The sequence below is a fragment of the Oncorhynchus clarkii genome, chromosome 3 (genome assembly GCF_045791955.1).
Source record: "Oncorhynchus clarkii lewisi isolate Uvic-CL-2024 chromosome 3, UVic_Ocla_1.0, whole genome shotgun sequence".
NCBI classification, from domain to species: domain Eukaryota; kingdom Metazoa; phylum Chordata; class Actinopteri; order Salmoniformes; family Salmonidae; genus Oncorhynchus; species Oncorhynchus clarkii.
Window position 1 is genome coordinate 56,974,915 of NC_092149.1, and position 144,179 is coordinate 57,119,093.

A 144,179-nucleotide genomic window follows, 5' to 3' on the forward strand; every position below is an offset into this window, starting at 1 on the left:
CCCCCCAGATTGTAAATATTTCTTCAGAAATTCTAATTTTCCTGCTGCAGGAAAGATGTTAATTTAATATAATATTACACTATGTGTACTACTGTACTTTAGTAAAAATGTAGTTACTTTTTCTGTCCAAACATTTGGTATTTTTTTTAAATCCAGCTCATTAACTGATGTCAAACTCAACCTTAATGTGATTCGAGTACAGATCCAGACAAACCCCATTTTAACCTTTTTCAAAATATCAATTGCTTTCTCTCAGAACAGAGGTTGGCCAAACCTCATATTGACAGCGGTACAAATCAAAAGAGCAAAGCAATCACATCATAACTAATTTTTATTATAGTAATTTTGTTGGTGTCAAGTATGTCCATGATGAGCTTACAAGCAACAATCCAGAGTGAACTAAAAAAGGTAAAGAATGGTCTGAACAATGCTGATGGTAGCAACCCTCATGTGGCTCTGATGTTGGGGCTGGTGAAAGAGCTGCTGCTTCCCTCCTTCCTCTTCGTGTGCCTGCGCAGGTAGACAAGTATGGCTCCCAATGACCCTGCCGTCTTCACAATTAAACTTAGCAAATGTGCATTATGGATGTTTCGTAATGCTCCACGGATGGGAGTGCACATGTTCATATCTCTACTGAGAGTGTCATTGTCACCAGAGCACTAATGGTTGAAATGAACCTCAGTCACAGGGTGTCTGGATGTCGCTATCATGTAAGTATCAAACGCAAAACAAAGATCCAATCGGCTGTGAAGGCACAGTAGATAACAACGTTGGTGTTCCTTCTCAACCAGATGAAGAGCGGTCTCTTGTTTGGGACAATCTTGGTGTAGTAGAACACGCCGAGCCATAAACATGAAGACATGCTCAACAATGTTGGGTACATTAAAGTGCAAGTGAGAGCATTATTGATTGTTGTGTTTGGTGGCAAAAAGCTGAAGCCTGAAGAACACACTTGATGCAGAAATGTTAATAATGTCAATAAATTACTGGTAGCTCAAATCAAATCAAATCTTATTTGTCACATACACATGGTTAGCAGATGTTAATGCGAGTGTAGCGAAATGCTTGTGCTTCTAGTTCCGACAATGCAGTAATAACCAACGAGTAATCTAACCTATCAATTTCACAATCACTACCTTATACACACAAGTGTAAAGGAATTAAGAATATGTACATATTGATGCAGTAGATGGTATAGAGTACAGTATATACATATGAGATGAGTAATGTAGGTTATGTAAACATTATATGAAGTGGCATTGTTTAAAGTGGTTAGTGATTTTTCCATATATTTTTCCATTGTTAAAGTGTCTGGAGTTGCGTCAGTATGTTGGCAGCAGCCAACATACCAGAACATGTCAAAAAATATACCAACAAATGAAACCAACCCCATTATTATTGTATGTACTATACTCATCGCAGATCTCTCTTGAAAGGTTCTGAAGTTGAGTAGAGAATATTTCCACTCATTTCTCCCCTGTTGCAGTTTCAATATAGTTGGCCCATGAAGCTTGTTTTTTTATGCTAATGATGCTAACAGGCTATAGGGATGGAAGACTCAACAACATGAAGACCAAAATAAACAGTGACCTATAGGGATATTTAGTTCCTGGATTCAAGCAAACCGCAAAGCACCGACAGGGTACCGGCACAGAGTCAATGTGCGGGTCACCGGTTAGTGGAGGTAATTGAGATAATATGTACATGTAGGTAGAGTTATTAAAGTGACTATACATAGATAATAACAGAGAGTAGCAGCAGAGTAAAAGAGGGGGTGGGGGTCAGTGCAAATAGTCTGGGTAGCCATTTGGTTAGATGTTCAGGAGTCTTGTGGCTTGGGGGTAGAAGCTGTTTAGAAGCATCTTGGACCTATACTTGGTGCTCCAATACCGCTTGCCGTGCAGTAGCAGAGAGATCATTTTATGACAAGGGTGGCTGGAGTCTTTGACAATGTCTTTAATGGGCAAAAGACCTGCCCATGTGTGAAGGTTAGTGTCTTTTCTGTAGGGGAGCTAATGATCCACCATGTATGACATTCCTGGGAGTGAGTAAACTTACATTATTTGTTACCATAGCATTTTTTTATGTTCTCTATAGTTTATGTACTTGAAAATGTATAAATTGACCAATTCGGCACATTTGGGCTAACTCCTAGCAAACTTGAAACCAAATGTTGTGTAGTGTTGTAATTCGTCACTGGATCAGTCTGAAACGTTGCACCAGTACCGCTTGCACACACACTGCAGTAATTTTGTGGAAATTACACCTAAAATCCTATCAGAATGTATCGCCTTTCTCTTGCATTTCAAAGTTGATCGAACAAAAAACTATAGAAATTGCATGTTTTTTGGTTTGTATTATCTTTTACCAGATCTAATATGTTATATTCTCCTACATTAATTTCACATTTCCCCAAACTTCAACGTATTTCCTTTCAAATCGTATCAAGCAATATGCATATCCTTGCTTCAGGTCCCGAGCGACAGGCAGTTAGTTAGATTTGGGTATGTCATTTTAGGCAAAATTTTTTAAAAGGGTCTGATCCTTACTTCACTTAAAAAATGTAACATTGACCTAATAAAAACAGTTCTGTAGGAATAAGGTTTTGCCGTAAGCCTAATACATTATCACAGCATATTGGTTATATGCCTGCCAATATTGCTCTTCTCAGACCATATCATATTTCAAAACTCAAGCTTTGATAACAAAATAGATCAGTTGGTGTAGTACTTGCAAGGCACAGCTGAGCATAAATTGAAATAATTTGCTTTTTTTTATCTTACTGAATGATGGTACCTGCATCTGATGATCATGGTGGTTTCAGGACAATTGTGAACTCAGAAAAAAAACAAGTTAATCATGACGTCAGTGATCTTCAGGTCGAAAAGTTGGAACTCATAAAACATACCCGAGTTTCCGACTTTGAATTCCGAGATGGGTGACCGTTCAAAACAGTCGGATCTAATTTTTTTCAGTTCCCATTTGACTTGAACGCGCTGAAGACAGAAGTCTGAGATTTCCAAGTTTCCAGTTGTTTTGAACACGACATTACTCTCAGCGGAGGGAGGGAGAGAGCAGCATATCATCTGCCTCTCACAGTCCCTGCTCATAAAAACAGCAGCTCTTTGCTGTATTCTTTGACAGTCACTCTGGTTTTATAAAAGTCATGAAATCTTATGTAGGCTAGTTTCAAACTTTGCTGTGGCCAGGGTCGTGGAAGCTATAGGCAAGGTGATTGGAAGTGTTTTGGGTCATTGTCCTGTTGAAAAACAAATGATAGTCCCACTAAGCGCAAACCAGATTGCATGGCGCATAACTACAGAATGTTGTGGTAGCCATGCTGGTTGAGGGTGCCTTGAATTCTAAATAAAACACTGACAGTGTCAGCAGCAAAGCACCCCCACACCATCAAACCTCCTCCTTCAGGCTTCATGGTGGGAACCACACATGGGGAGATCATCCGTTCACTTACTCTGCGTCTCATAAAGACATGGCAGTTGGAACAAAAAATCTCAAATTTGGACTCATCAGACCAAAGGACAGATGTCCACCGGTCTAATGTCCATTGCTCGTGTTTCTTGACCCAAGCAAGTCTCTTCTTCTTATCGGTGTCCTTTAGTAGTGGTTTCTTTGCAGCAATTTGACAATGAAGGCCTGATTCATGCAATCTCCTCTGACCAGTTGACGTTGAGATGTTTCTGTTACTTGAACTCTGTGAAGCATTTATTTGGGCTGCAATCTGATGTGCAGTTAACTCTAATGAACTTATCCTCTGCAGCAGAGGTAGGTCTGGGTCTTCATTTCCCGTGGTCGTCCTCATGAGATCCAGTTTCATCATAGCGCCAGAAGGTTATTGTGACTACACTTGAAGAAATGTTCAAAGTTCTGGAAATTTTCACAACACCACTGATTGGCTCAAATGCATTAAGAAGGAAATAAATTCCACAAATTAACTTTTAACAAGGCACACCTGTTAATTGAAATGCATTCCATGAAGCTGGTTGAGAGAATGTCAAGAGTGTGCAAAGCTGTCATCAAGGCAAAGGGTGGCTACTCTGAAGAATCTCAAATATGAAATCTATTTTGATTTGTTTAACACTTTTTTTGGTTACTACATGATTCCACATGTGTTATTTCATAGTATTGATGTCTTTATTCTACAATATAGAAAATAGTACAAAAAAACCCTTGTGTGTCCAAACTTTTGACTGGTACTGTAGCTTTCATTAAATATGGAATTAATCACAAAAACAGAGCTGTATTAGGACAGTTTCCCTTTAACATTAGAAAAGCCGGGCCTCGATATCCCCCTAGGCTACCTAAGCCAATGACAAATCTTCTTGACGTTAACATTCTAACAGTCTAATAATTAATGTATTAATATAGGCCTATGCCTTTCGCAAAAATAATAATTTGGTTGTGTTGATGAAGATCTTAGGAGAAGAAAATGTATTTAGTTTTGACGTCTTCACTATTATTCTACAATGTAGAAAATAGTAAAATAAAGAAAAACCCTTGAATGAGTAGGTGTGTCCAAACTTTTGACTAGTACTGTATATATATTTATAGTTTTGTTTTTTGTTGTTGTTGCCTGTTTTGCATGTGGTGGTGAGGCAGACAGCAGAAAATACAGAGCGTAGGGATTGGTAATGTTCTCTAGTAGCACTGTGATTGGCTCAGTGTTCTGTCACTCATGGGGACACCACGTCACTGCAAGAATTACAGGGAGAGCTTGAAAATTCAAACCCCTTGGGTGCTGCCATTGATTTACATTAGAAGTGCCCATTCAGGAAGGCTCAAGGTCATAGGGCACAGATAAAATGACATAAAAGCTTTGATTGGAATGATCATGTCAACATTATACTTCCAAAATCTTAGCTAGTAAGCAGTCATCATGACGAGTGGTTTCGGCGCGCTGAGGAGATCTGGAACACTGGGTACACTCGAGGAACAGGCCACCGCCACGGCAGTGAGGCGCCTGTTTTCTCTCCGGGCGACCAGGTCTGGCTCTCCACCTGGAACATGCCCCTCCGCCTGCCCTGCTGGAAGCTGAGCTAGTGGTTTGTGGGGCCGTTTAAAGTCCTGAGAAGGGTTAATGAGGTAACGTACTGTTTGCAGCTCCCTGTTGATTACAACATTAACCCGACTTTTCATGAGTCTCTTCTCAGGCCAGAGGTGCCTGGGCCCCTCACTGAGGCTGGACCCAGTGATGCCCTCCGCCTCCTCTGGACATCGAGGGAGGTCCGTCCTCCTCGGTGCGTGAAGTCCTGGAGGCGTCGGACGTGGGTCTCCAGTGTTTGTTTTGGGCTTTGTCCCCGTTCATGACATACTCTTTTTTGGGTAGAGAAATAAACCCCTCTATTTCATATTCCTGTGCCTGTCTCCTATCATTATACAATGTGACAACTACAATGACTTGTGATAGCCAATGTCATTCCAAACTGGATTTTGCTAAGAGGGAAGGCCCATACCATACCCAGTGAGCATGGATCATACCCAGTGTGCATATATCATGCAAACCATAGAGTGAGTCAGCAGGAACTCTGCACAATAGAAAACAATAACATTGTTCCAATGCTGCGAAGATTTAGTTGTAGAAAATGTAGACATTGTACATATTTACCATTTCAATGACAGTACAAATTATATTTTGTTCACAATAATGTCATTGTATTTGCAATCAGATTTGTCTATGGGGACTTATGTCAAAAGTAAGTGATTTGCAAAAAAATATATACAATAAACATTCATAAAAGTACAGTCTCAGCGCTTCAAAATGGTATATCATACTGTAGTTTGAGGAAACATGCGGCTTTGAACGTTGATAAACTTGTTATCCCAATATGAGACAACTAGAAGAAAATGGTCTTTGTAAGATTGTTATGAGATTTTCACACGTGCTAGTGAGCTCTTCTTTGTTTAACCAGGTATGCCAGTTGAAAACAAGTTCTCATTTACAACTGCGACCTGACCAAGATAAAGCAAAGCAGTGTGACACAAACAACAACATAGAGTTACACGTGGAATAAACAAACGTACAGTCAATAACACATGGCTTGCCAGGAAGGATCCTGTCTTTCTACAGTGCCGAGCAAATGTCTCCACACCCCTTTTCTTATTTTGCTGCCTTAAAATTAAATCGAAAAAGGGATAAAATTGGATTTGTTTCTTACTTATATCCACTACTTGCTCCTACTTATATCCACTACTTGCTCCACATTTTCAAAGTGAAAGAAACATGTGAAAGAAAAAACTAAGATGTCTTGATTATGTAAGTCTTCACACCCCAGAAGTAATACTTGGTGGAAAGAATTTTGGCAGCAATTACAGCTGTGAATAATTTTGAATAGGATTCTACCAACTCTGTACAACTCTTAAGGCAACATATATGGACGGTTCCACCAATTCGGTGCCTTTTGAGATGTGTCAATTGGTGGAAAAAAACAGTTGGCAGTCATAAAAAAAATGTTTTATTTTATTTAACTAGGCAAGTTATGAGTCAGTCAATGACGGCCTAGGAACAGTGGGTTAACTGCCTGTTCAGGGGCAGAATGGCAGATTTGTACCTTGTCAGCTCAGGGATTTGAACTTGCAACATTTTGGGTATTAGTCCAACACTCTAACCACTAGGCTTTCCTGCCGCCCTGGAAGGGGCGAAAGACCTAGTCATTTGTTTGATTAGTTTGATATTTACAGACGTGACCCAGTTGTTCGCCCTTAATGTTATTGCTTTGCATCTGTTTAAGCTTTTTGTCCCGCTTATACAACAGTTGCAAAAGAAAACAATACTAAGCACACATTTACCAGTAGAAATAAAATAAAAATCTTGATATTTTCATTCATTTGAGCAAATACATACTAGCTCATCTTTGGTTGATAGAGATGCAACCCAGTCATTCGTTCAATTAGTTTGAAATCTATGGACTAGACCCAGTCGTTCATTTTTTATGTTCTGTTGCCATGCTCACTGGCAATGTTCTTATCCCTTGCTAGCTACAGTAGCTACAGCTAACACAGTCACGACATAACACAGTCACAAAGTATCTGTTTTCTATTGACATTATTTTGGATAAATCCATAACAATGAGCTGATAATGCCCAATTTTGTCTGGCATAGCTAGAAATGTTTGCCTTCTCATCAGGACACTCGTCAACACTGTTGCTAGCAAACCTAGCTCCCCAAAAATATGTCTCTGCAAAAACAAATCAATGCTACCTAGCAAGCTAAGTATCCAATTTCAGTTTGTGTAGTTGTTGGTTTAGCTTTCTGTAACTTTGTAGCAAGTACGGTCTGCATGTGTAGGCGCATATTGCGTCATGATTGCAAGGTGTCCTGATATCTTTTCCAACTGTCCCATTATCTGGTTTTAATGTTCATTCTAGAATGCCCTTCTAGCCAATCAGAAATGAGAATTTGACAAAGCTGTGGTATAAGGCTGATTTAAAATTAAATCGTCAACCTTGTTATGGTCAACCTTGTTACTTTATTTGGCACTTAATAGGCACATACTATAGTTATTTTAGTATTTAACCTCTTCAAATAGGAAAGTGTTTTTTATTAAGTTGAACATGTGCTCTTCGGACTGGGGACCCTAGCAACGGGTCCCGAATGGACGGGAGATTTCGGCAGCACCGGACAGGCGGGAGACTCGGCAGCTCCGGAGAGGACGGGCGATTCCTGCACTCTGGCAACTCAGGACAGACGGGCAACTCTGGCAGCTCAGGACAGACGGGCGACTCTGGCAGCTCAGGACAGACGGGCGACTCTGGCAGCTCAGGACAGACGGGCGACTCTGGCAGACTCAGGACAGACGGACGACTCTGGCAGCTCAGGACAGACGGGCGACTCTTGCAGCTCAGGACAGACGAGAGACTCTGGCAGCTCAGGACAGACGGGAGACTCTGGCAGCTCAGGACAGACGGGAGACTCTGGCAGCTCAGGACAGACGGGAGACTCTGGCAGCTCAGGACAGACGGGAGACTCTGGCAGCTCAGGACAGGCGGGAGCACCTGCAGGAAGGAGACGGAGGGACAGCCTGGTGCGGGGGCTGCCACCGGAGGCCTGGTGCGTGGACGAGGCACCGGATAGACCGGACCGTGGAGGCGCACTGGAGGTCTCGAGCACTGAGCCTGCACAACCCTACCAGCTGGATACTCCCCGTAGCCAGGCCAGTGCGGCGAGGTGGAATAGACTTCACTGGGCTGTGCTGCCGAACGGGGGACACCATGCGTAGGGCTGGTGCCATGTACCCCGGCCCGAGGAGACGCACTGGAGACCAGCGCACCGGGGACACCGTGCGCCTCACGGCATAACACGGTGCCTGCCCGGTCCACCTCTCTCCATGGTAAGCACGGGGAGTTGGCTCAGGTCTCCTACCTGACATAGCCACACTCCCCGTGTGCCCCCCCCAATACATTTTTGGGGCTGCCTCCTCATACCACCGCCGCTCAGCTTTCGATATTCCCCAGCCTGTGTCCAGGGTCCCTCTCCGTTCAAAATATCCTCCCATGTCCAGGAGTCTTGAGATTTCTGCCGCTGCCCGTTATCACCCTGCTTGGTCCTTGGTTGGTGGGTGATTCTGTAACGTTCGTTGTAGGTGGAAGAAGAGGAGGACCAATGCGCAGCGTGGTAAGTGTCCATATTCTTTAATCAAGTAATTGAACACTGAAACAAAACAATAAAACGACAAACGAACAGTCCTGAATGGTGCTGAAAAAACACTGAACAGAAAATAATCACCCACACCACACAGGTGGGAAAAGGCTACCTAAGTATGATTCTCAATCAGAGACAACTAACGACACCTGCCTCTGATTGAGAACCATACCAGGCCAAACACAAAAATACCACATAGAAAAAGGAACATAGACTACCCACCCAACTCACGCCCTGACCATACTAAAACAAAGACATAACAAAAGATCTAAGGTCAAAACGTGGCAAATGTCAATACCATTGTAAAGCACAATTTCTCCCCTTTCCAACAAAATCAATGACATGAGCTCCACTCTGCCCGTTTCTGCATAATTCAACAAGTCAATGAGCTCCGTGGGGTCTTTTTAAAAATGGCGGGTGGGGAAGCGAAACCAATGCGTGATAATAAGAAAGACAGATGTCGTGTGGGAAAACGTATTTTTTTCACTCGATCTGTCCAACTTATCACCTTATCGCCTCAAAAATGTAAATTAAACACTATAAAGAGTTTATGAAATGTGTCATTACAAACCTATTTGAAGGTTTGTGTCGAATTTGAATCGGGTTTTTAGGGCGGTGCTAAAGTGATCTTCAGAAGTAAACAGCGGCTTTGAGAGTGATAATCGCTTGCAGTGATGACGCAAAAAATTACTAGGTATCCCCCCCTTACCCCCGTCACTGTCCATTTCTGGTTTTTAAACGATGAGAGAAATGCTACACCTGGTGGAGAGAGATTGTAAGACAGAAATAGTTATGCGTGCTGTACGTTACAGCATGACACGTCACGATGTAACGGAGGGTCAGTTTTTCAACTTTTCTCCAATACTATAGAGCCATTACCATGTCGGTCAACGCTTGAATAGAAACGTAGTTCACACCCAAATTTTGAAGCCAACACTGTTGCTACAGTCCCATTAGTTTTCTTTGCAACCTCGTTTGAATGTCGCGATTGCGCACATTTGTACGGAATGGGGTGAGTTTACTTAAATGTGTGGTTTCACACTATGCTTTACACTATGATTTGACTAGTAGATGTTCAGTGTTTCTTTTGAAAAAAATATTTTGAAAGAAATACACTGAGCATACAAAACATTAAGAACACCTGCACTTTTTCTTTTTCTATATTCTGAGGGGGTAGATCAGCTTTAATACTGCAGATAGAGTTTAGCTTCCATCAATTGAATTGTCTGCATCATTTCCAATCCCCCGTATATTTTTTTGAAAAAATATATATACACTGTATATAGATATATTTTTAAATACATTTTCCTTTATTCTTTTCCCCTAACCCTACCACCCCTCCCCTAACTGGAGTAAACTAATGGATAACAACACTTGGGCTTCTAATTCCAGTTTATACATACTATATACATTTTACAGACACAATGTATTTTACAATAGTTATCTTTTGTTTGTTTTTAATCCCATCCTTCAGATCATTCAACCCCTCCCATTTATCCCTGAAGACCATCCAGTTTGATCTCTATTTTTCCACACATTTTTAACTGTGCTGTTTCACAACAGTTCTGAACCTAAATTCATTTTACAGTCACAGTATATTTTACATTAGTTATCTGTTGTTTTTAATCCCACCCTTTAGAGTCACTCAATTTAGTGTATGTCAACTTCTGACACACTGGAATTGTGATACAGTGAATTATAAATGAAATAATCTGCCTGTAAACAATGGTTGGAAAAATGACTTGTCATGCACAAGGTAGATGTCCTAACCGACTTGCCAAAACTGTAGTTGTTAACAAGAAATTTGTGGAGTGTTTGAAAACTGGTTTTCATGACTCCAACCTAAGTGTATGTAAACGTCCGACTTCAACTGTAGTTAAACTGGGTAAACATCTGCTTTTTCCATGGCATAGACTGACCTGGTGAATCCAGGTGAAAGCTATGATCCCTTATTGATGTCACTTAAATCCACTTCAATCAGTGTAGATTAAGGGGAGGAGACAGGTTAAATTGTATTTTTAAGCCTTGAGACAATTGAGACATGGATTGTGTATGAGTGCCATTCAGAGGGTGAATGGGCAATACAATATTTAAGTGCCTTTGAACAGGGTATGTAAGTAGGTGCCAGGCGCAAATGGTTTGTGTCAAGAACTGCAACACTGCTGGGTTTTTCAACAACTTGTGGAGTCCATGCTGAACGAATTGAGTCTGTTCTGAGGCCACCCTCTGAGGAAGATGTTCCTAATGTGTGGTATACTCTGTTCTGTTTCACCATATTAAAATAAGAGCTCAGTTCACAAAACATGGTTGACCTTTTAAACTTAAAATTAATCATTCAATAATTAATAATATTCAGAAATGACTTTGTCAAAACAGCTAAATACTGTAACTAGGGTTCTACGATGATGGTGAAAACTTGGAGACATGTTGGGGTTTAGTGGGTTAAAATATTCCTTGAAGTCACAAAGGGTGCACAGAGGGAAATGTCAAAATGCAGAATGTAGGCACTTTATCAAGTCTTTATTCATATACAAAATCATATTTATTGAATTATCCATGTGCTCTATATTAAAGGTCACTTCATTGAATATAACATGTTTTTAAAATTCAATATTGGTGCACAATGTCTAAATACCAATTCCTCATTTTGTGGCACTCCACATACTGCCACCACAATACAGTTTATTTTTCAAACGACCATACTGTGAATTAGGAACTAGCTTTAAACGGCCTCGATCCTGTAACCAGTCACATTTGTTTGCCTAACATTAAAGAGTGCTTTGTGTACACCAGTGGCGGTCAGTGCCGTTTAAGATGAGGGAGAACATTTGTTTTTCATGAGCATGGCCTTATTTCTATTACAGCATATTGGATGACTCATTCAAATTCCATTCGCCCAGTTCAATGTGACAGCAATAGGTTCAGGCTACTACATGATGCTCAAATTTGCCCTATACCCATCATGAGGCTGCTACAACCTAGCCTATGAATGAAAGTTTACAATGTAGGTGCACACAGGTTGAGAGACACATTTGAGGTGACAGACAGTGACACATAGACAGACAGTGGCATTCAACACCGCCTTGCACACTCTTGCCTGCATCTAGCTGATATAGGGTGTAATCATTAGTCCAACTGTCGCAAACTATAATTTCTATTGGACAAATTCTGGTTTGTTTATCCCCGTTTTGTTCCGTTTGCTTCTGTTTTAAGAAATGTTTTTCAACAAAATCGGTGGAATGAGTACACCCCTGATCATGCGTAATAACAGTTCACTTTCATAGGAGCCACGTTGTATTCCTTCTATGCACTCTCCTCTCACCTTGTCCCTTTGCTTGTGGCCTTCAATACAACACATCAGCTGCATGTGACCAGGTGAAAAAATCTTTCCAAGCCAAACCACTACACACAGCCTACATCATTGTCACCATATTAGCTAAAGTAAAGTCATAGTCAGCTTAACTAATAGAACTAATGCGTTAGTAAACCCGCTACAATCATGCAGTAATGTTAGTTTACAGTCCGTAAGCCGTTACACCGGGGACCCGGTGGCAATAAATTAATAATACCAAAAGCTTACCTTGACTTGGAAGAGTTCCAGTGTTGTGTTGGATAGTCAGAGCCAGCTAGCTAACTTAGCATCCCTCTGTTTGAGCAGGGTTTTTCAGTAGGCTAAACTAGCTAGCTGCATTTGCTAGCTAAGGAAGTAAAACCCGAAAGTGAAAAAAATATAAAATCTCTCTACATATTTCTCTCTTGCTTCTCCTTCATTTTGGAAAAAATAATTTGTTCAAAACTGTTCAACTATTGTCTTTCTCTCTCTTTGAGTCAACTACTCACCTCATTTTACGCACTGCAGTGATAGCTACTGTAGCTGGTGCTTATGCTTTCAGTACTAGATTAATTATCTTATCCTTTGATTGGGTGAACAACATGTAATTTCATGCTGCAAGAGCTCTGATAGATTGGAGGACGTCCTCCGGGGGTCAGAACCATGAGCTTCCTAGGTTTTGTATTGAAGTTAATATACCCAGAGGAGGATGGAAACTAGCTGTCCTCTGGCTACACCATGGTACTACCCTACAGAGTACTATTGAGGCTACTGTAGACCTTCTTTGCAAAATTGTTTGAAACAATTGTTTGGTGATGTGATTATATTCAGCATTGTTTTCTTAATCAATTGTTTGGTGACGTGATTATAGTCAGTATAGTTGTATCTAAAAAGGATAACTTTTAAAATGTTTTAGAATTTACATTTTTAGGAAATTCACTGAGGAGGATGGTTCTCCCCTTCCTCCTCTGAGGAGCCTCTACTGGTGTACACAGTATACTAATACAAAGTAGCTCCGTGCTGGCTGTAAACAGAATGAGAGAAGCTGAAGCACAGGGAGATACAGAGGGAGAACTGGTCCTGCATGGCTCAGTTGGTAGCGCATGGCACTTGTACCACCAGGGTTGGCGGGCCACCCATACTTAAAATGTATGCCCGCATAACTGTATTTCGGTTTGGATAAAAGTGTCTGCTGAATGGCATATATTATTATTAACTGATAAATCACTGTGTGTGTCCACAGGGATCCATGTCACCATATAAGTATTTTCTATAGATGCATATTACAGTGATCTACAGTGTCTGCATCATGTATGTCACAGTAACCCTCATCTGGCTCTACAGTGCTTGGGGCTGGGAGAAAGGCCTGCTGCGTTCTTCCATCTTCTTCATGTGCCTTCACAGGTACACAAAGGTCCTTCCCCAGGACAATATCATGATGTCGAAACCCAGGAATAGATATACCAAGTGAATTGGTGCTACAGTACACCGTGTTCTAGATATGAGGGTGAATCTCAAATAAACACAACAATTATGTTAAACACAGTGGTGGTAAAATAAATGTCTCCCCAAAGACCAGTAAACACAGCATTATCCATCTTTGAAAATACTCCCTTTCACTGGAGACATATTTTACAACCATACCTTGAGCAACCGTAATAGATCTGGAGCAATCCAGTTTGCATGCACGCAAAAGGGGTTTTCTTAGGTGGCTTTCCACTCATTTACGTTTTGAGAAGAAAACACACCTAGCAATATGCAAAGTATTTTAGCTGAAATGAAACTTCCTTGGCCTTGCCCATTGCCACACTACTAAAGCCACTCATGGAGACACCATGTTATCTTATGATTGACAGAACCATGGGTTAGACCAGGATATAATAGAAAAAGGGCAATATAAATGGGTACTCCACGGTAATACATTTATAATGCAATTAATTAAATAAAATAGCAGGAATTCATTTTTTTAATTGGACACTTAATTGGATGAATAAGAATATATCCCGGTGTTGTAATATTTGACTCGACTCGTCAGGATAAAATACTGAAGAAAGCACAATTAATTTAGAGACAACACAATTTCCCACCCATTAAAGTAATTAAATACTGTGGCTTTGTGATTGAATTAGGTCAGATTCCATTTTGCACATTTACCATAACAACATTTGTAGGAAGGAGGATGTAGTTTCACAGCACATAATGAATGTTTCTACTATATCAGGATACAAAGGACCACCTCTTGGCATTTACCATCCTTGGTCTATGTATGCTTCTACACGCATGTAAAAACAACACAATCACTCATATAAAGACAATAAGAAAGTTAAAGATTGAGATACAGGTGATGTAGCATAAAACTTCTCTGAAAGAGATCATTATTTTTCAAAAAGAATGTTTGGTTTTATTAAACATATATTCATAATATACCTGTACAATTATAGCCATACAAAATGGGCCCTCAAAATAACCACAATATCAACATGAGTACAAAAAGGATTTCAGAGTCTCAGAGGTTAACCATAACTTGCTGTCAAGGACACTTTAATATGAAAGAAAAAAATGTTTTCAGGCAATACTTCCGCCAATTTCATTATTTTGGTGATGGTGTGTTTATGAACTGTTGCTCATCAAAGATGTTTGCGTATACGATTTTCATTCTCATTCTCTGTTTTATTATTGATAAACTGTCAAACTGTGTTATTTTGCACTTAGTGCCGATTATCCTTTCCCACTTAATTTTCAGAGAAAAATTACACTAAACTAAGCATCAATATCCAGCATTAAATACCAGTATATACTAATCACTTTATACTGTAGATCTAACACAGGGATACTGTTGACGTCAAGCAGTAGCAATGAATTAAAAACTTTTAATAAAAAATACAATATAAAATGGTAGCAAATGCGTGAACAGATCAAACGCGTGACAGAACAAAATGTTTACTGAAGGAAACAAACAAAACAATAAAAATACCCAAAATAAATCTAAAAAGCTTGGGTGAACAACTTAAGCTTTGTATATGGCAGCTCTTTGAAGACTCCTCTAACCCTTGGCCCGGCAGCCACTTCTGTGGTATATGATGGTTAGGTTTTCTTGCTAGGGGACCGCTAGCCGATGTTCCAGTTAGCTGGGATATTTTTACATTCCCTTTCTTGCAGCAATACAATCCAGCCCAGCATGTGTATTAGAAACCTCAAGAACATTGTGGAGAAAGAAGAATTTTAAATCAAACTTTCAAATAATTATAATGTAGGAAACCGGTCCGGGGCACCTCATTTTTAAATGGCTTTATTTAAGGATATATTGAAATGGAGATTTAATTTTAATATCAGTTCTTTGTGGAATTAATTTAATCTTAATTAATCACTGCATTATCAAGATCAGTAAAACAATACTTATCTTACTCTGTGTTTTTCAATAGTATATTATCTAAGATGGCCTTTGCGTTTAGTCTTTTCAACCATTCCATTCTGTTAAACTTCTAACCATTTTCTTAGGAATTTGAAATAGATTCATTGCATGTGTGCGTAGATTCTCTGAGTCAGAACATGAGATTTCTTCCCCACATGACAGTGGGAGAGTTTAATCTTCGCAATCTACATACATTGAGCCACCAAAACAGTGCCACTGTCCATGTTTTCCTCTATGTGGCTTTATACCATAACATTGCCTACACTTCCTATAACATTGCCTGCCTATTCTAACCCTTCCAGGCTCTTTGTATTCCTATCATTGGATAAATCCGTTGCACCATACCCAAATGCTTCAATCTCTTATGGCACCATTTTCCTGTCCCATCACCAGCATTCGTAAGCCGACCGGTCAACATCTTTGCAGCTACAAGTCCTGTCCTACGAAATATCTAGACAGAAATGGGAAGACGTTCCCCACCAGGATATTCCCACAGTTCCCTAAAGGAGAATGAATTCTTCATTTCTACCGCAGAGGAGCGAGGAAAAAGTCTGGATGTCTCCTCCCGTGCAGACAGCTGGACAAAACAGAATAAAGGTAAGCAGCGATGGCTAAAAGGCTTGGCTGGATGCTGTGGTCAGATGTAGTACTCCCTGTTGTCCCTGAGGGTGGCGCTGTCGTGGAGGTGGAGCTCTGTCCGGTAGGCTGATTCGGCCCGGTAGACCGGTTCGGCCTGGTAGGCTGCTTCTCTCCGGTAGGCTGTTTCCAGGTTGTGTCGGTGCTCCTTCTCCTTGATGCTGGCATCTCTCTGGGCTTGCCGGTGTTGGTAAAGGAAACGGGTCATCACCACCACCACACACAGAGTGATGAAGACCACTGCTGTCACCACTCCTGTAGACGAGCATGGGTTAGTTATGACATCACAGGTTAGGTTATCAAGGAGACAACCACAAAAATGAGAAGAAAGAAAAGAAAGAGAGAAAGGAAGAAAGAAAAATAGGCTAATTTCATAGTAAGACAGGACCAATAAATTAAGACAAAATAGAGAAACAAACCTCCAATTACTGCTGAATCATGCCGGGTGTCATTGCCTTGCTGCTCCTTATCTTTGTTTGCTTTCGCAGCTTGATCTGGCAGAGAAGAAAAGAGAAGCCGGCTAATTAATTAACTTTCAGTAATGAGTGAATGAGCTGTGCAGCCAACGGATGTTCCTCAACAGGGTGTATGTGGCAGAAGATAACGTATTTTTGTAACTGTGTAAACAATGATAACAAAACTTCCATTAGGCTGTCAGGCATCAGCTCATTGTGGTGTCGATTCGTTCCTGATTTATCCCTAAAATGTAATAATGATGCTTTAAGCCAGAGACAAAACTGGACATCCACAGTTGATTCCACACACCTTCAAATGGTTTCCAGAATGAAAGCTGAACAGCTGTGGCATAGTAAACAAACAAATATATTTGTTCGACCTGAGTTTTATCCAGTTAGCTAAGTGGACACTGTGTTTTACAATAGCTTACCTGAGAGTGGGTGTGAAGTTGTTGAGTCAGCCAGCACCCCACAGTTAGACTCCACCAGGTGACCCCGTACGCTGACCAATGAGCTGCCACGGTTTAGTAGCGCTGCCTTCAGTGGAGCCACGTGATTGAACTGGACTGATGAGAGGCAGCCAATGAAGCCCTTAGATCCTGCCTGCATCACCTCCTCATCAAAATTTTCTCCTCCTGTAATTCAGGATTAACATTGAGCTGTTAAAGCAGTATAGTCTCTCACGGGAAAGAAAGTTATCCCACAAGAGAACAAGTTTCTTGTGAGCTAAAACAAATAAAACATATCAAATCAAATCAAATTTTTATTTGTCACATGCGCTGAAAACAACAGGTGTTGCTTACTTACAAGCCCTTAACCAACAATGCTTTAAGAAGTTTAAAAACGTGTTAAGTAAAAAATAGATAATAAAAAAATAACAAATAATAACATATAATTAAACAGCAGCAGTACAATAACAAGCGAGGCTATATACAGGGGGTACCGGTACAGAGTCAATGTGCGGGGGCACCGGTTAGTTGAGGTAATTGAGGTAATATGTAGGTAGAGTTAAAGTGATTGCATAGATTATAAACAGAGAGTAGGAGCAGCGTAAAAGAGGGGTCTGGGTAGCCCTTTGATTAGCTGTTCAGGAGTCTTATGGCTTGGGGGTAGAAGCTGTTAAGAAGCCTTTTGGAACTAGACTTGGCGCTCTGGTACCACTTGCCGTGCGGTAGCATAGAGAACAGTCTATGAATAGGGTGACTGGAGTCTTTGACAATTTTTAGGGACTTCCTCTGACACCGCCTGATATAGATGTCCTGGATGGCAGGAAGCTTATCCCCAGTGATGTACAGGGCCGGACGCACTATGCCCATAGTTCTTGCGGTCGAGGCCGAGCAGTTGCCATACCAGGCAGTGATGCAACCAGGTCTCTGACCTCCTCCCTATAGGCTGTCTCATCGTTGTTGGTGATCAGGCCTACCACTGTTGTGTCGTCGGCAAAACTTGATGATGGTGTTAGAGTCGTGCTATGTTATGCAGTCATGAGTGAACAGGGAGTACAGGAGGGGACTGAGCACGCACCCCTGAGGGGCCCCCGTGTTGAGGATCAGCGTGGGGGATGTGTTGTTCCCTACCCTTACCACCTGGGGACGGCCCGTCAGGAAGTCCAGGATCCAGTTGCAGAGGGAGATGTTTAGTCCCAGGGTCCTTAGCTTAGTGATGAGCTTTGAGGGCACTATGGTGTTGAACACTGAGCTATAGTCAATGGATAGCATTCTCACATAGTTGTTTCTTATGTCCAGGTGGGATCTGTTGGGGTGGTATGCAAATTGGAGTGGGTCTAGGGTTTCTGGGATAATGGTGTTGATGTGAGCCATGACTAGCCTTTCAATACTCTTCATGGCTACAGACGTGAGTGCTATGGGTCGGTAGTCATTTAGGCAGGTTACCTTAGTGTTGTTGGGCAAAGGGACTATGGTGGTCTGCTTGAAACATGTTGGTATTACAGACTCAGTCAAGGACCGGTTGAAAATGTCAGTGAAGACACTTGCCAGTTGGTCAGCACATGCTCGCAGTACACGTCCAGGAAATCCATCTGACCCTGCGGCCATGTGAATGTTGACCTGTTTAAAGGTCTTACTCACATCGGCTACGGAGATCGTGATCACACAGTCATCCGGAACAGCTGGTGCTCTCATGCATGTTTCAGTGTTACTTGCCTCGAAGCGAGCAAAGAAGTAATTTAGCTTGACTGGTAGGTTCGTGTCACTGGGCAGCTCGTGGCTGTGCTTCCCTTTGTAGTCTGTAATAGTTTGCAAGCCCTGGCACATCCAACGAGCGTCGGTGCCAGTGTAGTACGATTCAATCTTAGTCCTCTATTGACGCGTTGCCTGTTTGATGGTTCGTCGGAGGGCATAGCGAGATTTCTTATAGGCTTCTGGGTTAGAGTCCCACTCCTTGAAAGTCGCAGCTCAACCCTTTAGCTCAGTACAGATGTTGCCTGTAATCCATGGCTTCTGGTTGGGATATGTACGTACGGTCACTGTGGTGACGATGTCATCGATGCACTTATCACACCAGTATCACTACTTGCACATCATCATCTATCACTCCAGTGTTAATCTGCTCAATTGTAATTACTTCGCTACTATGACCTATTAATTGCCTTACCTCCTCACGCCATTTGCACACACTGTATATCGACTTTCTTTTATTTGTTTTTCTATTGTGTTATTGACTGTACGCTTGTTTATTCCATGTGTAACTGTGATGTTGTTTGTGTCGCACTGCTTTGCTTTATCTTGGCCAGGTCGCAGTTGTAAATGAGAACTTGTACTCAACTAGGTTACCTTGTTAAATAAAGGTGAATTTTTTGGTTTGTTGATGAAGCCAGTGACTGATGTGGTGTACTCCTCAATGCCATCAGAATAATCCCAGAACATATTCCAGTTTGTGCTAGCAATTTGTGCTTTTATGATGTACAAATTAGTCATTGTGGAAGATATGTATGTAGAGCATATTTAGTAGATCTTCATTTGTATGCTTTTGATTAGAGGAGTGAGTGAGTAGGATACAGAGAGAGAGCGAGAGAGAGAGAGAGAGAGAGAGAGAGAGAGAGAGTGAGTTGGCTTTCTGCTTAGGTTATTGTATTCAACTCTTATTTGCTCTCTGTCAGAACCCTTTTAGTCCCCATCAATGAATCTTTATTCAGCCTATATTAGATTTAGCCTCCCCATCAATTAATCTTTATACAGCCTTTATTAGATTCAGCCTCCTTTGCCTCCTGAATTGAAGATAAGGTTTCTATGGCAACCGCAGTGAGGGATAAACAAATAATTATGCTACAGCATTGATGGTAAAATCTTTACATCAGCATGTCCGGTTTTACAAAAGCTATTCTGAGAACGGGTTTGAAAATGTGGAGAAATAGGTGTGAACAGCATCACATAAAGTCATGAAACAACACACGTGTGCACGTGGTCCTCATTTCATTATTCAAAATAGCTCCATGCATGGCAGTATCATTTCATAGGCGGGCTTACCGATGACTTTGCCCAAAGTCAATGATCTGATTAATATCAACTCCGCATCAGATGACAGGGTGTACTTTCTGTGGATGTCCTGATCGATCTGGGGGAATGTGGAAAGCAATCAAGTAATAAAAACGAGGATTACAGGAAATACTGATTCATCTAAATGGCTGCAAATTGCTGTAGTCCAGCTAAATTGATTGGGAACTAAAGCACTTTCTTAACAGTATACAATACTGCCCAGATGCTGCGAAGGAATTACACTGCACAGTATCTACACCTCTTGTACATGTATCCATTGCTCACCTGTAGGTAGACATCTTTCCCCTGACGGTGGATTCTGATACGGTGGAGGCGTCCGTCTGCCAGGCTGCTGGGGCTGGGGCTGAACACATCTGGCTTCCTGTACACATGGAGACGATACCAGATCTGGAGACTCCCTGCAGAACACAGCACAAACTAGGTGAAAACCATGCATTGAAAGATCTAAAACTCACAGTGCCTTCGGAAAGTATTCAGACTACTTGACTTTTACACATTTTGTTCCGTTGCAGCCTTATTCTAAAATCGATTAAATTACATTTTAAAAAATCAGCAATCTACGCACAATATGCGTACATTTGCAAATGTTTTATTTACGAAAGTATTTAGACCCTTTGCTATGAGACTCAAAATTAAACTGAGGTGCATCCTGTTTCCGTTGATCATCCATGAGGTGTTTCTACAACTTGATTGGAGTCCACCTGTGGTAAATTTAGATGATTGGACATGATTTGGAAAGGCACACTGTCTATATAAGGTCCCACAGTTGACAGTGCATGTCAGAGCAAAAACCAAGCCATGAGGTCGAAGGAATTGTCCCTTTGAGTTTAAGTGTTAAGTGTTAAGCTTGTAGCATCATACCCAAGAAGACTCAATGCTGTAATCACCGCCAAAGGGTCTGAATACTTATGCAAATGTGATATTTCATCTTTTATATGTAATACATTCACAAACATTTATATAAACCTATTTTTGCTCTGTCATGGGGTATTGTGTGTAGATTGATGATAATTATTATTTTTGTTTTAATACATTTTAGAATTAGACTGTGATGTAACAAAATGTGGAAATTCAAGGGGTCTGAATACTTTCTGAAGGCACTGTACCTTGATGCGTGGGACTATTGGACTATTGGACGTAAAAGTCATGCATCAAAGTCAATGTGGGGACTATGCAAATATCTCTAATTTTCATTCGGGCTAAAGTATATACGAAAATGAAAACGGATTTTGAAATATCCATTAAATGCCCTTTTGGTGCTTTGGAAATGTTATTGCCTTTGTTTCTTTGAATTTGGCAATTTTCCATGAGCTGTGCCGATGAGATTGTCCCGAGAGTTGTTTATTCATTAAAACGCCAGAGGCTTGACAATAACCTTTAATTTAAATAGATAAACTTATCTCATGAGGATCACCTCATCTTAACCTATTCAATGCCCCACGCACATCTATCAATCTAAATTAGTTTGGAATGCCAAGAACCATATAAATGAAAATAGCATTCTGACTGAATGAAAGAGAGGAGACCGGTTAAAGAAGGATTTTAAGCCTTGAGACAATTGAGACCTGGATTGTGTATGTGTGCCATTCAGAGGGTGAATGGGTAAGACAAAATATTTAAGTGCCTTTGAACGGGGTATGGTAGTAGATGCCAGTCGCACCGCTTTGAGTGTGTCAAGAACTGCAACGCTGCTGGGATTTTCACGCTCAACAGTTTCCCGTGTGTATCTAGAATGGTCCACCACCCAAAGGACATCCAACCAACTTGACACAACTGTGGGAAGCATTGGAGTCAACTTGGGCCAGCATCCCTATGGAATACTTTCAAAACCTAATAGAGTCCATGCACTGACAAATTGAGGCTGTTCTGAGGGCAAAAGGGGATGAACTCAATATTAGGAAGGTGTTCCTAATGTTTTATACACTCCAGTGTGCTTCTCTATTGATGCCCCTCAACAAAAGAGTGATGAAATTAAGATCCTACATCTGTAGATGTATAAATAGTTATCCTCGAACAGCCTCGATGTTCCTCCCACACACACGACACTAGATCTGAGAGGCAGAGAGCTTTGCATTATCAAGTGAAGATGGGTCAATACTACAATTCCAGCTCAGTTCGGCGAATGGTTTTATGATATGTTATGAGAAACCCCTGACTGTGCCCGGGTGCCGGAGATTACCGTGGATGAAATGTCCTCCTGATCCTCCAATATTTACAAAGGCGTGACTCTTCCACATGCCCCGATGAACACAAACGAGCATAAAGGAGCGACGACTTAAAGAAAAACGGTGTAACTCAACACGATGCTGGTGGGCTTTCTGTTCTACTTGGAAGGATGTCAGATTAGAGGTCTAAGGTGCGTGATCTGGAGTGTTCATGGCGTCGTTATGGATGAGGCTGAATAGGCTGAGACGCATTGCTAAACCTGGATCTGTCAAGGTTCATTTTTTTTAATTTATTACTGTCCGTTATGTAATGGATGGAAATATTCTCAACATGACATATTACTTCTTCCATATTTGTGAAGGGACTATAATTCCATCATTCTATTAAAAAAAAAAACATATTGCATTTTTTGTGTTGAAAGTTGTGCAAGGCAACTTGGTTCTTTCAGCCTTTTGCTGTGAGGTACAATGGGAGAAAACACTCCATATAATGAGATTCAATTCTGAATTTAGAGTTGCACTCTGCTAGCTAATTGAGCCATTACAACCCCCTTTGCTAAAGCCTTGGTGGAGCGCCAACTTTTTCCAGAAATCTGGAAATATGTTCAAAGCATAGACAGGACACATTAGAAATGATTCAATTATTGTACGTACTACAGACCAGTGGAGGCTCCTGAGGGAAGGACGGCTTATAATAATGGCTGGACTGGAGTAAATGGAATGGTATCAAGCACGTGTTTGATACCATTCCCTTCACTCCATTCCAGCCATTATTATAAGCCATCATCCCCTCAGCAGCCTCCACTGTTACAAACAAATGAATGGTAGAGGTGTCCCTACCATTGAGTGCCAGGATGACTGCTATGTACTGCTGGCTGAAGGTGCTGACAGTGAGCAGCATGGCAGGGCTTTGTGTGGTCATGAAGCTGAAAGCCATGTTCTCTCTGGCCCTACTGCTCTCTCTGTAGACTCTGGACGCCTGGGAGCTTCTGTTCTGCATCACAGAGAAAGGCTCCTGGAAGGTGTAGGTCACCGACGACTCTCTGTCAAATGACACAGACACCTCTGCATGGACACAGAGAGAGAGGATGGATCATTAGGGGAGTCATGCTATTATACACTGAATTCATTACATCAATTGTTGATTACATTTTCTAAGTTGTAGCTGCACTTAGCTGAACCTAATCACCAGTCAGAATTTTAAAAATCACCAACACTCCTGACAAATACACGTTCTGTCAATGTCCTGGGACGAAATAGAACGACGTGTACCTCCTATAAGAAACAGAACACCCTTTGTTAAAGAAGTGTCTGCTCCATGATAATGGAGGCCTAGATTAGTGTGAATGTGAGAGCCAGATCCTCTCAGACAGACCAGAGAAAGCAGAGCAGCAAGGATCTGTCATCTCATCTTCTCCCTCTTTGATGTCTTTTTCAGATGGACTCCAATCTGCACTCTGAATGCCACTGATCTCAACACCTCCACTTTAAGAGCAAAGTGAACACCTCTCAAAACATTCCGTTCTTTTCTCTTCCCCCGTTCTCTTCAAAATTATTCATGGACAAAGGAAGATATTGCATAATTATAGCTTTGTCTAAGCACATTCTCAGCGAGTTTTATGTTTTCATAACTAAGTTTCATAACAAGTCATGACTTTGTGGAAAGAGAATGAAAAGCGCTCCACCCACACAAGAGCAGACAGTAGAAATAAAGAAGAATCTACAAAGACAGAACAGGGTTATGATAAGTCAATATTGCTTTCTTTCTGAAACATGATTGAAGGCAAAGATTGCTTAACTGAAAAGAGGCTCAGGAACAAGTATATCCAGTGCTTCAGAGAAAAACAAGCTATCTCAAAATATGCAAGAATCCCACACATGCGGCGGTCGCTACATCCTGCTTTTTGCTTAAAACTGCTCTTTCTAGCCTCGTTTATACCTGTGGCTAACATGTCTGTGTTTACACAGGCAGCTGGATTCAGGTCTTTTTTTTCACTCATTAGTATTTTGACCAATCACAGCAGATGTTTTCTCATAATTTTTCAGAGATGATCTGATTGCCAAAAGACCAATTAGTGAAAAAAAATGTCAGAATTGGGCTGCCTGTGTAAACGCATCCAATGTGTCCTTTGTCCTGATCTTATTTACTTTCTGATTGTGCCCACATTGTAACTGTTGCATCAACACACGGTAGCAAAATGGTAGTGGTAGTCTCTTATCCATCCACTGTCCCTGCATTGTGATCAGATATCCTGGTCCCTGCCTCTATGCTAATTACTTGACAGATATTCTTTCAAAATAATATTTATTTATTTTAAGACACATATTGATGCCATAAGTCAATGGCATCAATATGTGTCAATGATTTTATAGGGCGGGATGATGATTTAAATGGTTTCACTGTGGAGATCCGTCTACAATTGTAAGACAGACACAATGCATCTGACTACCTCGGTAGGTGTTGAGGAAGATCAGATCACAGTCAGATCTTTAATCATCTACACTTGTCAAAAAACATTGGGGATAATCAGGATGTGGAAAAGATCAGGACAAAGGATGCATGTTAGAACCAAGTATTAACAGGGCTTCTGTTGTAAAGTATGACTGTTCAAAACCTGGCAAGGTAAAAAAGAGTTTCCACAGGGGGGTGGAGAAGTGTACATATGAGTGTAATGGTTCACCAAACCCATGGTCCGGTACCTATTGTGGTTTTGGGGTTCAGTTTGGTACATCGGGAAAATGAAATGCCATTCACAATGTTCCTGTCTGTTGTGACAGGGTTGTTATGTTGGGCATCTCAAGTTGCCACTCTGATGCTACGTATGTAACCATGTGGCAGGTGGAGTGCCAGGTAGCCTAGTGGTTAGAGTGTTGGGCCAGTAACTGATAGATTGCTGGATCAATTCCCTGAGCTGACAAGGTAAAAAAAAATGATATATAATAATTATGCTGTTCTACCCCTGAACAAGGCTGATAACACACTGTTCCTAGGCAGTCATTGTAAATAAGAATTTCTTCATAACTAACTTGCCTAGTTAAGTAAATAAAAAAAAGGGTGGAAGTGTATCAGTTGTGAAGTTATAAATATCAGTTAGATGCGTTAATGTGATTTGTACTTTGAACTGCATAAAGTACAGCTATCATGCTTCCAAGTTAATAATAGATTGCATTTTTATAAATAATGTTTTGATGTTGCATTTAACTGCCGGAAATGCTGTTCTATAGTCTGTTTTCTTAGTAGGTGACGTCAGAGGTCACCATGTGGGAGAAGTGGGTGCTCAGGATGATAGATGAGTTTCCCACTAGTAATTACCATTTGGAGGGCCGTTCAAGTGGATTTTTCCCAGTCGTATGTGGTAAATTCCCACTTAGTTAGGAACGCACCATCATACTGACTCCTTGAGTGCCAGATGCGCAGTTGTGACTCTCATAAAGGGGGCATGTCTGTAGCACCGTACCTTTCCCACTCTGGGGTAATGTGATGGGCTGTCACTGTTAAGTAAGCGCAACACAGGGTGAATTGGCCAATTCATTGAAAACTTTGGCTTTGGCTTGTTTATATAGCTCGGTTAGCTGACAACGTCACTAACACAATGGGGCAGAAGTCCGTGAGTTGTTGTGACTTTGGGTGGCCAGATGGCGAGCAACAATGACAAGACTGCCATGTGGGGAATCGTGAGTGTCTAGTTTCAGCTAATTTAATTTGGTTCTTGATACCATGTCTTGTTTGAGGTGTTTTGACTGATTTCATGTCAATGCTAATATGGTTAGATGGCTAACCAACAAATGTAACAACAACAAGTGCTCATAGTGCACATTTATTTATATTTCAATAAACATTGAAGACTAAATATTGTTTACATGTTGTCAAGAATCTAAGTCAACCCCGTATGTTTTGCCCCATATTTGCGCATGTCTTGGTATTTGTTGCTAAACAACAAACTTGTCTATAGAGCGGGTATTAACTGTTTGCTGAAATGGGTGCTAGTGGGAAGGTTATAACGTGGCTCGAGCACTTTCACGAGGTGCTGAAACCCCCCATTCTCAACCACAATGAATGTCGCATATCCGTGTCTATAAACCAAAGACTACAAAATATAAACACAGCCTACCAATCGCTCTCTTTTTTTTTGGCCCGGTCAGAATCAGCTGGCAAGGAATGCTTGAATGCAGAGGGGAGAAGATGTTGTGTTGTTTTTTCTTTGCGTTTCCGTCTTGCTCCGGCTGCATAGGCTATTCTCATTGAGTGTGGCGACATACTGTTAACTTTTAATCCACAACTCTCTGTCCATCATCGTTGTAATCTACTGGGAAGCTAAAATGTTCCCAAATTGTAGATTTAAACGATGACGCAGGATCGGCCATCGAACCGTTCAGCATGAATATGTGTACTGTTCCACCCCTTGCTGTACAGTACCAGTTGCATATGGATGTCATCACTCTATTGTATAATACATGCAGTGTGATGAGGACCTGGAGAATGTTCCAAGTACCAACTGTATTAGATAAATTATTAATAATTTCAAAGTGTAAGCCTACTCTTATGTCTTAATCATTGTGTTTTAAGTGTTTTTCCATTTAATAATTCATCATAGACAATCTCATGAGTGATCCCATTTACATCTAGTTTTTTGGGGGCATGTCCTCACAGACCTTCCTTGCAGGAGGGTCCCCCGTAAGCAGACTGGGAGCAGTCACAGACATAGCCGCTGTTCTTCTCGATGCACCTCCCTCTGTTGTGGCAGAGACTGCTGGAGCCGCTGCAGTGGCCGGGGCAGCCTGCACTTACGCCCGGGGTCATCTTAGCCCGCTCCTCCAGGTTAAAGGTCATGCCGTTTATATTCAGAGTTCTGATGCAGCCCATGAAGCCCCTCTGCCTGGCCGCTGTTCCCCCTGGAGGAGGGACCACAGGTTATAATGACTTGATATGGCTTTTACAGTGTTATAACACATTTATAATTAGTATATCATGCATAATATTCCACAAAGTACTATCTGCTGTTCCTCCTAGAGGTGAGACTGCAGGATATAACTAGTTAATAATGCCTAATACAATGCTATAACAGATGTATAACTACTCTATATAATACAGTCCAGGAAACCCCTCTGCCTGGCTGCTGTTCTCCCTAGAGGAGGAGATGACATGTTATATACATTATAAAACATTTCTAACTAGTCTTTATACCTATGAAAGCACCCCACTGATTTACTGCAACCCTTGATTTAATCCCAGTAAGCATCTAAGACATCTCTGGAACTATTCATGTGTGAGAGGCCTCATTAAGACTAACTATATGCAAATATGGAAGAATATCTATAACGATGAAGTGTTGGGCTGACCTTTCAAGCCATTATGAGCAGAAGAAACAGTATAGCCCCCGAATGACAAATCAAGATTTATGACCAAATAAAGGTTTAATCTCAGGAAAAGCTCATTGGGAATTTCTTATAGGGAACCCATTCATGTGTGTAATGCCTTGGCATAACCAGAAAGTTACAGTGAAATAATGATAATGAATATGAAAAAGAATATCTAATAGCATTATAATTCATACCTTGACCTACTGTCAAATTTGAGGACACTGTAAATCCTGAGATAGAAACTGTACCGAGACAATACAGTATATCTCTGGTGGAACTTGAGGGGGAAAGGCTACAATTAAAGGCTGTCTAATGAAATAAAATATATTATAATTACTGAGGCCAAGGCCAGCCCTACCAACACACAACTGGTTGTTGAGACTGAGACTGAGAGCAGAACAGCCCCATCCACAAACAGCTGGCAGTTGAGATTGAGACTAAGGCTATGAGGACAAGCCAGTCCTACCCACAAACAGTTGGCTGTTGAGCCGGAGGCGGAGGTGTCCATCAGATGGAGCTTCCAGGAAGCGTAAGGGCAGCTGGTCCACCTGCAGAGAGGCCTCCTTCACATTGCGCTCTGCCCTCACATAGTGCCACTGCCTGTCATTCAGGGGCACATGGGACTTGACGGCAAGGACCACCCCCCCGTTTCCCACGTCAAAGGAGAACGTCACCACGGATGGAGCTGAGGGAGCAGAACAGGATGAGAATAGCTGACAGTCAGGTCACAGAGAACTCATCCTTCACATTTTGTACTTCCATTTTCCTGTCAACGGTTTCTCACATTTTCCCTTCAATAGAAGTACATCCGCACAATGAGTTCTGAGAATTTCCTTTCCCACCGCCTGCTACCCCTCCAACCCTCTTTTATGCTCTTTCTCTCTCCAAGCACATGGGTCATTTTCTGCATCTATTCAAAGCTAAGTTGACAGCTTGATGATAGCGCTGTAATTGTGCTTTATAATACATCTTATCATTTGGATTACACTATGAAGTTTATATCTGGATGGACAGCTTGGACAGCTTTTTGAAGCACATGTCATCCTATTTAACTACTGCTGTACACACCTTTTATACTAACATATTGTCCATAATGTCTATACACACCATTATATACGTAAAGTATATTTATATTACAGACTCAGACATTGCTCAACCAGATATTTCTTAATTTCTTTATTATTTTTGGGGGGATTTGTGTGTATTGTTTTGTATTCTTAGGTATTACTGCACTGTTGGAGCTAGAAACATAAGCATTTCGCTGCACCTGCGATAACATCTGCAAAATATGTGTACGCGACCAATAAAATTAGATTAGATTTGTGATTTTATGTCACATGTAGTGCTCTCATGAAATGAAGTGCAGATTATTTCTGCGCGTGTGTGTGTTTGTGCGTGCGTGTGTGGCCCACAAACTCACAGCTAAGCTCCACTCTGATGAAGTCCTTGAGGCCCAGGTCCTCCAGAAAGACTCCTGATGGGACGCTGGTCTTGAAGTAGAAGGAGATGTCAGCGCTGAGCTCTGCCTGGAGGGTTGGGAAGTGCAGGTAGGATGACTCCTGGTAGAAGGACGCCGCATTCCACACAGACACTAGAAAACAGGAAATACACATTTCTTCTTAGAGGAAAGTCCTGACTCACATAAGAAAGATACAGAGATGAGGATGAATATCTTGGGACTGAGTGGAGCGTTTGAACATACTCAATATTTCATCAGCATTTGCCGTGGAAAAACAAGGATGTTTAAAGGGACCATCTGTAAGATAAAAATGTAACAAAACAGAAGAGTTCACCTACTGTCACCATAACAACGCAGTGGGCCGATTCTGTAGAGTGCCTCAGAGCCTGTTCTGTTGGTGTCTCCAATCACGATCTCACTCACTGGTAAGTGCTCTTTGTAGGAGAGGACTCCTGTGTCATTAGCCCTACAATACAGAGAGGAGAGCATGGTCTCTGTGGAAGGAATCAAACAATGATGGAACCCTCGCCTACCCTGTCGTGACCCACTTAATCTCAATATTTGACAAAAGGGAATATACTGAATAGTGTACAAATGTGGAAATGTAAGATGAGACAAGAAATAGAAGATATGCACACAGATTCATAGCTAAATCATATTGATGGACAGGGCAGTAGATACACAGAGAGACATATTTGCATTGTTACCATGAGTCTGTATCGGCATCACAGTTGCAGAAGTAGTTCATGTCCATGCAGTTTTCCTCCAGGCTGCAGGAGCACTGCTGAACCCCCGGCAGGAAGCCTCCCCAGTAAGTCCGTCTCTCTCCACCCTGGTCCACCCACCAGGACAGGGGGCTGCCATCTGCACCAACCACAGTTATACAATTAGGTCCATATATAGAGTAGCATAATCTGTACAGCATCTGTTGGCATCCCATGGCATTGTGTCAATGAACCCTCAGTGATGCCAGTCAGACAGGCAGGGCTCATTTCCTGGAGCATCTGTAAGTGGCCCTGCTACAGCCATCCGTCAGACAATATGACTCTGAATTAGAGACACTCCAGGCCTGTAGGGAGCAGCCCCTTAGCTCTCCGACTCTACTCTTAAGACAGGAGAGTGGTGGGAGAGTGGGGACCGTATAATAGGAACATTACATTGAGAGTAATTTGATAAGTGTTGGCATGGGGGGGTTTGTAACAGCGGTACTGGTCAAGACACACTGACTGACATTGACAGTGTATGTTGTGGGATAACGGATTACAGTGTACCGAAGTATGTAATCCAATATTCTTCTGCCTTTGGTCATCATGTCAAATTGACATTGTTACTCAATTGAAACAAAGCAGAATAGACCGAATACAGAAATGGTTTAGGAATAACAAATTACATGGAAATAAGATGAGTATATACAGTTGAAGTCAGAAGTTTACATACACCTTAGCCAAATACATTTAAACTCAGTTTTTCACAATTCCTGACATTTAATCCTGGTAAAATTCCCTGTTTTAGGTCAGTTAGGATCACCAATTAATTTTAAGAATTTGAAATGTCAGAATAATAGTAGAGAGAATTATGTATTTCAGCTTTTATTTCTTTCATCACATTCCCAGTAGGTCAGAAGTTTACATACACTCAATTAGTATTTGCTAGCATTGCCTTTAAATTGTTTAACGTGGGTCAAACGTTTCGGGTAGCCTTCCACAAGCTTCCCACAATAAGTTGGGTGAATTTTGTCCCATTCCTCCTGACGTAACTGGTGTAACTGAGTCAGGTTTGTAGGCCTCCTTGCTCGCACACGCTTTTTCAGTTCTGCCCACAAATTTTCTATATGATTGAGGTCAGGGCTTTGTGATGGCCACTCCAATACCTTGACATTGTTGTCCTGAAGCCATTTTGCCACAACTTTGGAAATATGCTTGGGGTCATTGTCCATTTGGAAGACCCATTTGTGACCACGCTTTAACTTCCTGACTCATGTCTTGAGATGTTGTTTCAAAATATCCACATAATTTTCTTCCCTCATGATGCCATCTATTTTATGAAGTGCACCAGTCCCTCCTGCAGCAAAGCACCCCCACAACAGGATGCTGCCACCCCAGGGCTTCACAGTTGGCATGGTGTTCTTTGGCTTGCAAGCCTCCCCCTTTTTCCTCCAAACACAACAATGGTCATTATGGCCATATAGTTCTATATTTGTTTCATCAGACCAAAGGACATTTCTCCAAAAAGTATGATCTTTGTCCCCATGTGCAGTTGCTAACCATAGTCCGGCTTTTATGGTGGTTTTGGAGCAGTGGCTTCTTCCTTGCTGAGTGGCCTTTCAGGTTATGTCGATATAGGACTCATTTTACTGGGGATATAGATACTTTTGTACTTGTTTCCTCTAGCATCTTCACAAGGTCCTTTGCTGTTGTTCTGGGATTGATTTGTGCTTTTCGCACAAAAGTACGTTCATCTCTAGACAGAACGCTTCTCCTTCCTGAGTGGTATGACGGCTGCATGGTCCCATGGTGTTTATACTTGCGTACTACTGTTTGTACAGATGAATGTGGTACCTTCAGGCGTTTAGAAATTGTTCCCAAGGATGAACCAGATTTGTGGAGGTCTACAATTGTTTTTCTGTGGTCTTGGTTGATTTATTTTGATATTCCCATGATGTCAAGCAAAGAGGCATTGAGTTTGAAGGTAAAGCCATGAAATACATCCACACACCTCCAATTGACTCAAATGATATACATTTGCCTATTAGAAGCTTCTAAAGCCATGACATAATTTTCTGGAATTTTCCATGCTGTTTAAAAAGCACAGTCAACTTAGAGTATGTAAACTTCTGACCCACTGGAATTGTGATAAGTGAAATAATCTGTCTGTAAACAATTTTTGGAAAAATGACTTGTGTCATGCACAAAGTACATGTACTAACAAACTTGCCAAAACTATAGTTTGTTAACAAGACACTTATGGAGTGGTTGAAAAATGATTTTTAATGACTCCAACCTAAGTGTATGTAAACTTCCGACTTCAACTGTACTATAATTTATGAGTTTGGAGTGGTGGTAATTCTACACCATAGGATTTCCCCATATTCATGCATTGATGCTAAAATAAAGTTTGATATAGAAGGTAGCAGGTAGCCTATTGGTTAGAGGGTTGGGCCAGTAACCGGAAGGTTGCTGGATCGAATCCCTGAGCTAACAAGGTAAAAGTCTGTCGTTCTCACCCTGAACAAGGCAGTTAACCCACTGTTCCCTGGTAGGCTGTCATTGTAAATAAGAATTTGTTCCTAACTGCATTGCCTAGTAAAAGTTTGTTTAAAGTATATATAGCCTGATTTTAATATTTGCATCAAGATTCTTTCAAAAACGTTCAACCATCATGATGAATCGCAATAAATCAGTTGTTTGCTTTCCATTAGCGTCAGATATAGTTTGAGGATATAATGATGGTTTTGGGGAGTCTGGGATAAGAGCTAGGTTAATAATTCAACAATACACTTCCATAGATCAGCTTAACGGAAGTGGTGTCCGTGTATTGTTTTCCAGTTAAATCAAAGTAATCACGAGGAAATTGGTTTCCAAACGTGCTCAAACAAAGGGGAAGATCTGATTAAATCTATATTTCCATATAGGGATATGAGCTACCGTCTCAAGGAGTTAGGAATAACTTATTTATCAAGACTCTTCCAGAGAATAAATTACTTGGAATTTTCAAATGACAGGAGAGACAAGGTGATGCTTTCATCTAGATAAATGGTGAGAGTAAATGTTTCCTGTTACTCAAATATGATGTAATGTAAGATCTTCCTGTCATTATCGTGAAAAGGTGAGCAATATAAAGTTTCCCTTTTTCATGCAGATGAAACATGTACATATGAAGTAGAAGTTATCATGTTATGATAATCCGCTTTTTACAAATCCCTTCTTGTTTGCTTCAGTTCAACCTCTTTTAGTTTTGCACATTATGCAGCTTATATTTAGCATATGGATCTATTTCTGTCTCTGGCAAATGAAGTGTAGGCCTGGCCATAATGATAACCTTTCTGTAAAGCTTCTTATGATGTAGCATGAAAAAAAGCCATCTTTTATACAGCAGGATAGAAAGTGCATCATTAGCTAGGTTTCCATTCAATTGGCGACAGGTTTTCATGCAAATATTCAGGAATCTGCATAAACAAAATATGAACATTTCCCACCAGTGCTATGTTTCCACTAAACTGACTTTTTGAGGATAAAAACCAGTGTGTGACGACGTAGTCAAGACGAAATGTACATTTTCGCATAAGTGTTCATGTACTGAATAAAACCGAAAGTTCAATGCGTTTCCATTGCATTTTCAACTTTACCGACAGTTTGGTCACAAAAACTGATGTGTTAAATAGCAAATGTACTCTGGTCTTGGCACCTGCGCTCTAGCCAACAGCTCGCAGACACAGTGCGGGTAGGCTGTGAGGGTATGCTGGTCTATATGATGAGATTATTATGGATAATAGCGAGAATGTTTTTATTTGTCAAACGGTAGTCAAGCATCGATCATGATGTCACCAGAATAAGACCTGCAATATTGATCGGAAAGCAGCATCAAGCCCATCACCGTGCACTTTCACCACCCTGTGAAGTTTAATCACAACTTATTTTATCTGTAGCCTAATAAACTGAATGGTTTCCCGAGTCGTAGTGGGAGGACCACACACCATATCATCGCGTGACTCCTGATTTACTTCGATATGATGGTTATTATATCAATATTTGTGCATTAAAGGCGTTTCCACCACCATTTCCTGCTTATACATTTTACCGACACAAAAAGATCCCAACATGTTGAATGAACAAATGATCTGTCTGCATTTATAAAATTACACCGAATCTTCCTGTTTCCATTACAGCTGCCATTTAGTTTTTTGTACTATGATTTTACTTGCATAAAAAACTGGATGGAAACATGGTTACAGTGGTAATATAAGGAGCCTCTTTTGTTTGCAAGTCCAATTACAGTGAGCTGTGTTTTTAAATCTCTTCTTTTTTAGACAACAACGGTTTCCGAAGCATTCAAGTAAACAATGAAAGCAATTATGTTTTGTTTCATATCTACTGGGCCTGAAAATAAAAGTATTTTCTTCCTTTAATGATCTTGTTGTTTGGGCATAATAAAGTTGTTTATTGTCTGCGGTGACATTATATTCACCTCATAGAGATCTGACTACATACATTTTTCATAAATGATTAACCTATAGTTGGGTTCTCCCCAAGCGATGAGAAAACTGAGGGAATAAAGGGGTCTCACTGGCTAGATGAATTCTTCAACTCCCCATGCGACGGCACACAAACAATGTTCAATAGAATTTATACAGCTGGGAATAGACAAACTCAACAAGGACAAACAATGGCTATTAAATGGTTTGTGCTTCGATTGCCTGCTAAGTGAAATGTGAGAAATATCTGTAACTGAACTGTTTTGAGGAGATAAAGTTTTGGTCGTGTTGCAAGCCAATACGGGAAATGCTCACCCCAAGTGTTAAAGAGGCGGGACTTCCTGCAGCTGTATACTACTTCCTGTTGACACTGCTCTGACCCGGCCACGAGGGCCATCAGTTGTTCAGGTGAGGCGCTGTAGTTGAACTTCATAACGTAGGGCTTTTGGAGTGTAGAACCCTGGACCCTGACTGGATCTGTGCTGTTGTGGGTTACCACTGTCCACACCTTGTCCTCTACACACACAATATGGAGCAAATAAACAGGTTTTAGTTTAGTTTATTTTGACACTTTTAAAAACAGATGTAAAAAGGCACATGCATAAATAGAATAATTGAGGATGACAAGTCAGAAAGTCAGAGTCAGAATCTGAGAGCACAGTAGTGATTATACGTTAAGTTTCATTTCGAGGAGTGATTTGAATATGATGTATGATTATTCATGATCCTGTACCAAACTGGGAGGTATTTACATATCTGACAGTCCCCCTAATTACCAGTCAGTCTCTGTCATCCTCGCTAGAGTGCATTCTGATTTTACAGATATGAAACGGTCTAATGTGGCTGCTTCCCAAATAAAGGGATAAAGGGAAAATAAAAATGCATTTAATCCAGAATGTACCTATCTTAAATAAAGCCCATGAAGATCAATGAAATAGACTGAGATTGATCTGAATGATCATAATATTGTTGGATTATGATCAATGTCAATGCGATCTAAAGTATAATTCTGGCTGAAAATCTAGATTAGTCTGACAACAAGATCATAAAGGCCATCAGTCTAAATGTCTATGTGGGGTTGAGGGCCAGGATGGCAGCTCACCTGTCATGTTGCAAAAGACCTGTGTCGCCCCCAGAGGTCCACTGCCATCTGGATCAATGGAGAAGTAGCCTGAGGAGCTGCCAGTCAGCCTGTAGGCCTCACATGATGCCTCATAGATGGCTACAGAGGAATACACATGGGAGTAGAGAATGTAAATACAATTTGAGTAGGGTAAATGTAATAAAACATTGTCACAGGCTGTTACAAAAAGAAAAACACTTGCAAAAACAGTTGTATTATAGGGTTGTGTATATTTTGTATTTGTTTCCATTTAAAATGTGATGGTGACCTAACAATAACTATAGTGTCTCATATCTCATCAAACACCCTCGAAGTATGCAAAACAATCTATGGCTAAACCTTAAAACAACATATTAGATATGGAAATAGTGAGACTAGATTGTTTATTTACACAGTGAAACAGAATGGGAATAGTGGTCAACTGCATTGATTTTCAGCAACCTTAACATGTGTAAATATTTGTATGAACATAACAAGATTCAACAACTGAGACATAAACTGAACAAGTTCCACAGACATGTGACTAACATAAATGGAATAATGTGTCCCTGAAAAAGGGGGGTCAAAATCCAAAGTAACAGTCAGTATCTGGTGTGACCACCAGATGCATTAAGTACTGCAGTGCATCTCCTCCTCATGGACTGCACCAGATTTGCCAGTTCTTGCTGTGAGATGTTACCCCACTCTTCCACCAAGGCACCTGCAAGTTCCCGGACATTTCTGGGGGGAATGGCCCTAGTCCTCACCCTCCGATCCAACAGGTCCCAGACGTGCTCAATGAGATTGAGATCCGGGCTCTTCGCTGGCCATGGCGGAACACTGACATTCCTGTCTTGCAGGAAATCATGCACAGAACGAGCAGTATGGCTGGTGGCTGGTGGCATTGTCATGCTGGAGGGTCATGCCAGGATGAGCCTGCAGGAAGAGTACCACATGAGGGAGGAGGATGTCTTCCATGTAACGCACAGCCTTGAGATCACCTGCAATGACAACAAGCTCAGTCCGATGATGCTGTGACACACCGCCCCAGACCATGACGGACTCTCCACATCCAAATCGATCCCGCTCCAGAGTACAGGCCTCGGTGTAACGCTCATTCCTTCAACGATAAACGTGATTCCGACCATCACCCAAGGTGAGACAAAACCGCGACTCATCAGTGAAGAGCACTTTTTGCCAGACCTGTCTGGTCCAGCGACGTTGTTGCCGGTGATGTCTGGTGAGGACCTGCCTTACAACAGGCCTACAAGCCCTCAGTCCAGCCTCTCTCAGCCTATTGCGGACAGTCTGAGCACTGATGGAGGGAGAGGGCGTTCCTGGTGTAACTCGGACAGTTGTTGTTGCCATCCTGTACCTGTCCCGCAGGTGTGATGTTGGGATGTACCGATCCTGTGCAGGTGTTGCTCCACGTGGTCTGACACTGCGAGGACGATCAGATGTTTGTCCTGTCTCCCTGTAGCGCTGTCTTCGGCGTCTCACACTACGGACATTGCAATTTATTGCACTGGCCACATCTGCAGTCCTCATGCCTCCTTGCAGCATGCCTAAGGCACATTCACGCTGATGAGCAGAGACCCTGGGCATCTTTCTTTTGGTGTTTTTCAGAGTCAGTAGAAAGTCTTTCGTGTCCTAAGTTTTCATAACTTACCTTAATTGCCTAGCGTCTGTAAGCTGTTAGTGTCTTAACGACCGTTCCACAGGTGCATGTTCATTAATTGTTTATGGTTCATTGAACAAGCATGGGAAACAGTGTTTAAACCCTCTACAATGAAGATCTGTGAAGTTATTTGGATTTTTAGAAATTATCTCTGAAAGACAGGGTCCTGAAAAAGGACGTTTTTTATTTGCTGAGTAGTATACACTATATATACAAAAGTATGTGGACAACCCTTCAAATTAGTGGATTCGGCTATTTTAACCTTACTCGTTGCTGACAGGTGTAAAAAATCGAGCACACAACCATGCAATCTCCATAGACATAGATTGGCAGTAGAATAGCCTTACTGAAGAGCTCAGTGACTTTGATAGGATGCCAGCTTTCCAACAGGTCAGTTCGTAAAATGTCTGTCCTGCTAGAGCTACCCTAGTCAACTGTAAGTGCTGTTATTGTGTCTAGGAGCAACAATGTGAAGTGGTAGACCTCACAAGCTCACAAAACGGGACCACCGAGTGCTGAAGGGCGTAGCGGGTAAAAATCTTCTGTCCGCGGTTGCAACACTCACTACCCGAGTTCCAAGCTGCCTCTGGAAGCAACGTCAGCACAATAACTGTTCTTTGGGAGATTCAGGAAATGAGTTTCCAAGGCCGAGCAGCAGCACACAAGCCTAAGATCCCCATGCGCAATGCCAAGCGTTGGCTAGAGTTGTGTAAAGCTCACGCCATTGGACTCTGGAGCAATTGAAAAGCTTTCTCTGAAGTGATGAATCATGTTTCACCATCTGGCAGTCCGAGGGACGAATATAGATTTGGCGGATGCCAGGAGAACGCTACCAACCCCAATGCAGAGTGCCAATTGTAAAGTTTGGTGGAGGAGGATTAATGGTCTGGGGCTGTTTTTCATGGTTCGGGCTAGGCCCCTTAGTTCCAGTGAAGGGAAATCTTAAAGCTATAGCATACAATGACATTATAGATTACAATGACATTCAAGATTATTCTGTGCTTCCAACTTTGTGGCAACAGTTTGGGGAAGGCCCTTTCCTGCTTCAGCATGACAATGCCCCCAGTGCACAGAGCACTGACCTCAACTCATCAAACACTTTTGGGATGAATTGGAACACCGACTGCGAGCCAGGCCTAATCACCCAACATCACTAATGCTCTTGTAGATGAATAGAAGCAAGTCCCCGCAGCAATGTTCCAACATCTAGTGCAAAGCCTTCCCAGAAGAGTGGAGGCTGTTATTGCAGCAAAGGGGGGACCAAGTCCATATTAATGCCCATGATTTTGGAATAAGATGTTTGACAAGCAGGTGTCCACATACTTTTGGTCATCTAGTGTATTTACACAATAAAACACAATGGGTACAGAGGTCAGCCCAGTCATGTCCCATACAGCCGGAGAGCAGGCAGGACTCACAGTTGTGGCAGGTGGCTCCAGTGTATCCTGTTCCAGAGCAGTCACAGTAGAAGGTGTTCCAGGACTGGGAACACTGCCCTCCATGTTCACAGAAGTTGGGCAGACATCTGGAGAGACAGGGAAGATCAGACAGTGAGAAGGAAACCAAGTAACCTGGTACTAGAGAGGCAAAGTCATGGAGACAGCAATGCTAAAACAATGTGGTTGTTCCCACTTTCTGATTGAACTGAACTAGCTGGAGATAATGGTTTTGAGGACATTACAAAATATGCTTGACTGACGATGGCAGGTGTTTTAACATCTTCTTAACAACAAAACGACTGTAAGACTTAAAATTGTAATTATTCCTGACACAGTCTAATTTCACAGGGAGCCGTTTAAAGATGAGCATCTGCATACAAAACTCTCCAGTGACAATAGATTTAGCAAACAGAATATTGAGTTTAGATTTTCATAACAATTTTGTTATTGTTGATTTTTTGTGTGGGGCTCAAATTCAAGTAAAGCAGGTGTTTGTTCCGGCAGTTGTTTGTAAACATTCATGGCTATGGCAGGTGCAAGCAACCCAACCCCACTCTCCTCACCTCTCTCCCTCTCTACAATGACATTTTTGCAAATCGTCTGAGGTCTCTGTAAATGTTAACAATATGCAGAAAAAGTACCAGTGAAACTGGCTATGGAAAGACACTCTGATTAATAGTGCCTTCCTCATGCCTCTGTACCTTCTAAAATTACCTGCCTTTTAAGCTTGCATATATTATTTAATTCCGCTTAAATTGTGAAACCTGTCCCAGGGGAGCTCTGGTTTAGTGAGGGTTGTACATACAACACAGCTATTACAATACCCATTTACCTATTTAGCACTACAAAAGGAGTCAACTGTTCTCCGGATAATGTTCAGGTGATGGTTTAATTATTGCTGTGCTATTTTTATTCATGCACACAGAAAAAGGCTTTCGTGGACCATAAAATTATGCTGCTCAACTTGCAGAACTGTTCCTCCGCAATAAACCGGACAATAAAGTTTTAGTGGTCGGAGTGAATGGCAAGGAAAGCTCTTCAACAAAAGATACTATAATCTCTTCGAGTTTTTTTGTGTTATGTAATTAGTTCCCTCGCTGACAAAGAAATGAATTGCTTTTCTTTAAAATATGTCACACGCCAAAGTGCTGAGTTAGGTTGGGCATGTCCCTTAATGGCTTTATTGAACATTCCTAGGAACCCATGGCCCCCACCTCCACGGTGGCATGCGGAGGCCGCGGTCTTCCAGTCAACCTGCGCTGGCTGTTAGGGGACTGCCACCCTGAGCCTGGCAGGGTCCTGGAGGATGACAGCTGCTCATGAATGTTTTAAAGCTGGAGAATTGGTGATGGAGAGAGACAGAGGGAGGCCTAGCTTTGCTATGTTATACTATGAATATACAGGCAGTGTTGAGCAGGGGGAAGAATAAATCAACACTTTCTAAAAAGGCAAGACGATAGAAAGAACAACTCCCAGGGTATGTAGTAATCTTGTTTGATTGCAGTGATTTGCCCGTTACAGTGGAGGTTACGCAATTATAAGTAGATTGTCATTATATTGAAAAGGTTGAAGATGGGGAAGCCTTTTTTTATTGTGCTGATTATTGGAACCCCACAAGCATAAACACCGTGCTTAATCCTCACCACAGGAACGAAATACAAAGTCATTCAGAAATGGGTGCGGTTTAAATCACCAGTTCTCCAAAAACACTCCCATGTTGCAGATCCTGAAATAGTGTTTAGTCTAATTACAGTATAGCAATGCATGCAGACATCGGATTATTGGTATTGTGCTTTGACTAATGTATTGGGCGCTGGTTCTATACATAAAAATAGCAAAAGAATGTTCAAGATTTTAACACTAAGAAACAAGTTGCCTCTTTTGAGCTTTGCCACAATTATTTTTGCTTACTGTTTCTCATGCTAGGTTCCCAATTAAAATATGTTCGGTGAGGTGTCATAACATGAGACATTTTGCTCCCGACACTTTTGGAAACACCAAAGAAAAATAAGCTCTTCTCCTCATCATCACTTCTCAGGGGATCTTGTCTCTTAGGTTAACTGGTTCCTTGGTTTCATCCCAGTAAAAATTGTACAGTAGACTGTCAGTCTGGCAATCAGTCAATCGGCACTCTGACTCCAGTCACAGTTAATTAGTTACACAGTCGAAAGCAGAGTCCCAATCAGCTGCTTTTTCCATTGGGCAACATAGGAACCTACCACGTTTCTATAATTACTCAACCCTCCTCAGTAATTACTGTAGACCCTGTAAAGGCTGCTGACTTCAAAGGTCCCCTGCCTTAGAACGTGTGTTAATGTTAATTTGCTCACACTTCAGCTGTGAGAAAAGGATTTCACAAGCTTCAGGTCCAAAATAAACTGCAATGTTTTATAGCAGCGCCATAAAATCAAATGAGACAGCAATTATGTGCTTGCACAATCCAAACAGAGTTGCTGGAACATACTATATCAAACAAGGTCTGACAATAATCAAGTGTAAAGTTTTGTGCTAGTTGCATAAGCAAAAAAACAAAAGTCCCATGCATATGCTTTGAGTTGAAGGTTGTCACCTTGGCACATCATTTCAAAATTCTAATATTGTATACAGAAATTGTGATACCTGTCATGGATGCCACATGTGTCAAACTGCAGCTCCTTGTACTTTCCCAGCCGTCCTTGTTGCACCAGGTTCAGGTCCATGGGCTGGCTGTTGATGGAGATGAGACGCATGCACCCCTGGAACGCCAACGTGGGGTTCTCACAGCCTGGGTCAGCTGGGGACAAGGAGGGACAGCCTAATGGAACACACAGCAGAACGTAACAACGTTTACGTTTACGTAACAAAACGTCTGCCAAACCAGCTTCTATTGTAATAATGCAACGTATTCAGGCCGCTTGACTTTCCCCACATTTTGTTACGTCACAGACTTAAAACGGATTAAATAAATGAAATCTACACAAAATACCCTATAACCTATAAAAACAAAAATACCTTCTTTTAAAAGTTCCGAGCTTATGCCGCGACCGTTAGTGGTAGATGGTGGCATTCTGTCATCACAAGGGGGAGGTAGAACGCGGAACAATTGGTAGTCTAAACTGTGGCACAAATGTACTATCTTTTCGTAAATTAATGGAAGTGTTTTCAATCTGAGAGTCTCTCTTCTCTGGCACTAGAGTCCTGCATCAGGCAACAACAAAAACTGTCGGTGGTCCTGGAGTTAAGAGAGAACTTGGGTAAATACAATTGGGGAATTTCATTTGACATGTGGACTGACGATTTTCGAAAAATAGGCACGGTGGGCTTTTGGTTGGTCTCCCTCTAAAAACCTAAATAAATCTGGCTTTATTTACAAATGAGTAAGAATGTCTCACCCCATGTTCAAGTATGGCCTTTCCCCCTTTATTCAGATTACAACCGCTCTCTTCCGGTTATTTGAAAAAGAAATCATCTCCAAAATATTGTTATTTTTTAAACAAGCCAGAGAAAGTTGGTTGCAATTTCAGTTTAATCCACCAGAAAAGACAGAACAAATAATACAATAAATATTGTGGCTAAACTCAAATATACTATTTGATTAAAAAAACATTGTCAATTGGAACCTTTATCAAGTGGAAGGGGGGAAAAGTAGTGCAGGGCCGACAGACGTAACACGTCTGTCGGCCCTGCATTAAAGAACAGAATTGGTTAAAGAAAATTGTGATAAATAAAAATATATACCATTTTGCAAAATAGTTGGGAAGAGATTTTAGATGTACCGATTCCATGGCACATGGTTTATAAATTGACACGCAATTTTCCATTAATTATAACCTACTGCAGGCCACCTCTGGGTTTGACCTTCTGAATTAATGATTATATTGAAGATAGAAGCTGCCTCTTAATGAGTTCTGAGAGATGATCTGTTATCCAATGATTATTATTATTATTATTATTACTGAATGACAGAGCTGGTCTTGATAAATCAATCAGATTTTTATTTGGACATGTTAGGATTATGATTGTAAAATTAATCTGATTGTGATTGTAAAATGAATCAGCTGATGCATTGGTCCAGAGCCAGGAGGTATTGGCGGAGAGTCACGTCATTGGCAGAGAGTCAGGCGGCATTGGTGGAGAGTCAGGTGGAGAAAAACGAGTTGAAGAGGGCGAGGAATGAGATGGAGTCACAATCCATGCAAGCCACACCTGTGAGCTCTGGAACTCTACCTCCTGTTTGTGGACTCTTCAAACAACGTGCCATTGATGAAAATACCTGTCTATTTGTGAAAAAATCACCCTGATTAACTTCTTGGTGACAGGGGGGCAGTATTGAGTAGCTTGGATGAATAAGGTGCCCAGAGTAAACTGCCTGCTACTCTGTCCCAGATGCTAATATATACAGTGCCTTGCGAAAGTATTCGGCCCCCTTGAACTTTGCGACCTTTTGCCACATTTCAGGCTTCAAACATAAAGATATAAAACTGTATTTTTTTGTGAAGAATCAACAACAAGTGGGACACAATCATGAAGTGGAACGACATTTATTGGATATTTCAAACTTTTTTAACAAATCCAAAACTGAAAAATTGGGCGTGCAAAATTATTCAGCCCCTTTACTTTCAGTGCAGCAAACTCTCTCCGGAAGTTCAGTGAGGATCTCTGAATGATCCAATGTTGACCTAAATGACTAATGATGATAAATACAATCCACCTGTGTGTAATCAAGTCTCCGTATAAATGCACCTGCACTGTGATAGTCTCAGAGGTCCGTTAAAAGCGCAGAGAGCATCATGAAGAACAAGGAACACACCAGGCAGGTCCGAGATACTGTTGTGAAGAAGTTTAAAGCCGGATTTGGATACAAAAATATTTCCCAAGCTTTAAACATCCCAAGGAGCACTGTGCAAGCGATAATATTGAAATGGAAGGAGTATCAGACCACTGCAAATCTACCAAGACCTGGCCATCCCTCTAAACTTTCAGCTGATACAAGGAGAAGACTGATCAGAGATGCAGCCAAGAGGCCCATGATCACTCTGGATGAACTGCAGAGATCTACAGCTGAGGTGGGAGACTCTGTCCATAGGACAACAATCAGTCATATATTGCACAAATCTGGCCTTTATGGAAGAGTGGCAAGAAGAAAGCCATTTCTTAAAGATATCCATAAAAAGTGTCGTTTAAAGTTTGCCACAAGCCACCTGGGAGACACACCAAACATGTGGAAGAAGGTGCTCTGGTCAGATGAAACCAAAATTGAACTTTTTGGCAACAATGCAAAACGTTATGTTTGGCGTAAAAGCAACACAGCTCATCACACTGAACACACCATCCCCACTGTCAAACATGGTGGTGGCAGCATCATGGTTTGGGCCTGCTTTTCTTTAGCAGGGACAGGGAAGATGGTTAAAATTGATGGGAAGATGGATGGAGCCAAATACAGGACCATTCTGGAAGAAAACCTGTTGTAGTCTGCAAAAGACCTGAGACTGGGACGGAGATTTGTCTTCCAACAAGACAATGATCCAAAACATAAAGCAAAATCTACAATGGAATGGTTCAAAAATAAACATATCCAGGTGTTAGAATGGCCAAGTCAAAGTCCAGACCTGAATCCAATCGAGAATCTGTGGAAAGAACTGAAAACTGCTGTTCACAAATGCTCTCCATCCAACCTCACTGAGCTCAAGCTGTTTTGCAAGGAGGAATGGGAAAAAATGTCAGTCTCTCGATGTGCAAAACTGATAGAGACATACCCCAAGCGACTTACAGCTGTAATCGCAGCAAAAGGTGGCGCTACAAAGTATTAACTTAAGGGGGCTGAATAATTTTGCACGCCCAATTTTTCAGTTTTTGATTTGTTAAAAAAGTTTGAAATATCCAATAAATGTCGTTTCACTTCATGATTGTGTCCCACTTGTTGTTGATTCTTCACAAAAAAATACAGTTTTATATCTTTATGTTTGAAGCCTGAAATGTGGCAAAAGGTCGCACAGTTCAAGGGGGCCGAATACTTTCGCAAGGCACTGTACATAGTATTAGTAGTATTGGGTAGAAAACACTCTGAAGTTTCTAAAACTGTTTGAATGATGCCTGGGAGTATAACAGAACTCATATGGCAGGCGAAAACCTGAGACAATTCTGAGGTTTGTAGTTTCATTTAAGTGATTGTCTATGGGGACAGGTTGCACTTCCCAAGGCTTGCAGCAGATGTCAACAGTCTTTAGAAAGTTGTTTGAGGCTTCTATTGTGGAAGGGTGTCGAATAAGAGCTGTTTCAACAAGTGGACTAGGCTGAGGCCAATCAAATGTTTACTGCGCGGTCACCCAATTCCTTATTTTTGCTCTGTAATGAATATGCTATTGTTCGGTTGGAATATTATTGAAGATTTATTATAAAAAGACCCTAACGATTGATTGTAAACATCGTTTCACATGTTTCTACAAACTGTAATGGAACTATTTTGACTTTTCGTCTGTATTTTGCGCTCGCGCATTGTGCCTTTGGAATAGTGAACTAAACGCGCAAACAAAACGGAGGTATTTGGACATAAATATGGACGTAAACAAACATTTCTTGTGGAAGTGGGAGTCCTGGGAGTGCATTCCGACGAAGATCAGCAAAGGTAAGTGAAGATTTATATGGCTATTTATGACTTTTGTTGACTCCACAATTTGGCGGGTAACTGTATGGCTTGCTTTTGTGGCTGAAGGCTGTTCTCAGATTATTGAATATTGTGCTTTTGCCGTAAAGCATTTTTTAAATCTGATACAGTGGTTGCATTAAGAACAAGTTTATCTTTAATTCTATGTAAAACCTGTATCTTTCATCAAAGTTTGTGATGAGTATTTCTGTTATTTGATGTGTTTTGTAGGCATTTCTGAACATGGCGCCAATGTAAACTGAGGTTTTTGGATATAAATATGAACTTGATCGAACAAAACATACATGTATTGTGTAATATTGAGTCCTGGGAGTGTCATCTGATGAAGATCGTCAAAGGTTAGTGATCTATATTTCTGCTTTTTGTGACACCTCTCTTTGGTTGGAAAATGGCTGAATGCTTTCTGTGACTAGTTGCTGACCTAACAATGATATGTTCTGCTTTCGCCGAAAAGCCTTTTTGAAATCGGACACTGTGTTTGGATTAACGAGAAGTGTATCTTTAAAATGGTGTAAAATACTTGTGTGGTTGAGGAATTTTAATTATGATATTTCTGCTGTTTTGAATTTGTCGCCCTGCAATTTCATTGGCTGTTGGCGAGGTGGGACACCAGAGAGGTTAACTCTTTAGTCATATCACAGTTCACATATTTGCTTATGGTTTTGACTACACCTGTTAAAATTATATGAGCAAAAAATATTCCATTTAAGATCATATTGTCTCACCCCATGTTCAAGAATGGCCTTTTTACCATTATTTAGATTACAACCGCTCACTTTCAGGTATTTGAAAACAAAATCATCTCGAAAATATCGCTGATCTATCGGTAGTCTAAACTGTAAATTGTTTTCAATCTGTTAGTCTTTAATAAATAAATGTTTTGACGGTTTTGACCAAGTTAATCTGCTCATGTTGTGTGTGTTCAATAATTTGTGACATTGTGGTTACAATAAATAATGTAAACAAAATAAATCCTATTCATATTGAATAATCAGATGCGTGTTGCACTTTAAACATTTGGATAATAAAGCACATTTAATTGGTTGATTTTAATACTTCTGACAGCCAAAATTCTAACTCCACCTATAACTTTTGGACATTTAAACATTCCCAGAAGGCATGGATTATTATAACCTACTTGCAGGCCTAAAACCTATGGGTCCAATAACGTTTCCATGATTGGCTATTAGCAGGACGACAGACTCTTCAACCTTTACAAAAGGATGGCATGGCTAGGTGTGAAAAAAAATCCCCCCAACTTGAAATGTATTAAGTACTCTAAAGTTTTACATTTCTAACTCCAAACCTCATTCAACCGCAAAATGTCGGATAAAGCATATACTGTACAGTATTACTTCATCGAAATCTTTATGTTTTCGTTAATAAAAATTATGATTAAAAAAACTCTTTCAAAATGCAGACGTTAATTTCAACTATCAGCAGGACAATAGACTCTTGCCGAGTTTAGGGACTTTACATATATTAAAGGTCAAATGCATTCATGAATTAAATCGCTTTAGCCGACATGTTGCGGTTCATCTGATGAAGGTGAATTCGGAGGGCAGAAATTATTAAATACTAAAGCATTAGACCTATCACTAAAGGTGTCAGTCATACAAAAGTTATAATTAAATCCGTACTGATTTTCTATCAAATTAGTAAGAATGTCTCACCCCATGTTCAAGAATGGCCTTTGTACTTTTATTCAGATTACAACTGCTCACTTTCGACTATTTGAAAATGAAATAATACAATAAATATTGTAGTTAAACTCAAATATACCAATTGATTTAAAAAACATAATTTTTCAAAAAAAAGAAGAAAAAAAAAAAAAAAAATCACAATTCCTGACATTTAATCCTGGAAAAAATTCCCTGTCTTTGGTCAGTTAGGATCACCATTTTAGTATTTGGTAGTATTGCTTTAAATTGTTTAACGTGGGTCAAACTTTTCGGGTAGGCTTCCCCAAGCTTCCCACAATAAGTTGGGTGAATTTTGGCCCATTCCTCCTGACTGAGCTGGTGTAACTGAGTCAGGTTTGTAGGCCTCCTTGCTCGCACAGGCTTTTTCAGTTCTGCCCACAAATTGTCTATGGGATTGAGGTCAGGGCTTTGTAATGGCCACTCCAATACCTTGACTTTTTGCCACAACTTTGGAAGTATGCTTGGGGTCATTGTCCATTTGGAAGACCTATTTGCGACCAAGCTTTAACTTCCTCCTGACTGATGTCTTCAGATGTTGCTTCAATATATCCACATCATTTACCTTCCTCATGAAGCAATCTATTTTGTGAAGTGCACCAGTCCCTCCTGCAGCAAAACACCCAAATCTTTTGATTTTTCCATGATGTCAAGCAAAGAGGCACTGAGTTTGAAGGTAGGCCTTGAATTACAGCCACAGGTACACCTCCAATTGACTCAAATTATGTCAATTAGCCTATCAGAAGTTTCTAAAGCCATGACATCATTTTCTGGAATTTTCCAAGCTCTTTAAAGGCACAGTCAACTTAGAGTATGTAAACTTCTGGCCCACTGGAATTGTGATACGGTGAGTTATAAGTGAAATAATCTGTCTGTAAACAACTGTTGGATAAATTGCTTGTGTCATGCACAAAGTAGATGTCCTAACCGACTTGCCAAAACTATAGTTTGTTAACAAGACATTTGAGTAGTGGTTGAAAAACTAGATTTAATGACTCCAACCTAAGTGAATGTAAACTTCCAACTTCAACTGTATATAAAATGTGTAACAGAGCCTTTCCATAAGTCCACTCCAGTTTCTTCAACTTTCTTCTGACTGTGATTAGAGCGATGTTGATGTTGTGCTGTGATGCCAGCAGATTCCAGATTGCCTTTGCCGATCGCTCATCATCTTCAACCATCAGTTAGTTGATGGCTTGAATAGTCTTGTTGGAAATTGAATACAATGTAAAAAATGTGCAGCATACAGTAAAGACCAGCAGTCAATTTATTTAAGCATTATTTTCAGCATTATTAGGCCAACTTTACAGTATTGTAGCCTACTGTACCTGTTCCTTTTCCTGGGCTGTCGCGTTCGGCGTAACACAGGCGAATAGCACTGTCCATGACCATATTCCCCAAGTCCAACAGCATTTTACCGACATGTTTAATTATTCAAGGCTCCTTTCTCTTCTCTGTGCTGGAGTTCTTTTAAGAATACAAAAGAAGTCATCCACCCTTGATGGGCTATCAGCAAGACAATAGACTCTTACCGGGTCCACCAAATGCATTGTTTTCTAACCACATCTGGATGGAACCATAACGAATTACTATACGAATAAATATCACTGAATTACAGAAATATTCCAATAAAGTAGGCTAATGAAGGCAACAAATAGTTGCTTACTGGAACACCCAAAGTCATCCAAATTGTTATAATAGGATTTGGTGGAGAATGACGCGTTGAAGAGGTCGAGGAACGAAATGGAGTCACAATCCATGCCAGGCACACCTGTGAGCTCTGGAACTCCACCTCTGACAGGCAGAGTCAACATATGTGGCGGGTTCGTCAGGTCGTCGGTTCACTCTGACATTTCCATTCCTCTTCTGACAACAAAACTTGACGAACTGCTCACCAGGCACGGCGAGGTCCGTCCGGACTGTTCTGCTATTCCCAGGATGTGTGGCCGAAGAGAGATAACACGGGTTGACACAGAATACCATTTGGGATGGATACCAAGGCAAATGTGGCTTACCAGTGAACCTCCGGGTGTTCATCATTAATACTGACTTTCAGAGGTTTCTGTCTATGACTGATGCAACCCGAAAAAGCATTAAAGTCAGAGTTAATGAGTACTTCAGGTCATCGAGAAAGTCTGGACATGGCCTGCTCTCCCTTATGTAAGTAATTAGGCACATTACCATGTTTACTATGTAATGTAGGGTATGTTTACTAGTCAGACTGCACAGTGGCCTAATAAACATACGCATTTTGAAATAGTAAAAAAAACAAAAAACGAATACAATAACGTATTTCTATCACCGCAGATTCTGTGTTTTTGGTTGATGGCCAATATTAAACACAGTCAAATGCATTTGTGAATTCAATCCTTTCTCTTCTATGTGCTGGAGTTCATTTAAGAATAGAGTAGGCTAATGAAGGCAACAAATTGTTGCTTTACTGAAACTCCCAATGTCATCCAATTGTTATAATAGGATTTGAAGCAATAGCCTACTTGAATGTGGTCAACTACTTCAGCACTGTTTCGCGCTGCTCTGAGACAAGCAAGACTACTTAATAAAACAGTTTAAAAAAAAATCTAATTCAATAATATATTTGTAGCACTGTAGATGCTGCGGTCAGTCAGAGTTGAGTCCTATTCTAAAGTGTAGCCCAAAGGCCAAAATGGGCAAACCTTGCAATGTATTCGATGCTTAAGTACTCTAAAACCAGATTTGCCCCGCCAAAAATGTATCAACCCCTACAAATATATTAATTTATTATTAACCCTGCATTATAATTGTACAAAATCCCCTTAGATATTAATTTAGAATCCTCTAAATGTAATTAGATCTACTACTGTACAAGGACATTTTATTGATTTGCCAGTATTTTCGTTTAGAGATTCCGGTAAACTCGTTGATGTTTCCTTTTATGTGTCCTACCAATTATTATTGGATTATTCACCATGGCAACCAATAACATTTATTTATTAGTTAGGATGGCTTTTGTGGAGATCAGACTGTCATTCATTTGATATTTGTGCATTTTTGACCAAATGTAAGTCAGAACAAATACTTATTTCACTTTTATAATATTCCTGTTGCTATTGTTAGATGTAAACACAACAAATGTGTATGTAGAGGGGTAGCTTTCTTCACGAGTTCTCTTACCATTTTGTACAATTGTGTGATCAGTCTACCAGTTGGTGTAACTGTAATGTTAATTCTCTTGAGAGGAATTATGGTGTGTTATTTTTGACTATTCTCATTGTCCTGTTGGTTTTGTCAGACGGCACAGTAGCCTAATAAACATATGCATTTTGAAATAGTTGTATGTTTTAAATCTAATTCAAAACCACGGTAGATGCTGTGTTTTTGGTTGATGCCCAAAATTAAAAAGAGTCAAAAGCATTTTTGAATTCAATCGCTTTATTGTTGAATTATTTAAGGCTCCTTTCTCTTCTCTGTGCTGGAGTTATTTTAAGAATAAAGTAGGCTAATGAAGGCAACAAATTGTTGCTTACTGAAACTCCCAAAGTCATCCAATTGTTATAATAGGATTTGAAGCAATAGCCTACCCGCGTGTGGTAAACTATGCCAGCACAGTTTCACGCTGCTCTGAGAAAAGCATGGGGACTGGTCTTGATAAATCAATTAGACTTTATTTTCACTGAATCTCCATTTGGGTATTGGTTAGCCTACAATTATGGTGTGGAAATGTTAGGATTATTTTGCTCTTCACTTTGTACAGCGTCTGTCACGACTTCCGCCGAAGTCGGCTCCTCTCCTTGTTCAGGCGGCGTTCGGTGGTTGACGTCACCGGCTTTCTAGCCATCGCCGCTCCAGTTTTCATTTATCCATTTGTTTTGTCTTGTTCCCTTGACTCGCTATACTGGTCTGCGTTTATTTCCGTGTTTTATTTCACGAGGTATGTTTATTTGTTTGTACATATTATTGTGACTGTTTGCGAGTTTTCACTTTTGCCAATTGGCTGGAGGTTCCGACGCAGTGGCGTCCAGCTGTTGGTTTATCCTGCCTGAATAAAGTGTGCGCCTGTTCACAACTCTCTGTTCTCCTGCACCTGACTCCGCTCCCAGTACGCAAATCATTGACAGCGCCATATTTTACTAACGAAAACTCTGAGGGTTTAGTTTTTAGTTTTCCTTGGAATTAGAAACACCATATTATTAATCAAATTAATTAAGTTACATTTCTTAAAATCAATCCCATATACTATGATCTTACAAAAAAGGTTTAAAATTCTCTCATGCAGCCAATATTGAAAACAGTCAAATGCTTCTCAATGATGACCTCTGGTGGTCAAACTAGGACTAACTAGCATTAATGGCAACAATGGCTGACACTTAAATAACATGCCATAGAATCCTGCGGCAGCCCGCAAGCTATGCTGCAGTATGATGCAACTTCTAAAGGAAGATCCAGTGTAAATTACATTTATTGGACATGATTTAGAAAGGCACACACCTGTCTATATAAGGGCCCACAGTTGACAGTGCATGTCAGAGCAAAAACCAAGCCATGAGGTCGAAGGAATTGTCCATGGAGATACGAGACAGGATTGTGTCGAGGCACAGAACTGGGGAAGGGTACCAAACCATTTCTGCAGCATTGAAAGTCCCCAAGAACACAGTGGCCTCCATCATTCTTACATGGAAGAAGATTGGAACCACCAAAACTCTTCCTAGAGCTGTCCACCCGGCCAAACGGAGCAATTGGGGGAGAAGGGCCTTGGTCAGGGAGGTGACCAAGAATGCGATGGTCCCTCTGACAGAGCTCTACAGTTCCTCTGTGGGGATGGGAGAACCTTCCAGAAGGACAACTATCTCTGCAGCATTACACCAATCAGACGTTTATGGTAGAGTAGCAAGACGGAAGTCACTACTCAGTAAAAGGCACATGGCAGCCCATTTGGGAATTCTCTGGTCTGATGAAACCAAGATTAAACTATTTGGCCTGAATGCCAAGCTTCATGTCTGGAGGAAACCTGGCACCATCCCTACGGAGAAGCATGGTGATGGCAGCATCTTGCTGTGGGGAAGTTTTTCAGTGACAGGGACTGGGAGATTAGTCTGGATCGAGGCAAAGATAATCCGAGCAAATTACAGAGAGACCCTTGATGAAAACTTGTTCACCTTCCAATTGGGCAATGACCCTAAGCACACAGCAGAGATAACACAGGAGTGGCTTTGGGACAAGTCTCTGAATGACCTTGAGTTGCCCAGCCAGAACCTGGACTTGAACCTGATCGAATATCTATGGAAATACCTGAAAATAGCTGTGCTGCAGCGCTCCCCATTCAACCTCACAGAGCTTGAGAGGATTTGCAGAGAAGAATGGGAGAAACTCCCCAAATACAGATGTGCCAAGCTTGTAGCGTCATACCCAAGAAGACTCGATGCTGTAATCGCTGCCAAAGGTGCTTTAACAAAGTACTGAGTAAAGGGTCTGAATACTTAAGCAAATGTCACATTTCAGTTTTTTGTTGGTGAAAAAATTAGCAAAATATTCTGAAAACGTGTTTTTGCTTTGTCATTATTGGGTATTGTGTGTAGATTGATGGGAATAAGGCTGTAAAGTAACAAAATGTGGAAAAAGTCAAGGGGTCTGAATACTTTCCGAAGGCACTGCATGTTAAGTTGCTAAGAGTGCTGACTGACTTACTGACTGGAGACATGCAAGCAGAAAATACAACATAAAAAAAGAGAGCAGAGTTAAACCTGCCAAGACATGCCATTATACAAGTTGAAGCCTTTTAAAAGCAGCTTAGTAAAATGCCAGCTATCAGAAGATTTGAGATGTACAGTACATGGCACGTTTTGGGAAGCTAAAGTTTGTACAGGGATGTATTAAGTTAATCTCTGCTTACAAGCCAATGTAAATTAAGAGCCACTATGGCACTTGAGTGACGATGCCAAAGAGTGAGGCTATTTAGGTATTACAGTCCCCAGTTTCATCAAGTCCTTGCGTTTCTACTGTAAATACCAGAACATATATTCATACCTAACGAAGTATTGGTCATATTATTTGTCCTCTTACCTCCAAAGTAGAGGTTGTCTCCTGCGTCCATGTGGTCCGCCAGTTCGATGGTTGAGGACGGCTCGCTGTCCAGAGTCATGGTGACCTGGAGACTTCGGGAGCCGAGACTCACGGTGTGCCACAGTCCATCATTCACCCTGTGACCTGTGGAGACAGCAGGGTGTAGGTTCTGGGTGGTTTGGAGACTTTAAAATACACTATCAATCTCTGCACATCACTGTTATTTTACCATAGCAACTACACTGTTATAAAAACAATTGACAAAAAAAATGTACAGTTTTATATTTATATATACAATCTGTTTGTCTGCAACAAACCTCTGCATTCACTCTGTTGCTCTCGCAGATGTTGACTTTATGGATCTCCCTCCACACTACACACACATTTCATATAGTTTCCCTTTACATGACCAAATAAACAAAGGATCACCCACAATCCCCATCTGTTGTGTTTGTAGTTCCATTCTGAGAAGGAACCAATGGTAAACCTCAGTGGTATAATCTTTGGTTTTTGATTTAATTAAGCTCAGGCCTTTACAGTGAAGGGCATCCAAGCTCTGTGTGTGTCTGCTCTGTCTACAATCCCCTCTGTGCTTGCCATCTGCTTGCAGGGATGCAGGCTAGGAGAATTACAATGGAATGTAATTAAATGTGCTAGATTTCAGGCAGTAAATTGTTTGAAACAAACAAAAAAGCACACCTGGTTCAAACATTGACTCTGAGAAGCCTCCAACATGCAACAGATGGAGGACGACCTCGGATTGTTACTGATAACATCTTGATTATGTTGCAGTGAGTGAGATCAGTCTCAAATGAGCACACAGACACAGAGACGGGTCAAACATAACTCTGTCTGTGTGCTATGTCTTGCTAATAAGCATGTAAAAATAACTAAATCCAACAATATGGAATCCCACCTCCATGCATATTTCATCTCCCCATTGTTAAAAAATGGACAAAACCAAATGCTTATCTTTTTGTGTGACAGACCTGGGTTCAAATACTATTTCAGGCATTTCAATTACTTTTCAATACATTTCAAAACAAGTATTCAGATAACCTTGATTTGAAAAGCAGACCTTTTTCTCAATACATTGCAGTCAATGGAAAAAGACAAGTGTCACAGTTTGGATGTTTATAACATACATTGAATTCAATGGGAAAATATGAGTGTCACAGGGTTGACGTGTATGTCAAAACATTGCAGTCAATGTGGAACAATTAGTGACAGTGATGACGCTTATGTCAATAGGAAAATATTAGTGTCACCGGGTTGAAGCTTATGTCAATACATTGCAGTCAATGGGAAAAGATGAGTGTCACAGGGTTGATTCCTAAGTGAATACATTCCACTCAATGGGGGAAGATTAACATCACAACATGGAAGCATAGACAAAGGCATCACAGGCATGAACCGTCCTCTCCCTCTGCCTCCTTCCCTCTCTCTCTCTCTCTCTCTCTCTCTCTCTCTCTCATATCTCTTTCTCCCTATCTCCCCTCTCTCTAACTCTCTCTTTCCACCCTCTATCTCTCTCCTTCTTTCACTGCACTGAAGTCCACAAGTGAAGGGAAAAGGTGAGAGGAGGAGAGCATGTAGATGCAATAAGGAATTATAGTACATTGAGCAAGTGATCATGCTGTTGTATGTGGCTGCTATGAACTGTGTTTGCGTGTGATCAGCGGTGTATTCATTCCCGCCGATTATAGGGCTGTCCCTGACTAAAACAAATCTTGGTCAACCGGGAATTGTCTGTTTTTGGTCAAAAGCTATTGATAAAAAAATAATGTGTATTTTTCCATATATAGACCCACCCTATGTTTGAATAGAATTAGCTATATGTATGTTACTTGAGCATGTCTAATGCTTTAAGCACTGCGATTTGAAAATGAAGACACACATTACTAGAGGGAACCAGAGATCAATTCAGAAAGATCAATTCCACCAGAAGACAAAAACCTGTTCCTGACCCTCCTGCTTCTGCTGCATGCTGCTGCTGGCCTTATGCTCCGGAAGTTGCCGGCAATAAGCAATCTTTTACATTTGGAGTGGCAAGTTATCATACCATTTCTATTGATCTGCGTGCCAGTTATGATTTTAATGGAACAGATTCATTTCATGTGTCATGTGGTTATTCAAAATGATAGCTAAATGAAAACGATACAAATATAAAAGTAACTTCTATTGCCATTGCCATTATGTAAAAAATTGCCCTTACATAAAGCCATCAAATAAAAACATTGCAGCCTGCAGGTAGAAAATATGCTGATAAAAATGAATATCCTATAAATCACATTGGATATGCATGGCCTGTCTGCAAGGAACTTGAAACTATTAACTTGGTCCAGCCAAAAGCTCCTGCTAGCAAACTTTCAACATTGTATAAAATATTCTGGGCCCTCAGAGTTTCAGGTGGCAGTGAGCTCCCGGACAGACAGACACAGCTGTAGGCTATTTGCCCAAGGGATAAGAAGTGATTAGGTAGGCCTTTTTAATGACGTTTCACTGGATCAGAGCATTACATTTTTTTCTCCATTCATGCTGAATAGTTATTGAAAGGGAGAGAGCTAGAAAGATTTTTCAAATAAGCTAGGTTGAGGAACTATTCTCATTGGATGTAAAAACAGACTTGTTTACTTGCTGTTTGAGGTGAAGAAAAATGGTGAGTTAAGACAATCAGAAATAGTATCAGATCCCCAAATGGGCACATTTATAAGCCTACATTTGTGCGCAGCCCAGGTAGCCTAGGCCTACTTCTATGCGTAAACAGGTGCGTGTTCTTACTCAAGACTGACAGGAATGCTCCAAACAAAAGACAATTAATACTTGTAAATGGAATGAAATAAACCCAAACTTTTTTCTCACAAGTGTAGCCTAGGTTGTGCGCTACGCAAATAATGTGTCCACTCCTACAAACACAATGGTAAGACTGTAATAATAATATATTGAATGCATTAACAGAAATTGCCGTAACCAAACAAACATTGTAGATTGGAAATTATGGTAATTAATGTTAAATGTACCACTGGTGATACTGGTGTGCCATCCCCGCGGCCTCCACAATGGATTAGTCCTCTCAGACAGGCCTGAATCCAACAGGTGTCTCGTGTGCCATATGTATATTTTTTTATATATATTTTTTTACTACTTCACTAAAATAATCTTGGTCGACCAACAGCCTATCGACCAAACAATCGAACAATCGACAAAATGGGGTCAGCCCTAGCAGATTCTGTTGAAAAATGTCTCTTAAAACTTCTTAGGGATCAAATCCCGTTATCGGGATCGATTTGACAACATCCGGTGAAATGGCAGAGCGCCAAATTCAAATTAACTTACTATAAATATTCAACTTTCATGAAATCACACAAGCAATACACCAAATTAAAGCTACATTTGTTAATCCAGCCAACGTGTCAGATTTCAAAAAGGCTTTACGGCGAAAGCAAACCATGAGGTTATCTGAGGATAGCACCCAACCAAACAAACACATGACATTCATATTTCAACCCGCCGGGCGCGACACAAAATTCAGAAATAACTATATAATTCATGTCTTACCTTTTAAGATCTTCTTTTGTTGGCACTCCAAAATGTCCCATAAACATCACAAATGTTCCTTTTGATCGATAAATTCCGTCGTTATATATCCAAAATGTCTATTAATTTGGCACGTTTGATCAAGAAAAATCCAGGTTCCAACTCGCGCAACATAACTACAAAATATCTAGTAAGTTATCTGTAAACTTGTTCCAAACATTTCAAACAACTTTCCTGATACAACTTTAGGTATTTTTTAACGTAAATAATCAATAAAATTTAAGACGGGATAATGTGTTCAATACCGGATGAAAACAAAGTGGAGCGTGCTTTCAGGTCACGTGCCTCTAACAAACAGTACACTTCACTCTACCCTCGTTCTGAACTGCCCTAGTTCTTCATTTCTCAAAGGAAAAACATCAACCAATTTCTAGAGACTGTTGACATCTAGTGGAAGCGATAGGAACTGCAAGCAAGTGCCTTAGAAATCCAGATCCTCATAAAAATCCCATTGAAAAGAGGGTTAGGGTTAGTGACCTCAAATGTATTTTTTCCTGGACAGTTTGTCCTCGAGGTTTCGCCTGCCAAATAAGCTCTGTTATACTCACAGACATCATTCAAACAGTTTTAGAAACTTCAGAGTATTTTCCATACAAATCTACTAATAACATACATATCCTAGCTTCTGGGCCTGAGTAGCAGGCAGTTTACTCTGGGCACACTTTTCATCCGGACGTGAAAATACCGCCCCCTAGTCTTAAGAAGTTTTAAGTGGAAGCAAAAGGAACGAAACATGGATAAACATATCTGAATTTGTACAATAGAAATTATAATTTCAAACTGTTGGACCAATGATTACACCCTAGATCAGCTAGATGCAGGCGAGAGTGTGCAAGGCGGTATTGAATGTGCCACTGTCTATCACCTTGATTACTCTCATTTTTCTCTCTACCTGTGCACCTATGTTGTAAACTAGGCTAGGTTGTAGCAACTTCATGGTGGATTTAGGGAAAATGTAAGTATCATGTAGTAGCCAATGTTACACTGAGCTGGGTGGAATATGAATGACAGTCATCCAATATGCTGTGATAGAAATAAGGCTGTGCTCATAAAAAAAATATTGCCCTCCCTGATCTTAAACGGCACCGACCGCCATTACTGTTAGGATAGGGTTGAGCTGGGAGTGGACATGAGGCTATCTTTAGGGTTAAGGCCTAGAGTTTATGTGACCTCGAGTTAATGTGATTTTGAGTTACATCGGGAGAACGGTTGAGACTAGAAACAACATTTGTTGAACAGACACTCCCGATGAACGCAAGCCTACATATGACCATGTGCAATTAATTATTCACAATAAAAATATGGTTGCCCAGAGTGGTTCTCAATCAGAGGCAGGTGTTTATCGTTGTCTCTGATTGGGAACCATATTCAGGCAGCCATATTCTTTGGGTATTTGGTGTGTGATTGTTTCCTGTCTTTGTGTTTTATGCACCAGCTAGGACTGTTACGGTTTTAACTCACGGTTCTTGTTTTGTAGTTGTGTTCATGTGTAATATTTCTTATTAAAAGGAACCATGGACACTTACCACGCCGCATATTGGTCCTCCGATCCTTCTCGCCTCTCCTCTTTGGAAGAAGAGGAGGAAATCCGTGACACTGATAAAGATAGCACCTCTACAGATGGTCCTTAACTGGAAATTTGCATTCTCTCAAGATGGTGAAATGAATAAATAATATTTCTTCCCTCCAGTTCCCGAGTCAAAATGTACAGTTGAAGTTGGGAATTTGCATACACCTCAGCCAAATACATTTAAACTCAGTTGTTCATAATTCCTGACATTTAATCCTAGTAAAAAATCCCTGTTTTATGTCAGCTAGGATCACCACTTTGTTTTAAGAATGTGAAATGTCAGAATAACAGAGAGAACTATTTATTTCAACTTTTATTTCTTTCATCACATTCCCAGCTGGTCAGAAGTTTACATACACTCAATAAGTTTTGGCCCATTCCTCCTAACAGAGCTGGTGTAACTGAGTCAGGTTTGTAGGCCTCCTTGCTAGCACACGCTTTTTCAGTTCTGCCCACACATTTTCTATAGGATTAAGGTAAGGGCTTTGTGTTGGCCACACCAATACCTTGAATTTGTTGTCCTTAAGCCATTTTGCCACAACTTTGGAAGTATGCTTGGGATCATTGTCCATTTGGAAGACATTTGTGACCAAGCTTTAATTTCCTGACTGATGTCTTCAGATGTTGCTTCAATATATCCACATAATTTACCTACCTCATGATGCCATCTATTTTGTGAAGTGCACCAGTCCCTCCCGCAGCAAGCACCCCCACAACATGATGCTACCACCCCCGTGCTTCACGGTTGGGATGGTGTTCTTTTTTCCTCCAAACATAACGATGGTCTTTAAGGCCATTATGGACATTTTTGTTTCATCAGGCCAGTGGACATTTCTCCAAAAAGTACGATCTTTGTCCCCATGTGCAGTTGCAAACTGTAGTCTGTCTATTTTATGGCGGTTTTGGAGCAGTGGCTTCTTCCTTGCTGAGCGGCCTTTCAGGTTATGTCGATATAGGACACGTTTTACTGTGGATATAGAAACATTTGTACCGGTTTCCTCCAGCATCTTCACAAGGTCTTTTGCTGTTGTTCTGGGATTGATTTGCACTTTTCGCACCAAAGTACATTCATCTCTAGGAGACAGAACACGTCTCCTTCCTGAGCAGTATGACGGCTGCATGGTCCCATGGTGTTAATACTTCCGTACTGTTGTTTGTACAGATGAATGTGGTACCTTCAGGGGTTGGAAATTGCTCCTAAGGATGAATCAGACATGTGGAGGTCCACAATTTTTTCTGAGGTATTGGCTGATTTATTTTGATTTTCCCATGATGTCAAGCAAAGAGGAACTGAGTTTAAAGGTAGGCCTTGAAATACATCCACAGGTACACCTCCAGTTGACTCAAATTATATTGGGGTGGCAGGGTAGCCTAGTGGTTACAGTGTTGGGTTAGTAACCAAAAAGTTGCAAGTTCAAATCCCTGAGCTGACAAGGTACAAATCTGTTATTCTACCCCTGACACAAGTAATTTTTCCAACAATTGTTTGTAAACTTCTGACCCACTGGAATTGTGATACAGTGAATTATAAGTGAAATAATCTGTCTGAAATAATGTCCTAACCAACTTGCAAAAACTACAGTTTGTTAACAAGACACTTGTGGAGTGGTTGAAAAACAAGTTTTAATGACTCCAACCTAAGTGTATGTAAACTTCCAACTTCAACTGTACATTTGATATATGATTTTACTGCAAGAAAAAATATTAATTCTGCAGGAGTTATGGGAGAGGATATAGACCTACAGTCAGTCTCCAGTCAGTCTCCAGATTTCAGTTTCCATTTAACCCATCTGAACAGTGCAGTTGGCTACATTTCCATTGACGTGCCAGAGGCGTATTCTAAGTCCCCATCTTGTGAATGTCAAATGTGTATAGCATGCTACACAATCGACAAACTTTTTTTACCAGTTCCCAAAAGCATTTGGCGATTGGCGTGTAGGCTATTTGGCACGCATATGGTTAGGCCCTAAAGCTTAGGCTTACGCAATAATGCCAGATAGACAACAAAATAATTATAGAAAAACCTCAATGTAGCCTACAGATACACCCATCCTTTAGCCATACAATATTTAATTACCCTAACCTCGCTCACCCTTCGGATATACAGTGCCTTCGGGAAGTATTCAGAGCTCTTGACTTTTTCCACATTTTGTTAGGTTACAGCCTTACTCTAAAATTGATTCAATTGTTTTTATCTCCTCATCAACCTACACACAATTTCCCATAATGATGAAGCAAAAACATGTTTTTAGACATTTTTTAATGAAAAATTACATTTCATAACTATTCAGACCCTTCACTAAGTATTTTGTTGAAGCACCTTTGGCAGCGAGTACAGCCTTGAGGCTTCTTGGGTATGACACTACAAGCTTGGCACCCCTGTATTTGGGGCGTTTTTCCCATTCTTCTCTGCAGATCCTCTCAAGCTCTGTCATGTTGGTTGGGGAGCGCTGCAACACAAACGGGTTCAAGTCCGGGATCTGATTGGGCCACTCAAAGACATTCAGAGACTTGTCCCAAAGCCACTCCTGTGTTGTCTTTGCTGTGTGCTTAGGGTCGTTGTCCTGTTGGAAGGTGAACCTTCGCCCCAGTCTGGGGTCCTGAGCGCTCTGGAGCAGGTTGTCATCAAGGATCTCTCTGTACTTTGCTCCATTCATCATTCCCTCGATCTTGACTAGTCTCCCAGTCCCTGTTGCTGAAAAACATCCCCACACCATGATGCTGCAACCACCATGCTTCACCATAGGGATGGTGCCAGGTTTCCTCCAGACATGACGCTTGGGATTCAGGCCAATATTGGTTACATCAGATGAGATAATCGTGTTTCTCATGGTCTGAGATTCCTTTAAGTGCCTTTTGACAAACTCCAAGCGGGCTGTCATGTGCCTTTTACTGAGTTGTGGCTTTCATCTGTCCACTACCAGACAGGCCTGATTGGTGGAATGCTGCAGATATGGTTGTCCTTCTGGAAGGTTCTCCTATCTCCACAGAGGAACTCTAGAGCTCTGCCAGAGTGACCATCAGGTTCTTGGTTACCTCCCTGACCAAGGCCCTTCTCCCCCGATTGCTCAGTTTGGCCGGGCAGCCAGCTCTAGGAAAAGTCTTGGTGGTTCCAAACTTCTTCCATTTAAGAATGATGGAGGCCACTGTGTTCTTGGGGACCTTCAATGCTGCAGAGATGTTGTGGTACCCTTCCCAAGATCTGTGCCTCAACACAATCCTGTCTCTGAGCTCAACAGACAATTCCTTCAACCGTATAGCTTGGTTTTTGCTCTGACATGCACTGTCAACTGTGGGACCTTTATATAGACAGGTGTGTGCCTTTCCAAATCATGTCCAATCAATTGAATTTACCACAGGTGGATTATAATCAATTTGTAGAAACATCTCAAGGATGATCAATGGAAACAGGATGCACCTGAGCTCAATTTTGAGTCTCATAGCAAAGGGTCTGAATACTTATGTAAATAAGGTATTTCTGTTTTTAATTTTTAATCAATTTGCAAACATTTGTAAAAACCTGTTTTGCGCTTTGTCTTCATGGGGTATTGTGTGTAGATTGCTGAGGGATTTATTTTATTTAATCCATTTTAGAATAAGGGTGTAACGTAACAAAATGTGGAAAAAGTTAAGGGGCCTGAATACTTTCCGAAGACACTGTAACTGTGGGGACATCGGGTTATGTGTCAACCTGCACATCACTACCCTGTAACACTCACATTTTACATTGATGGCAATGTATTGAGAAAAACGTCAGCTACTGTGACATTTTACCTTTTGCAAAAAACGTGACAGGATGACATTTTTCTATGATATCATGAATACAAGAAGTTGAATATTGCAATGAATTTGGAAATACACTTGGTAAGTATTTGAAAATACTCAAATACACGGACTTAAATACATTATGTTGCATTAACTCAGGTATTTGACAATTGTATTTTAAATAAGTATTTTTTTTAAATACATTCAAATACAATTTGGTCGACTATTTGGTACTTGTTTTGGGCTGTGTATTTGAAAATAAGTAAATACACAGAAAAAAAGCATTAAAATATGTAATACTCAAAAACACATGTATTTGAACACAGGTCTGGTTTGTGAACTCAGAAGAGGTAAGCACAGGTCCAACTGAATGGATTCTGTCTTCTTATAAGCTTTACTCATAATCTTTACTATCACTATCAGACTATCTCTGTGTAAAACCACAAACATACTCTGCCTTCTTCACTTTTATAATCTGAGTCCCCATAGGCAGAACCACTGATTCTGTTGGTCTGGCCCTCACCGGTGGAGACCTCTTCTTTCTGCTGGGCTGACGTGTGATGGGTCAAGCGCAGCCGGCTGTTGCTTATCTGCAGCTCCAGTCTCTGGGGCTCCAGGGACAGCTGGGTGGAGAGCAGTAGCCCATCTGGGTTCCATGTTCTGAACTGGAAACGCACCGTGAAGCCTCCTGAAGCAGACGGCGTGGCCGGGAGCGACAGGAAGCTGCTGCTGGAGCTCAGGAATGTGGTGGACACCAGCTGGGGCTGCGAGCACGAGAAGGTCACGTTGCCCTGGTGACACACATGGAACACAGTCTTACAGTCACCTTGCTCCGATCAAGATCAACTTTCAACATTTAGGGGTTAATTAAAAATCCTTACTGGCCCCCTTCTAGAAAGAGAGAAAGAAAATGGCGGGTATAGTACGAGACCATCAAAAAAAAGAGAGAGAGAAAGAACAATAGAGAGAACAGTGGAATGAGATAAAATCAACTCTGTAGGGAGCTGGGTTACATGCCACTGCCAACCCCACTATGACTCCTAGGGACAGGAAGAGCCAGTACAGAGGACATGAGTTTCTGTACACAGGAAAAGGTCAGAGCAGTGTGGGGATGAACACATCATCGATCCTGGTGACATGGAGTGGCAGTGACATGGAGCACGTTCACTAAACCCTCCACAGGGACTCTTCCATCAAATCAACCAAACTTGATTTCACTATCCTTCTATTTCAATAGGCTGACACTAACTCACACCGAATCATTGATAACTTATTTATGCTAATGCTATTTTAGTGTTAGCGGATTTGTTGTTAGAGGTTAGGTGACACCCGTTGTGTATCACACCTCGTGTTTGGGGCTGTAAGACCACTGAGACAGAAAGTTTCTCAAGGTTAATATCCATTAAGATGTATCATTTAGGGGCTGCACAAGGCCCTGACATCTCCGAGAGGACTACCTTAAATAATGCAATTTACCTCGGGCTACAGAAGGTAATAATACCTCTATATTGAATGGATCACTGAATACAGCTCCTGCTCCAACTCATCACTGAGCCCTGATCTCTTTTCAAAATAAGAACAAGAGAAGAAAATAGAAGACTATTCTCTCAGCTCTAAGTGGTTCTTGCCATGTATTCACATGGATACCTATCCGCAGTCTGTAATTTGTTATGCAACAACTGTTATGGTTCACTAGTTCTCTAAGGTTAGGTGTTGTTAACCTCCACTTCTAATACAATGGAGCATTATCACTTACATAAGTTAATATATTGGTAATTCAGCGCAAAATAAATGTGGCCTTGGCCTACAGTTTATGCATTAAAAATGAGTAGCTGAAAAGCTTTTACCACACTGTAGATCTGAGGCTTGCGTCGCTTGGCTAGGTCAATGATGTTGATCCCGTTGTAGTAGAGGTTCTCGATGCAACCATGGAAGTTCTTCCTCAGGAAGGTGCCAGGCTTACCTGGTAGTGGGATGCCCCCGAAGCTGAGCTTTGATGAGGAAAGAAGGTGAAATATATAAAGAAATAGAATAAAAGTCCTACGAAAGTATAGTGTCAGGTGTTAGGTTGAAACGAGATGTCAGGTTCTAACGAGATAGACCAAGTATTATTCTTAATCTCACCCTGGTATTGGGGTGATGTGTTTTTCCTGACTGGATGATAGTGGTGTAATCTACTCAGACCTACTGTAAGGAAATATTATGGATGTTTGGATAGACACACCTCATAGTCCACCTCCAGAGAGTCTCCTTCCCCCTTGGTCCTGAAGTGCTGTGTGTGGGTGTCCACGGTGAGGTTGACTTGCTTGTTGAAGCGCTCGATGAGGACAGAATGCCAGTGCTGGTCATCCAGAAGACTGCCCAGAGTGACCGCAACACGACCACTGCTGAACCGCAACCGGGTGTCATCTGAAGACAAAAAAACAAATTGAAAATATAAGCATGGCCTTTTTAGGATTTAGGACTGGTCGGACACCACAGAGTGTGTTAACAGAGGCAGCTGTTCTCTGTGTGTGTTGTGCTTTTTCTCCAAGTTGTAAAAGCAAGCAGTTCAGAAACTGGCTACTCTTTATTTGACTGATGTTGCTGGAAATATAACTGCTGTTTGACTCAACAGAAATAAATATATATTTATTCCCTCAGTGCTGAGTTAGTAGTGTAACTGACATGTAATGTGGAAGTGCTGTCTAAAGTGAATGAACTAGCTAGCTAGCTATTAGCTACCAAAGCCAGTTCAGCTCTCGGGTCTAGCTACAGTATCTGTCAGGTAGCAGTATTTAACAGTTCTTGTGTGTATGGGAATGTTTTGTAGCCTTTGTTTCAATCTTGAGTTGATGGGTAGGCTACAGTCTGGGATCTGGGAATAATGGTAATTTCAATTATTGAACCATTGACTCTATTCTTGGATAATATAATGTATAAATGTACAGCAAGGTACTTCTTTGTCATGCCTCATCTGAGCAGGATCAGATGGCGACAGTAGTCTCAGCAGGATCAGGCAACCAGGGAAGAGCAGTCTGTGATGGCGTGGAGGTGAACTTTTGCAGATGCAATACTTTGTCTGTGCAGGAAACACTGGACAAGCCAGAAGCTTCAAAGATTTAAACAATTTTAAGACAGTCTGACAAACCTCTAAAGATGAGTTCCAAATTGTATTAAGGGCTGATATAGAGACCACATAAATTACTGTAGTTTAATACCATCCATAGAATGCACTATATACCAGTGAACATTAATATAATCGACACAGAAATGTAATTCCACTGCTGGAGGTGTAAAACACAAAAGGGGGCATATCTGCTTATGTCACGCTCTTGTGAAGGCTGGATGAATTCTTGCAAGGAGTATGTGCTCTTATCTCAGCATGTCCACAGATTCTCCCTTCTCCTTGCTTTTGTTTGCTTGGAAATGTTGATACTGAAGACTGTTATAAGAAGAAACTGTTTAACCTAGCGTTTATAGCGACTAAGAAATGCATTGCCATTAATTAGACGGTTGATTATTATTCCACAAAGTCACAATGGATGGCAGAAATGTCAAGTTATATATTGCTCAATTTGATTTATTACATGATTAAAGGAATTCTGTGCAACTATCATAAGGTCTGGATGCCTTATATGGAATAATGTGTGAGAAAAGGAATCTGTATTAAAAACATGCCCACGTCAGGGGAGATAATTATTTAAGAAATCCCTAGCTGCTGGGCTGCTCAGTCCTGGCCCTGGGGGTCTGCCATACTGTTGGTTGTCACTCTGGCCTTAGACAAACACACCTGAAACCAATAGTGGATGTTTCACTAAAATGCTAAAGCTGAGCGAGGTGTGTTGGATTTGGGCGCTGCAGGGCAGTGGACCCTTAGGGACAGGACGGGGCAACCCAGCTATATAGTGCAAGTAAAAACAGCTCTACAGTAGTATTGGGCCTGTGATATGAATTACAGTGTCCTCCATATTTATTGGCTCCATACTCCAAAAGTTTGGATTTAAAAATCAAACAATGACTATGAAGTTAAAGTGCAAACGGTCAGCTTTAATTTGAGGGTATTTTCATACATAGAATATAAAAAATGAGCAAACCCTGCCCACCCGGGGCACTGGGTCAAGCAAAATTAACCCACCCACCCATTTGGGAACCTCTTGGTAAGTAGCTCAATTTGGGTTATAGCTATGTCCTTACTTGACAGGCTATGTTGCAATGAAACTAGGCTATTATGCTGTGATGTAACTAGCTAAATTAATAGCCTCTACCTGACGTGTAATGTAAGAGGAAGATTTGCATAGCTAACGTTGCACCTGAAGACAGGTCTGAAGAATGGCGCTGAAAAGTATAGTGGCCGTTTTATGGGCTGCTGACCAATTCTGCTATTATGTGTGTTTTTTTTGTACATAATGTTTCCTCCGTTTCCTATGACGAAAAGAGCGTCTGGACATCAGAACAGCAATCACTACTCTCAATTTGAATGAAGATCTCTACTTCAAAGGGTTGGCGGCGCAGGACATACTGATCACTCCGGACCAGGCCCTAATACCGGACAATCGGAAGAGAAAGAGACGGCAATGCGGGCACCCATGAAACTACCCTCTCTTCTATTGGCATATGTACAATCACTGGAGAACAAACTGGACGGGTTCCGTTCGAGACTACCCTATCAATGGGACCTGAAGAACTGTATTATCCTATGTTTCTCAGAAATTTGGCTGAACAAGGATATTGTTAATATACAACTAGCTGGTTTTTCTATGTATCGGCAGGACAGAATGGCAGTGTAAGCTCAAGGGGGGTGGCGTGTGTCTCTTTGTTAACAGCAGCTGGTGCGCAATCTTTAATAGTAAGGAAGTCTCTTGGTTCTGTTCGCCTGATAGAATATCTCATGACAAGCTGTAAAGCATACTATTTAACAAGAGTTTTAATCTATATTTTTCGTAGCTTTCTATTACCAGTCTATCTACCAACACAAACCGATGATGTCACTAAGAACCATCAAACAGACAAAGCGACAATACAGAACTATGATCGAATCCCACTACACCGGCTCTGACACTGGATGTGGCAGGCCTTACAAACTATCACGGATTACGAAGAGAAACCCAGGCGCGAGCTGCCCAGTGACGCGAGCCTACCAAACGAGCAAAATATCTTCTATGCTTGCTTCGAGGCAAGCAACATTGAACCATGCGCGAGAGCAGCAGCTGTTCCGGATGACTGTCTGATCACACTCACCATAACCAATGTGAAAAAGAACTTGAACAATAGAAATAGAAAAAAGTCATTTTGACTGCTCTTTTTTTATTATTATTACTCTGCCATTTTCTTGTTGTCTGTCCTTGACTTTTCCTAAATAAGTCTATACACACACTGTTGATGTTAGAATCTTAATATCACCAACAGAACTTGAGTTATAACCAGTTTACGGAGGGTCATTTTTTAAAATGGTTTTCCCCTTTGGTCCCTCCTTCTCCCAAGGGCCTGTTCCGCTCCTTCTTCCGACAGTTGAAAGTGCAGTGACCAGCTGATAATCACACCGATAATTGCCTTGAAACTGAACTTAAACTATAACGAAACTATTTTCACACATATAGCAACAGAATAAGTAAATGTATTTTTTAATTTTCTTATTTCACCTTTATTTAACCAGATAGGCCAGTTGAGAACAAGTTCTCATTTACAACTGCGACCTGGCCAAAATAAAGCAAAGCAGTGTGACACAAATAACACAGAGTTACACATTGGATAAACAAACGTAGAGTCAATAACACAACAGAAAAGTCTATATACAGTGTGTGCAAATGTAGTAAGATTAGGGAGGTAAGGCAATAAATAGCCCATAGTGTCGAAATAATTACAATATAGCAATTAAACACGAGTGATGGATGTGCAGAAGATGAATGTGCAAGTAGAGATACTGGGGTGTAAAGGAGCAAAAGGAAAAATAACAATATGGGGATGAGGTAGATGGGTGGGCTATTTACAGATGGGCTATCCACAGGTGCAATGATCGATAAGCTGCTCTGACAGTTGATGTTTAAAGTTAGTGAGGGAGATATAAGTCTCCAGCTTCAGTGATTTTTGCAATTCGTTCCAGTCATTGGCAGCAGAGAACTGGAAGGAAAGGCGGCCAAATTAGGAGTTGGCTTTGGGGGTGACCAGTGAAAGTAAAGTATGATGTGGAGAAAGGAGAGAATGGATGAGTTGATGAGTGAGGGGAAGCAAATTATAATTATGTAATCACCAATTGGGAATGAAGAACAGGTTGGGCTAATCTATTGTATTGATCTATTACTTTATTTCTAATCTTAAAATTGTCAGTGGCATGTATTCATGGATGCCAAGGTATGATATGATCCTTAACCAGCCTCTCAAAGCACTTCATGATGACATTAGTGAGTGCTATGGGGCAATAGTCATTTAGTTCAGTTACCTTCACTTTCTTGGGTACATACATGAACAATGGTGGACATCTTGAAGCAAGTGGCAAAAGCAGACTGGGATAGGTAGAGATTGAATTTGTGCTTAAACACTGCAGCCAGCTGGTCTGCTCAGGCTCTGAGGACGCGGCCAAGGATTCCGTCTGGGCAAGCGGGTTAACACACGTAAATGTCTTACTCATGTCGGCCACGAAGAACGAGAGCTCACAGTACTCGGGAGAGGCCCACGTCGGCGGCACTGTTATCCTCAAAGTAGGCGAAGAAGGTGTTTAGCTTGTCCGGGAGCAAGACGTCTATGTTCGCGACATGGCTGATTTTCCCTTTAAAATATGGGATTGTCTGGAGTCTCATGTCTGAGCCATTAAATTGTGATTCCACTTAGTCTCTGTATTGCCTGTTTGATTGCCTTACGGAGGGCATAACTCGACTGTTTGTAGTCGACCAGATTTCCAATCACCTTGCCGTGGTTAAATGCGGTGGTTCTGTAACATCTGCTTCCAACTCACACCCTCAAATACGTAGATCCCCTGAACGCAGCTCACTTTCCAGCCCACTTTCCAGCTCCCACTCTCAAACACCTAGATCCTATACACCTGTATATCATTATCACACACTATTTAGTTCAGTTCGTTGCACCCCATCACTGTGAGGTATTGTTTGTTTTGAGACACACGTCTTTCGGAGCGCTGTCTTTTCCTTTGATTTACTCCTCCCATGTATGATAGTTTTTGCCCTTTTTGGACCCCTTGTGTATGACCTTCTGCCTGCCCCTGGACCCAGCTACCTGCTTCCTCCTGTGGTCCTTTACATTAAACACCCGCTGCGCCCTGCGCTTGAAACCAGCTCTCTGTCTCCCATTGTGTTCCTCATCGTGTTCATGTTCACGCTTTCAGTTTTGCACGAATGCTGCCATCTATGCACGTTTTTTGGTTTTAATAGGTTTTAATTGTCACAGTGGGAACAATAGTTCCTGGTGAACTCAGTCACTGTGCAGTGTTTCAGTCAATGTTATTCTCAGAGGAAACCCGGAACATATTCCAGCCCGTGTGATCAAAACTGTCTTGAACCATGGATTCCGATTGGTCAGACCAGCGTTAAACAGACCTTAGCACGGGTACTTCCTGTTTGAGTTTCTGCCTATAGGAAGGGAGGAGCAGAATGGAGTCATGATCTGATTTGCAGATGGGAGGGTGGGGGAGGGCCTTGTAGCCATCGTTTACTTTTAGATGTGTGTATGGTTGTGTATTGTTAGATATTACTGCACTGTTGGAGCTAGGAACACAAGCATTTTGCTATATCCGCAAAATGATCTGCTAACTATGTGTATGCGACAAGTACAATTTGATGTTATTTTATTTGAAGTGTCTGACTCTCATCGGCGAAATCATCTGAGCGAGGGAAACAGAGCCCCTCTGTCTCAGTATGTGAAGCCCTTGTATCTGATGCTGACTGGACCAAAACAGTATAACATGTTGTCACCGTATTATTTGATTGATTGATGCCAGCAAGCACTTGGTGTCCCTTGTTAAAAAATCAAATAATTGGCCAATCAGCGTTGAGATAAGCTCAACTGTGGGTTGTCCTGGAGCAGAAAACGTCCCCCAAGGGAGGCCAGTTTGAATTTGGCTTCACACCAATCAAATCACTTCCTAAGCAAAACATAATTTTCAGAAAAACGTGTCTCTTTCTGGTCTGCTTATGTTGATGTACTGCAGTAGCTAGCTTGCTAAATCAGCCCTTTCCCAAGCCATGGATGGAGATGGGGATTTGGACTTGTGGTTTTGACTTAATTCTGATCTAACCATAAATTAATATGTTGTGCCACAGGCCTGAGACGATTAAAGTTCAATATGTGATCGACCGCCTTGATTCAGTCTTCGGGCTCCCATGTGGCGCAGCTGTTTAAGGCACTGCATCTAAGTGCTAGACGTGTCACTACAGACCCTGGTTTGATTCCAGGCTGTATCACAACTGGCTGTGATTGGGAGTCCCATAAGGTGGTGCACAATTGGTCCAGTGTTGTTAGGGTTTGATCCGAGCATTCTGTACAAAAAAAGCAGCCAACAAGTGTTCAGCATACAGTGCCTTGCGAAAGTATTCGGCCCCCTTGAACTTTGCGACCTTTTGCCACATTTCAGGCTTCAAACATAAAGATATAAAACTGTATTTTTTGTGAAGAATCAACAACAAGTGGGACACAATCATGAAGTGGAACGACATTTATTGGATATTTCAAACTTTTTTAACAAATCAAAAACTGAAAAAATGGGCGTGCAAAATTATTCAGCCCCCTTAAGTTAATACTTTGTAGCGTCACCTTTTGCTGCGATTACAGCTGTAAGTCGCTTGGGGTATGTCTCTATCAGTTTTGCACATCGAGAGACTGACATTTTTTCCCATTCCTCCTTGCAAAACAGCTCGAGCTCAGTGAGGTTGGATGGAGAGCATTTGTGAACAGCAGTTTTCAGTTCTTTCCACAGATTCTCGATTGGATTCAGGTCTGGACTTTGACTTGGCCATTCTAACACCTGGATATGTTTATTTTTGAACCATTCCATTGTAGATTTTGCTTTATGTTTTGGATCATTGTCTTGTTGGAAGACAAATCTCCGTCCCAGTCTCAGGTCTTTTGCAGACTACATCAGGTTTTCTTTCAGAATGGTCCTGTATTTGGCTCCATCCACCTTCCCATCAATTTTAACTATCTTCCCTGTCCCTGCTGAAGAAAAGCAGGCCCAAACCATGATGCTGCCACCACCATGTTTGACAGTGGGGATGGTGTGTTCAGCTGTGTTGCTTTTACGCCAAACATAACGTTTTGCATTGTTGCCAAAAAGTTCAATTTTGGTTTCATCTGACCAGAGCACCTTCTTCCACATGTTTGGTGTGTCTCCCAGGTGGCTTGTGGCAAACTTTAAACAACACTTTTTATGGATATCTTTAAGAAATTACTTTCTTCTTGCGACTCTTCCATAAAGGCCAGATTTGTGCAATATACGACTGATTGTTGTCCTATGGACAGAGTCTCCCACCTCAGCTGTAGATCTCTGCAGTTCATCCAGAGTGATCATGGGCCTCTTGGCTGCATCTCTGATCAGTCTTCTCCTTGTGAGAGCTAAAAGTTTAGAGGGACGGCCAGGTCTTGGTAGATTTGCAGTGGTCTGATACTCCTTCCATTTCAATATTATCGCTTGCACAGTGCTCCTTGGGATGTTTAAAGCTTGGGAAATCTTTTTGTATCCAAATCCGGCTTTAAACTTCTTCACAACAGTATCTCGGACCTGCCTGGTGTGTTCCTTGTTCTTCATGATGTTCTCTGCGTTTTTAACGGACCTCTGAGACTATCACAGTGCAGGTGCATTTATACGGAGACTTGATTACACACAGGTGGATTGTATTTATCATCATTAGTCATTTAGGTCAACATTGGATCATTCAGAGATCCTCACTGAACTTCTGGAGAGAGTTTGCTGCACTGAAAGTAAAGGGGCTGAATAATTTTGCACGCCCAATTTTTCAGTTTTGGATTTGTTAAAAAAGTTTGAAATATCCAATAAATGTCGTTCCACTTCATGATTGTGTCCCACTTGTTGTTGATTCTTTACAAAAAAAATACAGTTTTATATCTTTATGTTTGAAGCCTGAAATGTGGCAAAATGTCGCAAAGTTCAAGGGGGCCGAATACTTTCTGTATGTGGGAACTCCTTTAAGACTGTTGGAAAAGCATTCCTCATAAAGCTGGTTAAGAGAAGGCCAAGAGTGGGCAAAGCTGTCATCAAGGCAAAGGGTGGCTACTTTGAAGAATCTAAAATATATTTTGTTAAACACTTTTTTGGTTACAACATGATTCCATATGTGTTATTTCATAGTTTTGATGTCTTCACTATAAATCTACAATGTAGAATATAGTAAACATAAAGAATAATCCTTGAATGAGTAGTTGTGTCCAAATTTTTTACTTGAATTTATTCCGCCCCTGTGAGACTGGTGTCTTTTTGTTGTCACGGCTTTACTGTATATCACCGTGGCATATGAACGAATGGGTTATAGAGCAAACAACGCAATTATCACAACAGCGGTTGTAAAATGTACTTTTTACTGGCTTTGCATGGCTTCCTCAGAGATTTTACCCACGCACCGCTACTGAAAATGGAAATAAACCCTATATCAGTCCCAGTGGCGACCCGTCATTCATTCTGTTTTGAGCCCCACCTGTCTGGCTAGTTTGTTTTGCATGTTATTTTGCCATTAATAAGTGTCACATATCAGTTTGCAAACCATGTAAAAAAATAAAATAATAATCTTTAACTTAATAAAGCCGCACACAAACACGGCCTCTTATTAAGGCAGCTCTAAAATGCAGATGTTTCAGCCTATCTCAGAGCTTCCTGTGGTGGTGGGGTAGCCAGTGAAAAAAACAGAGCATAGGGGTTGGTAATGTTCTCTAGTTTTGCCGTGATTGGCTCAGTGATCTGTCACTCAAGGGGACACTACATCATTGCTAAAGAGCTCAAAAATTCAAGCCACTTGGGTTCTACCATAGAGTTACATTATAAGTGCCCATCCTAGAAGGCTCAAAGTCATTGCCCACAGATTAAATGACGACAAACCACGTTATATCTACAGTAACTTTGATTGGACTGATCATGTCAACATCATACTTTCAAAATCATCATCATGAATCAAGTAGGCAATCTACTGGCAAATCATGTTACATTTTTGTCTTATGAAGAGAAATTATGAAGAGAAGTTATAGATAGGAGGTGCATCGCCACCTGCATCTCCTCAGCCATTGGACAGAAACATTACACAACAGGTTGGAAATCGCAAATTCAACAATGAGTGGCTTGGAAGGAATCATTGGCTAACTACAAGCATTGCAAAGCAATCACTAGCCTGCTATTCAGTGGAGTGGATGTGTGGTCCAACTCTGGGTTTATGGGTCTCTTTTCCAAGCTTAAAAGGATAAACATTGGCCATGCTGTCAATCCAGCATGACTTCTGCCGCTTTCAAAACTGGAAACTGGGAAATCCATATAAAAGATTTTACTTAGTCACACAAAAGGAAATCAGTCAATTGAAATAAATAAATTATGCCCTAATCTATGGATTTCACATGACTGGGAATACATATATACATCTGATAGTCACAGATACTGTACCTTACAAAAAAGATAGGGGCGCGGAAACCAGTGGTTATCTGGTGTGACCACCATTTCCCTCATGCAGCGCGACACATTTTCTGTGCATAATCAGGCTGTGTTGATCAGGCTGTTGATTGTGGTCTGTGGAATGTTGTCCCACTCCTCTTCAATGGCTGTGCGAAGTTTCTGGATATTGGCGGGAACTGGAACATGCTGTGGTACACGTCGATCCAGAACATCCCAAACATGCTCAGTGGGTGATATGTCTGGTGATTATGCGGACCATGGAGGAACTGGGAAATTTCCAGCTTCCAGGAATTGTGTACAGATTCCTGCGACATGGGGCCGTGCATTATCATCACGGTGTCTCTGTGCATTCAAATTGCCATCAATACAATGCACTTGTGTTTGTTGTCAGTAGCTTATGCCTGCCCATACCATAACGCCACCGCCACTATGGGGCACTCTGTTCACAATGTTGACATCAGCAAACCCCTTGCCCACATGATGCCATACACGTGGTCTGTGGTTGTGAGGCCATACTGCCAAAGAATCTAAAATGACATTGGAGGAGGCGGCTTATGGTAGAATAATGAACATTCAATTCCATCGCAACATGGCAACATTCCTGCAGTGAGCATGCCAATTGCACGCTTCCTCAAAACTTGAGACATCTGTAGCATTGTTATGTTGTGTGACAAAACTGCACATTCTTGAGTGGCCTTTTATTGTCCCTAGCACAACGTGCACCTGTGTAAAGATCATGCTGTTTAATTAGCCTCTTTTTTTATTTTTATTTTACCTTTATTTAACTAGGCAAGTCAGTTAAGAACACATTTTTATTTTCAATGACGGCCTAGGAACAGTGGGTTCTACTCCCGTTCAGGGGCAGAATGACAGATTTGTACCTTGCCAGCTCGGGGTAACTAGTCCAATGCTCTAACCACTAGGCTACCCTGCCGCCCCTTTATATGCCACACCTGTCAGGTGGATGGATTATCTAGGCAAAGGAGAAGTGCTCACTAACAGGGATATAAACACATTTGTGCAAAAAAATTGAGAGAAAATTGGCTTTTTGTGCATATGGAACATTTCTGGGATCTTATATTTCAGCTCATGGAACATGCGACCTACACTTTACATGATCATAATATGTGTAACTACATTTTAAGTAAATACCTGCAGTCAACTTGTGCAATACATTAGGAGATTAAGCAGATTGTGTTCTTCATTTCACCTACAGTTTGACATTCGACATTTGAAGTCGGAAGTTTACATACACCTTAGCCAAATACATTTAAACTCAGTTTTTCACAATTACTGACATTTAATCCTAGTAAATATTCCCTGTCTTAGGTCAGTTAGGATCACCACTTTATTTTAAGAATGTGAAATGTCAGAATAATGGTAGAGAGAATGATTGGTAGAGAGACTTCTTCCAAGATGGCGTAGCAGTCAGACGTCTTTGTCTTCGTCTTGTCGTGTCCCGTGTATATATCTTTTTATATATTTTTTCTTCGCATATATTTTTTAAGTATTTTCTTAACCTCAACTTCAACACACTCTCCTGCAATCCGCCTCACCCAATGTGGTATGGATCTGCGATTTTCTTTATTTTTTAACCGGAACCCCCAACAGAAGCTAGCCAGCTAACTAGCTACTAGCTAGTAGTCAGCTAGCCTTCTGCTGGCTTGCTAGTCGCGGCCCGCTAGCTGTCCGAATCGCCGTGCCTCCAGCCCGCCGAGCTACTCATTGGACCCCTATGATCACTCTGCTACGCATGCCTCTCCCTAATGTCAATATGCCTTGTCCATTGCTGTTTTGGTTAGTGATTATTGCCTTATCTCACTGTAGAGCCTCTAGCCATGCACAATACGCCTTAGCTAACCCCTCCCACACATGCGGTGACCTCACCTGGTTTAAATGATGTTTCTACAGACAATGTCTCTCTCATCGTCACACAATGCATAGGTTTACTCCACTCTATTCACATCCTACCATACCTTTGTCTGTACATTATGCCTTGAATCTATTCTACCGTGCCCAGAAACCTGCTCCTTTTACTCTCTGTTCCGAACGTAATAGACGACCAGTTCTTATAGCCTTTAGCCGTACCCTTCTCCTTCTCCTCCTCTGTTCCTCTGGTGATGTAGAGGTTAATCCAGGCCCTGCAGTGCCTACCTCTACTCCCATTCCCCAGGCGCTCTCATTTGTTGACTTCTGTAACCATAAAAACCTTGGTTTCATGCATGTTAACATTAGAAGCCTCCTCCCTAAGTTTGTTTTATTCACTGCTTTAGCACACTCTGCCAAGCCGGATGTCCTAGCCGTGTCTGAATCCTGGCTTAAGAAGACCACCAAAAACCCTGAAATTTCCATCCCTAACTATAACATTTAGAACTGCCAACGGGGGCGGAGTTGCTATCTACTTTTAAAAATCCACCTTTCCAGAAACAAGTCTCTCACAGTTGACGCTTGCTATAGACCACCTTCTGCCCCCAGCTGTGCCCTGGACACCATATGTGAATTAATTGCCTCCCATCTATCTTCAGAGCTCATTCTGTTAGGGGACCTAAACTGGGACATGCTTAACACCCCAGCCATCCTACAATCTAAGCTTGATGCCCTCAATCTCACCCAAATTATCAATGAACCTACCAGGTACAACCCCAAATCCATAAACATGGGCACTCTCATAGATATCATCCTAACCAGCCTGCTCTCCAAATACACCTCTGCTGTCTTCAACGAGGATCTCAGCGATCACTGCCTCATTGCCTGCGTTCATAATGGGTCTGCGGTCAAAAGATCCACCACTCAACACTGTCAAATGCTCCCTAAAACACTTCAGTGAGCAGACCATTCTAAACTACCTGGCCCGGGTGTCCTGGAAGGATATTGACCTTATTAAGTCAGTAGAGGACACCTGGTTATTCTTTAAAAGTGCTTTCCTCACCATCTTAAATAAGCATGCCCCATTCAAAAAATGTAGAACCAGGAAACCAGAACCAGAAATGTGCATCCTGTAGCACAAACTCCAAAAATGTCTGGGACATTGTAAAGTCCATGGAGAATAAGAGCACCTCCTCCCAGCTGCCCACTGCACTGAGGCTAGGAAACACTGTCACCACCGATAAATCCACGATAATTGAGAATTTCTATAAGCATTTTTCTACGTCTGGCCATGCTTTCCACCTGGCTACCTCTACCCCGGTCAACAGCCCTGTACCCCCCACAGCAACATGCCCAAACCTCCCACATTTCTCCTTCACCCAAATCCAGATAGCTGATGTTCTGAGAGCTGAAAATACTATACCCCTACAAATCAGGCGGGCTAGACAATCTGGACCCTTTCTTTCTAAAATTATCCTCCGAAATTGTTGCAACCACTATTACTATCCTGTTCAACCTATCTTTCGTATCATCTGAGATCCCCAAAGATTGGAAAGCAGCCGCGGTCATCCCCCTCTTCAATGGGGGAGACACTCTAGACCCATATCTATCCTACCCTGCCTTTCTAAGGTATTTGAATGCCAAGTTAACAAACAGTTCACCGACCATTTAGAACCCCACCGTACCTTCTCCGCTATGCAATCTGGTTTCCGAGCTGGTCATGGGTGCACCTCAGCCATGCTCAAGGTCCTCAACGATATCATAACCGCCATCAATAAGAGACAATACTGTGCAGCTGTATTCATCAACCTGGCCAAGGCTTTCGACTCTGTCAATCACCACATTCTTATCGGCTAACTCAAAAGCCTTGGTTTCTCAAATGACTGCCATCCTTGACTTCGGCGATGTCATTTACAAAATAGCCTCCAACACTCTACTCAGCAAATTGGATGCAGTCTATCACAGTGCCATCCTTTTTGTCACCAAAGCTCCATATACTACCCACCAGTGCGACCTGTATGCTGTTGTTGGCTGGCCCTCGCTTCAAATTCGTCGCCAAACCCACTGGCTCCAGGTCATCTATAAGTCTTTCCTAGGTAAAGCCCTGGCCTTACCTCAGCTCACTGGTCACCCACCCACCCATAGCACACGCTCCAGAAGGTATATTTCACTGGCCACCCCCAAAGCCAATTCCTCCTTTGGCCGCCTTTCCTTCCAGTTCTCTGCTGCCAATGACTGGAACGAACTGCAAAAATCACTGAAGCTGGAGACTCATATCTCCCTCACTAGCTTTAAGCACCATCTGTCAGAGCAGCTCACAGATCACCGCACCTGTACATAGCCCATCTGTAAATAGCCCATCCAACTACCTCATCCCCATACTGGTATTTATTTATTTTGCTCCTTTTCCCTCCAGTATCTCTACTTGCACACTCATCTTTTGCACATCTATCACTCCAGTGCTTAATTGCTATATTGTATTCCTTACCTCCCTTATCCACCTCATTTGCACACACTATATATAGACTTTTTCTATTGCATTATTGACTGTTTGTTTATTCCATGTGTAGTTCTGTGTTGTTGTTTGTGTCGCACTGCTTTGCTTTATCTTGGCCAGGTCGCAGTTGTAAATGAGAACTTGTTCTCAACTAGCCTAACTGGTTAAATAAAGGTCATATAAAAAATTAAATAACATTTCTTTCAGATTTTAAATCTTTCATCACATTCCCAGTGGGTTAGAAGTTTACATACACTCAATTAGTATTTGGTAGCATTGCCATTAAATTGTTTAACTTGGGTCAAGTGTTTCAGGTAGCCTTTCACAAGCTTCCCACAATAAGTTGGGTGAATTTTGTCCCACTCCTCCTAACAGAGCTGGTGTAACTGAGTCAGATTTGTAGGCCTTCTTGCTCGCACACACTTTTTCAGTTCTGCCCACAAATTTTCTATAGGATTGAGGTCAGGGCTTTGTGATGGCCAATCCAATACCTTAACTTTGCTATCCTTAAGTAATTTTGCCACAACTTTGGGAGTATGCTTGGGTTCATTGTCCATTTGGAAGACCCATTGTGACCAAGCTTTAACTTCCTGACTGATGTCTTGAGATGTTGCTTTAATATATCCACATAATTTTCCGCCTCATGATGCCATCTATTTTCTGACGTGCACCAGTCCCTCTTGCAGCAAAGCACCCCCACAACATGATGCTGCCACCCCCGTGCTTTATCGTTGGGATGGTGTTCTGCGGATTGCAAGCCTGCCCCTTTATCCTCCAAATATAACGATGGTCATTATGGCCAAACAGTTCTACTTTTGTTTCATGAGACCAGAGGACATTTCTCCAAAAAGTACGACCTTTGTCCCCATGTGCAGTTACAAACATTGGTCTGGCTTTTTATGGCGGTTTTGGAGTAGTGACATTTTCCTTGCTGAGCGACCTTTCAGGTTATGTCGATATAGGACTCGTTTTACTGTGGATATAGATACCTTTGTACCTGTTTCCTCCAGCATCTTCACAAGGTCCATTGCTGTTGTTCTGGGATTGATTTGCACTTTTCGCAACAAAGTACGTTCATCTCTAGGAGACAGAATAAGTCTCCTTCCTGAGCGGTATGATGGCTGCCTGGTCCCATGGTGTTTATACTTGCGTTTGGCTGGTAGTCACACAGGTAAATGAGCTTACAAAAATGATGCATGGCCACCATATTTCTCATGCTTATCATAGAAAGAATGTAGCCAGCTTCAGTCAATTTAGCATTTTACCAGAGAAAAGTAGGCTGGCTACACCAAGAAAAAAAGTAGAAAATTATCTACACATCAGTCAGAGCCAGGTCTGCTGATAGAATGCCTGTTATTGAATTATCATCTGAGTTGAGAAGTGCAACTGAAGCACGAAATGTGTTTGATGCCATGCAGAAATTACAATAAGAAGCTATTTACATCTGTGTTTACAAAATGCAGCAAGTATTTCTTATGTGTTTTATACTTAACCCTATGTGAAAAACGCAGAATTCTGTATTAACTCGACCCCTAAATTTAACTTGCTAGTTAATCTAAGTAAGTTGCTGAATTAATAAGGTGACAGGACATCATATTGTGTTTGTTTTCTGCCATGTTTGAGAAGTCAAAGCCCTTCGGATTAGTTATTTGTACAGCTGCCAATGCTATCTTGAATTCCTTGCGTATTATCTCCTCTCTGTTCTTGGCCCATCTTCTCCTCTCCCCTCTTCTCCGAGCAGGGTCCATCTTCAGCTCTCCCCTCTTCTCTAAGCAGAGAAGGCAGGCCTGTCGCCCTAATGACTGAACACAGATTGAGCGTGTAGCCTACACATGCTGCTCCAGAGCCAGTACTGGTCTTTCAGACAAGCAAGCCTCAAAACTTTGTTCAGTTGCTCTCACATTCACTTGTAAATGTACAAACTCACCAAAATGGCATTTGGTAGCTCCTACATATGTCTAAATTCATGAGCTGGATTGCCTATATTTGCAATTTGTTTATTTTCATTTGAGCTCCCTAGCATATTTAACTAGCAGCCTCCATTGAAATTCGCTATTACTTATGCTCATTTTGTTAGCAGATAATAGACACACAATGGGCTTTTTGTGTGTTATTTGGTGCCCCCTTGTGTACTAAGCCAGTAGTACTGTATATGCCGGTATGAGAGAAGGACGATGTGACGATACGAAAGTCTGAATACCGCCCAACCCTAATTCTAATGTTACCCAAGGCCTTCATAAACACAACCAAGTGATTATTTTTGCATTAGCATAAATTAAATATATTAATTACACTGTGAAAATATAATTAGCTTGAAGGGGGGTCCGTCAAGGCCCAGCGGTTCTACTGTGAAACAGGTTAACATTCACAAGGCAGCAGGGCCACAGGGATTACCAGAACGTGTACTCAGAGCATGCGCTGACCAGCTGGCAAGTGACTTCACTGACATTTTTAAACTCTCCCTGACCCAGATTGTTATACCTACATGTTTCAAGACCACCATAGTCCCTGTGCTCAAGAATGCCAAGGTAACCTGTCTAAATGACTATTGCCCCGTAGCACTCACATCTATAGCCATCAAATGCTTTGAAAGGCTGGCCATGGCTCACATCAACACCATCATCCCAGACACACTGGATCCACATACCGCCCCAACAGCTCCACAGATGATGCAATCTCTATTGCACTCCACACTGCCTTTTCCCATTTGGACAAAAGGAACACCAACAGTATAGTGCTTTAGAAAGTATTTATACTACTTGTCTTACAGTGGCTTGCAAATGTATTCACCCCCATTGGTATTTTTCCTATGTTGTTGCATTACAACCTATAATTGAAATGAATTTTTATTTGGATTCCATGTAATGGACATACACAAAATAGTCCAAATTGGTCATGTGAAAAAAATTACTTGTTTAAAAAATAAATACACATTTTTTACGGAAAAGTGGTGCGTGCATATGTATTCACCCCCTTTGCTATGAACCCCCTAAATAAGATCTGGTGCAACCAATTACCTTCAGAAGTCACATAATTAGTTAAATAAAGTACCTGTGTGCAATCAAAGTGTCACATGATCTCAGTATATATACACCTGTTCTGAAAGGCCCCAGAGTCTGCAACACCACTAAGCATGGGGCACCACCAAGCAAGCGGCACCATGAAGACCAAGGAGCTCTCCAAACAGGTCAGGGAAAAAGTTGTGGAGAAGTACAGATCAGGGTTGGGTTATAAAATAATATCCGAAACTTTGAACATCTCACGGAGCACCATTAAATCCATTATTAAAAGATTGAAAGAATATGGCACCACAACAAGCCTGCCAAGCCCACCAAAATCCACAGACCAGGCAATGAGGGCATTAATCAGAGAGGCAACAAAGAGACCAAAGATAACCCGGAAGGAGCTGCAAAGCTCCACAGCGGAGATTATATGTCCATAGGACCACTTTAAGCCGTTAACTCCACAGAGTTGGGCTTTACGGAAGAGTAGTCAGAAAAAAGCCATTGCTTAAAGAAAATCCCCACAGTGAAGCATGGTGGTGGCAGCATCGTGCTGTGGGGGTGTTTTTCATCGGCAGGGACTGGGAAACTAGTCAGAATTGAAGGAATGTTGAATGGCGATAAATACAGGGAAATTTGTGAGGAAAACCTGTTTCAGTCTTCCAGAGATTTGAGACTGGGACGGAGGTTCACCTTCCAGCAGGACAATGAGCCTAAGCAGACTGTTAAAGCAACACTCAAGTGATTTAAAGGGGAACATTTAAATGTATTGGAATGGCCTAGTCAAAGCCCAGACTTCAATCCAATTGAGAATCTGTGGTATGACTTAAAGATTACTGGACACCAGCGGAACCCATCCAACTTGAAGGAGCTGGAGCAGTTTTGCCTGGAAGAATGGGCAAAATTCCCAATGGCTAGATGTTCCAAGCTTATAAAGACATACCCCAAGAGACATGCAGCTATAATTCCTGCAAAAGGTGGTTCTACAAAGTATTGCCTTTGAGGGGTGAATAGTTATGCACGCTCAAGTTTTCAGTTTTTTTGTCTTATTTCTTATTTGTTTCACAATAAAAAATATTTTTAATCTACGAAGTGGTAGGCATGTTGTGTAAATCAAATGATACAACCCCCCCAAAAATCTATTTTAATTCCAGGTTGTATGGCAACAAAATAGGAAAAATGCCAAGGGGGGTGAATTATTTCACAAGCCACTGTATTCCACATTTTCTTGTGTTATTGCCTGAATTCAAAATGGATTAAATCGTTTTTTCCCCTCACCCACCTACACTGCCGTTCCAAGCAAAAAGGCAGTAACTGCTCATTTGGTCGAAAGTTAATGTCATTTTTGCTACCTTAAATACATGCTTAATCGTGTGGACAAGTATCCTGCCTCTATTGTATTTTGGAGATAATGGGGTCATGTTAGCTGTAACTGCATAAAGTTACTCTGAAACAAAGGTAAATAAAAGCAATTTTTCTTAGTTCCACACTATGTGCAAGTCTTATTTTCTTGTTAGGGCATGTTTTTAGACATTGTGAAGGAAGCCTGTACAGAATAAAAACATTCCAAAATATGTTGTAACACACAATACCCAATAATGACAAAGTGAAAACATGTTTTGGAAATTTTCGCATATGAATTGAAATGGAATACAGAAATATCTAATTTACATAAGTATTCACACCCCTGAGTCAATACTTTGTAGATGCACCTTTGGCAACAATTACAGCTGTCTTTGTATGTACACAGTCTTTCTGTGTAAGTCTCTAAGAGATTTCTACACCTGGATTGTGCAACATTTGCCCATTATTCTTTTTTAAATTCTTCAAGCTCAGTCAAATTGGCTGTTGACCTGTGCTAGACAACCTCTTTCAGTTGTTGCCATACCTTTTTAAGTAGATTTATGTTAAAACTGTAAATTGGCCACTTAGGAACATTCACTGTCTTTTTGGTAGCAACTACAGTGTATATTTGGCTTTGTGTTTCAGGTTATTGTACTGCTGAAAGGTGAATTCATCTCCCAGTGTCTGTTGGAAAGCAGACTGAAGTAGGTTTTCAAATAGGATTTTGACTGCTTAGCTCCATTCCATTTATTTTTTATTCTGACAAACTCCACCGTCCTTAACAATTACAAGCATACCCATAACATGATGCAGCCACCACTATGCTTGAAAATATGGAGAGTGCTACTCATAAATGTGTTGTATTAGATTTGACACAAATATAACACGTCGCGGACCAGGATGTCTTGCTCCCAGACAAGACTAAATAACATTTTTGCCCGCTTTGAGGTGCCACTAACACGGCCCGCTACCAAAACCTGCAGACTCTCCTTCACTGCAGTCAACGTGAGTAAAACATTTAAACGTGTTAAGCCTCGCAAGGCTGCAAGCCCAGACGCTATCCCCAGCCACGTCCTCAGAGCATGCGCAGACTAGCTGGCTGGTGTGTTTACGGACATATTCAATCAATCCTTATCCCAGTCTGCTGTTCCTACATGGTTCAAGAGGGCCACCATTGTCCCTGTTCCCAAGAAAGCTAAGGTAACTGAGCTAAACGACTAGCACTCACTTCCGTGCTTTGAGAGACTAGTCAAGGACCATATCACCTCCACCCTACCTGACACCCTAGACCCACTCCAATTTGCTTACCGCCCAAATAGGTCCACAGACGACGCAATCGCAACCACACTGCACACTGACCTAACCCATCTGGACAAGAGGAATACCTATGTGAGAATGTTGTTCATCGACTACTGCTCAGCATTTAACACCATAGTACCCTCCAAACTCGTCATCAAGCTCGAGACCCTGGGTCTCGACCCCGCCCTGTGCAACTGGGTACTGGACTTCCTGACGGGCCGACCCCAGGTGGTGATGGTAGGTAACAACATCTCCACCCCGCTGATCCTCAACACTGAGGCCCCACAAGGGTGAGTTCTGAGCCCTCTCCTGTACTCCCTGTTCACCAACGACTGCGTGGCCATGCACGCCTCTAACTCAATCATCAAGTTTGCAGACGACACTACAGTGGTAGGCTTGATTACCAACAACGACGAGACGGCCTACAGGGAGGAGGTGAGGGCCCTCGGACTATGGTGTCAGGAAAATAACCTCACACTCAACGTCAACAAAACAAAGAAGATGACTGTGGACTTAAGGAAACAGTAGAGGGAGCACCCCCCTATCTACATCGACGGGACAGTAGTGGAGAGGGTAGTAAGTTTTAAGTTCCTCGGCGTACACATCACGGACAAACTGAAACGGTCCACCCACACAGACAGCGTCGTGAAGAAGGCGCGGCGGCGCCTCTTCAACCACAGGAGGCTGAAGAAATTTGGCTTGTCACCAAAAGCACTCACAAACTTCTACAAATGCACAATCGAGAGCATCCTGTCGGGCTGTATCACCGCCTGGTACGGCAACTGCTCTGCCCACAATCGTAAGGCTCTCCAGAGGGTAGTGAGGTCTGCACAACGCATCACCGGGGGCAAACTACCTGCCCTCCAGGACACCTACACCACCCGATGTCACAGGAAGGCCATAAAGATCATCAAGGACAACAACCACCCGAGCCACTGCCTGTTCACCTCGGTATCATCCAGAAGGCGAGGTCAGTACAGGTGCATCAAAGCAGGGACCGAGAGACTGAAAAACAGCTTCTATCTCAAGGCCATCAGACTGTAAAACAGCCACCACTAACATTGAGTGGCTGCTGCCAACATACTGACTCAACTCCAGCCACTTTAATAATGGAAATTGATGTACAAATATATCACTAGCCACTTTAAACAATGCTACTTAATATAATGTTTATATACCCTACATTACTCATCTCATATGTATATGTATATACTGTACTCTATATCATATACTGCATCTTTATGTAATACATGTATCACTAGCCACTTTAAATTATGCCACTTTGTTTAAATACCCTACATTACTCATCTCATATGTATATACTGTACTCAATACCATCGACTGCATCTTGCCTATGCCGTTCTGTACCATCACTCATTCATATATCTTTATGTACATATTCTTTATCCCTTTACACTTGTGTGTATAAGGTAGTAGTTTTGGAATTGTTAGATTAGATTACTCGTTGGTTATTACTGCACTGTCGGAACTAGAAGCACAAGCATTTCGCTACACTCGCATTAACATCTGCTAACCATGTGTATGTGACAAATATAATTTGATTTGATTGATTTGATTTGTATTCAGTACAAAAAGTACAGGCTTTATTCTATACAGGCTTCCTTCTTTTCACTATGTCAATTAGATTAGTATTGTGGAGTAACTACAATCTTGATGATCCATCCTCAGTTTCCTCCTATCACAGCCGTTAAACTCTGCAACTGTTTTAAAGTCACTATTGGTTTCATGGTGAAATCTCTGATTTTCCAGTTTCCTTCCTCTCCGGTAACTGAGTTAGGAACGATGCCTGTATCTTTGTAGTAACTTGGTGTATTGATACACCATTCAAATTGTAATGAATAACTTCACCATGCTCAAAGGGATATTCAATGTCTGCTTTTACATGATTTACCCATTTACCAGTAGGTGCCCTTCTTTGTGAGCCATTGGAAACCTCCCTGGTCTTTGTGACTGTATATGTGTTTGAAATTTACTGTTCAACTTACAGATAATTGTATATGTGGATACAGAGATGAGGTAGTCATTCAAAAATCATGTCAAACACTATTATTGCACACTGAGTGAGTTAGTGCAAATATTATGTGACTTGTTAAGCAAATATCGACTCCTGAACTTATTTATGCTTGCCACAACAAAGGGGTTGAATACTGATTGATTCAAGACTTTTCAGCTTTTCACTTTTAATTAATTTGTAAAAATATCTTAAAACATAATTCCACTTTGACATTATGGGGTATTTTGTATAGGACAGTGACCAAAAATCTAAATGTAATCCATTTTGAATTCAGGCTGTAACACAACAAAATGTATAGAGGAGTGAATACTTTCAGAAAGAACCTAAGGAAAGACCCAAAGGGAGTGCCAGATATAGGGGAGGTAATAAGTGAGGTAATGGAGTCCAGCTGTGTCTGATGATGACTTGCAGGTGCACGTAATGACGGATACCAGGACCGGTAGATAGTATGCCGGCATCACCAAACGCCGGAGGGGAGGAGTGGGAGTAGAGGTGACACTGCTACCGCATGGCAAGTCTGGAACCAACAGGACCTTGAACAGCTTCTCCCCCCAAGCCATGACCGCTAAATAGTTAGTTAAATTGTTAACCAAATAGCTACCCGAACTATCTGCATTAAACCTTTTTCACTAACCTTTTTGACTCATCACATACCCTGATGCTACTGTTTGCTATTTGTCACTTTATTACTAGAAATACAGTACGTATAGTTGAAGTCGGAAGATTACATACCCCTTAGCCAAATACACTTAAACTCAGATTTTCACAATTCCTGATATTTAATCCTAGTAGAATTTCCCTGTCTTAGGTCAGATAAGATCACCACTTTATTTTAAGAATGTGAAATGTCAGAATAATAGTAGAGAGTGATTTATTTCAGCTTTTATTCCTTTCATCACATTCCCAGTGGGTCAGACGTTTACATACACTCAATTAGTATTTGGTAGCATTGCCTTTAAATTGTTTAACTTGGGAGAATAGTAGCCTTCCACAAGCTTTCCACAATTTTGGCACATTCCTCCTGACAGAGCTGGTGTAACTGAGTCAGGTTTGTAGGCCTCCTTGGCTTTGTGATGGCCACTGAAATACCTGGATGTATTTGTCCTTAACTTCTTCGATATAGGGGGCGCTCTTCTAATTTTTGGATGAAAAACGTTCCCGTTTTAAACAAGATATTTTGTCACGAAAAGATGCTCGACTATGCATATAATTGACAGCTTTGGAAAGAAAACACTCTGACGTTTCCAAAACTGCAAAGATATTGTCTGTGAGTACCACAGAACTGATGTTACAGAAAAAAACCAGATCAAAATACAATCAGGAAGTGCCGCATTTTTTGAAACCGCCTCATGGCAATGACTCCTTATATGGCTGTGGAGGAGCTAGGAGTCAGCTTACCTTTTCCACGTTTTCCCAAGGTGTCTGCAGCATTGTGACGTATTTGTAGGCATATCATTGGAAGATTGACCATAAGAGACTACATTTACCAGGTGGTCGCTTGGTGTCCTCCGTCGCAATTATTGCGTAATCTCCAGCTGCAGTATTTTTCCGTTTGGCTCTGATGAGAAACCGACTGCCAGGAATGATTTTTCATCTAATAGAATTGTGAAAAACACCTTGAGGATTGATTCTAAACAACGTTTGCCATGTTTCTGTTGTTATTATGGAGCTAATTTGGAAAAAAGTTTGGCGTTGTAAGTGACTGCATTTTCGTTTTTTTTTTCTTAGCCAAACGTGATGAACAAAACGGAGCTATTTCTCTTACACAAATAATATTTTTGGAAAAAATGAACATTTGCTATCTAACTGAGAGTCTTGACATTGAAAACATCCGAAGTTCTTCAAAGGTAAATGATTTTATTTGAATGATTTTCTTGTTTTTGTGAAAATGTTGCCTGCTGAATGCTAGGCTTAATGCTATGCTAGGCTATCAATACTCTTACACAAATGCTTGTCTAGCTTTGGTAAAGCATATTTTGAAAATCTGAGATGACAGTGTTGTTAACAAAAGGCTAGGCTTGTGTTTCAATATATTTATTTCATTTGCGATTTTCATGAATAGGAAACGTTGCGTTATGGTAATGAGCTTGAGGCTATGATTACGCTCCCGGATACGGGATTGCTCGACGCTAGAGGTTAAGCCATTTTGCCACAACTTTGGAAGTATGCTTGGGGTCATTGTCCATTTGGAAGACCCATTTGTGACCAAGCTTTAACTTCCTGACTGATGTCTTGAGATTAGCTTCAATATATGCACATAATTGTTCTTCCTCATGATGCCATCTATTTTGTGAAGTGCACCAGTCCCTCCTGCAGCAAAGCACCCCCACAACATGATTCTGCCACTCCCGTGCTTCATGGTTTGGATGGTGTTCTTCGGCTTTCAAGCCTCCCCCTTCTTCCTCCAAACATAACGAAAGTCATTATGGCCAAACAGTTCTATTTTTGTTTCATCAGACCAGAGGACATTTCCCCAAAAAGTACGATCTTTGTCCCCATGTGCAGTTGCAAACCATAGTCTGGCTATTTTATGGCGGTTTTGGAGCAGTGGCTTCTTCCTTGCTGAGCGGCCTTTATATAGTTTGTTAACAAGACATTTGTGGAGTGGCTGAAAAACAAGTTTTAATGACTCCAACCTAAGTGTATGTAAACTTCCGACTTCAACTGAACTTATCTACCTCAATTACCTAGGACATATGCACATCGACTCGGTCCTGTTACCCCTTGTATATAGCAAAGTTAGCATTACTCATTGTGTATTTATAAATACATGTTATTACTTTTTATAACAATATTATATTGTTATTACTTTTATTGTTATGTTGGGCTCCTGAGTGGCATAGCAGTCTAAGGCACTGCATCTCAGTGCAAGAGGTGTCACTTACATCCGGCCATGATTGGGAGTCCCATATGGCGGTGTACAATTGGCCCGGGTTTAGCCGGGGTAGGCAGTCATTGTAAATAAGAATTTGTTCTTAACTGACTTGCCTAGTTAAATAAAAAATATATTTAACTTTTCTATTATTTCTCTATTTTCTTTCTATCTGCATTGTGGGAAAGGGCCCTGACAAAGATCCATTTCGGTTCGAAACGTTGTCAATAAAGCGGTGAATTGGGAGCTTTAACAGTGTGCGGGCCTTCTTGTTCTATATAAGGGCCCTTAATTAAGCATTTCATTGTTAGTCCACATCTGTTGTTTACGAAGCATCTGACAAATTATATTTATTTGATTTTATCCCTGCTAGCTAATGTTTTTGCTTGATTATGACAAGCTCATAATCAAGTAAACCTGACAACATTTTTGATGAATGTTGCCAGCTTGCTTTCAGTGATATTTCAACTAGAACTGGCTAGCTACTGTCCTTGTTTGTTCTGATAGAATGGCAAAGACACACCCACATCAAACCACACCCCTTAAGATAACTCTCATTTGCATTCAGTGATGGCAGCAAGCTTTTCTTATTGAGCTTTGACGAAAATGAGGCCAAATCAGGAAGTGCAGTTGTCCTTTAAGAATTATCTTTCCCAGCTCAACTGCTCACAATGTGGATCCTTAACAGTCTGAGTCCAGCTAGTAAATGGAGCTCAGGTGCAGTGGTAATTGAAAGGGGAGTAGAATACAAACATCCAGACTGCTTCCCAGACTCATTTTAAGGTTCAAAGGACTCCTCCATCCTTACCCAGAGTGCTGTGTGTCCTGTTACCCATGATCTCTAATCTCTGACCTCTAACCCCTGACCTATGTGAGCAAGGTTGAGGTGCAGGGCCAGCAACTTACGTAGGTTGAGGTAGAGAGCCAGCATGCCTTAGTGTGACAAACTCACTCAGGTTGAGGTAGAGGGCCAGCTTGCCCCGGTGTGACAAACTCACCCAGGTTGAGGTAGAGGGCCAGCCTGCCCCGGTGCAGCTCCAGAGTGATGTAGTCGCCCCTCTGACCCTCTCCGTGGAGCAGCACCCCCTCAGCCTGGCGGCTCTTGAATCGCAGCGAGATCACATCTTTCACCGTGCTCATGGACTTCTGGTTAAACCGGTAGAGCAGGGAGCTTCTGCCATCAAAGTCTGCCACGTACGATTCTAGATGAGGATTGAAAGAAGATCAAAGAATCATTGCTTTTTAGAAAATGGCTTCAGTTATGGCACTGTGTCACGTCTGAGCTGTGAGTTTTCTGTTGCCAGTACTTTTGAGAGGAATTGAAGTGGCAAGTTACATTTCTTTTTACAGAATTGACTTTTCACCACAAATTCTGATTGGAAGTATATGTCAAACTTTTTCTATTTATTCTGAGGTACTTTTATCACAACTCTCTAGCTCTGTCTAATACATTATCTAACACTGCGCCTCTGCTCCATGCTCAGTTCATGTGGATGGGCCTGAACTGAAGATATACTGTAGTGAGCTTCAGCAGCAGGAGAAATGTTGAATTCCTGTTTTTAAAGCCTGAATACATTATATTTTCTGATGGGATTCAGTTTCTGTAGGCAAAGCTGTCTGAATAAATAATGCAATCTCTAACATGCACCTGCTATTCCAACACAGAACTGAGGGAGGGTGAGGTGCCTAGAGAAACAAGGGAATCAGCAATGAGTAGGAGAAAACTTGACGTGTTTGGGCAAGCTGTTCAACTAACATTTACATTACATTATATCAAAGACATGACTTTGCTATCGTGTATTTAAAGAATGTTTAACACGTTCGTAAACACACAAACACAATTCTAGAATCGCCCTACCTCTTAGAATTGTTTACTCAATCGAATAAGTAAAAATAATAACAAAATCTATGTTTATTGGTCACGTATACAGATTTGCAGATATCTCAGGTGCAGCAAAATGCTTGTGTTTCAACCTCCAAAAGTGCAGTAATACCTAGCAATAAAAACAAGACACACATAATCCAAAAAGTAAAGAATAAAGAAATGAGTCCAGAATATAAATATATATATACAGTATCAGTCAAAAATTTGGACACACCTACTCATTCCAGGGTTTTTCTTACTGTTTTACTATTTTCTACATTGTAGAATAATAGTGAAGATATCAAAACTATGAAATAACACATGCTGGTTAAGTGTGCCTTAAATTCTAAATAAATCACAGACAATGTCATCAGCAAAGCTCCCCCACACGATCACACCTCCTCCTCCATGCTTCACGGTGGGTACCACACATGTGAAAATCATCCGTTCACCAACTCAGAGTTTCACAAACACACGCCGGTTGGAACCAAAAATCTCAAATTTGGACTCATCAGACCAAAGGACAGATATTCATCGGGCTAACATCCATTGCTCGTGTTTCTTGGCCCAAGCTAAATCTCTTCTTCTTATTGGTGTCCTTTAGTAGTGGTTTCTTTACAGAAATTTGACCATGAAGGTCTTATTCACGCAGTCTCCTCTGAACAGCTGTTGTTGAGATGTGTCCGTTACCTGAACTCTGTGAAGCGTTTATTTGGGCTGCAATTTCTGAGGCTGGTAACTCTAATGAACGTATCTTCTGCAGCAGAGGTAACACTGGGTCTTCCTTTCCTGTGGCAGTCCTCATGAGAGCCAGTTTCATTATAGCACCAATGATGGACTGTCGTTTCTCTTTGCTTATTTGAGCTGTTCTTGCCATAATATCTTAGTCTTTTACCAAATAGGGCTATCTTCTGTATACCACCCCTACCTTGTCACAACACAACTGATTGGCTCAAACGCATTAAGAAAGAAAGAAATTCCACAAATTAACTTCTAACAAGGCACACCTGTTAATTGAAATGCATTGCATGAAGCTGGTTGAGAGAATGCCAAGAGTGTGCAAAGCTGTCATCAAGGTGGCTACTTTGAAGAATCTCAAATATTAAACATATTTTGATTTGTTTATCAGTGTTTTGGTTAATACATGATTCCATATGTGTAATTTTAAAGTTTTGAAGTCTTCACTATTATTCTAAAATGTAGAAAATAGTAATAATAAATAAAAACCCTGGAATGAGTACTTATGTCCAAACCTTTGACTGGTACAGTATATATTTATTTATTCATTGCATTGTGAAAGTATTCAGACCCCTAACCTTTTTCCACATTTTGACATTTTTCAGCCTCATACTAGAATGGATTAAAAAAATCCTCATCAATCTACACACAATACCCAATAGAAATAAAATCAATACCTTATTTACGTAAGTATTCAGACCCTTTGCTATGAGACTCAAAATTTAACTCAGGTGCATCATGTTTCCATTGATCATTCTTGAGATGTTTCTAAAACTTGATTGGAGTCCACCTGTGGTAAATTCAATTCAATTGATCATTTAGAAAGGCACACACCTGTAGACATAATGTCCCACATTTGACAACGCATGTCAGAGCAAATACCAAGCCATGAAGTCGAAGGAATTGTCCGTAGAGCTCCGATACAGAATTGGCACAGATCTTCTTTTTTTAACAGCAGTGGCTTTCTGCCTCAGGGCCTGGACAGCTTGATATCATTGATGGAAAAATGAATTCCCAAGTTTATCAAGCCATTTTGCAGGAGAATGTAAGGCTATCTGTCCGCTAATTGAAGCTCAACAGAAGTTGGGTGATAAAACAGGACAACAACCCAAAACACAGAAGTAAATCAACGATAGAATGGCTTCAACAGAAGAAAATATGCCTTCTGGAGTGGCCCAGTTCTGACCTGATCCCGATTGAGACCCAACTGATCCGCAACTACAGAAAACATTTGGTTGAGGTTATTGCTGCCAAGGGAGGGTCAACCAGTTATTAAATCCAAGGGTTGACAAAAAATGTCCACCCTGCACTGTCAATGTTTACACGGTGTGTTCAATAAAGACATGAAAACGTATAATTGTTTGCGTTATTAGTTTAAGCAGACTGTGTTTGTCTAATGTTGTGACTTAGATGAAGATCAGATACAATTTTATGACCAATTTATGCAGAAGTCCAGGCAATTCCAAAGGGTTCACAAACTTTTTCTTGCCACTGTATTGTTGATACCTACATCGCGCATTGATTTTAATCACATTGTTGCTCTCTCATTTAGCTATTTGCGCCTTACGTGGTTGTTGTGGATGGCTGTTCACAAATCTAAATGTGTATTTTAAAATATATAATTTAGTAGTGTAAAGGTTTTCCTCCTCTTCCTCTGAAGAGGTGTAGCAAGGACCGAACCAAGATTCGGCGTGGTAATTGTCCATGGTTGTTTATTTAAAAACATAAACTGAACCCTCAATGAATACAAAACAATAAACGTGAACAAAACCGAAACAGTACCGTGTGGCGAACAAACACAGCCAAGGAAACAATCACCCACAAAACAACAGTGAAACTCAGGCTACCTAAGTATGATTCTCAATCAGAGACAACTAACGACACCTGCCTCTGATTGAGAACCATACTAGGCCGAACACCTAAACCAACCTAGAAACACAAAACATAGAATGCCCACCCAACTCACGTCCTGACCAACTAAAACAACCAATAACACAAGAACTAGGGTCAGAACATGACAGTACCCCCCCTCCCCAAGGTGCGGACTCCGGCCGCAAAAGCTGAACCTATAGGGGAGGGTCTGGGTGGGCATCTGTCCGCGGTGGCGGCTCTGGTGCTGGACGTGGACCCCACTCCACCATAGTCTTAGTCCGCCTCTGTGGCCTCCTAGGAACGTCGACCCTTGCCGCCGACCCTGACCTGGGAACCCTAATAAATAGGCCCACAGGACTGAGGGACACCTATGGACTTAACAAATTCCTCCGGACTGAGGGGCAGCTCAGGACTGAGGGGTAGGTCACGACTGAGGGGTAGCTCAGGACTGAGGTGTAGCTCAGGACTGAGAGGTAGCTCAGGCTGGTTGACGGCTCTGGCAGCTTCTGACTGACTGACGGCTCTGGCAGCTCCTGGCTGACTGGCGGCTCCTGGCTGGTTGACGAATCTGGCGGCTCCTGGCTGGCTGACGACTCTGGCGGCTCCTGGCTGACTGACTACTCTGGCGGCTCCTGGCTGACTGGCGACTCCTGGCTGACTGGCGTCTCCTGGCTGACTGGCGGCTCTGGCGGCTCCATGCTGACTGGCGGCTCTGGGGGCTCATGCTGACTGGCGGCTCTGGGGGCTCCATGCTGACTGGCGGATCTGGTGGCTCATGACAGACTGGCGGCTCTGGCGGCTCAGGACAGACTGGCGGCTCTGGCGGCTCAGGACAGAGTGGCAGGTCTGGCGGCTCAGGACAGACGGGCAGGTCTGGGGGCTCAGGACAGATGGGAGACTCTAGCAGCTCTGGACAGACGGGAGACTCTAGCAGCTCTGGAGAGACGGGAGACTCTAGCAGCTCTGGACAGGCGGGAGACTCTAGCAGCTCTGGACAGGCGGGAGACTCTAGCAGCTCTGGACATGCGGGAGACTCTAGCAGCTCTGGACAGGCGGGAGACTCTAGCAGCTCTGGAGAGACGGGAGACTCTAGCAGCTCTGGACAGGCGGGAGACTCTAGCAGCTCTGGACAGGCGGGAGACTCTAGCAGCTCTGGGGAGACGGGAGACTAGCAGCTCTGGACAGACGGGAGACTCTAGCAGCTCTGGACAGACTGGAGACTCTAGCAGCTCTGGATAGACGGGAGACTCTAGCAGCCCAGGACAGACGGGAGACTCTAGCAGCTCTGGACAGGCAGGAGACTCTAGCAGCTCTGGACAGACAGGAGACTCTAGCAGCTCTGGACAGGCGGGAGACTCTAGCAGCTCTGGACAGGCGGGAGACTCTAGCAGCTCTGGACAGGCGGGAGACTCTAGCAGCTCTGGACAGACGGGAGACTAGCAGCTCTGGACAGACGGGAGACTCTAGCAGCTCTGGACAGGCTGGAGACTCTAGCAGCTCTGGACAGGCGGGAGACTCTAGCAGCTCAGGACAGACGGGAGACTCTAGCAGCTCTGGACAGGCGAGAGACTCTAGCAGCTCTGGACAGGCGGGAGACTCTAGCAGCTCTGGACAGACGGGAGACTCTCGCAGCTCTGGAGAGACGGGAGACTCTAGCAGGTCTGGACAGGTGGGAGACTCTAGCAGCTCTGGACAGGGGGAGACTCTAGCAGCTCTGGACAGGGGGAGACTCTAGCAGCTCTGGACAGGGGGAGACTCTAGCAGCTCTGGACAGGCGGGAGACTCTAGCAGCTCTGGACAGGCGGGAGACTCTAGCAGCTCTGGCGAGACGGGAGACTCTAGCAGCTCTGGACAGGCGGGAGACTCTAGCAGCTCTGGACAGGCGGGAGACTCTAGCAGCTCTGGACAGGCGGGAGACTCTAGCAGCTCTGGGGAGACGGGAGACTAGCAGCTCTGGACAGACGGGAGACTCTAGCAGCTCTGGACAGACTGGAGACTCTAGCAGCTCTGGATAGACGGGAGACTCTAGCAGCTCAGGACAGACGGGAGACTCTAGCAGCTCTGGACAGACAGGAGACTCTAGCAGCTCTGGACAGGCGGGAGACTCTAGCAGCTCTGGACAGGCGGGAGACTCTAGCAGCTCTGGACAGGGGGATACTCTAGCAGCTCTGGACAGACGGGAGACTCTAGCAGCTCTGGACAGGCAGGAGACTCTAGCAGCTCTGGACAGGCGGGAGACTCTAGCAGCTCAGGACAGACGGGAGACTCTAGCAGCTCTGGACAGGCGAGAGACTCTAGCAGCTCTGGACAGGCGGGAGACTCTAGCAGCTCTGGACAGACGGGAGACTCTCGCAGCTCTGGAGAGACGGGAGACTCTAGCAGCTCTGGACAGGCGGGAGACTCTAGCAGCTCTGGACAGGGGGATACTCTAGCAGCTCTGGGGAGGCGGGAGACTCTAGCAGCTCTGGGGAGGTGGGAGACTCTAACAGCTCTGGGGAGGCAAGAGACTCTAGCAGCTCTGGGGAGGCGGGAGACTCTAGCAGCTCTGGACAGACGGGAGAATCTAGCAGCTCTGGAGAGACGGGAGACTCTAGCAGCTCTGGAGAGGCGGGAGATTCTAGCAGCTCTGGAGTGGCGGGAGACTCTAGCAGCTCTGGACAGGCGGGAGACTCTAGCAGCTCTGGACAGGTGGGAGACTCTAGCAGCTCTGGAGAGGCAGGAGACTCTAGCAGCTCTGGAGAGACGGGAGACTCTAGCGGCGCTGGAGAGGAGGAAGGCTCTAGCAGCGCTGGACAGGGAGGAGCACCTGTAGACCAAGGATGGAGAGACAGCCTGGTGCGGGGGGCTGCCACTGGAGGGCTGGTGCGTGGAGGTGGCACTGGATAGACCGGACCGTGCAGGTGCACTGGAGCTCTTGAGCGCCGAGCCTGCTCAACCTTACCTGGATCGATGCCCACTCTAGCCCGGCCGATACGAGGAGCTGGATTGTACCGCACCGGGCTATGCACCCGGTGCCTGCCCGGTCCCTCTCACTCTCCGGTAAGCACAGGAAGTTGGCACAGGTCTCCTACCTGGCTTAGCCACACTCCCTGTGAGCCTCCCCCAAGAAATTTTTGGGGCTGCCTCTCGGGCTTCCTTGCCAGTCGCGTTCCCTCGTATCGTTGGCTCCTCTCTCCGGCTGCCTCTGCTCTCCTCGCTGCCTCCACCTGTTCCCATGGTAGGAGATCCCTACCAGCCAGGATCTCCTCCCATGTGTAGCAACCCTTGCCATCCAAAACGTCATCCCATGTCCAGGAATTCTGACATTGCTGCTGCTGCTGCTGCCTCTCCTGCTGCTGCTGCCTCTCCTGCTGCTGCTGCTGCTTCTCCTGCTGCACTTTGGGTCGGTGATATTCCCCTGGCTTTGCCCAGGGTCTTCTCACGTCTAGGATTTCCTCCCACGTCCAGGAGTCTTGTGTCTTCGGCCGCTGTTGCTGCTGCCCGTTAGAACGCCGCTTGGTCCTTGGTTGGTGGGTGATTCTGTAAAGGTTTTCCTCCTCTTCCTCTGAAGAATCGGACCAAGATGCGGCGTGGTAAGTGTCCATGGTTGTTTATTTAAAAACATAAACTGAACACTCAATGAATACAAAACAATAAACGTGAACAAAACCGAAACAGTACCGTGTGGCGAACAAACAGAGACACGGAAACAATCACCCACAAAACAACAGTGAAACCCAGGCATGATTCTCAATCAGAGACAACTAACGACACCTGCCTCTGATTGAGAACCATACTAGGCCGAACTCAGAAAACAACCTAGAAACACAAAACATAGAATGCCCACCCAACTCACGTCCTGACCAACTAAAACAAACAAATACCACAAGAACTAGGGTCAGAACGTGACAAGTAGAAAGTGATGGGTTAGAAGAAGCCTACATAACCAACCCATGAAGTAAAATGTAACATCCATATATGGCCAGCTATGTAAACTTTAAAAATGATTTATCCTGCAATAGATGTCATTAAATTGGTAACATACATTTTTGTATTTTTCTAATGCCTCTTAACTGAATGTAATAAGATTACATTGCTGAGTTTAATTTTGGACAGGTAAGTAGTAACTGTAACAGATTACATTTAGAAAGTAACCTACCCAACCTTGTCAATTACAATAAGGCATTATGGCAATTATGGGGAATATTCAGAACAAAAGTAAGCATTGTCCACGTGATTAGCTGTGAAAATAAGTTAAATCGTTTTACCCTTCATTGATCTGAAGTCTGAGGGTCTAGTGAATGAAAAACAAAATTAGATGGAGAGACATGGGTGTGACTCAGTCTCCAGGCAAAGGACAGCCCTTCAGTTGACATTAACAAGATTTGCAATAAGTGTGTGAACATTAAGAAATTAAATCTGCATTCTAATGTTGAAATATTTATTCTATTGGTGTAATTAAAGTAGACATGTTATGTTTGAATCATGCTAATTTGGGCAGTACCGACCACAGTTAAGCAAATGACAGCTAACTTCAACATTTTTCATTGATTGTGCCCGGATCTTATGCATGTCTGTAAATCATTTTAGAGGATGTATAAAAGTCAGACCTTCCTATCAGCAAGATTTCCATAATGATTATGATGAGCCGAATACAGATTCCAAGGGCTTACCTATAAGTGCAACTTTGTCATCTATGACATGTTCAATGGTACTGCGTGGCTCCAAGATTTTTCACTTCCCCTCTGTATTTGCTCGTTGTTAGAGCACTCCGGAGTTTCATTTTAACATTGAGGTGCATGTCACGCAGCATTTATTAGCAGAGCACACATTCATCCAACATTAATACAGGGATCATGCTGTGGAACAGTTCGGCATTATGAAAGTGCTCACTCAGGGTTAATTGTAACTGTCTTTCACAAAGCAGTAATTCACTGGCTGATCCAGTTAATGTTGCTTCAGAATGTGTGTGAGAGGCGTCCCAGTTACTCCCCTTTATTTATTTAGCATTACCCAGGCAGAGACTGGCTCTCAACTGGCACGCCTGGCTGGCTGTCACTGTCTGCCTCTATTAACTGGTGAGGACTATGTTCCGTCAGTATTTGCTTTGATCTTGTATGAAGGAAGGCATGCCAGAAGGAAATGTCTCTTCAGTTAGCACATACTGTATATCTTATTAAATAGTGGGCAACAATGTAAAGGATGGATACAATGACATTACTGGCTAGCATAATGCTATTTTCTCATGGATTCCACCGTCAACATGGGGATACAATCAGCCACATGATAGATGACAAGCCCCAATGATAAGTGTTAGAGTCTGGACAGGTCTGAACATGCTCTTGTTAGAGCAATGTCCAATGCAGTCCAGGAGTCCCACAGAGTGAATACCAAATGGGTTGGAATCACAGATGCCAGAACATTATGATATTAGCTCAATGTGTATGGAGTTATTATGATATTAGCTGAACACGTTTGTTTTCTGTAAGGTTGGTGGTCTGGTCACTCACTGTAGGCACAGCCGTACACCTCCACTCTGAGTCCCACCCAGCCACTGGGGTTCCAGTCCAGCGGGACGAAGCGCAGGAAGCGGCTTCTGATAGAGTGGGACAACTTGTGGTGGACGACGCCATCAGCGTTCACGTTCCCCACAAACCTCTGGAGACACACAGAGAGGAAGGAGAACAGGCAGAAGGGTTACATAAGATGCATTAAGTGTCTTTCATCTTTCATGCAGCGTCACTACAGTAACCTTAAGCGTACCCTGAGAGGTGGAAAAGTCAAATGCAAATTTAATGAAGATACTCATCATATTTAAGCCATGACTGAACATTCATCCATTCTCAAAGGAAATATTGAGGGCAACACAAATGGACAAACTCTCTTTGTTAACAAAATATGTAACAAAACATCCATTGTACAGATGGTAGTTCTCAACTGTACAATACATGTTTTGTTACATATTTTGTTAACAAGTCCCAGTACATATCAACACCTTCCAAGCATGTGTCACAGTGTCTTTAGACACATAGGCCTACACCCACGCGCACACAGTATACAAAATATCATGGTCACTAGATAAGGACTAAGGACACCCATACAGTGAAATCATAATCATGCAGATTCTGTCCTGCATTTTGCGTTGTTGTACTGTGGCTTCTGTGCACACTGTTTTACTTAAAGAAAACACTTTGATACCACAATATGAATAACAACATGGCAAAAGCTATTTACAATTCAATTTGCATGAAGTCATTAGTATTCTGTTTGAATTAGAATGGCCTGGAAACATATACTATACCCTGCATGGTGCAATTTCACCATTGTTTTCCTTTTTCTGTTTTCCAAGTGTCAGCTTTCATAATATTGGATTTTTTTCCCCCCTTTCATTAGGATTTATATAGCAGGATATGTTTATTAATAAAAAAAAAATTCAAGGCACTCCCCCCCAAATGGTTTCCCCCCTAATGACTATAATATACAAATGCCATTTAATTTCTTGATATTAAAATCTCTCCTATATGTCCAGGATATCTTAGCATTTCATAATCATCTCATCAATAGCATAGAAGAAAATGCCTTACCTAGAACGTAGACAATAATTCAATAGAATGAATCTATCAGCGTTATCTAGCATCGTTTGGGTCAATGACACTCTTCATTAAATCCTTAAATCAACAGTATAGGCATGCAATACTGGTCAGTAATTCTCTCTTTGTAACATTTCTGTCTCTTGAAAATTAAGTAAGGGAATCACCACTGAAATGACTTACAATGATTCAATCATACTGTCAAGCCCAAAGGTTTGTGTTGAACTGAGTAAGACCCAGAGGCAGTATCTGCATGTCTCCCTGTTGGCTGCAAGAATCATGGTTAAACTCTATTCAGTTAGAGAAAGTGAGTTGAGTGAGTAGTGAGTGAGTACACATACGTACAGGCCCTCGAAGGTAATACAAATCGTCATGAGTGTCAGCTCTTTCTCTCAAATTAGTCATACAGCAGACCTAAGACACATTTTTTATTTGATGTTTTGACTGAAATGGATGAGTGCATGGTGTGTGTGACCGTGGAGACACATGTACAACAAGTGATTCAGCAGGGACAGTGACTTTAAGCTTTGCAGCTTGCTTTACATAAGTCCCAGCAGTTATCTTGCGTCATATCAGGAACATCAGTCTCCCACAAGAGTGATCTATTTTAAAGCACAATGGAAACTAAACCCTGTCCCAGAACAACCCTTGTTATTCCAGAACTGAAAAAATGGCGACAACACATCCGCCCAATTACCGTGCAGATGTGAACCATGTTCTTTGGCTAGAACCCTGAGGGGACAGAATACCTCCCATTGGACCACAGGGCTTTAGGTTTGTCACTGTCCACATAAACAGCTACTAACCCCACAGTGACTTCATTATTTCTATTCCTGTATCGACTCTTGAACCAACGGCCTCCCTCCCATTCATTAGGACTCTTTACTCTTCCTCTACTGTGATGAGGTCCCTAATGTCATGCACGTCAGCTGAATGCACACTAGCTCTAGGGTAAAATATTCGCTCCCCTGCTATACGAAAATTTAGGATAATAAAATTCTAAGACAATATATTGTAACAACATAGGCAAATGGCATGTCTCCTCATGTCATGTAGACATTTGAAAGGATATGAAAGCTCTCTGAGGATAGTTTCTACTATTTTGAGGCATTGTTCACTCGATGCAAAACAAACATACAAACACTACATTAAACAAAGGAAGATGTATTGAGTTTTAGAAAAGAATGCCCCAGTGTTTCTTTTAGCTACAGTACAAGCTTTAACGTATCTTCCTTCCCCTTGCAGAAAGATGCTTTATATGGTCCCTTGAGCCGGGCGGACTTAGCTATGTGTCAAACACAAAGAGCACCTGAGTGCCATGGTTACCGGGCTTACAGGGGAGGCAAAGGCAGCCAAGTTCTCCCAAGGGGTTACGCCAAGCGCTTTCTTCATTCCACTGTCTCTGATGCTCTGCTACACTTGCACATAGGCAAACATCAGAGACAATCTATTATTTACTCTGTTCAATGAGGAAGAAAACACAGAATAGCACCTGGGATAGAAACTTTGAGAAAAGATGAGTTCATTATTCATCACAGTACATGTTGCATCGCTTCTGTCTGAGGCATCAGAAACTGAAGATAAAATGTAACAAAAACATACTTGTAAATACTGATATATGATTAGCCATTCTCTGATATGGAATAAATATGAGTTAATAATCACAGATGCTGTGATCTGATGAGATGTTGGTATACTTTGTTTAAGTAAGTCAATATTTATTTATTTGAAAGGATGCTGTCTCCCATATTGATCTCTACGGAATCAAGCTCTTGCTGTCCTCAGAACTGCCATTGAAACAATATTGACTCACAACAACAATGGAGACAGAAAACACATTGATGTATTAACCAAACATGTACTACTGCTACTCAAGAAAAGCATATTTCTTAGGATCTAAGGAAAAACCGATGAAGCTCCTTAAAAGATACCCAGTGAAAGCAATTACAATTTCCTGACGTCATAATTTGAAAATTAGAAAACTAGTCACATTCAGGGAAGTAACTAGCCTGGTTGACTCACGTGGTACACAGCAAGGGAGAGATGTGACACACTAGTCTGGACAGGAGTCCGTTGTAAATGGAATATTCGTGCAGAAATGTGCTGTTGTTTGATTGGTTCTCTCTCAAAATATATTTATATATTTCCTGGGGGTTGAGGCCTCAGGTTGTTTGGATTTGAAAATCAAACAGTTGTATTGTAAAGGGGCGGAGCTCGAGGGCTGTGTGTGGTTGTACATGCGGGTGTTTGAGTCAGAAAGACACAGAGGTTAAAAAAATCCCAGACCCCATTATCGATTGCATTGTGCCTACAACATCATGCAGCCTTCCCAGACTCTGAAGTCAGAAAGACTTTGAGTTTGTTGTTAGCTAAACTAGAAAGCTACTACATTGCAGAGACTATGGACCACAATGATTGCTAATTCTGCTGCTGAAAAATATTCTGCATGTGTGAAATGGGACCAACTAATTCCTGTTTGAGGACAAATAATAGGCCAGTATGTGACTTTATGGGTCTAGTTAAAGTACCAGATAGGGAGCAATATCATTATGTCTACTTCTTCACAAATACTTGTCAGATGTTGATATGGGGTGCGTTTGTAAATTCATTCTGGCTACTCCGATTTGAGTATGCCAGAGCGCAGAGTAATTGATTAATTTATGAACTCGGCAAAAAACAGGATGAAATAGTCGCCAGCAGCACAGTTACAGTAACTAACCCTCTTGATAACATGAAACAGTCTAACCAGCTCTGCTAGGGCGAGTAAAATTATCAGAGTTAGGAGTTCTTTCATTTGATTCTGGAAGTAGCTAGCAAGCTAGCCAACTTTAGCAAGTTTTTGGTGCTTGACTGACATTGTGAGGTCAGAAGGCTCGGATCAACCCTAATACTTGGCCAGAGCGTCCAGTGCGCTCTGAACGCTCCAGAGCGAAACACTTTGAATTTACGAACGGCTCAGAGCGCACTTTGACACACTGGAGGCAATTTATGAACACATCCTTGGACAAACAGCTGCAGATGGAATTCCCACCTCAACTGCACTAAGTAGCAGAAAATTCTGTTTAATTTCCTGGATTTTTTTATGCACTATAAAAAAAAGCCAATACATTTACGATGTAGTACAAAAACAAATGAATAAATCATTACCAAAACCAAAAAAGGGATTTTTTTTAAGTATTCATGCTCATAGTTTTCTAAAATGTATGTGTACGTTGTCATTCAAATGTAATCCAAGCTAACCGTTAACCTCTGTTTCTTGGAAGTTAACTTTCACTCATCATCAACATCACCAATCTTTGTTTAATATTAAGCTATGTGTTAAACAAGTGAGATATCCACCCATGGAGATAAATGTCTTCTTTTCGCCAATTACTCAGCATCAGTTTGGAGCTTCCGATCCCCTCGACAATCCCAACGAACCTTCCATCAATTAGACCCGGAGAAGATCTACACTGACCACCAGACCATGCTCTTGCACCCAATCTTCACATGGTAATAGACTCCATATTGATTGTCCTGTGGGCTGCTCAAGCCTCCCTGTAATGGAAGACTTGAGAGCTGGATATTAGAAATGAACCGAAAGTATGGAGAGCACATGATCTGATGTATCTGGTCATGTGGTCAATCAGGGGTTATGAGAGCCTGGGAGCAGCACTGAGCACTAATGGGAGGTCTGTTAATCTGTTTATCGGTCACACTTTGAATGTTTAATGAAGCCTCCATAAGCCTTTTATAATGCCTACATAACTGCATGACAAATAATGTATGCAAATGTCCTTATGTGACCCCTTTCTCAAGGTTCAAAACATACATGAGACATAAAATGTAAGATGGCTTCAAGATGCATAGGTTTAAACAAAGCACAACCTGTTTATATCGAAGGCTCCGTTTTCTCCACATTTGTATGCAGAAAGGCCAATGTTGTAGCTGCTCTGGTCTTTCACAGTCTTTGATCTTGGAAACCTGGTGAAAATTACCAGCAGCACGTCAATGAATACCATTTTCTAAAAAAGGTGCCCCTGTCAATTTAAAAAAATATATGTTTCTGAAAAGTGCTGTGCTCCTACATCAAAAGAATCACTGAAACCCTTCATGGAAAATGAAGAGTGGGTTGAACCTGGGAAACCTTTTCAGCACAATGGTTTGAATGAGTGACATCCGCTGCTTCTTTATCAAGGGCAAAGTCTCTCGGAGAAGAGAAGCACAAACCTAATGAGATTTGCTGGTGGAATAAAGGTTCAATGAAAAATACATGTTCATTCTTATGGTTATCAGCACCTTTTAGAACATTCATGTTGTGTTAACCCTTTCATACATGCCCTGTAGGCAGAATTAGCTTATGACCTCTGCTAGAAGATTATCATTTAGAGACAAAGTTCATAATTTATCATCTCAAATGTCAAATACATAACCATCAAATAATTACGATGTAACTTGCATAGCAGAATTGTAGTTCATTTTGTGAGAAATATTTCATTTTCAACTGCTATGTAATGGTTAACCAAAAATAACCGTCATTACCTTGGTCTAATTTTAAAAAATGTGTTAATCTGTCAGAAAAATATGATGCCCTCTCAAAGTTATAGCTTTTCTTTTTATTAACAAGGCTGTGACATTATTTTGGCAATTTCCATTCCTTTCTTTGAATGGCAATACTTTCATGACAGACAAAGTACATGCATTTATGTCAAGCAAAGTACCACTGAGTATAGACTATGCCCTTGAAAACTATTATTGAGATGACAACCTATGAGGCATGAAAGCGTCTAAAATGCATGTCTTTGGGGAAGACATGCGATGACAGTAATAACTGTGTAGCAACAAGCACTCAGAAAGCCCCTGCACTCAGCACTTTCCACTACGAGGAATCAAGGTTCACCTGCCGTTAAGTGACAAAGGCTAGGAGATGAAGAGAGATGAGGGTGTGGAGAGATATGTGTCAATGTCAGCTCTATAAGAGCCCTAAGCTGGCTTGTCAGCACAAGCACATTCAGAGCCACTACTCTGAATCTAATGGATCCTACACCTCTCACACCAACAACAATACTACAAGGTTTATGACTGCTTGGTTTCGAGTGACACCAACTAATAGAGAGGTCACTGAAATTGCCGTGGCACCATCTGCAACGCCTCTATGATATAGGAGTGTCGTTGGTCTATAGCTGGACCTACCCTATATGACTGCTACATGAGCAGCAGCTGAGCTCAGTCATACTGTACCAGAAGAAGAAAAGGTGCTCTTTCATCCATGTGTTTCTGAGCATGTGAGTGATGAAAAGTTCACACCTCCAGGTCGAGAGGCCAAAGAAAATGGACATGATAAGTCAATCAATATTTTCTCCTGTAATGTGACTGCATTGGCCATACAGGCGCATGTTTCCTCTACTCTCTACTCACACACTGAACCTGAGGGGAAAAAATAGAGCCAAGTGCAATATTTATAAATCATCAGTGGACATGGATAACAATTCTTATTCCACACTCTGGAAGGGTGTGATAGAGGAACCTGTGTGTATGTTTGTCCATGGGGTATAGTTGCCTGATGAGTACGTGCATCTGCAAAAGCCCTCCTTTGTTAGGATTTCAAATCCAAGTTGGGATTTCAAACCACAGGAACAAAAAACAGTCAGTCTCAAAAAATCTTGATCAACCGTTACTTTGTCCCTCATGGCAACGCTAAAATGAAGTAAAGACTTGAAAGAGTGGATTAAAACTCCCTTGTATCTGGCAGAGTGAAGATAGAGAGAGCTCAGACACTGAGTCATATGTTTCTTATCCAAGAGTCTTATTTAGCAGTGTCACTCTTCCATAGACTTTTTGTCATTCTTTCATACTTTTAGTCTGACTCAAATCCACTTCAGCAAACCCAAACATTGCAGTCAGCATGTACTGCTTCTGAGTTGACAGGTAGGAGGCAAACTAGCTAGCTATGTATCTTCCCAAGGAAGTCTGACGTTACTGTCAGATACAGCTTTATTTGACGCCTTCTTCCGGGCGTTGTCATGGGGAATGAGAACGACAGTTATAGATCTGAAGCTCTTACATATTATTGAACACAGCCTGCAAAAATGTTTAAAGAATTCAAACGGAGAACAGAGCCTTTCATGGTACAGAAATCATTAGCGAGGAGACTCACCCCAACCCCATCCTCCTGTCGGTATTGCTTCCAGGCTAGGCCGGTGTCACTGAAGAGCAGCAGGTAGCCGCTGACCCAGTCTGAGCTGCCGTAGCGCCCCTGTGTGGCGACGGCCGTCACCTCCATCCTGTCCCTGAGGTCCAGCTGCAGCCACGGCTGTCTGTCTGTCACCTGGGGAGACCATCCTCCCGCTCCTGAGACCAGAGAAAGAAAAAACATTTCAGGACAGGAAGGTGCAAAGAATGACCTAGCATGGCTAGGTGTGACACAGCATGAGTAGATAGACAGACAGACAGACACGCACACAACCGCAAACAGATAGGTAGTCCAGACAGCTATCTCCAGTGAGAAAGATTATTTTCCTTAAAGCTCCAGCCAGAGCGAATATAGAGTGTGTGGGAGAGAGTGGGATTGTGTTTGGTCACTGGTCACTGTTGCAGTTATTATGTCTGTAGGGCTGTGAGTCAGACAGAAATAATAGAGAATTTCTTGGCATTTGGGTTAACTCATACAGACTCACTGGCTGTACTCTACTATATGTGTTCATGAGCACGATTGTCTAAACCCTGTCTAAAAGCAGTTTAATGTGGCATTATTGGAGGTGATTCAGACAGTTTTGGCAATGCCTTTGCACCCTTAGACTAGTCAGTTCTTTGAACCGGATCGGAAACAATTTGAACCAAGGGTTTTTCTTTCTCATCTTTGTAGTAGTGAACCATTAATGGCTTCAATCATGTAGTTGTGCCTTAGAAAAAATCTAATAAAAACAAAAGCAACTAACTTTGATTCTGGTCTGGTATTCAGCCTTCTATTACACATAGCCGTTACTCTAAAATATGGACACGGTCTTGATATCCCTTAGCCTAGTCTCCCAGAGAAACTAACAGAGAAACAGACATGCTAGCAGAGATGTATTAATAGCCTATCCTCCGACTGCATTGAGATTCTGATACAGTAGTATGTATTTCCCAAAGCCTGAAAGGACGTACAGTATAGAAAGTATATTAAGCTATCTTTAAGCTATGTATTTCCAGTATACAGTCGTGGCCAAAAGTTTGGAGAATGACACAAATATTAATTTTCACAAAGTTTGCTGCTTCAGTGTCTTTAGATATTTTTGTCAGATGTTACTATGGAATACTGAAGTATAATAACAAGCATTTCATAAGTGTCAAAGGCTTTTATTGACAATTACATGAAGTTGATGAATATTTACAGTGTTGACCCTTCTTTTTCAAGACCTCTGCAATCCGCCCTGGCATGCTGTCAATTAACTTCTGGGCCACTGGTGGCAGCCCATTCTTGTATAATCAATGCTTGGAGTTTGTCAGAATATGTGGGTTTTTGTTTGTCCACTCGCCTCTTGAGGATTGACCACAAGTTCTCAATGGGATTAAGTTCTGGGGAGTTTCCTGGCCATGGACCCAAAATGTCGATGTTTTGTTCCCCGAGCCACTTAGTTATCCCTTGTACCTTATGGCAAGGTGCTCCATCATGCTGGAAAAGGCATTGCTCGTCACCAAACTGTTTCTGGATGGTTGGGAGAAGTTGCTCTCGGAGGATGTGTTGGTACCATTCTTTATTCATGGCTGTGTTCTTAGGAAAAATTGTGAGTGAGCCCACTACCTTGGCTGAAAAGCAACCCCACACATGAATGGTCTCAGGATGCTTTAGTGTTGGCATGACACAGGACTGATGGTAGTGCTCATCTTGTCATCTCTGGACAAGCTTTTTCCAGATGCCCCAAACAATCGGAAAGGGGATTCATCAGAGAAAATGAATTTATCCCAGTCCTCAGCAGTCCAATCCCTATACCTTTTGCAGAATATCAGTCTGTCCCTGATGTTTTTCCTGGAGAGAAGTGGCTTCTTTGCTGCCCTTCTTGACACCAGGCCATCCTCCATGATGACGGCATGTGTTTCCTTGCAGGTAACCATGGCTGACAGAGGAATAACAATGATTCCAAGCACCACCTTCCTTTTGAAGCTTCCAGTCTGTTATTCGAACTCAATCAGCATGACAGAGTGATCTCCAGCCTTGCCCTCGTCAACAACGAGAGAATCACTGACATGATGTCAGCTGGTCCTTTTGTGGCAGGGTTGAAATGCAGTGGAAATGTTTTTGGGGGATTCAGTTCATTTGCATGAAGGACTTTGCAATTAAGTGCAATTCATCTGATCCCTCCTTATAACATTCTGAGGTATATACAAATTGCCATCATACAAAATGAGGCAACAGACTGAAAATTTTAATTTGTGTCATTCTCAAAACTTTTGGCCAGGACTGTACAGTATGAGAAGCTTGTCAAAGTGTGAGGTGAGTAGTATATGTTGTCATTATGTGTGTGTGTGTGTGTGTGTGTGTGTGTGCGTGTGCGCGTGCGCGTGCGTGTGTGTGTGTTAAACTACTTAAACATTGGGAGCATTAATAGCTAGCTAGCTGTATGTTGCAGTGACTTTTGTGTTGTTTATAGTGAAAATGCTATTAAAACATTCTGATGTAGCCTAAAAAATCTGACAATCAAAGCAAAGTATACATGTTACTCAATGAACTGCTTTTTTTCTATAGGGACAAATTTGAGCAAATTCAACAACAAAAAATGAACTAATGCCATTAACTTGATTCATTTATGTTAATCGTTTGAGTAGTCCTAATTGTAATGTATGTTATGTTCCTTAAAGATGTGTTTAAGCCCCACAGCTACTCAGCTATCAAGAAGAAGAAACAGGTCAGCTCAGGCAGAGATTCATTACTCAGCTGCTGTGGGCTGGGACACAACACCATGGGAGCAGATGAGCTCTGAATATCAAACCAGAGTCTCAGTCACAGAGGAAGCATCGTTTACGGAGCCCCCCCCAGAGAGAAGGATCATTCAGGTTCTTACAGACTCACAAAGTGGCTAAAAATAACCTGGGGTACAGTCAGTGTTTGATGGACAGGGTGTGAAAAATATATGTGTATATACAGTATGTTTCCCTGGAAGGCCTCTGTTTGTTATATATATATATTGTACTGTATGTTAAAGGCCAAACAGCATTTTTTAAGTCAGGCAACTCCAACAACTCTGTTGTTACCACATTGACAACTTTCTAGACTGAGGAGTATGGAGTGTCTGGGACAATTAGGTTGGCCTTTGGAGTTCATCAATACTTTGACAAGTTCTCATTTACGTGAGTGAAAGCCATTGATGTATAGTGATCAAATGCAGATGGCGGACTCTAAAGGAAACAGCTGGCAATTAACTGCTCACAACCATATAATTAAATGACAAGCAATTGTTGTTTACAATCCATCGATCAAATCAATTACAGCTATATACAGATCATTTGTGTTTATTATGCTACACGTGGAAAAGAAATGTTACAGCAACATGCTCTGCACAGGATGTCCATGGGAAGTTGACTCTGCGTCAAGAGGTTATTACTGATGGATAGGTACTTATACACAGCGTTGAGCGTGGCCTTAATCTTTACTCACCATCTCTTCTGTTGAGCTTGGAGAAGTGTGGAACGTTGCTGGTGGAGGACTGCGAGGAGCTCTGAAATGAGGCCTGGGGCAGATTTGATCCCAAAGGGCCATCACAGTTATCTAAAGAGATCAAAACCAGAGCAATCAGGTGAGCGCGATAATACAGTAAGTAGCCTTGATACAATTCTGAGAACTGTAGCAAATATGCTTTCAACATACATTTTGTAACATTGAATGATCCTGTTTCCTGTGATCTCCTTGAGCATGTCTTATACTGTCTCTAGTGAATGATTGATAACATTCAAGTGATGTTCACTGCCCCCAATGTATGACAAATGACAGTGTATTGTATATGCAGACAAATGTGACAACCAACTCATTAAGTTCTGATTGCATTAGACACAAAAGATGGGGAAAGACAAACGGTTCTGAGAAGGGTTATGCCTAGTGCTTCATTTCAAAGTCATGCACAGGCTGATGAAATATGAGTTCTGGTAACCTTTTCTCTTCGTTTAACCAAGCTCTGCTGTTCTATGTTGACTAGGAGATGTAACTAATTACATGCGTCATAATCAGTCAAATATTTGCCATGTGATGGAGCACTACAGTGGAAGTTAATTTACCCACGAGACAAGAATCATGGGAAATAACAGTATTCTCATTAGAAATGATCAGTCAGTCATATGTGTCATATATCATTGATTCGTATTGGATAATACATGATTTCCAACATGTTGAAGCTAGCTCCCTTCACCTAGGACTGTGCACCATTTTGTTGGTTATGCAGAAAGTAACAGAGCCCCTTCAAATGACCGACACCATACCGCCTAGAAAGTGTTTGACGCGATCTGTCCTGGTTCAAAGGGGATACAAGTCTCTTTAATCTCTCATTGTAGGGACAGAGACATTTTCAGTTCAGAGGAAATCAACAAGCAATCGCCTCATTGTTCACATAAAAGACCACAAGCGCTTTTTCTTCTTTTGTCTGCTTGCTGCTTGCCCTTCCTCCAGCAATTGACACATTAATTTATCTGTTTAGAATAATGTCAAGAAAACCCAAGAGACAATCCATTATTGTTCTTGTTTTCAATTGTGGCTTCTATTGAAGCATCTGCTCTGAATTTGATTGTGTCGCTGCAGGGCTTTTATCTCGCATACCGAGCAAATATCACTCTGTTCTCTCTTCTCACATTCTTCTTTTCCCTCCATTCTTATCTCTATCTCTCAGACTTTCTCTCTTTCCTTGAGGCCAATTAGTATTCCGAGGTTTCATTACATCACTGATTCAGTAGTACCTCATTGACCTGCTGAGACCTGCTGCTTTCTATTGCACCTTATTGGCCTTCACCATGGGTACGCCGAGAGCGGTTTGTTTACAGACGAGTGAATGCCAGCATGCGATTCAGCTCCACAGAGAAGCGTGGTATACAGTATATCTATAATACATCATCTCCTTTTCATAGTACTGTATTCTCTCTGGCTCTCTTTTCTTGTTTCCACTCCCTCTTCTATTTCCCTAGTTTTTTTCCCTTTCTTACTCCTCTTCTTTCCTCTCTGCACACTTGCCTGCCCCCAGCTCTACTGTCTATCTCTCTTTCTCATTAGAGCATATTTCCTCTCATCTCCTCTCCTCTGTGATTGCTGGGGACAGCTTTTTTCCTCGTCATCTTGATGAGACTTTGCCCTCAGACTGCAGTCTGCGACCTGTCACTGACCCCCTCCCTCCCTCCCTCCCTCCCTCCCTCCCTCCCTCCCTCCCTCCCTCCCTCCCTCCCTCCCTCCCTCCCTCCCTCCCTCCCTCCCTCCCTCCCCCGTTGTCAGCCAAGCCCTCTCTACCATATCCCATGCCATGAGGCATCTGCAGGTGAGCTGAGCAGGGGGGCTCACCCTGGCCTCACCCCCATATGCATGATTACTGATTTATTTGACATGTAATAGCATGGGACAGGGAGTACTCTGAGCAAAACCCAATGTTCGTCCCAGGTGACCATTCATGGGATCGGCTATAGCTGTACTAGCAGTATGGTTAAACACAGAGGAAGAGCCCCTAACCATGTTTGATACACTCCATAGAGGCCAACAGTTTAAGCTGCCAAGCAGTAGCTAAGCTGATTATTCAGCTAATTAACCTTTTCACAGGTCTGCTCAATGAGCCCCACATCAAAAATGATGGCTCCAGATTTTATTAATTGATTTCCAACATCATCATGAGAGAGAAAGAGAGGCGAGGGTGACAGCAGGAAGAAACACATGATGGAAGCATGGAGAAAGGGTGCAGGGTGGCGAGGGGCCAGGGAGTGTGTGGAGGCCCTCTTGTTATCTCTCAGTGTGCTGCATTTCCACTAAACATCAGAGCTAAGATACTTCAGAGACTGATAGGGTTTTAATCCCAAAAGTAGGCTTGACATTCAGTTATAAAACAAGAAGAAGAAATGCTGGAAGATGTGGTTGTGGAGTTCTAAGCTGTGAGGCTGTAGTGGCCAGAGAATTATATGATACCCAATGGTAATCTCTCAATGAGGGCTCTAAGTACCAATGAGGGCTCTAAGTACCTAAAGAAATGGAGAGCAAGGAGGCTCAAATCTGCTCAGAGACATACAGGGTGTACAGTAGAATCACTGGGATATATCCCCAAGCCTCACCCTCCACGATTTGGAGAGAAAAACATTCAGAACTTCACACCGACCACACATATTTTGTGGTGTTACTTTCTGTGCTAAAATACAAAAAAAAATAAAAGATGTGAGAATGAGGTAGGTGTCCCTCGCCTTCTCTGTCTTTCTCTCCTTCCAATTCTCTTTGTTGAAAGAGCTCAAACAGTTTGCCTACCATGTCCTCACACACTCTTATTAAAAAGGGTTCCAAAAGGATTCTTCGGCTGTCCCCATAGGATTTTTTTCTTGAGCATATGGTTAAGGGGCCGGAACATAATAAAATGATATATTTGTAGACTGCAAATTGACCACAAGAAGCCTAAACGGATATAATATTTGACTAAAACATAATCATTTCAAACCTTGGTCATATTTGGGAGCATTGATAAGCATAGGGTGCCCGTCTTTCGGATGGGACGTTAAAACGTCCTAACTCTCTGTGGTCATTCAAAATCCCACTTATTGTAAGAGTAGGGATGTTCACCCTGGTGTCATGGCTAAATTCCCAACCTGGCCACATTCCATCATGGCCACCTAATCATCCTCCTCATTCCTAATTGGCATATATCACTGCTCATCTCATCAACTGACAGCTGATGTGTGGTGAGAGTTCTTGCACAAAAATGATTGATGTGCATCACTGAGGTGGGTGCTACACATTGACGGTGGATGAGGTGAGTTTCCTCCTACTATGTAAAACACTTTGAGCACCCCAGTTGGTAGAAAAATGTTATATGATTCCAATCAATTATTATTAATTACTATTATTTGTATACAATCACATATGTCTCTCTATTATGCGTGGGAATATTTGGGAACAGATTTCCAAAATGAAAATCACTTGGAGCTGATTTCCTGGTCTTTTTACAGTCTTTTATTTCCAACAATGAAAATTCAACAACAACAAAAATATATTTGTTTTATTATTAGTTTTTGCCCAGAAAACTCAGAAAACCACCAGCGGGCCAAATTCGGCACCCTTTGAAGAACCCCTTTTTGGTTCCAGATCAAATCCTTTTTGGTTCTATGTAGAACCCTCTGTGGAAAGGGTTCTACATGGAACCCAAAAGGGTTCTACCTGGAACAAAAAAGGGTTCTTCAAAGGGTTCTCCTATTGGGATAGCCGATGAACCCTTTTAGGTTCCAGATAGTGCCTTTTTTCTAAGAGTGCACCGTCCTTGGTGGCGGTCACATCTGCAATAAGTCTTAAGGTTGGCGTCAACAGTATTGGACTACACAGTCTTTGAAAGTAAGGAGGGCCTTGAGTGCAATTCAATAAACTCCTCTTATCGATCTGCATATTGCACTGTTGTAATATCTTGTTTATATAAGCACTTTCTCTCTCTCTCTCACGCTCTCTCTCGTGCACTGTGATAATAAAAGTGAGTAATTGTTTCCACTTCCGAGATGTCAGGTTTAGTCATGCAAAGTAATTAAAACAGGACCACCTGCTTTGTGTTTGGCATATGCCAAACTGCATTACATTGATCAGCTTTTTAATTTATGCATTACCTCCCATACATTGTCAAAAACACGTTTTAAACTAAATCAATTCTCACAATATTGTACCTAACATGCAAATTATTTGGATGTCTATTCCATTTAAATGAACAATGTAAACAACTCTTGAAACTGGTATATTATACTGTTGGGTCCAGGGCAACAGTTGCTCGTCCATCGTGTTGTTGCACGGTATGCCAAAACGTAGATACTTTTTCTATACAAAAAAACATTTGGCACAAAACTTTTTGTTATGTTCGGTACTTCTGTCAAATGTGTCTCACGTGACTGAGAGGATCAAGTCTGTCTTTACAGTGCGAAGAGCAAAGTGCATAGTCCACTTACTCATTAATTGCTAGAGCTGTCTGTCGGGGCTGCATTGGTTGATCCCCACACATGATGCACAAAGGTTAACACACTTGAATACTGCAACATGGCATGCAGAAATAATACTGGTAATACTGGTAGCTTCCAGCTTTACTTGTAGGCTACATTTCCTTGCTAGCTTACACCTGAAGCAACATCAATTCAATATCCTAGTACATGTTTGTAATAATATGCAAACCATAGCGCAAAATATGCTGATTTCAAAGCTAATTGTCACCAAAAAAATAATTTACTTCTTTGTCTCCCCCTGAATGACATTCCTTTCTTAAACGCACACTTTTATAAAAGAAAAGACTGCTTCTTCTATGCAATGTTGTTGATTAGTACAATAAAATAATACAGTTCCACAAGCTTCCCATAATAAGTTGGGTGAAATTTGTCCCATTCCTCCTGACAGAGCTGGTGTAACTGAGTCAGGTTTGTAGAACTCCTTGCTCATACACGCTTTTTCAGTCCTGCCCACATATTTTCTATGGGATTGAGGTCAGGGCTTTGTGATGGCCACTCCGATACCTGGACTTTGTTGTCCTTAAGCCATTTTTCCACAACTTTGAAAGTGTGCTTGGGTTCATTGTCCATTTGGAAGACCCATTTGCAACCAAGCTTTAACTTCCTGACTGATGTCTTGAGATGTTGCTTCTATATATGCACATAATTTACCTTCCTTCATGATGCCATCTATTTTGTGAAGTGCACCAGTCCCTCCTGCAGCAAAACACCCCCACAACATGATGCTGCCACCCCCGTACTTCACGGTTGGGAAGGTGTTCTTCAGCTTGTAAGCCTCCCCCTTTTTCCTCCAAACATAACAAAAGTAATTTTGGCCTAACAGTTCTATTTTTGTTTCACCAAACCAGAGGACATTTATCCAAAACGTACGATCTTTGTCCCCATTTGCAGTTGCAAACCGTAGTCTGGATTTTTTATGGCGGTTTTGGAGCAGTGGCTTCTCCCTTGCTGAGCGGCCTTTCAGGTTATGTCGATATACGACTTGTTTTTCTGTGGATATAGATACTTTTGTACCTGTTTCCTCCAGCATCTTCACAAGGTCTTTTGCTGTTGTTCTGGGGTTGATTTGCACTTCACACCAAAGTACGATCATCTCTAGGACACAGAACGCATCTCCTTACTGAGCGGTATGACAGCTGCGTGGTCCCATGATGTTTATACTTGCATACTATTGTTTGTACAAATGAACGTGGCACCTTCAGGCGTTTGGAAATTGCTCCCAAGGATGAACCAGACTTGTGGAGATCTACATTTTTTTTCTGAGGTCTTGGCTGATCTCTTTTGATTTTCCCATGATGTCAAGTAAAGAGGCACTGAGTATGAAGGTAAGCCTTGAAATACATCCACAGGTACACCTCCAATTGACTCAAATTATGTCAATTAGCCTATCAGAAGCTTCTAAGGTCTTGACATCTTTTCTGGAATCTCCCAAGCTGTTTGAAGGCACAGTCAACTTAGTGTATGTAAACTTCTGACCCAATGGAATTGTGATACAGTGACTTATTATCATGCCCTGACCTTAGAGAGCTTTTTATGTCTCTATTTTGGTTTGGTCAGGGTGTGATTTGGGTGGGCATTCTATGTTAATTTTTCTATGTTTTGTATTTCTTTGTTTTGGCCGGGTATGGTTCTCAATCAGGGACAGTTGTCTATTGTTTTCTCTGATTGGGAACCATACTTAGGTAGCTTTTTTCCCACCTGTGTTTTGTGGGTAGTTGTTTACTGTTTAGTGTTCTGCACCTGACAGGCCTGTTTAGTTCTCACTTTATTTTTTTTCTAGTGTTCAGTTTTCAAAAAAATCATGAACAGTTACCACGCTGCGCTTTGTTCCGATCCTTCTTCATCAGATGGCTGTTACACTTATAAGTGAAATAATCTGTCTGTAAACAATTGTTGGAAAAATGACTTGTGTCATGCACAAAGTAGTCATGCACAAAGTCTTAACTGACTTGCCAAAACGATGGTTTGTTAACAAGAAATGTGTGGAGTGGTTGAAAAACTAGTTTTAATGACTATAACCTAAGTGTATGTAAACTTCTGACATTAACTGTATGTTTTGCTAGCAGTTGCCAATAAAACAAGTCCTAAATGGAAGGGGTTGTTTGTCATCTGCAGCCCCATGAAATCAGCTAAAACCAACTCAATAACACGATGCATGCACGCACTATTGAATAATATGCATTCACCTGTAGTGTGAATAGACCTAGGCTACATCTTCAGTTACCCAGATTAACAATAGAGATTTACCTTTCAACTAAAAGTTTACCATTATGTTGTTTTGTAGTCCCATTTAAAGTTAGATTGTTAAAAACAAAGTCAAATTGATTGTATGATTGTCTTATTGAGTTCTTCATGCATACAAAAAAAAAGATGCCCAGCGATTGAACAGAGCAATAGCTGAGTTTATGTCTGGAGCAAGTGCCATTCTGTAACTTTGGCTTAAATGCCTCATTTTCTGTTGTTGTGGTATTTTTTTTGAATCGAGTATTGTGATGGTATCATGTATCGTGATACTAACCATGGTAGTGGTATCGAAAACAAAATTCGGGAATCGTGACAACACTAGTCTATTGTCACTTGTGTGGGATCCGTTAGAAATGCCTGGGCTGCAGAAGAGGATATACAACCATATTCTCAACCGTGACCTTCAATGCTGTGCAGTCCACAAATGTGACTGCAGCCATGTCTATCCAATGTAATATTGTACAGTACTTCAAGGGAGCATAAACACACATCCTGTAGATGGGTTAGCTGACAACGTCACAAAAGTGATGTAGGCACTTCCATGGAGCAGAGGTCACCGTGTTGTTGTGATTGCTAGCAAGAATGGCAAGAAACTGCCATGTGGAGAATCGTAAGTGGCTCATTTCATCTTGTACTTGATACCATGTCTTATTTTGAGGTGTTTTGACTGATTTCATGTCAATGTCCAAAATATGCCAAAAATTTGCAGTCTAGCTAAGCAACAACTGTAATGTTGTATTTGAGAGACAACAAGTGCTCATTGTGCAGATGCAGTCACATTTTCAATAAACATTGGAGTTGAAAGATAGCTCACATGTTGTCAACAATCTAAGCCAACCCTGTCAGTTTTGCCCCCACAGTTGTGCACGGGTCAGTTTTGTTGCTAAACAACCAACCTGTCTATACAAGATAAAATTGGGTTTCTAGAGCAATATTAACAGAGGTCAAGGTCATTTCCATGGCAACAGCCTTTAGGGCATAAATGTCCCAAATATCTGTTGTGCACCTCTCCTCTACACCTTGACAGGTCATGTATAGGATATTTGAGGATTGGATTGGCATGTGAATATTGTACGGTAGTCATCAAAAACATTCCACAACTTGGAATATAACCGTTAGTTATAAAACACCATCCATGTCAGTGTGTGAGACTGCCTGTGGACCCTAAAGACTTGGGGCAAGCTGCACAGCATGGCTTTGCAGGCTCTGACACACTGTGGATCATCAGCTATCTTTAAAATGAGGCCTAATCTGGTACTGGCAACCAGGCACTTCTCTCTCAAGGTCTCAGACCCTTGTGAACAAAGGTTGTGGGGAGGGAGAAAACAAACTAGGATTCAGTGACACATTGCTTTTTCAGAAGAAACAACTAAACTGCTTCAGAATTCTTACAGTATTCTTTAGAATCTTTCTTCTGAGTTGTGTAATACTCCATACCTTGGTAACTTTCAGTTCTCTGTCTTAGTATTACTATTGTATCATAGATGAAAGGCAGATGTAGCTAGTGACGTTAACTACTACAGGGTTTGACGTTTCTTGACCTTTCTGGGGAATTTGCATGTAATTGCAAACACATTTCCACTAAGCTTTCAGCAGCTCACAGCGGCAGCTACCTCTGCATCTACGACTCTCACAGGAGCCAATGGCCTTGAGAGGGAAAAAATAAAATGATGGAAGGAATAGAATATCAGTATTTACTCAAGGGAATTCTTAGTCAACCCAGCCCACTGCTGATGCAGGTCATGAAACCCATTTTAATTTTAATATAGTCAAATGTTTCCTTTCACACATTAGTTTCTATAGCAAAGCTCCACAAAATATCCCCAGATGGTTACATTTGCAACAATTACTTTTCTGATAAATAACATCTCCTGGACCCTTAGGTGGCTTTGATATCATTGCCAAAAAGCATCATCATATCTTCCTGTCTGCACAGATTTAAGACAAAGGAAAACAAATGCTGCTGCTACCACACAGTCCAACCAAGGTGCATGACTTGGAGATACAAAGAGATTTTAAATAATAAATCAATAATCTTTTGCTGAACTTCCACTGTCCTTCAGGAGTAGCTGAATATCTCCAGCATGTATTTAAAGAAAAAAAACAGAAATATGCGACTGAATACAAATGTTCCAGTACACGGCAACCAGGTAACGTTACAGTAGTTTGTGGATTCATGGATAACAACATCTAACCTTTTAAATCAATGAGTGGTTATATGAAATCAAACTATTTTCTACACCCATTAAATCCTGAGATTGATTTTCTCCGCTGGTTCTACAAATCACCCACCGGCTTTGATTAGCCTATTACCTGCTTTCTGAGGCCTGAAAATCATCTAGAGATTAACACCTGAAGCAGGGCCTGATTAAAAGTGCTCATTAAAACTGAAATAAAACTCCTATTATCATGGCCGATTAGATAACGACAATATCGGCCAAAGATAAACCTGATAACATGACATTCATTGTACCATTCAGTCAGATTGTGGCGTGCACGTTAACTGAATCATAAATCCAAATTGAGATGAGTTATAGACGGAACCGGTGAGATCCTGCACGAACACTTGTAGTGTTCCCCTAATCCATCAGTGTGAGATTAGATCACTTCCACCAGGCAGAAGGACATTAAGAGTCCAGTGATCTGAACGTGTCGGACACATCTCCACTGATCCAGCCCTGCCTGCCAGGCCCCAATAAGAGCAGTGAGTGGGGTGGAGCTCTTTCACTTAGCTAGCTACTGCACCACAACTCTCCTTTGTTGTTTCCACTGAGCAGTGTGGCTTCTGGTGCATCACTGTGTGGCTGCTAAAGAGGATCCCAGGACATAAAAATAACTGGCAACAGCTTGATTACAATGATCACTGTACTCTCTTCATCAGTGACTCATTCATTGATTTCTCTCTTGTTTTGGATGCTGTCTCCATGTTGGAGCTCTCCTCCTGGAAACACCTGCATGGGCTAGTGACCACTCATCTATTAGACAACAATGCCATGTTAAAAAACAGACAGCATTAAGTCTGTTTGCATGCTTTGGCCCACTGGATCTCATCTGACCTGATTTGGCGGCACTCAGATCACTCGCCAGCAGATGCCTCTGATGCTGAGTGGATCAAGCCATTTTTTAAGACCCAGATACAGTCGGGCAGTGAGATATCTGCCAATGTACATTACGCACATCACTACAGCAAGTGCCAACGTGCTCTGAAGGGATTTTGATGTTGACGCTCTTCTCTATTCTGTGGTATGCTGCAGGCTACCGTGCATGTTGGCTGTTTGCTTTCTCTCCCTGCCTATCGCACTCTCTGCCCCTCCATCTCCCTCTGCTCCTCTCTGAGCTGAGATGCATGCCACAGCTCTGCAGGGTTTACATCTTCACATCAACATCATGTAAGAGGATCAAGGTTTAGTGATTTAGGATCAGGAGTACATCATATTTTACTTTAAATAGATAAGTACTTGTTTTTCTCACCGGTCAAGTTCCAAGTAAACAACCTGATTTGGGACGGCACATACAGTTCATCTACAGTATAGACGCATGTTCCGTCAGATTACCTCATTTACATCTTTGGTAACACTACCTTTATTATTAAACGACTGAAATAAGGTACAGTTTCTATTGCACTTCCAACAAAAACAGCTGTTTATAACATGTTGTTAGAATAATTGAATTTTGACTACACAGGTATTATAGTAACTTAACAAGTCACTTGTGCAGTGTCAACAATACAATCGCCGTCATCACTACAGCACAACATGTGTCCAAGCACATGGTTAAACTCTCTATCCCGCCCCTGTGGCTTAAGTCGTTAGGCAGGACGAGAAGAGAGCCCCAACTGCAGCAGTGACTCAGCTCAAACGGTCGGTGGTCGCATAATTACATTTCCCTGCAGTCAGCACATTGAGGCTGATGGAGGAAGGCTGGAGCATTGTACTGTAATAGAAGGTTTTAGGCAGCAGCGTTGGACTGGGCAGGACTGGGATGTGCTATGCTCGTCTGCCTGTTAGACCTGAACAAAAGGGCTGGTATTAATTCAAATCCAAAATGACCACCCCTTCGCTGGATAAAGGCTAATGAAGGGATTCGCCTGTTGGATGATTTTAGTCAGAAAGAGATTTGTTGCGTTGACACAATACTAAAAGCAAACAGATGAAATGGGTTGATACCTGAAGGGGAATTTGATGGATTATTTAGGAATTACCAACTTCAGATGTAAACTGTCTACTTCTCCACCTGAGATGTGAGCTTACAGAAGGTGCATACTCAAATCAAGTGCTTCTTCTGTCTGAATCCATGACAAGTTCTGACGCAGTCAAACAAATCCCTGAAGACATAATCCCAAATCCAGTCTGTTTGCGTGGAGAGGACTGTCTGAAGTATAGTATACATATTCCTGAGGGCACGACATGGTTTCATATGAACTCACCAGTAATGAACCAAACACAGACTGAAGGGCATAGAGGCTGCTGGTAGTTTGTGAGCTGAATACTAAATATATATACAGTCAGCAACAACTACAGTACGTGAATCATTCAGATACACAAGCATAACATTACAAACACCTTCCTTATATTGAGTTGTACCCCCATTTGCCCTCAGAACTGCTTCAATTCGTCGGAGCATGGACTCTACAAGGTGTCGAAAGCGTTCCACAGGGATGCTGGCCCATGCTTCCCACAGTTGTGTCAAATTGGCTGGATGTCCTTTGGGTGGTAGACCGTTCTTGATATACACGGAAAACTGTTGAGCGTGAAAAACCCAACAGCGCTGCAGTTCTTGACACACTCAAACCGGTCTGCCTGGCACATACTACCATACCCAATTCAAAGGCACTTAAATCTTTTGTCTTGCCCATTCACCCTCTGAATGGTGCCGATGACATGGGCGTCAATTAAGGCAGCCCCCCGCACCTCTCTGATTTATAGGGGTTGGATTAAATGCAGAAGGCACATTTCGGTTGAATGCATTCAGTTGTGCAACTGACTAGGTATCCCCCTTTCCCTTTCTCACATACACAATCCACGTCTAAATTGTCTCAAGGCTTAAACATCCTGTCTCCTCCCCTTAATCTACACTGATTGAAGTGGATTTAAGAAGTGACATCAACAAGGGATCATAACTTTCACCTGGATTCACCTGGTGAGTCTATGTCATGGAATTCCTAATGTTTTGTGCACAGTGTATCTTCTGCAGTTGAATCCTCAATCCCCTCCCTAACAATATGTATTTATAACCATGTTACATAAGATTGCTAACATGGAGAGAAACTAGTTGTGTTTTTATCACTAGAGCTCTCAAAATCATGTTTCAGCCCCAGCATATTGGTTCCATTGGGATATTTCAGGTGGTATAAAATGTACATACTGGGACATTAGAAAAGGGACACAGTCTCATATATACAGATGACTAACAATGATATGCCAACTAAACTGGGTTTAATACTAGTAGGCCTAAATTCAACCAGGAGAAAGGTACTAAGTACTTTTAGAGGCTGAAATAAATTTGTTTACGATCTATTTTTTAACCAGTGGTGCCAATTTTTGCCTTTGGCTCCAGCTTCTTTGTCTGTCCTGATGACGGCTTTGATCTCCTCCTGATATCATGGGCCCATTTGTCTGTTTGACAGTGCTTATCAACAGATCTCTCAACTCTCTTTGCTCATTAGCAAGCTTCTCAGACACCAAACAAACATTGCCCTATAATGAAACCAGACTAATTTACGGTAACAAATTGCCCTATTTTCACAAGATAGCTAAGGTACTTTCTCTAGTTAGTCAGATGTTCAAACTGTTATTTCTTTCTTCCACAGACTATATGCCAACATTTTCTTGGGTTTTGATACTAAATGTTAACATCAGTTCACCCAAACTCAGACCTGCCTCAGATATCCATGAGGAGTTGACAGGATGGGAGAACGAATATCACAAAATATCACACAGGTTATATTTTTACCATTCAATTTAGCAAACCTTCTCAACCATAGCCAATGATTCCAGGGTCGTAATTCCAATCATATTTGACACTCCAGGTGATCCTGCTTCACCTCCACTGAATAGCCCCAGTGCTGGGAAAAAATATGGATCCTAGTTGGTCCCAAGTGACCCCACACATTATCCCCCACTGGAAGTCAGCAACCAGGGGCTATTGGCTGATTAGCCCCACTGAATACTAGACTGAAGGAGAGGGACTCCCATTCAAATAGAATCATGTAGCCCGGCAGCCCCAGATGGTGGGTCTGACACGACAGCACTCTTTTTCCTGTAAAAATGTCTGCCAGCACACTCACATTTAAATACACTGGAATAATATCACATATATTGGAATACATGGTGCTAATATCGTGTGGCGACCCCAACATCTAAATGGGTATACTGTAAACCATGTATAGAATGTACACTATATGAAGCTGTGAAAGCCCACAGAAAATACAGTGTTTCTATGTCAAATGGTTTTGTTACATTTCAGACTTCTGTGAGGTACACTATCGTTCAAAGGTTAGGGGTCACTTAGGAATGTCCTTGTTTTTGAAAGAAAAGCACTTTTTTTGGTCCATTAAAATAACATCAAATTGATCAGAAATACAGTGTAGACATTGTTAGTGTTGTAAATGACAATTGTAGCTGGAAACTGCAGATTTATTTTATGGGATATCTACATAGGCGTACAGAGGCCCATTATCAGCAACCATCACTCCTGTGTTCCAATGGCACATTGTGTTAGCTAATCCAAGTTGATCATTTTAAAAGGCTAATTCATCATTAGAAAACCCTTTTCAATTATGTTAGCACAGCTGAAAACTCTTGTCCTGGTTAAAGAAGCAACAAAACTGGCCTTCGTTAGACTAGTTGAGTGTCTCTAGCATCAGCATTTGTGGGTTCGATTGCAGGCTCAAAATGGCCAGAAACAAAGAACGTTCTTCTGAAACTCATCAGTCTATTCATGTTCTGAGAAATTAAGGTTATTCTATGTGAGAAATTGCCAAGAAACTGAAGATCTCGTACATCTCCTTTCACAGAACAGCACAAACTGTCTCTAACCAGAATAGAAAGAGGAATGAGAGCAAGTACATTATAGTATAGAACTGAGCAAGTACATTATAGTGTCTAGTTTGAGAACAGATGCCTCACAAGTCCTCAACTGGCAGCTTCATTAAATAGTACGTGCAAAACACCAGTCTCAACATCAACAGCGAAGAGGCGACTCCGGGATGCTGGCCTGCTAGGCAGAGTTGCAAAGAAAAAGTCATATCTCAGACTGGCCAATGAAAAGAAAAGATTAAGATGGGCAAAAGAACACAGACACTGGACAGAGGAACTCCCGGAGTCGCCTCTTCACTGTTGACGTTGAGAGCATGGGGGGCTTAAGTTACAGTGGAGGGCACTGTTTGGATTTATACGGTGAAAAGTGTACTTTACAGTAGGCTTGAGCGATATACCGTATACTGGGTTATTTCGAAATACCGACAGTAAGATTTTCAATACTGTAAAAAAAAATGTAGCATTTATAAAGCAGTGGCATAGCACGCAACCCCATAGCAACATTCAAATTCCTCCTGGATCAAGATCCCTGTTGCCTAAATAGTTTTCTGGGTACATTTTTTATTTTTTTATATCATAATAAATATATATTTTTTAAATAGCTCCCCTTTTGTGCACTTCCGGTAATACCGTATACCCCAGTATGGTACAGAAACCGTATGATGGTATGAAAATCTGAATACCGCCCAACCCTACTTTATGGTACTTGATTAAGTCTCCCGAATTAAAGATCAAAGGATACAGAAGGAGCATCTGGGACCGCCTGGCCAGTTGGGATTACACCACCGCGGCAGTGTCATCTTGACTGCGAAACTGTCCCCAAATATGTTCAAACAAAAATGGATTAATGGATCAAATAAAAACTTGTACTATTTTGGGGATTTACAAAGTCTAAAAACAGATTTGTGGGAATTTTTTACTTTGTGGTTAGTTACTGTATGCCATGAATTAATTAAGATTTTAAAGGAAATGAATAGACTAATATTTACAGCTAATGTATAGGACTCAATAGATGGAGAGTGGTGTTCCATCAGTGTAGGAGTGATTCGATTGTAAATACAAAGACCTCCACTGGCACCACATTTGTCAAATAGATAGTGTGTGTATGTTTGTGTCTGCACAAGTGTGTCTGCACAGTGTGTGTGAGTGTGAGCACACCCAGAAGTGGTGTAACTGAGACCCCATTATAGCTAAATTGAACTGTAATTCTGTAGTATTAATTAATTTGGGCACCCTCAAAAAGAGAGAAACGTATCTCATGCGTGGTGATTGCAGTCAATGCATGCAAATTGCTCAAGTTGATGCAAGTGGATAATTTATTTTCAGGCTGCCATAATTTGTAGCGATTCATCATTTCACGTTATCACATGAAACACCAGCTTAATGAGAAAACACAACCGTGGGGTGAGATGCCCTCAGCTGACCAGAGCTGTCCTACAGCGTCATCTTCCACACACTGGAAGATAAAAAAAGCTTGTCATATATGGGTACTAATTTAACTGGAAACAGCTCATCTCCCCAACTCACTCTCTGTGTATTACTCACACTCACAATGTGAAGACACGGCTATTTAATAAAAAGGAAACTAGTTTTGACAAAACTATACTAATTACAAACTAGCTCATAGCAATGAACATGTAAATGCTCTTTTGTGAGTGCGGGTCGTTAGGTTACAGACAAATTTAGTTTAGTCTTAACACTTCATCAAGTGTGATAAATCAGAACCGAACAGCAATAACAGTTTGCCCTGCAGACCTATTGAAAAGAAAGCACAATTTACTTGAATTGTCATCTGACACAATATAAAACCATAATCCAAAGCCTAGGGTAATACAAAGCGGACCAGGCACTAGCAAAAACATATCAAAGAAAAGAGAACTCTAATTTGATCGTGAGCTCTGTGAGAGGAAGAAAAAGATTTTCTCTCTGCCTCTCTTTGCTTTGGTACTCAATTCGCCCGGAACAGCTGCAATAAGTCAAACTCAAGAAAAAGAATAGCCACGTTCTCATTAATACAAAAAGCGATGAATTCGAACAGTGGGGGCTGAACCGTTCAAACAGAATAAGTCTGGTAGAGGAAGACATGAACTCTAGTCAGTGAGAATGAGGCAGTTACGGCTGTGGGTTTATCCAGAACAGTTGTGTTTGTAATGGATTTAGATAGAAACCCCTTTAGGATAAAGCCAGCTCTATTTTCCCTGTGCCAACTGTATCACTGTCCTGTTCTTTGTGTCTTGCCAACACAAACATTTTAATGCCCCCCGAGGCATATCATAATCTGCATTATCTGTGATCCTAGCAGAGGGCTAGCCATGGTGAGGCAGACGATCATGATCCTGATGATGATAACGGTTTATCACAATGTCTTCTTCAGCACCAGGTCAACAGCTGATTATCATTTTGGAAATATAGCACATCAGCTGATAGGGTTGTCCCCATCGTAATTAAACAACACCACAACAACATCCCTCTGCATAATTTATAGTGACATTTTGTCCTCCTCCTAACTCCCTGATCACTTAATGGATCCTCATCTATCTTGGAGATCTGGAGAAGGGGAGAAGGGGTGAGTGATGGGGCATTTTAGAGGGCAATTCAGAACACGGCTATCTCTCAAAGTTGTTTCATTCATCTCTAGAGTGACCAATCACTCACTAATTTAAATTACCCCTATAGAAACACCTGGAATAAATGAGTATGGGGTAAAGAGAGAATTACGGCCACATACCACTCCTATTGTATTTGTCTTCCCTCGCAAGGTCATTCAAATTGTAACTTCCCCCGCTGTGTGTGGTGATATGGTCTATCTACGATAAGAGGTATTCATTTACATTTTAGAGGGTTTCAAAGGTTGGAAGGCTCGCTATGTCTGACAGTCTTTGTGTGTCCACATGCACACGCTTATGTGCATGGCTGTAGGTGTGTGCATGTTTAGGAGTATGTGTGCGTGTGTGCATATGTAGGTGTGTGTGTGTGTAGGTGTGTGTCTAATGTGCTCTTGTATAAATCCCTTTGACTTTGTGTGGGTTGTCAAGACCCATTTCCCCATGGTATTGACAGGATCTGGAGCAATATGCTGGAGCCAGACCCTAGGGAAGTATGTCATAAGTTATACTATCAGTATGAGTTTTTGAAATGGAAACTCCCCCCGCTGTTCCTTGCCCAAGGCAACCTTCACAACCGTACTCTCCCTCCCAGCAGGGTGACTCCATTTAAAACACCTAACATGTTTGACCTCATAATAAAATTGAGGTAAAGACTCTATTACACTAATGCTTTGGTCAAAATTCCACAATCCCCCACAGAGAGTGGGGATGTATTGGGAAATGTGAAATTAGCCACTGCTTTCACAAATATAGTGACATATTACATTATTATACTGTTTTAACCTTTTGAGTACTCACTTACAGTATAATATCAGAAAAAAATCCTCTCCTGGTTTTAAATCTTAAGCTATACTTTGTAATAGCCTACACCATTTGCAATCAGACAGTACAAGTTCTGGCATAAAGAAGTTCATACGAGAGGATTGTTTACTCTATTGCTAGTGTGGCGGCCCTCAACAAGATTGGCTCAATATTAATATTGGCCTAGTCAACCCAACACAGCTTATGTTGAGCCTCTATTAATCCCATTACACACAATTATAAACTTGCTTCTATCACAGCTACTGTAGGAGAGACACTTCCCTCTCTCAATTTCAATTCAATTCAGTTCAAATGGCTTTATTGGCGTGGGAAACATATGTTTACAACGCCAAAGCAAGTGAAATGTGAAATAAACAATCAGAAATTAACAGTAAACATTTCACCCACTAAAGTTTCAAAAGAATAAAGATATTTCAAATGTTATATTATGGCTGTCTAACAGTGTTGTTACAATCTGCAAAATAGTTTAAGTACAAAATGGAATATAAATAAACATACTGTAAATACGGGTTGTATTTACAATGGTGTTTGTTCTTCACTGGTTAACCTTTTCTTGCGGCAACAGGTCACAAATCTCTCTCTCTCTCTGCGAGGAGTGCATGAGGACATGCTCCTCTGAGAGGATGTGGCTGCCATTATCTCTGTCACCTGACACAGGGGCTACACAAACCACCCATGATGGATATCTGGCTTCTCCTTTTGTTTCTCAAAGGTAAATATGAGAACAGTCATTTGCTTGTCCTCTAGGAGAATCTAGATGTTTTATCTCTGAGCAGCTTGTCAATCCTGATCACGGAGTGAATTTGACATGAATGCAGAATGTTCATGAATGATTGTTCAGACTTGTGCTTAGATTCACCCCGTATAGACGAAGCAAAACTATAATACATGTCTATTTATGTCCATACCTGTTTTGGTCACCTTTTTTTTTTACTTGACCAAACATTACACAAACTGGATGCAGTGAAACATTTTGGATGGCTAAGCTAAACAATGTTTTGTTTTGATCTGCGGCATGAAATCCTTGCTAAAATACCCAACCAAATATCTAATATCAGGAAACCGGTCAGGTTTTGCATATGTTTATTACCATCTGAAATCCCACATGTGCAAGAGCGGCTATCAACATTGTTTTTATAGATTAGCCAAAAATTGTGTTTGAAATGTAAGAACTGTCACGCCCTGACCTTAGTTATCTTTGTTTTCTTTATTATTTTGGTTAGGTCAGGGTGTGACAAGGGTGGTTGGTTTAGTTTTTGTATTGTCTAGGTGTTTTTAGCCTGTCTAGGGTTTTTGTATATCTATGGGGTTTTAGTATGTCTAGGTATATGTAGGTCTATGGTGGCCTGAATTGGTTCCCAATCAGAGACAGCTGTTTATCGTTGTCTCTGATTGGGGATCCTATTTAGGATGCCATTTTCCATTTTGGTTTTGTGGGTTATTGTCTATGTGTAGTTGCCTGTCAGCACTTGTGGTGTATAGCGGCGCAGGCGGTTTGTTAGTTTGTTTAGTGTTCCCTGTGTAAATAAAGAAGAATGTATTCTTATCACGCTGCGCCTTGGTCTCCTCGTTATGACGAACGTGACAAGAACAAAAGTACGAATTTACCTCTCGAGGAGAGTGAATTAGTTCATGGACATTGGATGAAACAATTCACAGATGACGAGGAGGATGGAAAATAAATCTCCAAAATGATGGTATGTGTGTGGTGCCGTTGTGAAGTTTGTGGGTGCTTTTGAACCGTACCGTGTTGAATGGTTAATTGTGAACGAAGGGTAGCACTTCATAATAATGCCGCGTCATAAAGCATTTATAATGGATTAGTAAATAGTTTATTTATGAATCATTACTCCAATCATAAGATGTTTAATATTTGTCCATACAAACCATTTAATAATCATTATGTAAGTATTTTTGTAATATATATATATATATATACAGTCAAAAGGGTTGCAATTTCTGAGGCTGGTAACTCTAAAGAACTTATCCTCTGCAGCAGATGTAACTCTGGGTCTTCCTTTCCTGTGGCCGATCTCAAATCAAATCAAATTGTATTGGTCACATACACATGGTTAGCAGAAGTTAATGTGAGTGCAGTGAAATACTTGTGCTTCTAGTTTCAGCAGCGCAGTAATGCCTAACAATTCCTAACAACTACCTAATACACGCAAATCCAAAAAGTAGTCTAAAAATTCCCCAACAACTAGCTAATACACACAAATCTAATGGGGTGAATGAGAATATGTGCATATAAATATATGGATGAGCGATGGCCGAGCGGCATAGGCAAGGTGCAGTAGATGGTATAAAATACAGTATATACATGTGATATGAGTAAGATATGTAAACATTATAAAAGTGGCATTATTTAAAGTGGCATTGTTTAAAGTGACTAGTGATCCATTTATTAGTGTCCACTGATTGGGTCTCAATACAGAATATACAGGTGATATTTGTAATGTAAGATATGTAGACATTATTAAAGTGGCATTATTTAGAGTGGAATTGAGAGCCAGTTTCATCATAGCACTTGAAGGTTGCAACTGCCCTTGAAGAAACGTTCAAATGTTCCGTATTAACTGACCTTCAAGTCTTAAAATAATGATGGACTGTCGTTTCTCTTTGCTTATTTGAGCTGTTCTTGCCATAAAATAGACTTGATATTTTACCAAATAGGGTTATCTTCTATATATCACCACTAACCTTGTCACAACACAACTGATTGGCACAAACGCGTTAAGAATGAAAGAAATTCCACAAATTAACTTCTAACAAGGCACAGTTCTTTGGTTACTACATGATCCCATATGTGTTATTTAATAGTTTTTATGTCTTCACTATTATTCTACAATGTAAAAAAAATAAAGTAAAACCCTGGAATGAGTAGGTGTGTCCAAACTTTTTGACTGGTACTGTATAAAGGTTATATTTTCCTTTATTATTTTCCCCTAACACTACCACCACTCCCCTAATTGGAGTAAACTAATGGACAACAACACTTAGGATTCTACTTCCAGCTTAAAAATACTATATACATTTTACGGACACAGACATTTTACAATAGTTATCTTTTGTTTGTTTTTAGACACATCCTTCAACTTCACTCCAACCCTCCCATCTATCTCTGAACACCATCCTGTTTTCAATTTGCCATTTGTTTTTCAGCTGTGCTCTGTTTCACAAAAGTACAGAACCTTTCTTTTTTCATAGTTTCTACAGATTGTCATCTTAAAGATAAAGATTTTTTTGCTAAAAGTATTATTACATTATTGATCGATTGACTATGACTTTTTAAATCACCCAGCAGTGCTATTTGTAGGGTTAGCTCCAGGAAAATGTTGAAATTCATTAGCCATACAAGCTACATATGGACAGCACCAAAACAATTGATCTCATGATTGTCTCTTCATAGCAAAATCTGCAGAGCTGGGATGATTGTATCACCCATATAAACACAGCAAAAAAAGAAACATCCTCTTACTGTCAACTGCGTTTACTTTCAGCAAACTTAACATGTGTAAATATTCGTATGAACATAACAAGATTCGACAACTGAGACATAAACTGAACAAGTTCCACAGACATGTGAATAACAGAATTGAAATAATGTGTCCCTGAACAAAAAGGGGGGGGGTCAAAATCCAAAGTAACAGGCAGCATCATGCATTAAGTACTGCAGTGCATCTCCTCCTCATGGACTGCACCAGATTTGCCAGTTCTTGCTGTGAGATGTTACCCCACTCTTCCACCAAGGCACCTGCAAGTTCCCGGACATTTCTGGGGGGAATAGCCCTAGCCCTCACCCTCCGATCCAACAGGTCCCAGACGTGCTCAATGGGATTGAGATTCGGGCTCTTCGCTGGCCATGGCAGAACACTGACATTCCTGTCTTGCAGAAAATCATGCACAGAACGAGCAGTATGGCTGGTGGCATTGTCATGCTGGAGGGTCATGTCAGGATTAGAGGTCGACCGATTAATCGGAATGGCCGATTAATTAGGGCCGATTTCAAGTTTTCGTAACAATCGGAAATCGGTATTTTTGGGCGCCGATAAAAAAAAATATATATATATATATATATATATATATATATATATATATATATATATATATATATATATATATATATATATATATATATACACATATTTAACTAGGCAAGTCAGTTAAGAACACATTCTTATTTTCAATGACGGCCTAGGAACGGTGGGTTTAACTGCCTTGTTCAGGGGCAGAATGACAGATTTTCACCTTGTCAGCTCGGGGAATCCAACCTTGCGACCTTACAGTTAACTAGTCCAACGCTCTAACCACCTGCCTCTCATTGCACTCCACGAGGAGCCTGCCTGTTACGGAAATGCAGTAGAAGCCAAGTTAAGTTGCTAGCTAGCATTAACCTTATCTTATAAAAAAAAACAATGAATCAATCATAATCACTAGTTATAACTTCACATGGTTGATGATATTACTCGTTTATCTAGTGTGTCCTGCGTTGCATATAATCGATGCAACGCTGGGGGATGATTTAACAAAAGCGCATTTGCGAAAAAAGCACAATCGTTGGACGACTGTACCTAACCATAAACACCAATGCCTTTCTTAAAATCAATACACAGAAGTATATATTTTTAAACCTGCATATTTAGCTAAAAGAAATCCAGGTTAGCAGGCAATATTAACCAGGTGAAATTGTGTCATTTCTCTTGCGTTCATTGCACGCAGAATCAGGGTATATGCAACAGTTTGGGCAGCCTGGCTCATTGTGAACTAATTTGCCAGAATTTTACGTAATTATGACATAACATTGAAGGTTGTGCAATGTAACAAGAATATTTAGACTTAGGGATGCCACCCGTTAGATAAAAAACCGAACGGTTCCGTATTTCACTGAAATAATAAACGTTTTGTTTTCGAAATGATAGTTTCCGGATTCGACCATATTAATGACCAAAGGCTCGTATTTCTGTGTGTTATAATTAAGTCTATGATTTGATAGAGCAGTCTGACTGAGCGATGGTAGGCAGCAGCAGGCTCATAAGGTCCTCACCTCAGTCCGATGATGCTGTGACACACCGCCCCAGACCACGAAGGACCCTCCACCTCCAAATCGTGAGGTGAGGACCTGCCTTACAACAGGCCTACAAGCCCTCAGTCCAGCCTCTCTTAGCCTATTGTGGACAGTCTGAACACTGATGGAGGGATTGAGCGTTCCTGGTGTAACTCGGGCAGTTGTTGTTGCCATCCTGTCCCGCAGGTGTGATGTTCGGATGTACCGATACTGTGCAGGTGTTACACGTGGTCTGCCACTGCGAGGACGATCAGCTGTCCGTCCTGTCACCCTGTAGCGCTGTCTTAGGCGTCTCACAGTACGGACATTGCAATTTATTGCACTGGCCACATCTGCAGTCCTCATGCCTCCTTGCAGCATGCCTAAGGCACGTTCACGCAGATGAGCAGGGACCCTGGGCATCTTTCTTTTCGTGTTTCTCAGTCAGTAGAAAGGCCTCTTTAGTGTCCTAAGTTTTCATAACTGTGACCTTAATTGCCTAGCGTCTGCAAGCTGTTAGTGTCTTAACGACCGTTCCACAAGTGCATGTTCATTAATTGTTTATGGTTCATTGAACAAACATGGGAAACAGTGTTTAAACCCTTTACAAACGGTCTGAAGTTATTTGGATTTTTACAAATTATCTTTGAAATACAGGGTCCTGAAAAAGGAATGTTTACTTTTTTGCTGAGTTTATATATAACATTCTATTGGTTGCATAAATGTTGTATAATAGTTTAAATTGAAAAACTCAGTTTTGAATCCAGCATAGGTTTTTTTCTCTTTTTTTCTTTAAACATAATGAGATTTCAGTGAAATAATGTATTCACATATTAGACTCTAAGGAGTGACTGCTGCAACTCACACTTTGGTTTTGGTAGAAATGTAACACTTATGTTATTTTACTCAGCATAGAGTCTGTCTGAAGTTACACATCCCACTAGTACACATATGTCAGAGTCAAGGCCCGCGGGCCACATCCGGCCCGCAAGAAGGTTTTTTACGGCCCCTGGGATGATCTTGATTTATTATTAGAACCGGCCCGCAGCAAGCCGGCAGCCCGCAGATCTTTTACACGCACCAATACTACATTTCCCACAATGCAAAGGTGACGCACCGAGCAGTAGGCTGCTTCATTTCAATATTTATTGGCACAGCAGTCGTCAGCATCACAGTAAAATTAACTTTCAGATACCCATCAAAAATGGCAAAACGGAAGGTGGATACTGAGAACCGGGGGTTTCAAACAAGGTGGGAGTCGGAGTATATGTTCACGAAGGTAGCTGGAAAACCTGTGTGTCTTCTGTGTGGAGAAAGTGTGGCGGTACTGAAAGAGTATAATCTGAGACGACATTATGAAACGAAACACGCGGACACACACGCGGACGCAACTGTCAAGGCCAGTTTTATTTTGGCAGAAGAGATCGCTAAATCAGCCCGGCCATTTACGGAGGGGGATTTCATCAAAAACTGCATGATTAAAGTTTGTGACGAAGTTTGCCCAGAAAAAAGGCAACTCTTTTTAAATGTGAGTCTGAGCAGAAACACCATTGCCGAGAGAGTAGACCAGTTGTCCATCAATCTAAAAGAGCAGCTTGTGAAAAAGGGAAAAGATTTTATTGCATATTCCTTGGCTGTGGATGAGAGCACCGACATTTCTGACATTGCCCAGTTGTCAATTTTCATCCGCGGAGTGGACTCCAACCTAAGCGTGACAGAGGAGTTTTTGGCTTTACGTCCTATGCATGGCACAACTACGGGGCATGATTTGTATGAAGAGGTGTCAAGATGTGTAAATGAGATGGAGCTGCCTTGGGAAAAACTCGTGGGTTTGACAACCGACGGAGCACCTGCGATGTGTGGACACAGGAGCGGACTGGTGGCGAAGATACGGGAAAAGATGCAAGAGGAAAACGCGACAGGTGAGCTGACAGCTTATCATTGTATCATACACCAGGAAGCGTTGTGCGGTAAAGCCTTGAAAATGGAGCATGTAATGAGCATCATCACGCGCACAGTTAACTTTATCAGAGCCAAAGGTTTGAATCACCGCCAGTTCAAGGCATTTCTGACGGAGTTAGAAACGGAGCATGGTGATTTGCCTTATCACACAGAGGTGCGATGGCTAAGCCAGGGAAAGGTGCTTCAAAGATGTTTCGAGCTTCGTGAGGAGATTTGTCTGTTCTTGGACAGCAAAGGGAAAGACACAACACAACTCCGAGACGAAATGTTTCTGTGTGAAATGGCTTTTCTGTGTGACATTACGAGTCATCTGAATGCAATAAACTTGCAGCTGCAGGGTCGGGATCGTGTCATCTCTGATATGTACAGTACAGTGAAGGCATTTAAAACCAAACTGACTCTGTGGGAGACGCAGATGCGGAAAGAAAATTTGAGCCACTTTCCCAGCTGCCAGACCATGAAAGAGAAGCTCTCTACCAGTGCGTTCCCGAGCACACAGTTGGCTGATAAAATAGGTATGCTTGCCGCTGACTTTCGACGCCGATTTGCTGACTTTGAAGCACAAAAAAGCAGGTTGGAACTGCTCGGTAACCCATTTGCTGTTGACGTGGAAAGCTCACCACCAAACCTCCAAATGGAGTTGATTGACCTCCAATGCAATGATGCACTGAGGGCAAAATATGCGGCAGTGGGTGCTGCGGAGTTCGCCCGTTTCCTCCCCGGCACAATGCCCCAGCTGCGCATCCAGGCTGCTCAAACGTTGTCTATGTTTGGCAGCACATACCTGTGTGAACAACTGTTTTCTTTGATGAACCTGAACAAAACATCACACAGAAGTCGACTTACTGCTGAACACCTCCACTCAATTCTGAGGATTTCTTCAGCTCAGAGCCTTACCCCGAACATTGATGAACTTGTGGAAAAGATGGGACACCACCAAGTATCACCCTCAACCTCAAACAAGTGAACATTACTGTGCAATCACATATTTAGAGTTTTTACTCAGTTCAAGTTTAAAAGTTAAAATTTAATATTTGTTTTCACTGCATGTTACTTCTCCTTAAACAAAGTGTTGTTTTTGATTAATAGATTTTTGCACTTTATTTTTTTGTATTTCAATCCAATTATATTTAAAAAATATTTCAGTTGAGTGGATGATAGAAAATTGCTATTATTGTTTTTTCTTTGAAGTAAATTTAGCCCACTTTTGCTAAAATAGAAAATATAGTCTACTGATGGTGCCTTGAATACCGGTTTCTTTCATTTAATGTTCATGTTATGGGGATATTTATATAAAGGAAATTTGTCTTTTGTGTCTGTTGAAAATTAAAGATTACTGACAGAGCCATAAGAAAATATTGCTTTATTTATCTGATCATATTGTAATATATTTGTTAGGTTTTCAGTAGGTTCAATTAGGTTCACTAGACTATATGCGTCATTTAAAAATTTTTCAATGAACATTCGAACAGTCCGGCCCTCGTCTTGTAGCTGATTTTTTTATTTGGCCCTCCGTCCATTTGACTTTGACACCCCTGCACTAGTACAACAGTGTGACTGTTTAGGAATAAAATGTTCAATATATTTTCTTAAACATCCTCCATATTGCGTGCCTATTATTTAACCCTTGATATGTTCTAGGGCACATTTTGAGACCTTAATGAGCATCAAGTAGAGCTGGAATTTTCTACCAATGGCATGTCCATCTTTTTGTGAGAAATTACATTTCTAATGTATAAAGTAGAAATAGCTAAACAAAAGGGGACCATATAAATAGCACACACTTTATATGACGCCACGCAAAAAGACTTAACTAACTCAACCTCTTTTGCGTAACCATATTAATTATTTTTTAAAGTACTTTACAAGTTGTTTATACATGTGTGAATAACTAGGTTACTAACATTTACAAATGTGTGAGTAATGATGGATAAATAATGAATAAAACATTTACTAATCCATTATGAATGTTATATTACCTTGAGTCATTGTAAAGCGCTACCAAAAGGAGTGCTTATTTGTAAAGCACATATTTTTTTATGTCCTTTTGATGTTTGTTATAACTTTGTTACTTATTTACAAACAAACTAATAGTAAACAATGAATTGCTTGAACAAAAGTGACATGTAACATTTGATGTTTCATGCTTCAGGTCAATGCACACTGTTGACTCAAGTCCATATCCTTTGAATAAATACAGGATGAGATGACGAGCAGCTATCACGACTGATGGATGAGGTCATTGAACCGCTAGGCCATGAAATGAAATGAGCCACACACATATGCACACCACCAGTACTCATGCATGCAACCAGTTAGTTACACACACACACACACACGCGCACGCACACACACACACAGAGGAAAGGGTAAATCGCCAAGAGAAAGTTTGCTATTTTTAGTCATCTTTAATCATCCGTTAGACAGCGTGTCAAGATAAAATACTGATGTGCATTTTAATGTCAGATCAACCACTCTTCTATGCATCCTGTGCTGAGTACATTTATTTCCTCGAGTTGAAATTGAAGCTTTAAAAATAGGGGGAGGGATGGGGAGAATGAACCATGATGATCAGAGCACTGTCTGGGAGGACCATTGAACAGAAGCCTCACTTGATGAGACTCTGATCCAAATAGAGAAGAGCAGCAGGCTGTTCAAACTGTGAGGCACAAACACACTGTAGTGTTTCCCCCTGCTTTCTCTCTCTTGGCCAGGCTGCCTGCCAGGTTGCCTTCCAGCACCAGGTAGAGCTACGGCAAAGCAATGCCTGTCCGACGGGAGACATTGAGCTGCCACCAACCACATTAATACATTACTGTAGGTAATGTCACAGACTAAATGGGTCCCAGGCACTAACATTAGCAGCAAAGCCCCCAATGCACCGTTTTTGCCTCAACCTTAAACAAGGTTGCATACAGTAATGCCATTTAGACAACTCCCTGTTTGAAACAAGGTTTCAAAGAATTATAAGAACAGTAAATGGATTCAGAACTACAGTGCTACCAAATCAATATCAGAGACTGATTTCTAATTCCTTTGTGTTTATTTAAGTTTGAAAAAAAGCTTTGGCTTATGAATGTATATTATTTCTACTGATTACTGAACCTTTATGATGATAATCATGGGTGACATCTGGCATCTACTGTTCAGATGAGGAACCATGTCATATTTTTCTTAGCTTTGAGAATATAGTGTTCAGAACTGTCTCATTCCACTTCAAATTGAGCAGTTATATTCTCTGATCGAAGAGCTTCCTGCACCTAAGTAGAATAATTCTGACCTCTAGTGACAGTGCAGACATGGTAACACGGATAGCCTAAGCATTTGCACTTGAGAATGTCATTCCTCTTAGTAAGTTTGATGACCATGGTAGGATGTGCTTCTAGGCATAGGCCTCTAGTCGAATTGGGTTCACATAGGTAGTAGGTATAATGCACATGCATTGTGTTTGAGTGTGGTCTCTGAAAGAAACAGTAGCCTATAGCAATTAAATTAAATTAAAACAGCTTATCCAATTGGGCAAAACACTGGATGAATCAACATTGTTTCCATATATTTTTAATGAAATTACGCCGAACAAACGTGTAATAGAAGTTGAATTGACGTCTGTGCCCAGTGGGATGTAACCCTACACAGCTCTAGGTTTTCGCAAGGACTTCACAAATCCCGAGATAGGAAAGTGATGTTGAAAACTTAATTTCGAATTTTGCTCCTACTGTTAATACAGAACACTGCAATGTGAGAAAGATGGATCTATGCGACACATGTTTACTCAAATGACATGTGCTAAAACGTGTATCCCAAGTACAGGAAGTTAGTTGATTGATCTGAGTATTATAAACAATCGATTAGATCCGTTTACATCCATTGCAATTGTAGAGACAAAGACAGGTTTTGCAAAACCGCTCTGTAGTTTATCTGACTGAGTTGAGGTTATCATATGCATGCATGGAACTCCATGCTCAAATTTCGGGTGATTCAGGATTGCGAGAGAGAACAAATGCCATACAAACTTAGAAAACAAAACCAACAATCTCGATACAATGTATGTTGTATTATTATCAAGTTACTTACAGTGACTGGCCGCCAGCGCAGCACTGACAACGCCAAGCACCGTGAGAATAAAGGCGATGGCCAGAGATGACATTTCCACCTTGCTTGCCACAGATATCCAGGCTTCTGTATATCCCCAGTGAAAATACCTCCGATGACCGTACTTCCGAGCAGTGTGTTATAATTCCAGCTGCTTTGACTTCACCTATTCACTGCAGAACCATCACGAGGCAGGTCTGCTAGCGCGCGCACAACACCCTCTACTCTGCTGCTGCTCCCAAATCTCCGTCACATCGGTGCGTCTCTCTCTTTCTCTCTCCTCTCTCTCTCTCTCTCTCTCTTTCGCCCTCTCACACAAAAACGCCTTTAATCATTTCGAGTTTATTTTTTGACATTCTGCACGATTAAGCAATGGTATAGCAATATTGACATATGTTGCATTAGTTATGGAAGTTTTTGAAGGTTATATGGCTTATTTCAGAGGAATGGGCACTGGGGAGAGCTTCGGTGGATGCTAACGTGAGCTCCAGTCGCGCTCTCAACTGCCGCTCACACTATTTCAGCTTCACAGCAATAGACAGATCCGCATGCTGCATTCTTCACAAAGCACAGCCAGCAGTCAAAACAATACCAAGCTGCTAGCAGGCCTGGCTCAAATGAATACTTCATATATACCTCTCTCAACTTGTTTGGCTTAATTTTGCAGTTTCTCTAAGTTTCCCTCCAGACATTGTGCCACAGGCTGTATGTTTTAGATGTCGAGACTGCATAGACTACAGAGACGGTACAAAGAAACAAGCGTTTTTTCCCTTCTGTCTCTTTATTTACTTCTGCCCACAGGCGGTAACCGAGCGGTGGATAACCTCCAGTCTCGCCGCGATTACCGTCTATTTCGACTTCTACTGTCTCTATTATATTATCTAAAAACACATTTCCATTTCGGATGATAATTGACAAATATATACGGGGATCCTTGGGCAACGAATATTCACGTAGGGTAGGTAGGGTGACAGTAGCTCGATCGTTGTCATTTATTTCATGGTAACACATTGTGAAAAAAAATACCTTCAACACAGCAGGGCTTTGCACACGCAGACCTATACTGTAGATGCAAATTGTTCAGCTATGCATCAATATTGTTGAAAATCCCACCTCCCACCCATCTACTGTATACGCACTACACATTACCTGCTATATTATCACAGTTTAGATTATATTGGCCACCTTTTGGACTTAGAAGAAGACATTCCTCTCTATTGTATTGATTGTTATGGTGCATTATTGTAATATTATTGTCTTATATTATCATGGAAAAATCATGAATCATGAATCATGGAAAAAATCATGGAAAACAGCCATTTCGGATTAATTTACTTCACCTAACCGTCCGCCTGCTCTAGTCTGCCTTCTTTTTGACATCACCCTGAATACTCTGGCAGAATTCTCCATTAGCATAAGTGCATGCAACATTCATTTATCTAACACCTCTATTCCTCAATGCATAACCCTGGGGTTCTTGTCAGGTGTCAAGGTATGAGGCCTACGCTAAAGTGCTATTAAATTACAGGGCCATATTTGTCACCTTTTTAAGGTCTACAAATATGGTACCGGGTTTAACACCATTTCCACTTGACAAGTGCCCCATGAAAAATGTATACTTTCTTTTAAGATCTCCAAAGGTAGCGGCAAATTGAATATTGAATGAGAGAGTAAAAAGTACATGCATCCCAAAAGCCCTAAAATCACCACATGTGTAGGTCCATTCTACCACGCAGTCAGGCATCAGTGTTCAGTCAGTTCTTTGCTGAGCCGAAAGCAAAATGGCTTGTCTCAAGGAGTTAAAAGATGACTTTTATTTTAGACTGACTTATTGATTTATTGAAATGCTGGGTTTGATTGACTGATTTATTGGGTGGTTGATTGACTAATTGTGATTTGTTGGTTGATCATTGACTAATGGATAGAGAGAACTAGGTTGATGTTGAAGAGCTGTGCAGAACTAATGACAGTGACTCATCTCACTATGCCGGTAATGGTTATTAGTGAATGACTGTTCTACTGCAAAGGAAATTGAAAAACCTAATACTGAATATAATGAATATAGTAATCAGAGAGATGGCTACGGACTTAATTTAATTTGATTTTCACAATAGTCACACATTAATAAACCCATTCATCATTTGTGCACTGCTCTGGTTTGAAGCAATGGGTGTTGTTGGAGGTGTCGAGGGGCTCCATCTGCCCTGTCTTGCTGATGTCTCTGTACCCACTGGGAACAGCTGCTCCCCCACCTGTCCTACACCGCTCCCTTCTACCCCACTTTACCGCTTTGCTGCAGATCACCTGAGTCTGGTATAATCAATGCAGAATCAGGTCTAGACTAGGCGATAGGTCCTACATGTTCTTGACACACTGTATTAATGTGGTGATATTTATAGAACATATCTCCTTGTGTTGTGTCAAGTGTGGAAAGGAGTGTTGATGATTGTCCACTGAACAATGAAGGTGTGAGCTTTGATGCCATACAGATGTAGGCTCTTAATTTGATCATTCCTTTGTGTCTGAGAATTTTCCAGCACAGCAGGAAATGCAAACTTGTTGTGTATTTGAGTTTTAAAAACACTTCTATAGTTTACTTGCCACTTTGAAATGTCCGACTTTATTTGCCCTAACGAAAAATGTATCAACCCCTACAAAAAGGTCCATTAATTATAATCCACATAATAATTCACATTTCCTGCTGCTGCAGGATTATTTTCCTGCTGTAGGAAACTGTCCCCATTAAGATCATACATATGTAAGTATTGATGACCATATTTGATAGCTATAGGAGTAGCCATGTATTGACAGTATTGTTTGTACATGTATTATAGCTAAATGGAAGTCCACTGAATTGTATAATTTACTAGCTTTCATTAGCAGCCTGTTTAAACAGTCTGTGTCTAAATGCACCTAAATGCTACTCCTCCATTGATTAGAGTACGCCATAATGGATATTGGCACTTTCAGTGGTTACAAGGTAGAGAATTACGAGCAGCATTAGGAGTGCAGTACATTAGCAAAGACAGAGTCCTTTTCATTAAAGATGTTTTGTAGAACTGTCCTAACTTGAGATGTTAAAGTACAAAGATGCTAGCTTTAAATATTCTATCTGCCATAAATCTACACGGAACAAAAATATAAACTCAACATTCTACCGTTCATTAAGAGTAACAATTCATATAAGGAAATCTGTCAATTGAAATAAATTCATTTGGCCCTAATCTATGGATTTCACATGACTGGGAACACATATCTGTTGGTCACAGAAACGTCGGGATCTCGTCAAGGTATCGCTGTGCATTGAAATTTTGTTTGTTGTACGTAGCTTATACCTGCCCATACCATAACCCCATCGCCACCATGGGGCACTGTTCACAACGTTGATATCAGCAAACCGCTCGCTCACGAGATCGGTTGGCTGTACTGACAAATTCTTAAACACGACAATGGAGGCAGCTTTTGGTAGAGAAATTACAATTAAATTCTCGGGCAACAGCACAGGTGGACATTCCTGCAGACAGCTGGCCAATTGCACGCTCCCTCAACTTGAGACGTCTGTGGCATTGTGTTGTGTAACAAAACTGCACATTTTGAGTGGCCTTTTATTGTCCCCAGCACAAGGTGCACCTGTGTAATGATCATGCTGTTTAACAGCTTCTTGATATGCCACATCTGTCAGGTGGATGGTTTATCTTGACAAAGAAGAACTGCTCACTAACAGGGATGTAAACAGATGTGTGCACAAAATTAGAGCAAAATAAGCTATTTGATGCATATGGAACATATCTGGGATCTTTTATGTCAGCTCATGAAACATGGGAACAACACTTTACATGTTGCGTTTTATATTTTTGTTTAGTGGTAAGTCAAGGTTTCTAACTCAGGTGGAGAAAGTGTTCAAGTTTACTGATTTCACAAAGGGCAAGTTTGTTCGTTTTATTAGCATGAAAATATCATGTTACGGCACTAGTCAATAGCGAAGGTCGTTGACCGTTAAAGTTTGCTCAATAACCTTAAGCTTCCCAGATGCTCCACCTAAATTGTTGGCAAGGTGTAATGTTAAACTGCTCTAATGGACCCACTTGAGGAAATCTGCAGATAATGAAAATGTGGATAAGTAGATTGAGCTCCTAAATATTTTATGAGAGGAAAATATAAAGAGAAAAATGCAGATGAAACAAAACAGAACTGCTGAAATATTATTCCGGATCAATAAGTGAACATTTATTGTTGTATATTAATGGATTTTCCTCTTATTTCATCTACTATATTCTCCATAGTGTATTGTTTTACCCAGAGAGAAATGCTAGCCTCAACATTTGAATTCTGGAATAAAAACAATTGATTTATGGATTGATGATCTCCCAAGCTACATACTGTGGCTAGTATCATGGCTGTGGTATTCATTCAGATAATGTATGTAACCTTTTATTTAACTAGGCAAGTCGGTTAAGAACAAATTATTATTTACAATGCCGGCCTACACCGGCCAAACCCGGACGGACAACTCTGGGCCAATTGTGCGCCGCCCTATGGGACTCCCAATCCCAGCCGGTTGTGATAAAGCCTGGATTCAAACCAGGGTGTCTGTAGTGACGCCTTTATCACTGAGATGCAGTGCCTTTGACCACTGCGCCACTTGGGAGTTCAATATAGTGGAAATATCAGCAATAGTGATGGTAAACAATCGCATCAAGTGCATGCTTGTTGGAGGAAGAATCAGGAAGAAACACAAGTCCAATAAATCTTAGAAGGTAAAGTGGAATGACATAACTTGGCAGTTTATCAGCCAAAATCACTTTGGGCCCCTGTCTGTATCTCTATCATGGATTTTCCTTCCAGAGGCAAGATAATATAACCAGCAGTAACAGATGCTTGAAATAGACATTTGCATTAAACCTCTATGTAGACTTGTGTAAAATCATTGGCATAATCAGGCAAATACCTTCATCTGACAAAAAAAATAAATGTCCTTCTGGGACTCACAGATCACCTAGATCTCCGACACCTCCCTGATTGCTGCATTTTCAGGTTGTCCTCTCCGCCACATTACTCTTCTGTGGACATCCTCAGATGCAGCCACTGTGGAGAATTTAATTTGGGAAACTGAGAGGCTGCCTATAGTTTCACTCATATGGCTGATGGATGAGGCTGAGATCTCAGATGCAAAGAACTCTCACATTTAGGGCTGAGTGATTCTGACGAGGATGCCCTGGAGCCTTTCTCAATCACCACAGGCCTCTGTCTTTATTAAAAAAAACTCTAGCAGTGCTTTTTAAAGAATGCTGCCATAAGGAGCCACCAACCCTTTGGCCACAGTGCTACTCATTTCTGTGTCCCAAATTCTCTATCAGTTGTTTGTTTAATTTGTTGTAATCTCTGTGTTCCTTTCCTTTGATGTCAATTACATTTACCCGGACACAGAAAATGAACAAATATGGAGGAGAGATCTGAGTCACAGAGTTCTTAAAATGTCATATTAGCTGCTGTGATATAATAACCATTAATTTCTCACCATTAGATGTATTTGCAATGATATGAAAGTAATATGAGCTATCTGCTTTTGTATTACCTAGAGACGGAGGGCAGATTTTCCTTTTAATCATGGCTGCATTAGCCTTTTCATATTAGCTCTGGTCCTCTCCCTCAGCTGAAGTAATATTGTTACAAAGGCAATAAGTGACAGGGCTCACGGTGGGCGTGCGTTTCCATGGCACTGGATTTGACAAGCCAACCTTCCCAGCAACCCAGACACAGAGAATAGAACTGACAGTCTTATCAGATGAGAGTGAAATTGGGAACGTCCTGACTTTGACATTGATATCATTACGCCGCTTGATCCACTTACCTTCACCTGATGTTGTTGTTGCTCAAAAACAATAGTGTTTTGTCATATGCTGTATATAGTCTGTTAATTATACTCATTTAGTGTACTGTACGATCATGTATATAAAATGATTGTCAGGATAACAAATTAAAAAACATTCTTCTAGTATACTTGTTTGTTCATGGTGGGAAGATGGAGGAGTTGGCAGATAGATATACTGTAGTCTACATATGACATTATCATATTCTTAAGCCACAACACTTGCTGAATTGATGCTGTACCCCCTGGAGATTGTTCCACCATAACTTAATTTCTCACTTGTTTTCTCACTTTAAATCCAATTTATTCTAAATGCATATAGAGTACGTCTGGAATTAACTAGGAACCACAAGCTGATAAATCCTGTTAATAAGCATGGAAGACGGCTGCCATTTTAAATGATGACGTTGTCATGAGGATCCTTGACTTCATGACTTGCTGTATAACTCGACATCTCACCCAGCGCTACTGTGTGACTGGGCATAACTTTAGTTTGGTTTAATGGCACGTCTCATCTCTTCTGACTTATCACCCTAGGTCCACGGGGGACTGTGTGTGTGTGTGTGTGTGTGTGTGTGTGTGTGTGTGTGTGTGTGTGTGTGTGTGTGTGTGTGTACGTGACAATGTCCTTCACTGGCTGAGCCAAGAGCTAATGTTGAGACAATGAGCCTGCTCTCCTCCATTTCCTCTTCTCACTTATGTTCGAGAGTCTGTTTGTCTATTTTATTGATGGTCATTAAATCAGTCCAGGCACATATGAAATCATGTGATCTACACTGTGTGGTTGGCTACTGTTTCTGCTACAGTGTCTAGCTGTGGTGTGTGTGTGAACTCTGTGGTGTGTGTGTGGACATGTTTAGCTATTCTTGTGGGGAACAGAAGTTGCCACAAGAATGGAAAACGAACACAAATTTGACCAACTGGGAACATTTTGTTAGTCCCCACAAGGTCAAATGCTATTTCTAGGGGGTTTAAGTTTAAGGTTAGAATTAGTGTTAGGGTTAGAATTACATTAAGGGTTAGGGTTAGGAGCTAGGGTTATTTTTAGGGTAAGGGTTAAGAGCTAGGGTTAGGTTTA

The 144,179-nt window shown here is 41.4% G+C and overlaps 1 protein-coding gene across 1 annotated transcript; it reads right to left on the reverse strand.

Annotated features, from left to right (window-relative positions):
• Positions 1-14,450: 14,450 nt before the first annotated feature.
• On the reverse strand, positions 14,451-108,978 carry LOC139399554 (contactin-associated protein-like 5). The gene is made up of 23 exons (XM_071144927.1): positions 108,882-108,978; positions 105,405-105,598; positions 98,189-98,336; positions 89,224-89,427; positions 63,939-64,123; positions 63,562-63,705; positions 62,238-62,505; positions 52,783-52,926; positions 41,020-41,194; positions 38,380-38,486; positions 35,284-35,403; positions 34,497-34,697; positions 29,698-29,854; positions 29,329-29,456; positions 28,952-29,122; positions 27,998-28,216; positions 26,824-27,063; positions 23,011-23,235; positions 20,270-20,403; positions 19,976-20,063; positions 16,922-17,125; positions 16,455-16,529; positions 14,451-16,290 (listed from the first exon to the last, which is right to left on the reverse strand). Exons 2-23 carry the CDS (start codon positions 105,528-105,530, stop codon positions 16,037-16,039), a joined length of 3,717 nt encoding a protein of 1,238 aa, XP_071001028.1. The 5' UTR covers positions 105,531-105,598; positions 108,882-108,978; the 3' UTR covers positions 14,451-16,036.
• Positions 108,979-144,179: the final 35,201 nt, after the last annotated feature.

Coding starts and splice junctions, on each gene's coding strand:
- LOC139399554 (XM_071144927.1), bottom strand. CDS start 105,530: ATGGAGGTGACGGCCGTCGCCACACAGGGGCGCTACGGCAGCTCAGAC. Junction 29,457..29,697: donor GATGCCGATACAGACTCATG/GTAACAATGCAA, acceptor TCTGTATTGTAG/GGCTAATGACACAGGAGTCC. Junction 16,291..16,454: donor TGATTCAGCAGTAATTGGAG/GTTTGTTTCTCT, acceptor GCTCGTCTACAG/GAGTGGTGACAGCAGTGGTC.